The sequence below is a fragment of the Mytilus galloprovincialis genome, chromosome 2, assembly GCF_965363235.1.
Source record: "Mytilus galloprovincialis chromosome 2, xbMytGall1.hap1.1, whole genome shotgun sequence".
Lineage (NCBI taxonomy): Eukaryota > Metazoa > Mollusca > Bivalvia > Mytilida > Mytilidae > Mytilus > Mytilus galloprovincialis.
The window spans coordinates 1,002,631-1,146,809 of record NC_134839.1 but is presented as its reverse complement, the minus strand read 5'-3'; the positions used below and the strand labels follow the sequence as shown (position 1 = coordinate 1,146,809).

Here is a 144,179-nt window from a genome sequence, read left to right as displayed (position 1 = left end):
TGTTAATTTACAACCACTTGACCTGTGAAAATGTGGGTGGAGGTTTTCCTTCTGAGTATATCACCATCCCAGTGGTCAGCAATACTTTGCTGACTTGAATCATCATTGACATGGTGATATTAACCAACGAATTGTTTCTGTTTACAACTGATTATTCAAACTAAGGCAGGAATAGATTATGCCAGTAGTCGCATGTTTGTGCTGACACGGTTAGTAATGTTCAACTTCTTAATATATGGAATGGCTTTGCAACTGTTTTGAGTCGAGCGTCACTGATGATCGTATTTAGATCAAACCAGCGCCTGGCGGACTAAATTATAAGTATAGTGTATTTGGTGAGTAATTACATGAACTCTATTCGGCAAAACGTTTTTGAATTTTAGGTCCTCAATTCAACTTATCGCTATTCCTGGTTGACCCGATAGTATGTCCCACATGAACTATTGACGTCATACAACAATCACTTTTCCATTGTGGTGTCATATATTTTGTATTATGACGTCAAAATGTTACTTGAACCTGTGTGAAGATTAGTAATGGCGAACAAATAGCAATAAGGTGTATGCTCATCTACTTCGTTCTTAGTTTTACACTTTCGTTCTATTTTAGCTTTTGTTTGACGTTCAAAATTATCATCCTAGTATATTTAAGGTCTTTCCTTTTTCTATAAGGAAAGACCTTACTGTATTTCTTCTTCTGATTATTAATGTCTTTCCTTTCTTAATGGAAAGACCTTACTGTATTTCGTTTGTTTATTATTATTCTTTTTCTTCCGCCGTTTTCAAAGTCAATCACCAAGAAAAGTACGCAACATATCAAAATGATCTTTGGTACCAAGTATCGGGTTAATAAAAGCTATCTTGTATTAGGGGCACCAAAGTTTACTATTTACCTTATAGGAGTTATCTTCCCAATTACAAAAAAACACTGTTATCACTAATCCTCGTAAACTATAAGACTTAGCGGCAAATGTTTTGTTTAAATGTTCCTTGCCAGATGGCGCAACTTCAAATAATTTTAACCGAAGTGATCCAGTGACTTATTATAGGAGTTATTTCCCCTTGAATATTTTACTTTTCGGTATGCATATAAATCTCATGAACCGTAAGTTGATTTGAGGTCATTGGATCATAACTTGAAAAATATAGGTCAAGGTCAAAGGTCAAGGTCATATTTTAGATTTTCATATGTCTTTGATTTCCCTATAATTCATGAATGGTTATAGATACAGAAAATTTAAGTAGTTAAAAATGCTTGGTACTTCAAGGGGCAACTTTGTTACATTATGACTGTATTGGTTTTTCCATTATGTAAGGGACAAAACCCCCATTGTTGGTTTATAAAAAGCCATTATTAGGCAAAACTCTTAAAAAAAAGGTCCTTGACCCATAGGGTCTTTTGCAATGACATTGTAGAGCAATGACCTTGGCGAAGGTCACAAGGTCAAAGGTCAAGGTCATGTACTAAAGGGCAAATTATGTGATTTTGGCACAATTTAAAGAGTTTTGTGTGTGTTTAAATTCCAACCAACTAACCAACCAACCAATCAATCAATCAATAAATCAATCAATCAATCAATCAATTAATCAATCAATCAATATATATGACAGTTTATTTATGAAAGTATAATTAAAACAAAATGGAAGGAAAGACCTATCAATTATTCAAGAAGAATTGAATTTTAATTAAGGTCTTTCCTTTTTCTATAAGGAAAGACCTTACTGTATTTCTTCTGTTTATTAAGGTCTTTCCTTTTTCTATAAGGAAAGACCTTACTGTATTTCTTCTGTTTATTATTATTCTTTTTCCGCCAAACTTTGACGAAGTTAGCAGCCTAAACCGTAAGACGTGTCAAGGCCAGTCAAGGTCGTTAAACACCACCACATATATATATAAGACGTGTCGCTTTCATGTTCTCACTTTGTATCGGTGTCATGAATACCTATCCGGAACTCACCCTGTTAGTCGAAATATTTTGTCGGTTCGGAGTAATCCCTCCGAAACCAAAAAACCTTGTTATCGTTCCAACACCGTAACCGTAATAGATAGAAAAAAAACGAAGGGTGAAATTTGTTCAGGACCAGACCCCGGTTCTTCGTTACATTTGATTCGAAAAGATTCAACGACTCATTGGTAGGGTTATGCCCCTATGAAAATTAACCGGTGTCGGTTGGCCACCAAAACTCAGAAACCGTAAGTCGTAGACACCTAGGATCTTCACCAATCATCATCAATTCATGTATCTTTGAAAAATACCTCAAGGTCAAATTTGTATGTTGACCTTGACCTTTGACCTAACACCTTGTTATGGGATAATCTCAGAAACCATTATACTTACAGAAGTTTTAAATAGTGGAAAATGTTTGGGTCATTATGGCGCAACTTTGTTACATTTTGACCGAAGAGATTTGACCTTTCTGTAAGGGGCATAACCCCTGATTTAGGTTTCTGAAAAGACAAAATCAGCTCTTACTATATAACCAAAGGTCCTAGACCCGTGGGGTCTTCACCAATGACATTGGGGACTAATGACCTTGACAAAGGTCACAAGGTCAAAGGTCAAGGTCATGTCCCAGATAGCGAATTATGTGTTTTTGACCTTATTTGAAGGATTTTTAGTGTGTTTTAAATGTTTTTAAGGTTGACCTTGACCTTTGACCTTTCAACTTTTTAGTCGATATCTCAAAAACGGTTAATCTTACAGAAATAGTAAACAGTGAAAAATGTTAAGGTGACTGAGGCACAACTTTTTTACAGTTTGACCGAAAGGATTTGACATATTCTTAAGGGGCATAACCGCCGTTAACAGTTTCTGAAAAGGTAAAATTAGCTTTAACTCTTGAACGAAAAGTCCTAGACCCATGGGGTCTTTTACAATGACATTCTGGACCAATGACCTTCACAAAGGTCACAAGGTCAAAAGTCAAGGTCATGTCCAAATTATCGAATTTATTGTTTTTTGTCATTTTTTAACGGTTTTATGTGTGTTTGAGAGCTTTTCAATGCATTCTACGCATATTGGAACATGTACTTTACATTTCGAAAAGGAAAGACCTCTCAATTGTTCAAGAACAATTGACATTTTAATTATTATTCTTTTTCCGCCAAACTTTGACGAAGTTAGCAGCCTAAACCGTAAGACGTGTCGCTTTCATGTTCTCACTTTGTATCGGTGTCATGAATACCTATCCGGAACTCACCCTGTTAGTCGAAATATTTTGTCGGTTTGGAGTAATCCCTCCGAAACCAAAAAACCTTGTTATCGTTCCAACACCGTAACCGTAATAGATAGAAAAAAAAACGAAGGGTGAAATTTGTTCAGGACCAGACCCCGGTTCTTCGTTACATTTGATTCGAAAAGATTCAACGACTCATTGGTAGGGTTATGCCCCTTTGAAAATTAACCGGTGTCGGTGGACCACCAAAACTCAGAAACCGTAAATCGTAGAGACCTAGGATCTTCACCATTCATCAACAATTCATGAGACTTTCAAAAATACCTCAAGGTCAAATGTGTATGTTGTTCTTGACCTTTGACCTAACACCTTGTTATCAGAACAACTCAAAAACCATTATACTTACAGAAGTTTTAAATAGTGGAAAATGTTTGGGTCATTACGGCACAACTTTGTTACATTTTGACCGAAGAGATTTGACCTTTTTTTAAGGGGCATAACACCTGTTTTAGGTTTCTGGAAAGACAAAATCATCTTTTACTATATAACCAAAGGTCCTAGACCCATGGGGTCTTCGGCAATGACATTGGGGACTAATGACCTTGACAAAGGTCAAAGTTCAAAGGTCAAGGTCATGTCCCATATAGCGAATTTGGTGTTTTTAACCTTATTTAAAGGTTTTTCAGTGTGTTTTAAAGCTTTTAAATACATTCTACGTCTATTTGAACATGTATTTTACATTACAAAAGGAAAGACCTCTCAATTGTTCAAGAACAATTGACAGTTTAATTATTATTATTATTCTTTCCGCCAAACTTTAACGAAATTTCCCAAAAAAAGTACGCGACATGTTGAAATGATATTAGGTATCTAGTATCGGTTGACCAAAAGCTATCTTGTGGTGAGGGCACGACCCCGTAACATTTCCTTTATAGGGGTTATCTCCCCTAACACCGAAAAACTTGTTATCATTCTAACTCCATAACCATAATAGGTAGAAAAAAACAAAGGGTGGAATTTGTTCAAGAACAGACCCTGGTGCTTCGTTACATTAAATCGAAAAGATTCAACGACTCATTGGTAGGGTTATGCCCCTTTGAAAATTAACAAATGTCGGTTGGCCACTAAAACTCAAAAACTGTAAGTTGTAGCCACCTAGGATCATCACCAATGATCATCAATTTACATGAACATGAAAATTGATCTAAGGTCAAAGGTCAAGGTCATGACCTATTTTTTGACCTAGCTTGTTATCGGATTTACTAAATAACCGTAAAAGATGGCTGATAAAATGTAACAGAGAAAATATGTGTCTTGTCGAGATCTACATTTGTTATGTTGGGTTGAAAATCATTGGACCAACTGTTATGGAACTAGGGCACCAAAACTGTTTTTGGGGTCCGAAATGATGATTGTTTGCTTATAACTTAAAAGTGGTTAGAGATAGAAAGAAACTTTGAATTGCAAAAATGATCCGCATAATAAGATCTACAAAGTTAGGTCAAGGTCAGAGGTCAAGTCCCTTACTGGAAATGACATTTTTGTCCCTAGCAACGACATACAAGTCCTTAGCAATCACTTATTTTTTTTAACTTTAAATACTATGAATAGTACATATGACATTTTTAATAACTTATTTAAATATATTTATCCTTAGGATTGATTTTTGCCCTAAGCAACCACTTATGAACATAAAAAACCTTAGAAACCATATATTTTTAACTAAGAAGGCAATTAATAAAAGAAAAAAGGAAAGACCATTCAATTGTTCATGAACAATTGACTTTTTAATTCATGTTGTTTTTTTTTTGTTGCTCATACTATCATTTATGTAAACTATTCCATTTTTACTTAAAGGGAATGAGGCTTTGTATCAATTGACACTTTCTGGTGGAAATGAATTGCTAATTTTGATGCAGACATGGGATGGTGTATGGAAGTATGCTCATTATACCGACTTTTATATCGGCCCTAAAAACGACAATTATAGGCTTCACTTTTCTGAATACAGTGGCTCAGCAGGTTAGTGCAGCGATTTAAATATATGAAATGTTAGTTCTTTCATAAAACGAACTAGCCAACAGAAAAGCCAGAGGTAATGATAATGTCTTCAATAATAGAGAAGTATCTTTGTCGCAATACAACGTTATGTTTTGAACATAGAAGCCAAGTTTCTGCCACTAACACATTATATTTGTAATATTTAAAACTTATTCTCTTTTTTTTCTTTTCTAAAACCATGACAACTTAAGGTTAATGCTAACTTCATCATTTTTTGTTGGTTTTAGAATACAAAACTATATAGTTTATAGTCCAATGACGTTACATATTTACATATGAGTATACTAATAAAGCAATTGTTTAAGTTTCAGAAAGGCGATTTACACCATCGTGTATGTATATTTTTCTGCAAATTTAAAGACCCGGCTCTTATTTTGTTGTAATAAATCTAACATTTTTACAGGTAACAGTCTGTTCAACCAGGTAGGATATCAATTTAGTACACTAGATACCGATAATGACGTCTTTGGTGGATCTTGTAATCCGAAGTACCATAAGGGAGGTTTTTGGTTTAATGACTGCGGTATTTCCGATCTGAATGGATACTATTACCCTTCTGGGATTATTTCCGGAGATTCATGTCATTGGTGGACATTTACAGAATCCCGAGAGTCTTTGAAAACCATTTATATGATGGTTCGATAATTTGGTAAACACTATGATGATCACAAGTGTCATAGTGTTGAGATGATCTTTGAAAAAAATCGAATGCAACTCAATTCCACCATTTTTGGATCATATTAACAGTCAATTATATTTCTAGTTTTTAAAACTACATATATAGTATCCTTAGTACAGCTTAACTATTTAAGTTTAAAATTACTCTTCTGATTGCTCTGTTATTGACGTTGGTGTATGACATTTCAATAAAAGCATTCGAAATAAGTTTGAAAGGAGTCATTTGTATAAATAAACTCATCATAGATACCAGGATTAAATTTTGTATTTACGCCAGACGCGCGTTTCGTCTTCAAAAGACTCATCAGTGACGCTCGAATCGAAACAAGTTAAAAAGGCCAAATAAAGTACAAAGTTAAAAAGCATCGAAGACCAAAATTCCTAAAACATTTTGACGTCAAAAGTCTATTCGGAGCAGATCTAAGGTCATTCGGAGAAAAAAATCAGCTGAATACTAAATAATTACGTTATTCACACGACACTGTATCGGTTGACCGATGATATCCAGTCGATAATATTTATATATATGTTTTTTTCTTGTACATATATTCAATACATCCGAACTAAAAATGGTGTTGGTGCATGAATCCAACATGAATAATAAATGCTCAATTTAACAAACAAATAAAAAAAACAGGAAATAGATTTAATGATTGAAATAGATTTTCTTCTCAACTTTTGATACGACTAAAAAAAAGAGTCAACAACAAAATCTAAAAGAGGAAAAACAACGAAAAAAATAACATGGTTATCTACAAATTGCAAGCATCACAAATGGTTCTTTTAGTAATTTTGAACGAGCATACTTTTAGTTGTCTGCATCTTAGTAATCTGAAATAGTAGTACTGATATTGAGAATTATCGGTAATTTGTACATTTTTCCTTTGATGTGTAGTCGCTGATAATGTCAGTATCAGTGGACTGGCCGTGATATAAAAATTATTGGGTTAGTACGCAAATGACATGCGCGAATGCAACGCGTAAGGATCTACTTTCCCCCCTTCATGCACAAAATTGCGCGTGATTTTTATCGCAGAAACGCACGATATTTTTGGCGAATGAAACACTTGACATTGATTTTAACTTTCACAAAGTTAGTTTAGCCTTTTTTGTTGTGAAAATGTGAACAGAAAATGCATGAAAAAGCCTACAGACTTAAAATGACTTTAATGAAGTAAAACTAACACATCGTCCGTGGTGTTCCAATCCGAGTTTTTATCCATACAATACCAATACCATGATACATAGCCTGGTGCCGTTCCAAGTGAGAGGTATTTGTTTTACCTGTTCAGTCACTATAAAGTGTTACAATTCATATTTAACGCAACACATAAATAGTGACCAAAAAGGTACCGCTATCGCATGAGAGAAGCTAGAAAAAATGAAATGAAATGAAAAATGCATTTTCGACAGTTTTCTTGGACCATCATATACAATTTTAAAAGATGTGGTTTCATTGTCAATTTAAAGATATTCATAGATATTCATAGAACGAAGAACAAAAAAGTGAACTTATTCATATGCGGATCTAGGATAAATTTTAGAAAGGGGGTAACCGGGGCACCATCTATTAAAATGTTTGAAATAATTATGAAGTAGACAAGAAATGAGCTTGTTCAGATAATTTACAAATTTCAGTCAGCTTTAAGTCAAATATAATTATAACTTGACGTCGTTGAACTTAAAAATGATAATCAATGAAAAATCTGCCGATTCATATCGTATCATTCTAATGTTCTGCATTTTATTGCTGACTTACTATGCTCGAGGGGGGATAGGACCTTAATCGGGTGTCTTTAAGCTCGTGATTTTGGGATATCGGGATATACTTTATTTAAATCACAGGAGTTTGATATACCAAAGTCGACTATCACAGTAGAGCTTCTCTCGAGCTTCTCTCAAAGCAGAATATTAATGAAACACATGCAATAATGTAATGACTTGGCCAAGCGAAATCCCTTGGAAAACATGTGTATTTTCATTCAAGCACCTGTTATCGGCTATGATTCGATTTTGGGCTATTTTAAAGTTTGACACCGGTTCTCACCTTTTTAATTCAATTCATTATGCTTTCAGTGTTCTATGTAATCCGTTTTCCAAGTGTTAAACCATTTTTATTGTTGTATAATTGAGATAACTTATGTATGAACTTTATGTACCACAAGCGTAAAACAGTGTATGAATACTATAGCGGTTGTAGATCGATTATTACAAGATTATTGTATTAAAACTATTTTAATTGTGATTGTAAATTGTACTAAGATGATTTTTATGTTCCGTAAACATGTTGTTTACGTTTTTATGTACTTAATTTTAGCTATCGGGGATTATTTTCGTTCTTGTCAGGCCCGTTCACAGTTCCCCGTTCGTTTCCCCGTTAAGAACCGTTCGTTACCCGATAGCTTCATCGGGGTATAAAAAAGCTTACACTTGTTTGTCAGGGGCTCTTCCTCCTTAGTCAGACCTACAGATATGTTGCCAGATTTTCGGTCAGTTGATACTGTCGATTATTCAATATTCGCTGAAGTTTAGCATATTTTTATCATGTATTTCATGAGATTCTAAGCAGTTTTACTGCAGTTGAGAACTTTTTGGACGTTTTCTGTTCACTATAAGTCTAATATTCTAGTACTTAGATCAGAATCAAAAATGGATTTAATATAATTGTACATGTACATATAAATAGCTGGTCTATTTATTCAGGCTAGCTTTCATTTGCTAACCTGTTTCTTTCAGGTAAACGGATTAAAGTTACATGCCTTCCCCATTCACCTTTTCCCCTCCCATTTTGTTAAGGACATTTTGTTAAGTATCCTGTTTGCTGAGATTTTCCAGCATTCAGAGAGAATATTTGTAAATTCTGTATATTTGTTAGGCTAAGAATTGTAAGAAGCTAGAATAATTACTGTTTAACTACTCTCAATCTCAGTGATTGAAGTTTGCTTCCTGTGCTTACTCCAGGAGGCTGAAGTCTATTAGATAATATAACAAAGTACTGTTATTTTTAAAGTATAATTGATTAGAAGATGGCATACAATATATGTTAATGTTATAGCATATTTAATAGTTGGTTGAACACTGTAGCAAATAATTTAGATAAAAACTATGTAATATTGTTTACTGAACAATTCGTGAATTAACTGATAAAACATCTTTATGCTCACAATTATCTTACTTTTCCTTGCTGAAAACACATAATACACCATAGTTGTCCAACTGGTCTCTGATTGTTGTCATTACACTGTCTCGTGAGAGAATAGATCTTTTTGTTAGACCGAGACAAGAGACTATTCGATTGTCAGATAGATAATATTCATTTGTGGAATAGTCTGATGGTACTGCCCTGGAAGTTTCCACTTCTTGAGTGTTAGTTTATATGCGATTCCAGGTTATAGAGGTGCAGCCTCTATTTTACAGTGTAATGCTGTTCTATAAACTACATGATAGAAAGTGCGTTTAGATACACAGACTGTTACGTATTTGAATATTCTTTACCCATATTGTTCTCGCAATTTGAGTTTCTTGTTAAATATAAAGTAAAGTTAATGTGTCAGAAGTATTTTAACCCTGTTGGTCTGGTAATATAAAGAACACCCGTGTTTAAACCATTCTCTGTTTTAGACTAGCTTATTCTAGTCTATTGAGGTTCCCTGTGTACCTGTAAACACAGGTGGTGGCAGCAAAGTAAAAGACACCCGTTTGGCCAGTTATTACATTGGTGGCAGCGGTGGGATACTCAACAGTTACCCGAGTATCCAGTGATACGAACCCATACCTAGAAATAGTAATACGAGTAAACAGAGATGGTGAAAACAAGATCAACCAGAGATCACAGTGGTGAAGACACCTATGATACCGATATCACAACTGAATATAGTGAAGAATTTGAGTCCTCTGATGAATAAGATGAGGCAGAAGCCACAGTTATAAAAAGACCCAATAAGAGCCAGAGTGTACCTGCACTTAGTACTAGTACAAGAATGAAAAAGAGAATTTCCAGGAATTTAAGGTCCCCATCAACTGTTCACAGAGAAACAATGCCACCCTCTCCTACCTTGCATGGTGCACCTGATAGTCCAGACAAGACTATACAGAACAACAATATGGGGCTTCTTGAAGGCATTACAACTGTCATGAGAAGTATGATGTCGGAAGTCTTACAGGTCATGAGAAACATGACTGAAACTATTATATCCAGTATACATAGTCCCCCTGTACCACCTGTAAAGACACTGACGAGGAAGAGCCACAGAGGCAGGTCCTCTTTCCCATCAGCTATAAAGTCCCCAAGAAGAAGTAATCGAAACCGCCATATTAGCTCGTCTAGTAGTAGTTCTAGCGACAGTGATTCCGAGTCCAGCGGTGATGAAGATAGGAGTCCGAGGGTCTCCAAAAAGTAAACAACAGAATAGTAATAGACTACCTATTTTTACAGGAAAAGAAAAGTGGAAGGTTTGGTTCAACAGGTTTGAAGCTGTTGCCAACCTGTTCAGCTGGTCCAAGAAAGAAAAGTTGGCCGAATTATTACCTAGATTGCAGGGGACAGCCGGTGACTTTGTCTACGACCAGTTGTCTAGCAAAGTTACCCAATCCTACAGAAGACTGGTTAAAGAATTAGAAAATAGATTTGGAGAGATAGATACAACCAAAATTTATATTTCTAGGTTCAATGGTAGACGGCAGCATAATGATGAGTCAGTACAGAATTTTGCTGCTGAATTGAAAAGGCTTTACGACAAAGGTTACCCACACAGAGACCAAAGGACCAGACAGGAAGACTTACTAAGGATTTTCCTTTTAGGGCTTCTAGATGAGAGTGCCAGGATACATGTGGAACTGAATAAAGAGCCCAGCTCCATAGAAGAAGCCGTGTATTTTACTGTACACTACCAAGAAACTTGTCGCTACCCTAATGAAGACATTAATTTCTCCAAAGGTTTCAACCATGTTAACCGAAAGCCCGTTCGTCAGATCCAGCAGCAAGATTCTATACCGAGATCATTTGATCCCAGACCTCCGAAAGACAAGAGATGTTATAATTGTGATCAAGTTGGTCATATTGCCAGGCAATGTCCCCTGACCAGGAGATTTAGGAATGCCCCTAACCAAAATGGAAACTACAGACCAGTATCTTCTGACCAGAATTTACCTGATCCCTTCCAGCCAAGGCCAAGAAATAATATTTTTGGACCTGATACCAGTTTGAATCCGAATGCCCCTGATTTTGTTAATGAGCCAGACCCTTTAAACTGAAGACGGTCAATTCTATGTGCCGAGAAGAGACCCATGATGAGCATGAAAATGGCCAGAATATTTATTTTGTTGATGTTAATGAATCAAGTGAGTTTTCTATTGTTGATGAAGGACTCAAGGAACCCCAAATTAAAATGTATGATGATCATAATGTATTGACGCATCAAGTTGATAAATGTATGGCAGAGACCCAGCCTGAAATGGTCCATATTGAAGTATTGGACCATACCCCTAGTACCCTATCCCATGATTTTGTGGAGGAAAAACAGTTTATTTTAGTGGATTTAGGTCCACCAATAAAGTTAGAAAGTACAGCTGAGATTGTTAATACAGCAGAACCAAGTATTGAGATCCAAGAGGAGATAATTTTGCCTCAAGTCCTTGAAGATATTGATATTTCTGGAATTTTTGAAGATTCTGAAATGCAGAGGTTATTCAGAACAGAAGAACCTAGAGGTAAACCAGTTTTTAAGATTGAAAAGAAGTCCAGACAGGATGGAATTTATATAGATGGGATAATAAATGATGTACCCACTATTTTTACAGTGGATACTGGAGCTGCTAGAACCGTTCTATCTGAAAAGTTATATTTAAGAATACCTGAAGAAGTCAGGCCACCTTTAGTGCGGTCGCACTCGCTTATTGGAGCTGATGGAAACCCACTCAGGGAGTTGGGAACAGCTGATTTTGGAGTGAGACTTGGAAATTTTAGTTTTAATATGGAGCTAGTGGTAGCGCATATTGTGGACAGTGTTTTGCTAGGATTGGATATCCTTGTGATGGGCAAAAAGGGTCCTGCTGAAATAAGGTTGGCTGACCAAGTTTTATATTGGAATGAACAGAATATTCCATTTAAATTTGCTGGTGAATTTAGTAGAGTTAGAAAGGTTGTGGCAGCTGACAGTACAGTTGTACCAGGATACAGTGAGCTTATCCTGGAGGCATATATAGAGAAAACAGATTTAGACGGTTGGTTGTCTCATCAAGAATTTTTGATAGAACCTTCTGCTGATTTTATGGAGAAGTCATCTCTAATAATTACTACTTGTTTAGTTGATCTTGCTGGTCATGTGATGAGTAAAATTACACTTGTGAACCCTTTTATGAATGAGGTGACCATACATCAAAACACGGTTATTGGTACTGCACGTTTAATGGAATTTAAAGTTATACATTTGGTGAATGTCAAAGAAAACTCTGAGAATGAAACATCCAGACACTTGAGTGTTCAACGATTATCACTAGATCAGCATAAAGATACCATGTCTGTTTCTAAGATTCCAGCATTTAGTGAATCAGTAACTAGGACGAGGCCCGAGCCTGAACCTCCTCCTTTGCAGATTAGCCTTTTTGTTTTGCTGACGGCTTTAACATGTTTAACATGACATCACTTTTGTCACTTATTCTGTTTACCATCATTCCCCTCTGATATTGCTGGCTGTACCATCATCTTTTTACTACTAGATTTTGTCCTGCCAGCTCCCTCTGATGAGGAGAACTTGATTTGATACTCCGATTACTTGGAATTAGTCAGATACTATCTCCACATAAACATCCTGTTGACCCATTTTTCCAGTCAACACCTATAGAAGTCCCTGTACCCCTCTGAAGAAGAATTTTGCCCCAGGGGAACGTTCAGGAGAGTGAAGTCCAGCGTGTGAAGACACCTACAGAAGAAAACAAGAAGATAGATTATAATTTTTCAATGTATCGATTGTTATAAATATTTTTATGTATTTTAAATTTCAATTACTTAAGTAATTGTTTTGGTACTGTTACTGAGATTGTTCAGTATTAATATTTGCCATTTTTAGTGCTAGCAAAAATCTAACACTAATTAGCTTGTATTTTAAGTATTTAGCTTTTCAAAATTTTTATGAGGTATAAGGAATCTTTGACCTTATACCTTAAATCCAGTATGGTAGTCAGTAAATTTATGTTTGTTGGTTAATTTTTGAAATGTGTTGTAGGGTTAGACCTTCTGAAAATGTAAATCCTCAGATGGGTAGATTTTTGAATTAATATTGATATTGTTGTATAAATGTTGATAGTAACAATAATGTGTTGCTATATTTTTACAAGTTGTATCTTGTAATTTTTATTGTACTTTGTCAAAGTACCCCAGAGATTAAATGTAATGTATCTGTGTGTAAATGCTGTTGCCTACCAGTAACTTGTCTATTGTTAAATAATTCTAGTCAAGGTTGAAGTTTTAAAGTTTAAAGTTTGTTATTGTTGAAATTATATTTTTTTTATAATATGAGCATAATAATTCACGATAATTTTGTGTTTTCGTGAGGACACTAAAAACTAAAGTGGGGAGCCAATGTAATGACTTGGCCAAGCGAAATCCCTTGGAAAACATGTCTATTTTTATTCAAGCACCTGTTATCGGCTATGATTCGATTTTGGGCTATTTTAAAGTTTGACACCGGTTCTCACCTTTTTAATTCAATTCATTATGCTTTCAGTGTTCTATGTAATCCGTTTTCCAAGTGTTAAACCATTTTTATTGTTGTATAATTGAGATAACTTATGTAGTTAACTTTCACTTTCACTTCAGTCGCCATTACCGGCACAATGATTTTTGTGTATTGATTATGCAAATGAGGTGAACTGTGTGAAACCTCAGGTGAACTTTATGTACCACAAGCGTAAAACAGTGTATGAATACTATAGCGGTTGTAGATCGATTATTACAAGATTATTGTATTAAAACTATTTTAATTGTGATTGTAAATTGTACTAAGATGATTTTTATGTTCCGTAAACATGTTGTTTACGTTTTTATGTACTTAATTTTAGCTATCGGGGATTATTTTCGTTCTTGTCAGGCCCGTTCACAGTTCCCCGTTCGTTTCCCCGTTAAGAACCGTTCGTTACCCCGATAGCTTCATCGGGGTATAAAAAAGCTTACACCTGTTTGTCAGGGGCTCTTCCTCCTTAGTCAGACCTACAGATATGTTGCCAGATTTTCGGTCAGTTGATACTGTCGATTATTCAATATTCGCTGAAGTTTAGCATATTTTTATCATGTATTTCATGAGATTCTAAGCAGTTTTACTGCAGTTGCGAACTTTTTGGACGTTTTCTGTTCACTATAAGTCTAATATTCTAGTACTTAGATCAGAATCAAAAATGGATTTAATATAATTGTACATGTACATATAAATAGCTGGTCTATTTATTCAGGCTAGCTTTCATTTGCTAACCTGTTTCTTTCAGGTAAACGGATTAAAGTTACATGCCTTCCCCATTCACCTTTTCCCCTCCCATTTTGTTAAGGACATTTTGTTAAGTATCCTGTTTGCTGAAATTTTCCAGCATTCAGAGAGAATATTTGTAAATTCTGTATATTTGTTAGGCTAAGAATTGTAAGAAGCTAGAATAATTACTGTTTAACTACTCTCAATCTCAGTGATTGAAGTTTGCTTCCTGTGCTTACTCCAGGAGGCTGAAGTCTATTAGATAATATAACAAAGTACTGTTATTTTTAAAGTATAATTTATTAGAAGATGGCATACAATATATGTTAATGTTATAGCATATTTAATAGTTGGTTGAACACTGTAGCAAATAATTTAGATAAAAACTATGTAATATTGTTTACTGAACAATTCGTGAATTAACTGATAAAACATCTTTATGCTCACAATTATCTTACTTTTCCTTGCTGAAAACACATAATACACCATAGTTGTCCAACTGGTCTCTGATTGTTGTCATTACAATGTCTCGTGAGAGAATAGATCTTCTTGTTAGACCGAGACAAGAGACTATTCGATTGTCAGATAGATAATATTCATTTGTGGAATAGTCTGATGGTACTGCCCTGGAAGTTTCCACTTCTTGAGTGTTAGTTTATATGCGATTCCAGGTTATAGAGGTGCAGCCTCTATTTTACAGTGTAATGCTGTTCTATAAACTACATGATAGAAAGTGCGTTTAGATACACAGACTGTTACGTATTTGAATATTCTTTACCCATATTGTTCTCGCAATTTGAGTTTCTTGTTAAATATAAAGTAAAGTTAATGTGTCAGAAGTATTTTAACCCTGTTGGTCTGGTAATATAAAGAACACCCGTGTTTAAACCATTCTCTGTTTTAGACTAGCTTATTCTAGTCTATTGAGGTTCCCTGTGTACCTGTAAACACAGGTGGTGGCAGCAAAGTAAAAGACACCCGTTTGGCCAGTTATTACATTGGTGGCAGCGGTGGGATACTCAACAGTTACCCGAGTATCCAGTGATACGAACCCATACCTAGAAATAGTAATACGAGTAAACAGAGATGGTGAAAACAAGATCAACCAGAGATCACAGTGGTGAAGACACCTATGATACCGATATCACAACTGAATATAGTGAAGAATTTGAGTCCTCTGATGAATAAGATGAGGCAGAAGCCACAGTTATAAAAAGACCCAATAAGAGCCAGAGTGTACCTGCACTTAGTACTAGTACAAGAATGAAAAAGAGAATTTCCAGGAATTTAAGGTCCCCATCAACTGTTCACAGAGAAACAATGCCACCCTCTCCTACCTTGCATGGTGCACCTGATAGTCCAGACAAGACTATACAGAACAACAATATGGGGCTTCTTGAAGGCATTACAACTGTCATGAGAAGTATGATGTCGGAAGTCTTACAGGTCATGAGAAACATGACTGAAACTATTATATCCAGTATACATAGTCCCCCTGTACCACCTGTAAAGACACTGACGAGGAAGAGCCACAGAGGCAGGTCCTCTTTCCCATCAACTATAAAGTCCCCAAGAAGAAGTAATCGAAACCGCCATATTAGCTCGTCTAGTAGTAGTTCTAGCGACAGTGATTCCGAGTCCAGCGGTGATGAAGATAGGAGTCCGAGGGTCTCCAAAAAGTAAACAACAGAATAGTAATAGACTACCCATTTTTACAGGAAAAGAAAAGTGGAAGGTTTGGTTCAACAGGTTTGAAGCTGTTGCCAACCTGTTCAGCTGGTCCAAGAAAGAAAAGTTGGCCGAATTATTACCTAGATTGCAGGGGACAGCCGGTGACTTTGTCTACGACCAGTTGTCTAGCAAAGTTACCCAATCCTACAGAAGACTGGTTAAAGAATTAGAAAATAGATTTGGAGAGATAGATACAACCAAAATTTATATTTCTAGGTTCAATGGTAGACGGCAGCATAATGATGAGTCAGTACAGAATTTTGCTGCTGAATTGAAAAGGCTTTACGACAAAGGTTACCCACACAGAGACCAAAGGACCAGACAGGAAGACTTACTAAGGATTTTCCTTTTAGGGCTTCTAGATGAGAGTGCCAGGATACATGTGGAACTGAATAAAGAGCCCAGCTCCATAGAAGAAGCCGTGTATTTTACTGTACACTACCAAGAAACTTGTCGCTACCCTAATGAAGACATTAATTTCTCCAAAGGTTTCAACCATGTTAACCGAAAGCCCGTTCGTCAGATCCAGCAGCAAGATTCTATACCGAGATCATTTGATCCCAGACCTCCGAAAGACAAGAGATGTTATAATTGTGATCAAGTTGGTCATATTGCCAGGCAATGTCCCCTGACCAGGAGATTTAGGAATGCCCCTAACCAAAATGGAAACTACAGACCAGTATCTTCTGACCAGAATTTACCTGATCCCTTCCAGCCAAGGCCAAGAAATAATATTTTTGGACCTGATACCAGTTTGAATCCGAATGCCCCTGATTTTGTTAATGAGCCAGACCCTTTAAACTGAAGACGGTCAATTCTATGTGCCGAGAAGAGACCCATGATGAGCATGAAAATGGCCAGAATATTTATTTTGTTGATGTTAATGAATCAAGTGAGTTTTCTATTGTTGATGAAGGACTCAAGGAACCCCAAATTAAAATGTATGATGATCATAATGTATTGACGCATCAAGTTGATAAATGTATGGCAGAGACCCAGCCTGAAATGGTCCATATTGAAGTATTGGACCATACCCCTAGTACCCTATCCCATGATTTTGTGGAGGAAAAACAGTTTATTTTAGTGGATTTAGGTCCACCAATAAAGTTAGAAAGTACAGCTGAGATTGTTAATACAGTTGAACCAAGTATTGAGATCCAAGAGGAGATAATTTTGCCTCAAGTCCTTGAAGATATTGATATTTCTGGAATTTTTGAAGATTCTGAAATGCAGAGGTTATTCAGAACAGAAGAACCTAGAGGTAAACCAGTTTTTAAGATTGAAAAGAAGTCCAGACAGGATGGAATTTATATAGATGGGATAATAAATGATGTACCCACTATTTTTACAGTGGATACTGGAGCTGCTAGAACCGTTCTATCTGAAAAGTTATATTTAAGAATACCTGAAGAAGTCAGGCCACCTTTAGTGCGGTCGCACTCGCTTATTGGAGCTGATGGAAACCCACTCAGGGAGTTGGGAACAGCTGATTTTGGAGTGAGACTTGGAAATTTTAGTTTTAATATGGAGCTAGTGGTAGCGCATATTGTGGACAGTGTTTTGCTAGGATTGGATATCCTTGTGATGGGCAAAAAGGGTCCTGCTGAAATAAGGTTGGCTGACCAAGTTTTATATTGGAATGAACAGAATATTCCATTTAAATTTGCTGGTGAATTTAGTAGAGTTAGAAAGGTTGTGGCAGCTGACAGTACAGTTGTACCAGGATACAGTGAGCTTATCCTGGAGGCATATATAGAGAAAACAGATTTAGACGGTTGGTTGTCTCATCAAGAATTTTTGATAGAACCTTCTGCTGATTTTATGGAGAAGTCATCTCTAATAATTACTACTTGTTTAGTTGATCTTGCTGGTCATGTGATGAGTAAAATTACACTTGTGAACCCTTTTATGAATGAGGTGACCATACATCAAAACACGGTTATTGGTACTGCACGTTTAATGGAATTTAAAGTTATACATTTGGTGAATGTCAAAGAAAACTCTGAGAATGAAACATCCAGACACTTGAGTGTTCAACGATTATCACTAGATCAGCATAAAGATACCATGTCTGTTTCTAAGATTCCAGCATTTAGTGAATCAGTAACTAGGACGAGGCCCGAGCCTGAACCTCCTCCTTTGCAGATTAGCCTTTTTGTTTTGCTGACGGCTTTAACATGTTTAACATGACATCACTTTTGTCACTTATTCTGTTTACCATCATTCCCCTCTGATATTGCTGGCTGTACCATCATCTTTTTACTACTAGATTTTGTCCTGCCAGCTCCCTCTGATGAGGAGAACTTGATTTGATACTCCGATTACTTGGAATTAGTCAGATACTATCTCCACATAAACATCCTGTTGACCCATTTTTCCAGTCAACACCTATAGAAGTCCCTGTACCCCTCTGAAGAAGAATTTTGCCCCAGGGGAACGTTCAGGAGAGTGAAGTCCAGCGTGTGAAGACACCTACAGAAGAAAACAAGAAGATAGATTATAATTTTTCAATGTATCGATTGTTATAAATATTTTTATGTATTTTAAATTTCAATTACTTAAGTAATTGTTTTGGTACTGTTACTGAGATTGTTCAGTATTAATATTTGCCATTTTTAGTGCTAGCAAAAATCTAACACTAATTAGCTTGTATTTTAAGTATTTAGCTTTTCAAAATTTTTATGAGGTATAAGGAATCTTTGACCTTATACCTTAAATCCAGTATGGTAGTCAGTAAATTTATGTTTGTTGGTTAATTTTTGAAATGTGTTGTAGGGTTAGACCTTCTGAAAATGTAAATCCTCAGATGGGTAGATTTTTGAATTAATATTGATATTGTTGTATAAATGTTGATAGTAACAATAATGTGTTGCTATATTTTTACAAGTTGTATCTTGTAATTTTTATTGTACTTTGTCAAAGTACCCCAGAGATTAAATGTAATGTATCTGTGTGTAAATGCTGTTGCCTACCAGTAACTTGTCTATTGTTAAATAATTCTAGTCAAGGTTGAAGTTTTAAAGTTTAAAGTTTGTTATTGTTGAAATTATATTTTTTTTATAATATGAGCATAATAATTCACGATAATTTTGTGTTTTCGTGAGGACACTAAAAACTAAAGTGGGGAGCCAATGTAATGACTTGGCCAAGCGAAATCCCTTGGAAAACATGTGTATTTTTATTCAAGCACCTGTTATCGGCTATGATTCGATTTTGGGCTATTTTAAAGTTTGACACCGGTTCTCACCTTTTTAATTCAATTCATTATGCTTTCAGTGTTCTATGTAATCCGTTTTCCAAGTGTTAAACCATTTTTATTGTTGTATAATTGAGATAACTTATGTAGTTAACTTTCACTTTCACTTCAGTCGCCATTACCGGCACAATGATTTTTGTGTATTGATTATGCAAATGAGGTGAACTGTGTGAAACCTCAGGTGAACTTTATGTACCACAAGCGTAAAACAGTGTATGAATACTATAGCGGTTGTAGATCGATTATTACAAGATTATTGTATTAAAACTATTTTAATTGTGATTGTAAATTGTACTAAGATGATTTTTATGTTCCGTAAACATGTTGTTTACGTTTTTATGTACTTAATTTTAGCTATCGGGGATTATTTTCGTTCTTGTCAGGCCCGTTCACAGTTCCCCGTTCGTTTCCCCGTTAAGAACCGTTCGTTACCCCGATAGCTTCATCGGGGTATAAAAAAGCTTACACCTGTTTGTCAGGGGCTCTTCCTCCTTAGTCAGACCTACAGATATGTTGCCAGATTTTCGGTCAGTTGATACTGTCGATTATTCAATATTCGCTGAAGTTTAGCATATTTTTATCATGTATTTCATGAGATTCTAAGCAGTTTTACTGCAGTTGCGAACTTTTTGGACGTTTTCTGTTCACTATAAGTCTAATATTCTAGTACTTAGATCAGAATCAAAAATGGATTTAATATAATTGTACATGTACATATAAATAGCTGGTCTATTTATTCAGGCTAGCTTTCATTTGCTAACCTGTTTCTTTCAGGTAAACGGATTAAAGTTACATGCCTTCCCCATTCACCTTTTCCCCTCCCATTTTGTTAAGGACATTTTGTTAAGTATCCTGTTTGCTGAAATTTTCCAGCATTCAGAGAGAATATTTGTAAATTCTGTATATTTGTTAGGCTAAGAATTGTAAGAAGCTAGAATAATTACTGTTTAACTACTCTCAATCTCAGTGATTGAAGTTTGCTTCCTGTGCTTACTCCAGGAGGCTGAAGTCTATTAGATAATATAACAAAGTACTGTTATTTTTAAAGTATAATTTATTAGAAGATGGCATACAATATATGTTAATGTTATAGCATATTTAATAGTTGGTTGAACACTGTAGCAAATAATTTAGATAAAAACTATGTAATATTGTTTACTGAACAATTCGTGAATTAACTGATAAAACATCTTTATGCTCACAATTATCTTACTTTTCCTTGCTGAAAACACATAATACACCATAGTTGTCCAACTGATTGTTGTCATTACAATGTCTCGTGAGAGAATAGATCTTCTTGTTAGACCGAGACAAGAGACTATTCGATTGTCAGATAGATAATATTCATTTGTGGAATAGTCTGATGGTACTGCCCTGGAAGTTTCCACTTCTTGAGTGTTAGTTTATATGCGATTCCAGGTTATAGAGGTGCAGCCTCTATTTTACAGTGTAATGCTGTTCTATAAACTACATGATAGAAAGTGCGTTTAGATACACAGACTGTTACGTATTTGAATATTCTTTACCCATATTGTTCTCGCAATTTGAGTTTCTTGTTAAATATAAAGTAAAGTTAATGTGTCAGAAGTATTTTAACCCTGTTGGTCTGGTAATATAAAGAACACCCGTGTTTAAACCATTCTCTGTTTTAGACTAGCTTATTCTAGTCTATTGAGGTTCCCTGTGTACCTGTAAACACAGGTGGTGGCAGCAAAGTAAAAGACACCCGTTTGGCCAGTTATTACATTGGTGGCAGCGGTGGGATACTCAACAGTTACCCGAGTATCCAGTGATACGAACCCATACCTAGAAATAGTAATACGAGTAAACAGAGATGGTGAAAACAAGATCAACCAGAGATCACAGTGGTGAAGACACCTATGATACCGATATCACAACTGAATATAGTGAAGAATTTGAGTCCTCTGATGAATAAGATGAGGCAGAAGCCACAGTTATAAAAAGACCCAATAAGAGCCAGAGTGTACCTGCACTTAGTACTAGTACAAGAATGAAAAAGAGAATTTCCAGGAATTTAAGGTCCCCATCAACTGTTCACAGAGAAACAATGCCACCCTCTCCTACCTTGCATGGTGCACCTGATAGTCCAGACAAGACTATACAGAACAACAATATGGGGCTTCTTGAAGGCATTACAACTGTCATGAGAAGTATGATGTCGGAAGTCTTACAGGTCATGAGAAACATGACTGAAACTATTATATCCAGTATACATAGTCCCCCTGTACCACCTGTAAAGACACTGACGAGGAAGAGCCACAGAGGCAGGTCCTCTTTCCCATCAACTATAAAGTCCCCAAGAAGAAGTAATCGAAACCGCCATATTAGCTCGTCTAGTAGTAGTTCTAGCGACAGTGATTCCGAGTCCAGCGGTGATGAAGATAGGAGTCCGAGGGTCTCCAAAAAGTAAACAACAGAATAGTAATAGACTACCCATTTTTACAGGAAAAGAAAAGTGGAAGGTTTGGTTCAACAGGTTTGAAGCTGTTGCCAACCTGTTCAGCTGGTCCAAGAAAGAAAAGTTGGCCGAATTATTACCTAGATTGCAGGGGACAGCCGGTGACTTTGTCTACGACCAGTTGTCTAGCAAAGTTACCCAATCCTACAGAAGACTGGTTAAAGAATTAGAAAATAGATTTGGAGAGATAGATACAACCAAAATTTATATTTCTAGGTTCAATGGTAGACGGCAGCATAATGATGAGTCAGTACAGAATTTTGCTGCTGAATTGAAAAGGCTTTACGACAAAGGTTACCCACACAGAGACCAAAGGACCAGACAGGAAGACTTACTAAGGATTTTCCTTTTAGGGCTTCTAGATGAGAGTGCCAGGATACATGTGGAACTGAATAAAGAGCCCAGCTCCATAGAAGAAGCCGTGTATTTTACTGTACACTACCAAGAAACTTGTCGCTACCCTAATGAAGACATTAATTTCTCCAAAGGTTTCAACCATGTTAACCGAAAGCCCGTTCGTCAGATCCAGCAGCAAGATTCTATACCGAGATCATTTGATCCCAGACCTCCGAAAGACAAGAGATGTTATAATTGTGATCAAGTTGGTCATATTGCCAGGCAATGTCCCCTGACCAGGAGATTTAGGAATGCCCCTAACCAAAATGGAAACTACAGACCAGTATCTTCTGACCAGAATTTACCTGATCCCTTCCAGCCAAGGCCAAGAAATAATATTTTTGGACCTGATACCAGTTTGAATCCGAATGCCCCTGATTTTGTTAATGAGCCAGACCCTTTAAACTGAAGACGGTCAATTCTATGTGCCGAGAAGAGACCCATGATGAGCATGAAAATGGCCAGAATATTTATTTTGTTGATGTTAATGAATCAAGTGAGTTTTCTATTGTTGATGAAGGACTCAAGGAACCCCAAATTAAAATGTATGATGATCATAATGTATTGACGCATCAAGTTGATAAATGTATGGCAGAGACCCAGCCTGAAATGGTCCATATTGAAGTATTGGACCATACCCCTAGTACCCTATCCCATGATTTTGTGGAGGAAAAACAGTTTATTTTAGTGGATTTAGGTCCACCAATAAAGTTAGAAAGTACAGCTGAGATTGTTAATACAGTTGAACCAAGTATTGAGATCCAAGAGGAGATAATTTTGCCTCAAGTCCTTGAAGATATTGATATTTCTGGAATTTTTGAAGATTCTGAAATGCAGAGGTTATTCAGAACAGAAGAACCTAGAGGTAAACCAGTTTTTAAGATTGAAAAGAAGTCCAGACAGGATGGAATTTATATAGATGGGATAATAAATGATGTACCCACTATTTTTACAGTGGATACTGGAGCTGCTAGAACCGTTCTATCTGAAAAGTTATATTTATGAATACCTGAAGAAGTCAGGCCACCTTTAGTGCGGTCGCACTCGCTTATTGGAGCTGATGGAAACCCACTCAGGGAGTTGGGAACAGCTGATTTTGGAGTGAGACTTGGAAATTTTAGTTTTAATATGGAGCTAGTGGTAGCGCATATTGTGGACAGTGTTTTGCTAGGATTGGATATCCTTGTGATGGGCAAAAAGGGTCCTGCTGAAATAAGGTTGGCTGACCAAGTTTTATATTGGAATGAACAGAATATTCCATTTAAATTTGCTGGTGAATTTAGTAGAGTTAGAAAGGTTGTGGCAGCTGACAGTACAGTTGTACCAGGATACAGTGAGCTTATCCTGGAGGCATATATAGAGAAAACAGATTTAGACGGTTGGTTGTCTCATCAAGAATTTTTGATAGAACCTTCTGCTGATTTTATGGAGAAGTCATCTCTAATAATTACTACTTGTTTAGTTGATCTTGCTGGTCATGTGATGAGTAAAATTACACTTGTGAACCCTTTTATGAATGAGGTGACCATACATCAAAACACGGTTATTGGTACTGCACGTTTAATGGAATTTAAAGTTATACATTTGGTGAATGTCAAAGAAAACTCTGAGAATGAAACATCCAGACACTTGAGTGTTCAACGATTATCACTAGATCAGCATAAAGATACCATGTCTGTTTCTAAGATTCCAGCATTTAGTGAATCAGTAACTAGGACGAGGCCCGAGCCTGAACCTCCTCCTTTGCAGATTAGCCTTTTTGTTTTGCTGACGGCTTTAACATGTTTAACATGACATCACTTTTGTCACTTATTCTGTTTACCATCATTCCCCTCTGATATTGCTGGCTGTACCATCATCTTTTTACTACTAGATTTTGTCCTGCCAGCTCCCTCTGATGAGGAGAACTTGATTTGATACTCCGATTACTTGGAATTAGTCAGATACTATCTCCACATAAACATCCTGTTGACCCATTTTTCCAGTCAACACCTATAGAAGTCCCTGTACCCCTCTGAAGAAGAATTTTGCCCCAGGGGAACGTTCAGGAGAGTGAAGTCCAGCGTGTGAAGACACCTACAGAAGAAAACAAGAAGATAGATTATAATTTTTCAATGTATCGATTGTTATAAATATTTTTATGTATTTTAAATTTCAATTACTTAAGTAATTGTTTTGGTACTGTTACTGAGATTGTTCAGTATTAATATTTGCCATTTTTAGTGCTAGCAAAAATCTAACACTAATTAGCTTGTATTTTAAGTATTTAGCTTTTCAAAATTTTTATGAGGTATAAGGAATCTTTGACCTTATACCTTAAATCCAGTATGGTAGTCAGTAAATTTATGTTTGTTGGTTAATTTTTGAAATGTGTTGTAGGGTTAGACCTTCTGAAAATGTAAATCCTCAGATGGGTAGATTTTTGAATTAATATTGATATTGTTGTATAAATGTTGATAGTAACAATAATGTGTTGCTATATTTTTACAAGTTGTATCTTGTAATTTTTATTGTACTTTGTCAAAGTACCCCAGAGATTAAATGTAATGTATCTGTGTGTAAATGCTGTTGCCTACCAGTAACTTGTCTATTGTTAAATAATTCTAGTCAAGGTTGAAGTTTTAAAGTTTAAAGTTTGTTATTGTTGAAATTATATTTTTTTTATAATATGAGCATAATAATTCACGATAATTTTGTGTTTTCGTGAGGACACTAAAAACTAAAGTGGGGAGCCAATGTAATGACTTGGCCAAGCGAAATCCCTTGGAAAACATGTGTATTTTTATTCAAGCACCTGTTATCGGCTATGATTCGATTTTGGGCTATTTTAAAGTTTGACACCGGTTCTCACCTTTTTAATTCAATTCATTATGCTTTCAGTGTTCTATGTAATCCGTTTTCCAAGTGTTAAACCATTTTTATTGTTGTATAATTGAGATAACTTATGTAGTTAACTTTCACTTTCACTTCAGTCGCCATTACCGGCACAATGATTTTTGTGTATTGATTATGCAAATGAGGTGAACTGTGTGAAACCTCAGGTGAACTTTATGTACCACAAGCGTAAAACAGTGTATGAATACTATAGCGGTTGTAGATCGATTATTACAAGATTATTGTATTAAAACTATTTTAATTGTGATTGTAAATTGTACTAAGATGATTTTTATGTTCCGTAAACATGTTGTTTACGTTTTTATGTACTTAATTTTAGCTATCGGGGATTATTTTCGTTCTTGTCAGGCCCGTTCACAGTTCCCCGTTCGTTTCCCCGTTAAGAACCGTTCGTTACCCCGATAGCTTCATCGGGGTATAAAAAAGCTTACACCTGTTTGTCAGGGGCTCTTCCTCCTTAGTCAGACCTACAGATATGTTGCCAGATTTTCGGTCAGTTGATACTGTCGATTATTCAATATTCGCTGAAGTTTAGCATATTTTTATCATGTATTTCATGAGATTCTAAGCAGTTTTACTGCAGTTGCGAACTTTTTGGACGTTTTCTGTTCACTATAAGTCTAATATTCTAGTACTTAGATCAGAATCAAAAATGGATTTAATATAATTGTACATGTACATATAAATAGCTGGTCTATTTATTCAGGCTAGCTTTCATTTGCTAACCTGTTTCTTTCAGGTAAACGGATTAAAGTTACATGCCTTCCCCATTCACCTTTTCCCCTCCCATTTTGTTAAGGACATTTTGTTAAGTATCCTGTTTGCTGAAATTTTCCAGCATTCAGAGAGAATATTTGTAAATTCTGTATATTTGTTAGGCTAAGAATTGTAAGAAGCTAGAATAATTACTGTTTAACTACTCTCAATCTCAGTGATTGAAGTTTGCTTCCTGTGCTTACTCCAGGAGGCTGAAGTCTATTAGATAATATAACAAAGTACTGTTATTTTTAAAGTATAATTTATTAGAAGATGGCATACAATATATGTTAATGTTATAGCATATTTAATAGTTGGTTGAACACTGTAGCAAATAATTTAGATAAAAACTATGTAATATTGTTTACTGAACAATTCGTGAATTAACTGATAAAACATCTTTATGCTCACAATTATCTTACTTTTCCTTGCTGAAAACACATAATACACCATAGTTGTCCAACTGGTCTCTGATTGTTGTCATTACAATGTCTCGTGAGAGAATAGATCTTCTTGTTAGACCGAGACAAGAGACTATTCGATTGTCAGATAGATAATATTCATTTGTGGAATAGTCTGATGGTACTGCCCTGGAAGTTTCCACTTCTTGAGTGTTAGTTTATATGCGATTCCAGGTTATAGAGGTGCAGCCTCTATTTTACAGTGTAATGCTGTTCTATAAACTACATGATAGAAAGTGCGTTTAGATACACAGACTATTACGTATTTGAATATTCTTTACCCATATTGTTCTCGCAATTTGAGTTTCTTGTTAAATATAAAATAAAGTTAATGTGTCAGAAGTATTTTAACCCTGTTGGTCTAGTAATATAAAGAACACCCGTGTTTAAACCATTCTCTGTTTTAGACTAGCTTATTCTAGTCTCTTGAGGTTCCCTGTGGACCTGTAAACACAGGTGGTGGCAGCAAAGTAAAAGACACCCGTTTGGCCAGTTATTACAATAATTCCTTTTCAATACTTTGTGCAAGAGAACGCCATGTTTACTGCACTGTGACAACATTTCAAATGACGTAATGCAGCCTGTGACGTCAAGTGTGATTCGCCGTGATTCGACGCGAAAAAGAAGTTCGTTTGTTATTTTCTCTATTATAGTAGTAATTTTATTTTTTTTTTAAATTACCGATAAACAGAATAAAGGACTTTTTGTTTTTGATACTGACTTTATCAAAGAAAATATCAGGCTCGCCCTTCGGGCTCACCTGATATTTTACTGTGATAAAGTCAGTATCAAAAACAAAAAGTCCTTTATTTTATATATACAATCAACAAATATATATTGCCTGTTGAGTTTTCTTTCCTCATATTTACATGATCACAATAAAAGGCTAGGTTTGTAATAATAGTAGCAACACCACTAGTGCCACATGTGGAGCCGAATCTGCTTAACTTTCCGGAGCACCTGAGATCACTTCAGGATTTTTGTGGGGTTCGTGTTGCTTAGTCTTTAGTTTTCTATGTTGTGTCTCGTGCACAGTTATTTGTCTGTTTATCTATTTCTTTTTAAGCCATGACTTTGTCTGTCTGTTATCGATCATCTATGCATTTGATTATTCCTCTGATATCTTTCGCCCTTCTTCAGTGTGAACATGCGCATTACAAAACCCATAATACACTTTAAGATAATGTTTTTTAAGCATTTGATGTAGGCTAAAATTGTAATATCCTGACACATTTTCAGGACCAGTTTATCACAGGAATCGCTTATCCTGTCAACGCATCTTGTCTAGCTCCTTTTGAAGTTCATGCAATTTTCCCAGATTTGTTTTATTTCGGTCCTCAATGTTCTTCAACTTCGTATTTTATTTGGGTTTTTTAACATTTTTGGATTCGAAAGTCACTGATGAGTCTTATTTAGACGAAACGCGCGTCTGGCGTATATACAAAATTTAATCCTTGTATCTATGATCAGTTTGTTTATAAAAACTGGGTCGATGCCACTGCTGGTGGAGTTTTAATTCCCCGAGGGTATCACAAGCCCAGTAGTCAGCACTTCTGTGCTGACATGAATTATCATTGATATGGTCATATTTATAAATTAACTGTTTACAAAACTTTTGAATTTTTGAAATACGAAGGTTTTACTACCGCAGGAATAGATGACCTTAGCTGTAGTTGGCAAAACTTTTAGGAATTATGGTCTTCAATGCTCTTCAACTTCGTACTTAATTTGGCTTTATAAATATTCTGATATGAGCGTCACTGATGAGCCTTATGTAAACGAACGCGTGTCTAGCGTATCAAATTATTAGCCTGGTACCTTTGATAACTATTTCCACAGGAATGGCTTATCATGTCAACAATCTTTTCTCGCTTCCCTTGAAGTTCTTGTCTCGCTTCCCTTGAAGTTCTTGTCTCGCTCCTTTTGAAGTTCGTGCAATTTCCCGAAATTGTTTTATTTACCTTCATTTTGTCTCTTTCTTATTCTTCATAATTAAACAGTAAAAAAATATCAGTTCCAAAACCTTTTCACAAAATATAAGAGTCAGAATTAGTCGATGTGCTAGTAAACAAGTATAAAGTCTGATCGATTATAAAATTATTCTTTTAATATCGATAATAATTATAACAGTTTTTTATTAATAAAACAATTTAGCGACTCTTATATATTCGCGACCAATGTAAATGCAAAATACTACCATATATAATGTTCATGTTCATTGCTTTTTACTAACACGAAAAGAATTTATTTTACACATTTTCCCATTAAGGGCATTGATTGAACTTTTATTTTTTAAGATAATTATCAGAAGTAATTACTTCGGTGTCTTCTACCTTGATTCAATAAAAGATTTATAACATTACAAAGAATTATCTTCGGGAAAGACATGCAATAAAATCATTTGTAAAGTATTGCATTTGTAATTAAAACATAACATCAATTCTATAAGGAAAAACTTCAGTCCCATCAACTAAGTCACTTAAAGGAAGAGAGAGTTGTGAGCAATATAAACTGCCATTGCTAATTCTTTTTGCCAAGGTCACTTCACGTATTACTGCTAAATGATCAAGAAATATAAGTATAATGGAATTTACAGGATTCAGAAAAATCGCTATTTTAGATGATCAGGAGGCTGTCACTATTGCATATAAGGATGTAAGGGATGACCATACAGACACGAAATGGTAAGTTTAAGTTTACAACATTCTACGTTATGAATTCTTAGATGACTTTTTCAGAAATTGTTTTTATTTCAATTACATCAATTACAACAACTAGAAAAAGAATTATCCACTTGTGTTTGGATGAACAAAACTATCAAATTATGTTTAGAACATAAATGTCATAAATGAAACTTCCAAGTGTATTTGAAGAATTTAACCACCATGTATGTTTGGAAGCATAAAACTATCCAAGTCTATTTTGAAAAATAAAGTGATACATTCAAAGGAAATTACCACTTTATTGTTAGATGAGTACTGATTGACATTTTAGTCTCTAATTTAAACGCTTTTTAAATAATCATTATAGTTTGTTCTTATGTAGAGTTGTGACATCACTTTTCCAGGTTAGGGGAGTGTTGGGTGATACCACATCTCATGTTTCATATTTACCTAACGCCTTTGATAATTAGAGCTAAATAATGAATAGATATTCCTTCTACATTTTAAATTATCATTATTTTGCTTCACCACATACGCATGTCTACCGCTACTTGATTGTGTTATTCCTTTTATTCACAGGTTACTTTTAAAGTACAGCGCTGAAAATAAAATAGTACTGCATTGGACAGGTTCTGATTGCGGGAAATTCTTTACCAAGTTTACAGGTTAGTACAGAGTGTGTGTCATAATCCTTATGCCTTCCAGTAAATACAAGTAGCAAAGACGCGTCTTTAAGGAAAGTTCGCTTGTCATGTTTTGGACTTTTTGTCAGATTTTCAGCATCCTCTGTTTTAATCCATTTGAATGCCTTAAAAAATTTGCTCATTGACCTCAATTCTTCTTTTGATAAATCTTTAACATGTATAATGATAAGCCATCTGTTGTCAATGATAAAGCTATGAAAAAATAAAAAGTCAAGAAAGAACCTTTTTCCACCAAAATTCCAATGGCTAATATCTCGAAAACAAGAACATTGACATATTTTTTTTTTGCTTGCTCTTTTGATTCCTTTATTTATCCCCTATCAATATAAACTAGTGTTTTGAAAAAAATAATTGTTTTGAAACTGAGAAGCGAACTCCCTTAACTGTTTCAAACCAAACTTTCCAAAGTTATTGATTACAAACAGGACTATGACATTTGTTTGAAGAAGAGGGGCATACGATACCAAAGGAACATTCTTATTCATAAGTCGAATACAAATTGACAAAATCATGGCAGGTGAAGATCGACGAAAAGACTAATAACAGTGTACACAACATAGACTGAGACTGAGCAACACGATCTCCACCTAAAAAAAGAGGATGATCTCAGGTGTGCTAGACAGGTAATAAGATCCCGCATAACATGTAGCACCCGTCGGTTTGATTTCAACCAAAGATGAAGAACCGGATCTTCAATCACTGTATTGGATACCTAAACTACATAAGTATCCTTACAAACAACGGTATATTGCTGGGTCTTCCAAGTGCTCCACGAAACCTCTTTCTAAATTATTACCATTTATTTTATCAGCAATCAAAGACAGGCTTCAAAGTTATTGTGAAACTGCCTATTCTAGAGGGGGAGTGAATCAGATGTGGATACTTAAAAATTCCAAAGATCTTCAACTTTGTACTTGTTTGGCTTTATAAATATTTTGATATGAGCGTCACTGATGAGTCTTATGTAGACGAAACGCGCGTCTGGCGTACTAAATTATAATTCTGGTACCTTTGATAACTAATTAGAGTACATACAATCTAACTCTCTTTCATTTTGTAACAGTATTAAAACATTTGACTTTTCTACTCTTTACACAAGTATTTCACATTCCAAACTAAAAGACAAGTTGAAAGAGTTGGTATTGCTTTGCTTCATAAAAAAGAATGGCCAACGTAGATACAAGTATCTTGTATTAGGGAGGCATAAATCCTACTTTGTAAAGGATCACTCTGATTCAAACAAAAAATTCTCTGAAACTGATATTATCAAGATGCTTGACTTCTTGATTGACAACATATTTGTTACGTTCGGAGGACGTGTTTTTCAACAGACTGTTTCCAATGGGGAAAAGCTGTGCCCCTCTACTTGCCGACTTGTTTCTTTATTATTATGAGGCTGACTTTATGCAGGAACTTCTTAGGAAGAAAGATCTTTCTCTAAATAATTCAAAATTTGGTGACTATGTCGAACGCATCTATCCCATCGACAATTTGCTTTAGTCTAGAATTTTAGTATATTGAAGGACTTTTTGTCTTTTTTTAAAAATATGCTTTAAATTGTAAAAATATTCGAATTACCTCTCGCCGCGATATAGCCTTTTTGTGCTCATGCGGCGTAAAGCAACAACAATCAATCAATCAATCTTTCCCATCGAGCTAGAGATAAAAGATACTACAGATACAGTTAAGTCGGCCTCATATCTTGATTTACATCTAGAAATTGACAATGAGGGTCGGTTGAAAACAAAACTTTACGACAAAAGAGATGATTTCAGCTTTCCAATTGTGAACTTTCCATTTCTAAGTAGCAACATTCCAGCAGCACCTGCATACGGGTTATATATCTCCCAATTGATACGATATTTCCGTGCTTGCATTTCCTGTCATGATTTTCTTGATAGAGGGTTGCTGCTCACAAGGAAGCTATTAAACCAAGAGTTCCAAATGGTGAAGTTGAAATCATCCCGAGTTGGTTGACTGTTATGGAATAACCGTTTCACAAATGATATCGGATATGTTCCTTACGTCGTAACTACAATCCCCTTCACTTTCATGAATGTGACCTACCGAATTAGACTATTTACCGAATTTGTAATCACATATGCAACACGACGGGTGCCACATGTGGAGCAGGATCTGCTTACCCTTCCGGAGCACCTGAGATCACCCCTAGTTTTTTTTGGTGGGGTTCGTGTTGTTTATTCTTTAGTTTTTTATGTTGTGTCATGTGTGCTGTTGGTTGTTTGTCTTTTTCATTTTTAGCCATGGCGTTGTCAGTTTGTTTTAGATTTATGAGTTTGACTGTCCCTTTGGTATCTTTCGTCCCTCTTTTTTTATCATATAAGTACAAACACGATGATAAGCCCAATGCGGTAGGTCACAGTCGAGGAAACAAAGAAGGGATTGTGGTTGCAAAAATTGAAACATATCTATCGTCATCTAAGAAACTTTGATTCCGTTATAGTACATTTTGTAACATCATGTTATGAAGCGTTTAGAACATTCTATGGTCAACTACATTTGTCTTTTTATTTCAGGTAAAGTCAGGCTATTTGCCTTCATTCGTCTGGATTTCGAGGAAAAGGGACCAGAGACAATTAAACGAACAAAATTTGTGTTGTTATCATGGATTGGTCAAGATGTTGCAAACGAAAAGAGACAAAGGGTTCATGGAGACAGGGATTGTATCAAAAGCGTAATTAAGGTGTGTATGCAAAGTATCTTTTATGCTGAATTTTCAAAACAATTTGGAAGGAGGTCACATTTCATCTGAAATTACATAAGAATTTCAGAAGCTCTCATATAGAAATACTAAATATCTTCTATAATGTGGACAAAATGTATTGGTTGTTTAAAAGTCTAGTTTGTAATGTTTGTAAATAGTCTTTACTAATAGTATCCCTTGCTTTTATCCTTACAATTTTACAATAACTGCAGTTTATATATAAGTCCCTTTATTTTTACTTAAACAAACATTTACCAAATTGATGAGTACATTCTTGAAGCTTCTTTATTGGACATTTTCTTTTAAAATTAAGAAATGGCCTTGACATTGTGTTGGGTATAAGATCATTAATTAATGTTGCAAACTAGATTACCTTAGGAAATTCCGAGAACAATCAGTAATCGGAATAGTTTGGTTGAATGCATTTGTTGTGGTGTTCAACGTTATCTTCGATTGCCATACTTTTTAATATAAAAAATAAGAAAGTGCGTAATAACTCACAAAGTATTTATAATCTTTTTTTTCTTTCAGGATTATGACTGTGAATTATGTCTGTACGAAGAAACAGGTATTGATGAAAAATTGATATTGCAAAAAGTAGAAGAGGCCGAGACAAAATAACTTAAGGATGAAGTAACATATACAACATTAAATCAGGAATTATTTTGTAGCAATGCATTTATATTTAAGTTCTTTGTTTAAATCGTCGTTTATCGGAGATGCTATGTCTTTTCTTTCTAGCTTTAAAATGTGAATGTTTCCGTAATATAAAACTGCACTTTATCTGAACAGAACTATATATATATGATCTCCAAAATTTTGTATGTGCTTGTGAAAAGAAAGAGACTGTATTTTAGAGTTATCGTTGCCTGCTGTCTTATTATTTGGTTTAAGAATTATGACAAAAATGGATATGATTAATAAAAAGATAAAAATTTCAAGGTTATTTTTAAATGAATATAGAGATTCCGTCCCCATATCGTAAAATTAAAGATTGTACATAGTAAAGAACAGAAAAAAGGTTCCGTTTAAACAATATCATATTGATCTAGAGTTTAAGGTTGTATATTACACACCTTCAACATTTTGCCTTTGAATATTCGGCTTGGTTTTAGCATTTTTCCTCGATAGAGTATTTCCTTAAAGTTTTTAATGGAAACGATTTTAATTTAAAATTATCACTTTTACTGTTCAGTCTTTTTTTTGGCAATATCCTACTGACGTAGCTCGGTAGTTATTCATTCCGTCATTGTGTTACTGTGCTATGGTAAATTGTTGTATTCTTATCTTACGTTTTTGCAAATGTGCTTTGTCTATGTGCCTTTTTGTTTATCATTGTTGACATATTTGCTTATTTAACTAGTTATTAAGATTATAACTCAATATAAACTGATGTACCCCGTTTTGACATTTTTACCTATTATGTATGTTTGTTTTGTTTACACATCATTGTTAATGTAAATGAATTTTGATGCGACGGTAATACAAGTTAGAGGTTTAATCCACCATTTTCTACATAAGAAAATACATGTAACAATTAAGGAATATGACAGTTGCTATCCATTCGTTTGCTGTGTTTGAGTTTTTGATTTTGCCATTTTCTTAGGGAATTTACATTTAGAGTTTTCCTTGGAGTCCAGTTTTATCTCTCAACTTGCATTAACCGGATTTCTACTTATCACATATCTATATATTATTTGATATTGAGAGGAATTCGTGTTGATCATTATGGGGAAGATCCTAATGAATGGGTATTATTACCTATCATAGATTGTATACCTGATAAAAGGTATCTTTTTTTCAATTGTCAGAGATAAGAATACAAACTTTGTATTTTAAGATATGTGTTGGCATGGGGCAATATTCGGGCAAATCACAATATTTAGCACCTAGACAATATGATTGATATATCATCTGGATAAATTGAAAAAGTAGGATTTTTAATGCCAATATCTTTGTATTTAGTTATCATTTGAACTATGGTCTTAAGAGGGAAAATTTTGCCATTTATATAAACATTTACGTTATGACAGCAATTATAATGAAATTCAAAATTCAATTTTTAGTTTAATACCGATAATCCATTTATAAGGATTGTCCCGCTCCTGTTGGTAAAAGATCTTTGATAGTTTCATCTATAGTTTCTAAAACAATATATTGGAATTACTTTTACAATAAAGGAGAACTCGTCAATTGTTACAACTGAAAGCGATTTGTAATAGTCTTTGACTAGAACATCTGTCTGTAACTATTCATTCATAACAACACCAAAATGTATAGCTATCGCATTTGACAAAACAAAATCTAAATAGAAAGAAAAAAGTGCACAGGTTGTATTTTATGATTATTCTTCGAAAACCTTTTGCCTTTGACTTGATACTGTTTCTCTCCTCTTTCAATTAAAAGACATTCTTCCTGGCCATGTACTCGACCTAATATATGTCATCAATAATGGTTTCACGTGGCAGGAGGATTATAGCTTTTTTATACTACACGAGTTATTTCGCTTTGAATATTAGCATTTAAAAAAATCCACAATAGATAATTTATTTAAATTTGATATAATATCCTCATCTTTTTCGCTTTATAATTAAAAAAAGGTTTTACTACATTTGATAATCAGTTTTGAATGATCGCATAATTCAGTTGAAGAAAGCTGAACAATCATGACTAAGCTTAATATGCCCAGCAGCATTTTTGTTTGAATTTGTTTGCTATATATAAAGGCAACCGTAGTATACCGCTGTTCAATAAGACACTAGGCGAACTTGACTCGCCTATAAATGCAAGGAACTTCAACAAATAAAAAAAAATCTCAAATATAACTAAAAATGTCTGCCTCATTGCAGAAGATCTTCCAAACGAACTTGGGGATGTTCATACAGTAGCCCGCATTTGCAGGGGAACATATATATACACGTTTACAACGAGGATAAACAAATTTCTAGACTTATACCTCGAATGGTGTCCTCGAAGATAAAGCCCCAAACAACATCGTTTTTTTGCGTAAATCACATTACTTAAACGGCTTGAATTCACTCGGAAACTCAACATATACCCCCACGAAACTTACAAAAGAGAAAATACTGAATTATCAGAGGTCTGTTCTATGTTCCTTTGGAATTTCAACTTAAGATGAAGAACTGGATCTTCCATCACTGTATTGGATACTTAAACTACATAAGTGTCCTTACAAACAACGTATAGTGCTGGGTCTTCCAAGTGTTACACGAAACCTTTTTTTAAATTATTAACAGCAATTGTATCGGCAATCAAATCCAGATTTCAAATATTTTATGAAACTGCCTGTTCTAGAGGTGGCATGAATCAGATATGAATACTAAAAAATCCACAGATCTTTTAGAGTACATACAATCTAAGACTATTTCATCTTGCAAAAGTATTAAAACATTTTACTTTTCTACATTTTACACAAATATTCCCCATTCCAAACTAAAAGACAAATTGAAAGAGTTGGTATTGATTTATTTCATAAAAAGGGAATGGTCAACGCAGAAACAATTATCTTGTCTTACAGAGGGATAAATCCTACTTTGTAAAAAAAACTCGAATTCTCACAAAAATATCTATGAAACTGACAATATCAAGATGATTGATTTCTTGATTGACAACATATTTGTTACGTTTGGAGGACGTGTTTTTCCGCTATATAGATGATGTTCTCTCACTAACTAATTCAAAATTTTGTGACTATGTTGAACGCATCCATCCCATCGAACTAGAGATAAAGGATACAACAGATACAGTTAAGTCTGCCTCATATCTTGACTTACATCTAAAAATTGACAATGAAGGTCGGTTAAAAACAAAAATGTAAGACAAAAGAGATGATTTCAGCTTTCCAATTGTGAAACTTTTATTTCTTTATGGTAATATTTCAGCAGTGCCTACATACGGAGTATATATCTCCAAATTGATATGATATTCCGGGGCTTGTATTTCTTATCATGATTTTCTTGATAGAGTGTTGCTGCTCACAAGGAACCTATGAAAACCAAGATTTCTAAATGGTGTAGTTCAAATCATCCTTTCTTAAATTTTACGGATGACATCAAGAGTTGGTTGTCGGTTATGGAATATCCGTTTCACAGATATCAGATTTGTTCCTTATATTGTAACTACAATCCCGTTCCCTTTTCACGAATGTTCCATACCGAATTAAACTATTTACCAGATTTGCAGCAGCATGAGCAACACGACGGATGACACATGTGGAGCAGGATTTACTAACCCTTCCGGAGCACATGAGATCATCCTCCCCCTTGCTTTGGTGGGGTTAGTGTGTTGCTTAATCTTCTATGTTGTGTCTTGTGTACTATGGTTTGTCTGGGTTTTTTTTCGGTTTTTTTTTAACTATGGCGTTGTCATTTAATTTTCGATCTTTGAGTTGGAATTACCCTCTGGTATCTTTCACCCCTATCTCAGTACCAGAATCTATGACAAAGATGTTCATTGATGAACTATCAATTTCCCCACCTATGTATCAATACACCAACTTCAATTGCATATATATTTCCCAAATTATTCGGTATTCAAGAGCTTGAGCTACTACTCAAGACTGAAAAATGTCACCAGTGTCCGAGTAAAAAGCTGATGAACAAGGGGTATGTCATAGAACGTCTTTTAATTTTTCTAAGAAAAGATCATTGGAAGGTACCAAGACCTTCTGGATAAATATACCAACTTCACTTATAATATACGTTGATCTTGAAGTATAGATTCTGGATACTGACGTCGTTTATCATCTGAAATATGTGTTATAGTATTCTGTATGTGTCTTTTTTAATATATTAACTTTTACTGTTTAATCTTTTTTTTTTTCATTATATCCATTTGAAGTGGATATTTACTTATACATCCCGTCATTGTGTTATGGTAATATTTTGGTATTCTTGACTTTAATTTTTGCTAAATTGTGCTTTGTCTACAATTCATTTATATATGTTTCTTTGTAAACAAAGGACAAAATATACCAGAAGGAGAGTCAATCTCATAAATAGAAAACAAACCGACAACGCCATGGCTAAAAATAGAAAGACAAACAGACAGATAATAATACAGGAGACACAACATAGAAAACTAAAGAATAAGCAACCAGAACACCGCCAAAAACAGGGGTGATCTCAGGTGCTCTGGGAGGGTAAGCAGATCCTGCTCCACATGTGCACCCGTCGTGTTGCTCATGTTATTACAAATCCGGTAAATAGTCTAATTCGGTAGGTCACATTCGTGAAAAGGGAAAGGTATTGTAGTGACGACATAAGGAACATATCCGATATCATCTGTGAAACGATTATTTCATAACAGTCAACCAACTCGTGGTGGCGTCCGTAAAATTTACGAATGCATGTGCCAAGTCAGAAATATGACAGTTGTTATAAAAATACACTTTTTATACTTTGAGGACTGAGCGAATCAGGTGAGTGTGTGAGTTCGTATGTTTTATTGATTGCATTGTATTTATGTTTTGGGAAGGTTAACTTTCTGGTAATAAGACCCGTCACGGCCTGGCTGGGGAATTGGGTAGGCAAATGCTCACATTAATCTGTACCGATACAGGCTCCAAATGTCCTCCTTTATACGCCATAACTATGGTGGTGCTCCTATTTAAAGGAGGCTCATACGGAGACAAGAAGAAGAAGTTATCCGTTATTTTGATGTGTTTGAGATTGGATTTTGCCATTTGATTACGGACTTTCAGTTACTAATTTTCCTCGGAGTTCGGTGTTTTTGTTTAATGACTTTGTAAACAGTATGGCACCCACACCTTAAGGCAGAATTTAAAAAAATGAAATATAAGAATAAAACTTATTTTAATATTTTATTTCCAGCACTGTTGTAACAAACATAACTTAGTAAAACAAAAACAATCAACCAAAGAACTTTGAAAATAATAATAATAATAATATATGATTCTTGTAGATTATACATGATAAAATATACATAACAATGGAATATATGTTTACCGGGACATTTGGGAATGTTAAAAACTCTCTAATGTTCTGAAAAAATTATTGTTTTCGCATTATAATTTGTAGTTAGGGAGCAACAATTCAAACTGAAAAGGGGGAGGGGTATGGATTTTATTTTTCAAAATTTAACACTATGACACTATATATAATTGGGGAAATTTACATTCAAAATATCATTTTTTGTCATCTGCTTGAACAAAATATTTTTTTTCATCAAATTGGGGATGAGAATATTTTTTAGAATAAAAAAACATACCCCCCCTCCCTGGAATTTAAATGGTTGCTCCCTTAGGCCTTATTATTTGAGTATATAGAATGAAAAAGAATCACTGTTTATGTCAGAAACATGTTAGAAGCTTCCAAAAAGTTAAATACTCGAGTTTAGTTTTATAAAATAGACAAAAGAGTCGTACTTTCCAAAATTCGAACAAGAAGTAACTCGAGCGAATAGTGAAATTCTTAATAACATCCCTTGCATAATGTGTAAGAACATTTCGGAATTTTTGATTGGAAAAAAAAGGGGCGGATTGCGGAAAACCGATATTTCTGTTAATATTAAACAGTGTATGAGCAGAAAAGGTGAAGTTACGTTTTAAATATATATTTATGTAGAGGAAGAATCAGTAAAAGAAAAAGAATGAGAAGAGAGATATGCCTTTCCCTTATTTTATCTGACAAGTTATTTTATATTGCTAATAAAAACCAGGATTTGTATGTTCAATAAAGCATTTTTTACAGTAACGTTTTACAGCTCGGTAAGCGTCTACAGTCAGATGGCAGTCTTGAATATTGAGTTGTTCAAGATGGCGACATTTCTTGGCTATACATTTGACACCGTCGTCTGTAATTGCATCACATGACTTAAGACTTAGTTTCTTTAGTTGAGAACAATTATGAGAAAGGACCTGTAATCCTTCGTCAGTTACATCACACTTTCCAATATCTAAAGATTTGAGTTTCGTGCAGTTTCGGGCTAAAACGTCCATGGCGTCGTCTGAGACAGCTTCACATCCTCTGACATTGAGATAACGTAACTTCCGGCAATTCTTAGCCAATTGTATCACACCTACGTCAGAAACTTTATCACACTTTGCTACACTTAAATATCTTAAATTGTCTCCTATTTTCGAGAGTGCACACACTCCATAGTCGGTTACTTTTCTACAGTCACTAATGCTAAGTTCCTTTATATACGGACAGTTAATACCTATGGCTTGAACGCCAGCATCACCTATGCGCACGCATCGTCTTAGATACAAGTGTTGCAATTGAGTACAATGAAGAGTTAGTGTTTGCAATCCTTCGTCCTCCAGCGCGTAACAATCTGTCATGTCTAAAAAGCGGAGGTAGATCTGTCGAAGATGGTGTGCTGTGGCCTGTTCTAATACTTGAGTGGTAAGACTTACACTGGTAACACAAGGGCATCCTGTAATTGAAACAACAAACATTTAGTCAAAGATCATATCTTAAAATAGGGGAAAAAACTCGGTGTTCTAATGGAAGCACACTAGTCATCAGAATGTGATCGAGTTTGTGCGTTTACCCATCACGAGCGGCATTAAATAATAAAAACGTACGTGGTTGTTATGAATGTACATACTTTATTTGCCGATACACTGAAAGCATCAATGAATCTAACAACTAATTCAATATTCCTAGACTTTCGAGTATATAAAGAAGTGGGGTATACATCAGTAGATAGTAACTTGATGACACTATCCGACAAATTAGCCACTATTTCTACCCAAATAAGCTAGTCTGAAATACTTGAAGCCTAATTTAGACGATGGTCAGATAGGTGTACAAACATTAGGTTTCTAGTGAGTTTGTATTTTACTTCTGTTTTTTGTGATAATATTTAATTATTATGTTGATGAACATTGCCTTTGCGTGAATTCAAATGCAACATGGGGTTTTCTAAAAGCAAATAAAAAGGGACAACGCACCTGGAAGTCAAGCAATGAATGCAGAATCATATTGTTATATAGAACCTTTTTATCCCTTTGTTTACAAACAATTGTAAGTTTCGACAAATTCAATTAGATAATGCACGAGTTTTTCACGTTTTTCATTTGGTCCCTTTTTAAACTAAATGTTTAGAGATTTAACACATTCAATGATAATATTGTAAATGCGTATGTGTCAAATATCTGCATTAGATTTCTTTTAAGAAAATTACAAGCTTTGCGTTACAATTTTCATCAGCAAAACATGGTGTGCAAGAAGTCACATCGATGAACATGATGAAATGCAAAGCCTCATACAAGGAGCAACTATGCATGAAATTTCCAAAATGTAATAAAAAATGTTGTTCATTTATGAAAAGTTATTGTGGCCCTCAAAGTTAAATTTTAATTCACACCTACCAATGCATGGAAATGAAAATTAATGCTTCTATAAATTTCAATTTAGGCATCAAAGGAATAAATAGTCATGTCATCACGAACCAAATAACTTCTTAGACTATTTTTACTGTCAACTTCCCACTGTTTCGGAGTATTTAAAGAAAGATGGTTTTATTTTCGGATTAATCTCACGTGAATTATTTCAAAATTGTCATTGTGCGCAGTCATTTTATGCCTGGATTACCTCCCATCATTTAAATACACGACTGCTGGGTTGTTATAGTGAAGTCAATATGATCCTACATGTTACACAAGCTTTCTTTAAAAACATACAAAGAAGGGTTCGTTTAGTTTCGTATAATAAGTGTATTGAAGAAACTATGAGTGTAATTCAAAATATTATAACTGTTTTAAATTACATGTTTCACCGTTATTTGGCCTATCTAATAAGATTTGGGGGTATATCTTCCACTTTTCAGAGTAAGAAAAACAACATATCAATACAAACTGTATGATTAACTGAGACATTAGGGATTCCTTCCAAAGTCTTTTTTTCTCTCTCTCTCGCTTTGACAGCTCAAAATATTATTTAAAATCTTTATAGAATAGAACGGTATTATTAGAACTGAAAAAATTCTATTTGGCCATTCATACTTATGATGTGCCTAGCAAAGCTAGTGAAAGTTGGCGGAAATGGAAATAAAATATATCTTAATACATATAAATTGATATTTGTCATTTATACTTTATTACCTGTTGCTGTGATTTATAACATATAAACGACTCCCTTTTTGCTCTTGTCTATTTTTTTTTTTTTTTTAATTTTCTCAGGTAATACAAAATTTAATTATGTTCAATGGTCTAGAAAACGTTTATAGATGTCAATTTTTCCTTTGACATATTTTTATTATGTTTTCACCTAAATGATATTGTATTATAGCAATAATCATCATCATTTACGTCAGCTTAGAGTTTGAGGAAACTTGGCAAGAAAAGAATAAGTTTTCCCTTTTTACAAGAGAAAATTTTTAATGATTTTTTCCCAGACATTTATTAAAGAAAACATTCTTTCTATTTTTGTCATTTCGGGGCCTTTTATAGCCGACTATGCCGTTTGGGGTTTGCTCATTGTTGAAGGCCGTATGGTGACCTATAGTTGTTAATTTCTGACATTTGTTCTTTTATAGACAGTTGTGGCAATCATACCACATCTTATTATTCACAAAGTGTTACAAGGATTCCGAAAACCACATTTAAAACATGATGCTTAAATTTTCTTTATCAATCTATTAAGCTTTTTTTTCTCAATTTTAAGGTATGGACCTTTATTGTTCCTCCGTCAAACGTATAATTATCATGTTTTAATATTTGAATTTCGGGTAAACCTCATCTTTAATTAACTTTTAAAAAAGAGCTGTTTATATTAAAGTGATATTTGACTTAAGTATCTAAATCCAGAAACAGGTTGCTAAATCGATGCTTATAGCAACTGTGACGCTAAGTTTTGGTTTCTGTCGACGTGTATGGTGCCTTCGGATAAGTGTTTATCAATGAAGAAATTGTACCTACCAGTAGTATCTAAATATTCCAGGTTAACACAATAAGATGCAATTTCAAAGAGTGAATCATTAGTAATATTGGCACATCCTTGTATTTCCAAGTGCCGTAACTCTGGACAGCGTTTCGCTATCGTATGTAATCCTTTATTAGTTAGCTTTTCACAACCAGTCAATATAATTCTTTCCACAATCACACACACTGTGGGAGTATTGTAACTAAGTCTTTTTGTCAAATATTTCAAAGCTTTATCAACGTTTATCTTCTCGCTATTTATAACAATGCGTCTCCATAGTAACGGATCCCATGACAACCGATACCATCGGTTGCACACTCGAGAACAGCGACACAACTGATCGGTCGGCAAGTTTGAGAATATGTTCACAATGACGTCATCTGTCACTAAGTCGAAAAGAGACGGTTTATGGTGACGTGATTTCGGTTTGGATGAAATGTACTGTTGACCGTCTTGAAGCTCAATCCGTTTAATATTATACTGAATTTCTTCAATATGTTTATCTAACTGATATTCATATGCAGGATTTTTATAACTTATCACAGGTGGCGCTGTTGGAAGTTTGTGTGATGAAATGTGTGATGATTTTGAGGACGAACGGTTAGATGATGTTGTTTTCACGGACGAAGATGATTTATGAGACATTGGTGACGGTGTGGACATTCTGTATTGCATATTTAAGTCACGTGGATTATAATGATTAGGTTCTCTGTGTGCAGGAGTCTTTGTCCCTGACCACGGTGGTTCTCTACTCGATACTCGTCCAGATTCACTGCTGTCAGAGCAGCTTCCTTTGAAGGTCGACATGCTAGTCTTTGAGTACGTATGACTCGCTGCATCAGAGGCAAATCCTGATGACGAGTCATTTATTGAGTCGGTGCATGTTTGATTCGGGTCTGTAAAATAAAAAAAGATTATTAAATTCGGTGTATAAAACGTAGCTAAGTTTGTGTTTTCGTCGGTGTGACTGACGTCATCATATTTGCTTTACAATAACAAATGCTTCCTTATTATCATTGTTAAACAATTTTTCAGTGCACGCGTGACAATGAAACTAATATCGAACAAATTTGACATATGTTTGTATCTATCAATTGTATACCATGTCATTTTACCTTGAATTTCCCTTCGTAAAAGTCCATTGTATCTCATTCAAATTCGTCAGTTAGAATTTCCAATTAATATTTATTACCTATGCATGAATTTTGTAAGCTTCAAACGAAACTATGCATGCTATATTAGTCAGCAAATATAGATAAAACAGATCAAAACACTTGAAATTCTGATTACAATTTGATTAAACCTAGGTATCAAAGGTAAAAATGGACGTCGGTGGATATTTTATCAAAGTTCAAAGTTTGTATCATGTAAACAGGAGAGAAGATACAAAGATATAGGTATAGAAACTTTGGACAGTTAATAAATGTTTATATGCATTGGCCCACGTCCGATAACATGTTTACAAAATGGCCGAAAAACTGTATTTTTGGTTAGTATAAAAAAGAAGATGTGGTATGATTGCCAATGTGAGAACTGTCCACAAGAGACCAAAATGACACAGAAATTAATTACTAGGTTTACTCTAAAGTATTATAAGACGGGAGAATTTAGGAGTAAGTGTACAAGAAACTGAAATTATACTGACGAATTTCGATCCTATCCATATGCTTTCACACTTTCTAAAGCATAATGGTTAAGAGAGAATATGGTACATAATAATTAATGTCACACAAACTACTGCAAGTAATTGCCAAAACAACAGGAATTTCAACAGTACATGTATCTATGATTTATATCTCAAAGTCGCAGTGAGGCCTCAAAAATATATTTGAAAGAGACAACCAGTTAACAACCATATGAAATAAGTTCGAAAACCATTTTTCAAATCGGACATATCCCCTCTTGCAAACCTCTAAATGAAAGAAACGACACGTGTAGAACAAAAACTCATAATATCAAGTGTCTACAGTAAATATACAAAAACACACCATACATTTTATTTCTATTCATTTTCATACCTCAGATTAAAAAGACCCCTTTTATACTGATAGTTTCCTCCTGTAGAAAACTTTCAGTCACATAATGTTGTATCTATAAAACTGAATGCTTTATTTAACTTTAACATCACTGAAAAGAAATGAAGCCAAAGTATACACAGAAAAATGATACCAATAATTTTCTATTGTATATATCATTAAGAGGGCTTAGCCAATGGTGTGCTTAGTTAAACAATTCCGATGCTTTGGAATAAAAATATGTTGAAGAATATGATTTAAAAGCTTTCATTTATGATTTTCAATACATTAAGAAATCTTTTGAAAAAATCCTTAAATAGTTATTTGATAATCGTACAAAAGTCAAATATGATATTTTAATCCCTTTTAAAACTTTTAAAACCAAACACAAAGTCAAATGCTCTAACATGTCAGAGTTTAGATTGTTAAAGCATTTATAATAGTCATGAAATACAAGAGCATATGCAATGAACGACTACTTGACATGGTAAAATTTATTATGAAAAGAAGATGCTTTGACGAAGTTGGTTTACTTTAACTCAAAAATAAAACCTTTTATTATATGAAAACAAATCCCAAGTATTTTTTAAGAAACCTGTTCAGCTCATCGTATTTCAGTACGGACAGAAACAGTTATATTTCTCTGCGAAACGTGGGAAACCACTATTCTGCCAATTAGTCACTGACAGTGTCAGTTTTATATAAGCGACATTTCTAAAATTTCATGTTGGATATATACCAACAAAATAAACTGCCTTTTTGTACAGTTTACAAGCAAATGATACCTACATATTTTACATAGAAAGTATATTGTGCAGAACATCAACCTCTGGGTCAACTACCGAAAACTCGTGTGTAAATGTTAAACGATTTGTTCCACCATTTAATGTCAGAAATATCCCATAAAATGATATTTATGTCAAAATTATTAATATGTATACAAATCAAGCTCTATGGTTCATTGTACAAAATCACACTTCGATCCGTGCTTTGGAATATTATTATTAAATCCTTAAAGCTTAATGGGCAAAAGGGGGAGAGTTTTGACTAAACACCTGAAATGCATACACAAACAACAATATATATTTGCTCTGGCAAATTGATATATGGCCGATAACTCAATGAAATTTGTTGGTTTTTTACCAAATGTCTTCGTGTGGTTTTCTATATTTCAATAGGAGTGAAGATGTTTACTGGTTTATAAGACATTATTAATTCAAAGACTGGGGAAATAGTTCAAATACACTGTATGTTTTGACATGGTATGCAAAATTTAGGATTTATTGCCCCTTTAATTTGGGAAATAAGAATTTTTAACATATATTAGCATCCAATGAGGTGCATGTACTCGTATAGAAAAAAAAGCTTTCACGACACGTCAACATTTTTTCCCAAATAGACCGAATAAGGGCCTTTCAGTTTATCTCGGTCAACGTCATTCTTTCTTGCTAACCAGAAACAAGTTGCTTAATATATTTCAATCACTAACATTCTTTCTTGTTGACCAAAGACAAGTAGAAGACAAATACCAATCATTATACGTTTTAGTAATCAACAAAACATATTTTTTCAGATGTCAAATAAAGGTTATATCGGAAACTAAAAAGTAATACCGATATACAGAGACAAAACTTGATTATAAAATTATAAACAACTTACTGTAAAAAAGTACTGAAGTTTCGGGGAAACACCACTGACTATTGTGTTTATCATTTCCTATCACAAGCATCCTCATTCCGAATGTTTGTTTTAATCACGAACTTTGATTAATCCGCTATCACGTAAACTCCTCACTTAGTTTATACTATTTCAAGCGTTATCAGAACTTTCAAAATATAAATATCATCGTTTGAATAAAATCCACTTTTCTTTACACATCAGAATTCGTTAAATCTCAAACAATCAATTTTTAAAAAATTACGGCCCCACAGAACGATTCGTAATCAATTTTTTTTAATGATTTTAATTATTTCTGAAACTGCGATCTTAATGAAAAACAACTGTGTATTCCATATAGTTATCCGAAGCTTTATAGAAGGAGGTTAGTCCATTTAAATACAGATACTCTTTCTATTCAAATCCACCTTTATTAGCCAGTCAATTGAAAGTTATTTAATTTTTCAGTAGAAAATATTTACTTGCAACTAAGCAATTAAATAAATATCATTTTTCCTATGAATTAGTTAATACCAAGATTAGTTTGTTCGGCACTTGAGAGGTCAATTTTCTTCTTTATTCCTGTTAGAAAAGGTTATTTTTAGAAACATTACATAGAGAAGGCCTTTAATTTTCTGCTACTGGCATTGTATTCAAAAAAAGGAATTTTAAAATTTGTCATGTGTTGTTTTTACCACAATCCTGAAATACCAACACGAGAAGACTATTTACGGTTTTTAATTTGTCATAAAACAAATGGCGTTTCTATTATTACAAAACAAAGTTACAAAACAAAGGAGAAAAGTGACAGTTACTTTAGGCTACGAAGATGTCACTTAAACTTTTTTTCAATTCACAACTTGAAAGTCATTTTATTTATAGTTTTTTGTTAGATTGTGTGTCTGTACTACACTTTTGTGAAACTTTTGGCCAATCAGATCCGAAGGCTGTGTACATATGTCTTTTAGTGCTAGTTAGTTATCATAAGTGTATATTAATGCATATCAAATTTGATTTGGCTGATTTGGGATGCTTCAGAAACGTCTGTACTAGTAATCATATATACACACCGGCAATCTCATTTAAACAACAAATAAGACAACAATGAACACCCAATACAAAAAATAATTGTGAACAGTTCTTTATGGTAACATGGAAATATGATTCTGAAGCGTCACAGGCAAGTTTTAAACTATATGTCCAAAGTAACTTTTTAGTCTAACAACAGACTGGCAAAGTGAGGCAAATGATATCAGAGCCACATTCAAACACGAAAGTCAAAAATAAACTGAGAACTTCTTGGCTGTAGGAGAAAAAGACAAACATATTGAACAGGCAAACAATAGTACACAAAACACAACACAGAAAAACCAAAGAATGAGCAACACGAATTCCACCGAAAACTTGGGGTGATCTCAGGTGCTCCGGAAGTGACATACTCCTTCAAGCCATGAAGCATTGATTCTTTAAGGTTCATGTTATCTACATCAATTTTAATTTGGATTGCAATTTGTCATTTTCGTAAAATATGTTAATCCGATCAGTCATTTTGGATAATCTAGATGTTGATACGCAAACGCTGTATACTGATCATCAATATGCAATTTTTAACAAAATATACAATTAAGATTTTTTTCAAATCCATGATCTGAATGAAGATTCTTCCGTTACCAGCCTGTGAATTAATTTACCAAATGCACTCATATATGTTATGCAAGTCCATCGTAAAACTGTTTTGAAAATGTCGATCAGCAACTTAGATCACTAGGCTACAGGGTTCCCCATTGAAGATTGATAACTAAACAAACTTTAAAGCATAATTTAGAAAAACAAACTTTACCTATTACCTGGGAAAACAGCTTCAAAATAAAAAATAACTGTATATTTTTCTTTTCGTTTCAAGATTAGAATCATTGTAGAATTTGTAGGTTTTCTTTTAACACTTATTAAACCAGAGAGTGAACAAATAATAAAATGCAACCAGTCTGGTTTTTTTGGAAAAACATGAGTATCAAAAAAGGGAAATAATGTTTGCATTGACTATATAGTAACTACTGATTAAACGGGACAGGAAACATTCGGGAGAGCCTTATTAACAACGTTTGTTTTAATTGAGAACCTATTTTTATTTAAATCTGGAACATAAGCGACAACCGTTCGGCAAAGAATGTAAGTTGGATAATGTAGAAAGAATCTAAAACTACCGAAAACATATACAAGTACTTCTTTAGCCATAATTGTCTGTTCGTTTTCTAGATCAACTTTTTAATTAAGAATTGTATTTGCGTCTTAGTATGTGCTCGTCCAGAATAAGGATTTTACATATAATTCAATGTTTGGAATGTTTCACTCTTTGAATGTTAAAGAACCCATTCTTAAACTGCTTCGAGCCCATAAATGTTCTGCTGCCACGTTCCGCTGTCCAAGATACCCTCTTTTCCAAAATTTCCTGCCATTTTCCAGTTGACCCACTTTGCAAAACCTACCTAATTGATATATCGTTTAATGGTATGTAAATAATATTTGTCACTGGACGCTAAGCAAACAACAATCATGTTATTGATAAGATATAATACTAGCCATTAGATTTATAAATTAATCATTTAAAATGTCCCTAAGGTTCACTGACGCAATGTAAAATATACCGGTCATTATCATCATTATCGATTTCATTCTTTGGGCTAATTGATTATAGAGAGACTAAGAGAATATATCTTATCTACCTGTGATATCGGAAACAGTTTAAAACTTCATCTGATTCTTTAATGGATAAAGTCTAAATCAATAAACATTTATTGAAAAGACACGCGAATGGTTATTTCTGTACGACAATTATGTTGTTCCTAGCTAAAGTTTCCGACATGTTGGTATGCAAAGGATAACCTCGTAGTGGTTTTCACTTCAGGTGCGGTTACACTCTTTATAGAACGTCTCTTCACATTCAAAGAATAACTTAATTCCTTTCTGTAAGCCATCCTTTGTATGGCATGAGACATCTTTCTTTTTCTTTTATAATTCAAAATGTTACAGTTGATTTATATTTTGAAACAGGATAATTGGCAAAATAACGGTAATTTTATCTGTTTCAAATTTGAGAAAGAGTTTTTTTTAATGATAATGGATCTAAGTACAGTTCTGAAAGGGGTACTCAATCTATAAAAAGCTTTAGTCTTTTTGTCTTATGTTTTGTGTCTTATTTAAATGTTTGTCAAGCTTGACTGTTTTTATTTTAATTTGGTTTGTGTCTGCAAACAAACAATATGGCTTGAATCGTGCGAACGAGTGTTTTTTTCCAGATAGGCAATATAATTTGAAGAGAAATACACTTGTTATGAAATAAAAATGCATTTCATTTCAGTCATATATCATTCCCTGACAATATCAAACATACTACGATTGTACTAGTATTCTTGATTAAGTTGAAAATGTATACACTGTTAATCGTTTTCGTTTCCGCTTTATTTAAAAACTGATTTAATTTACCTTTTCAATATTGTAAAATTTTAAATAGGATTTAATCGAAGGTTATAGTTTTTAAAGCTTCAATATCTTTGACGTACAAATGTAAAAATGAGGACTCGAGTCCACGAACAACACGATAACATACTATTTTTAGGTGATTCGCATGGAAACAGTTTTAAAACACACTATACAGCTGTATAATAGTCATTAAACAAGCGTTTTTACACGATTTTATAAGAAACTTTCATGACATGTATTTGTTGTGTCGCGTCACATTATCAACTTAGATGTTGCCTTAGCAAAACAAAAACACAAAATACGAAACTTCTAACTATGTAAAACCTCCTACGTCAAATATCTTTTTCCGTTAAATTTAACTTTCAGAAAGACAGCATTCAGATCATTCCAAACATTCACATGATTAATTCTATCCGATTAAAATTCTGTACGTTCAGTAAATTGATCTATTATAGCAACATAGACATATATGATTGTGTGACAGACCACACCAACGTATAGGTAATCCTGTTAGTTCTATGTCTTATACAGTAGACTATGAGCGGAAGTAACCACATTATTTTTTTATGGGAAATAAAACTTTACCTTAACGAAATTTGGTGCGTTGATATTTAAATTCATTTTTGTTTCAAACTGCTATTCTATTGAAGCAGATATTCATAAAATACCTATATATATTATTCTAACACAATTACATTAGATCGTCGTCTTGTAACCTCATTATGAGGCCTGTGTATACTTTTTTTTTTACAGAAATGCAATAGTTTTCAGTTTAAATTAAGCCCGTTCTTAATAATTACAAATTTCCACAACCGGAGAGTCGAATTCTAATGGAGCGGTAACCTCAGATGAAGTAAAGGTGAACTTTTATTGTGATAAAGGCAAAGTTTCGTGTCTTATTTTTTCAAATATGCATACACTTAATTACACTCCATATATACATATAGTTTACGATACATTACTGGCATCTGTTATCTGCGTTTCTGTTGGTTTCTGTTTTCTTAACAAATCAAATATGCACTATGGCATTCAAAAAATTACCTCAAAACAAGCCCAGTTCTTAAATTTAACAAAAACATTCAACGACAACAAAGTCAAAATCCTGTAGGTTAATGCTCAACAGATTTGTTATTTAAATATTTTAAATACGTATTTGTAATAATGCTAACATTTAAAGACAAGTTCAAAAATATATCGAGACAACAAGTACCAAAACAGCAAATTTTTATGACAATCTTCATCAAACACACATTTAAGCCCTTGGTTCCTCTCCTAAAGACACTATTATTCATCTTACAAATTTCATTTTGTTTAAACCCCGCCTCCGGGTGTGGGCTTTTCTCGCTGTGTTGAAGACCTATTTGTGACCTTCGGCTGTTTTCTATTCTTTGATCGGATTGTTGTTTCTTCAACACATTCTCCATTTCCATGCTCAATTTTAATATCTCAAGCTAGGACTGACTTATAGAGAAATTCCGAATTTCTTTTGAAGTTTAAACTAGTAAATATTTCCTGACAGTAAAAATGTCAAATAAAAGATATAAGAATATTTTTTATTTCCTTCAATCAGAAGACAAATCTTTAAATGAAACGATGGAATGTTTGTTTACTTAGACGATAACAGTACCATAGTTTATCTTTTAGTCTACATTCTCTCTGTCTGAGTCAGTTTCGGTAGCTTAAGCTCAAGTCGACACGTTTCACGGATTAAAGTTGACATTAAGGATTATTACTGATAAATTACAAGGCTTTTTGAAACATTATGAATGGACTGTTTTTATTTCCAACAACCCGGGTAAAGATCGACATTTTCAATGCGGTATTAATATATATATAAGGAGATGTGGGCTGTTAACATTTATGATTATAGTTTAATATTCCACTACAAGAAGTTCGTTTACCGAAGAAAAAGAAAAAGCGGTCGTATCTCCCATTTAGTCCGTACGCTCTTTACATTGCTTTTTTTTTATGTTTTACTGCTGAAATTGTCTTTGTTCATATCTCTGATGGACCGTTTCTGTGTCAGATATCACTTTTACTTGATGTATTTCAGACGATTTAATTTAATGATAACAATCTTTTTTCTTTCAGTTTGATTCTTGATGCATTTATAGTCATTTATTGCAATAAATATTTTTTCTTCCTCAACATATTATTTCAAGCAGACAAAAATCGTACTCGACCAAAACCATTTGTTCTTTTTATATGTGGCGACATCAATATCAGTGTAACAATGTATATGCATTTATATCAATTCTACGGTTTTGTACATTTTATATGGAAATTAATTTCTTATTAGTATATGCATAGACACATTTCTCATTTTCTGATGTTACAACAGCGTAACATTTGCGATCATTTACCTTTAACATTATGTAACATAAGAAAATTGTTGCAACCAATACGTGGTTCTCCGTTAATGGAGTCAGTGATACTGTAGTAGTAAGTTGCTTACGTCAACGTAATTTGGACTTAGGTGGATAGTTGTCACATTGGCAACCCTACCATGCACATGTTATTATAACATGCATTATATTGATAGACTGAAATGACCTTTTTCATTGAGACTTCTGTATTACATAAAATAAACTCATTGCCTTTAATCCCGATCACTGTAGGGACAGGTCTGGTCATTTGAAAACCACGATGTAAAATACATGGAAGGGACAACTAATGATCAGTACTTAATTTCATTATCATTCGTGATACAAAACCATTAATTATAACATCAGGTGAAATTATACCGGCAATAAACGTCTGGTACGACATGGATTTACAGCTAACCATGTGTATGGTTGACCGTACAATTTTTGAACACGATAGTTTATAGTTCGGAGACACATTCCATTCATACACAAGACGAAGCCTTTACAGAGGTCACTGGTGCATGTTTAACAGTAAAATTTGTCAAATTAATAAGAAACTACGATGTTTTGGACCATGTTTAGAACGTGTATTTGTAGTTTCTCCGGATGCATACGACTTAAGAGTTTGGAGAAGACGTTACTAAGTTGTAAAACTTGTGTTTGATCCATTTGTCATTTTGAACAATAAAATATGTTTAAACTAATAGTTTGGGTAAATCGGTTCCAATAGAAAGGGTTACAAGATCGGGTCGCACTATGATAAACGTGCGAGACCTTCATGGGTAGCCAAGGTCGTGACATACTGTTTAGTAGTAGTTGTTGTAATTGTGATTTAAAAGGTCACTGAATTGTAACTTATTGAAAAAGTGTTACTGATGTTTTTATATGTTGCCCGTGTGACGTTATTTTGAACTAGTATTGAAAAAAATCCACCATAAAAAGACATTCATAAAAATAAATGCTGAACTTAGGTTGATCGGGCAAAATTGAAACCAAAAACTTTTGTTAAAATTATTGAATTCAATATTACGTGTAATATATCTAGCAATTTGTAACACAATATTATTGACATCAACAATAAATAAGGGCATGAAACACGCTAACACTGTGTTAATATGTCGCCCAAAAATAAATACCAATATACAATATAAATTTCTAGTATTTGATGACTGGTGTCATATGTCAAATCTAGTTTGTGTCGTTTGAAAAGAAGATACACAAACGGTTCTCAATGGATATTGTATTCCTTTATCGTAAAAAATAATTGCCATGTTAAAAATAGTCCTGCAATTACATTTTTGTATGCGGATTTACATTCAGCTAATTGGAGAAGTGAGACGTGGTATGCACCGCCTTGAAATGTAAACCTATAATAAGCCTAGGTCAAAGTAAACATAGGTTTTGTTACACTGTAAAATAACCATTGCAATTATATCCGATAGATAGTCTTATTAAGTATTATCCGTATTGTACTCGCCGATCTTTAGTACTATATTTTAGAGTTTGCAATGGGATTTAATGACATGTTAGATTGAACCATGTTTTCTATTAAAACTAATATAGAAAGTTCTTGGTGCAGTTTTTTTTTTTTTAGAGATTGACATATTTCATTATGTACGTATTCAAGTTTTTTATTGAAAATAGTATGTTGAACTCGAAGACTAGATGTCTGCTTTGTTTTCAGGCTTTTGTGTGCACTGTTATTGTAGTATATCGCTTCTTTATTATATATATTTTATAGACACAATATTAAGTTACACTTCACAGCTGTGAGTTCACATGTGGTTGGTACTGTTAAATTCCTTTCTGCTAGAAAGTAGACAAGTCCATCCAATGCATCTTAGTCAGATGGGCAGTGAGGGAGTGGGTACGAATGCGCGTTATAAGCTGTTGTTTGTTAGTATTTTTTGAAGGAATCGGATGGTGTTTTTTTTGTTATTGTTGTCTGTTGTACTGTCCAATAAACTTATTTTGGCAAGTCCTTATATACTTTTTGTAAACATTAAATGTATTTTTACATGTACTAGGAGAAGTTGAAACTTTAAGATATAAGTTATTTGTCCATTTTATAAGAAAATATTGAGAGACAAATATTTAAATCGTCGAAAACTGCTTTTGTTGATGTTTTTTTTTGCAACGGTCATACAAGTGAGAGGTTTAGATAGTTATTAAACCAGGTGTAATACACCATTTTCTATTAAAGGGAATGCCTGTACAAAGTCAATGAAATGACAGATGTTTTCCTTTTGTTTGATACGTTTGATCTCTTGATTTTGACATTCAGTTTGAATTTTTCTCGGAGATGGGTATTTTAATTGTTTTACATTTTGTAGATATGAAAATCTCGATATGATTGCGTCAGTCCAGGAAATATCTGCAATGATAGCCTGGTCGGTTGATGGGTTGGTAATATAATGTAAGTTTTCCGCAAATAATAAGCCTTTTCAAAATAAATAATATAAACAATTTGAGCTAACGATTATGTAATAAGTATGAATTCAATATTATCGGATGTTTCTTTTCACAGTTAAGTTGCTTAAAGGAATTAGATAAACTCTTACTTAATTTTGAATGATGCATTTTTAAAGAATTCACGCAAAACAGGTGCGTATAGTTCTGTGCAATTTCTTTCGGTGCATATTTGCGGTTTTAATATTCTTTAAAAATTGTTTTCGACGACTATGGTCATTTAAATAGATTTTGACATGTAGCAGAACAACTACACTCGAAAAAAAATCATAACATCAAAAAAATTTCGGGGACCGTGAAATGTATAAACTTGACAAGCATTATATAACGTTTAAATATGTCAATACACTACAATTGCAGATCAGACAGTCCCAGTGGGATATGAAGTAGTTACAATGGAACTCTTCAAAATAGAGGCATAAAAAGTATCGATTATACCCGGGGTACCACGGTTTATTTACGATTCGGTCGATCATTTCTTAAATTTCTATAAGAAAATGACAGATTATTGATTCAAATGTCTCATCTTGAAATAGAAATGAAATATGACTACATATAATCAGTCTATATACTTTGAAGATAAAACCCATGATACTAATAATTGCGTTTTATTTGACATGAAGTAAAGCCGCGAGATATTTCAATTCGGAATGTAATAATTTGGTGAGAAAGAAAACATGTGTTCTGATTCAAAGATTAGGATACACAATTGTGTAAATAGTCGTTAATCCATTTCTTTGCTTATACCCGATATATTGTAAGATAATCTACTCCAATATGTAATCCATTATAATCTCTGAAATTTGGCAGTGTATTGTTACTCAAAATTGAAAGTATAACTGTTTGTATTAAACGAAGTTTCTTATCAGTTTTATGTATGTTTAAGATTGCTCAAGATAATGTGGTGTTTTCTACCATGTCACTTTTTGATAACAAAACTAACAAAAACTTTTCATTTCCAGTTTGAATAAAAGACTAAATAGAAGTTTATTATCGAAGCTCTTAATGAAAAAGATATAAATCGACAAAATTACACTTTGAGTTCGGCATTTTATTTCTCTTAAAATTTTTAAACCATAGTATTTGCAATTACTTTTACACAAAGCACCCTAGAGATACAATTGAAACTAGAGTAAAATCGGAACGGCGGGAAGGTCATATCGTAAAGCTGAATCAAATGGGGATCATGGGTCGTCCTTGAAAAACGTTTTTATTTCCAGGGACAAAAGATTTCTCATTTTACTATAACAAAATACATATTCTCTTCTTCACAATGTAGTAATCTGACAGTTATTGTAACTGTAACGGGCGTGTCATTCACAATTGCTGTCTGTCTGTATTTTCTTTACATCTTGGATTTGTAATATTAATCTAATGATATTCGGCTACAATGTTAACTTCCGTATGTTTTTCTTTTGCAGTAATACGTTCTGTGACTTGCATTTTTATGTTATTATAATTTAACGCGGCTTACGCCTTGTCGCCAGTGCGTGCAAATGGTCAGATTACTTGAAAACAACATAATGTATTACATAGTTAATTTCTGAATGGTATATAGTGTCCAAATTGAGAATCGAATATTAAATAACAGCAATCAAAGGAAATAAGGTAAACAATTCAACCAATAGAAGAAACAAATGGAAACATAATATCAGTTTGACTAAGTAAAATATGTTTCTTCGACAATAAGTGGTGCTTAAATTTCTAGGGACACAAATATCCGCCATTACACAAAGGAAGGGGTGCAAAAAAATAAGTCACAGTACACCTTCCAACGATGAGCTGATTTCTGGCATCAAACCTTTTAAATTCAAATTTACTTAAATATTGAATCTAACCATATTAGAGAAATAAAGTTTAAGGTCGCGATTCAATGGAGTGTAACACATTGTTCTAATATTAAACTTTTGTAAACAAAGAAAATGATTTTTCTAGCTTTGATAAAATATGTTTCATAATACATTATAGACATCTCTTACAATAATGTATCCAGGTTAACATAGATTTATGTTGTTTTACATATAAATCTACTTATCGCCATCTGTGGTGCTGTAATTGAAATTCAATTGAATTGACGCCCAATAATTGATACATTCCCAACATAGCACAAAAACACGAATGGTATGTTTATCACAAAATCACGAAAGTAATAAATCTTATGGAGTTCATAACGTTTTGTTTCGTTATGCAGGACCTTGTAAACTCCACAGCACTTTCAATTTTAATAAAATTATTTTGTTCTGGGTTCATGGTTTAATAAGCTGCACCTCGCATAACTTTTAACTATCCGAATGAAGATAATCTGCTCTGCTTTTTAACTTTGTGAAAGTAATAGTTATTACATTTAACTTGAATTCACACTATTTATGCGTGTACTTTGTAAAAAAACACTAAATTTTTCGTGGGTAGGATATAATTTACAAAATTTCCCTTTATTTGTCTGTCATTTTTTTGCTATTATAATGAAGTGTTAAAGAGCAGACATAGCCAACAGCAACAACAGAAAAATATTAATTTTCAGACAAAAGTGCAATTTGCAAGTTTTTGTCTTTTTACCTGTGTCTGCTTGTTGTTTAATTAATGGTTTACGAAGTTAATTACCTTTAGGCAGAAACAAATTATGTAGTGTTAATAATTAGGAATGTGAAAAATTTAAGATGAATAGCTCATTAAAATTAATTTAATTACTTGTACAAAATGGCAGTTGAAAGGATGCATTGTCTCAACAAAATGTCAGGATTCCGTGTCAATGCAATACTTAACTTGAAATCAATATTTGACGCATTTTCTACAAATTGATTTTTGTTAAACAGTAATGTCGTCAAGTTATTAAGGTGTAGCAACGAAGTTATGAAAACAATATCGTATTTGTTTAAATTTTAAAGGGTTCATTCTTTTAAAATTTACACTTGTTTTCAGTTTCAACAAATGTATGGTATCAAGTTATGACAAGACATTTATTGTTTATGCACCAAGGTCTTGTAAGGCTGTCATCAATTGAAATCGATTTGTTTTTGTAATAATGAATAATTGTTTAAATATTTCAAACACCTTTAACCAATATAATTGCATTTTTTTTTTTTAATATTGGTTAGAATTTCACATTTTTCCATATTACACCTCAAAATAAACAAATTTCTACAACTGTTATTAGTACCAGTTTCGTATGCAAAAATGAATAATTCATCTTCGCGAAAAAGTGAAGGATACAAGTATGTTAAATGTTCTTCTCAGATCCATACTCTAGCTCCTCTAGGACTTTAATGCTTCAATAATAATCCAAATGTATCCATATGAGACATAATATAGGTCACAGATTTAATACACAATATTATTAAAATTGACCTGAAAGTGTCATTTCTAATCAATAAACCCATCAAATATTGGACTATCATATCAAAGTAAACAGACAACAATTATACTTATTATCATACACTCGCCTAATTCACACTGAAAATAAACTAAAATAGAAAAACTTACTACTTCATTTCGGTTGATTCTTTTAGATAAAAACAACACTTTAGAAAAATCAGGTGTCCGAACGCTTTTCTGAATTTACCATTATCAGAAACGCTTAAATTATATTTAGAAGCTATAGATGAATAAATACGACGAAACCATAAGGAGCTATACGAAAACAATACCAAAAAGGGAAAGTAAAATTATCTAAGGTCAGTTTTCAATTCCATGACGGAGGTGGAACCTAAGTTTGTTAGTTATTTCTTAATATCATTTTATTTTATCATAAAATTAAAGTTTATTTTAAAATATTGAATATATCTAATTTGTCATATTCGCTATGTTGAAATAAATTAAACACATATCCTCGTCACTTTATTTGAATCTTTTAAGTCTTATTCCTCGTTTTCAACTATTGTCCGCCGAAGACTAGTTTAATTATATTTATAGATAAAGGCACGTAGCCTTATAATGATTTGGAACTGTCTTCTCTATACTTCTATTCTGATCATCAGGACACTTACCAATTCCAAATAAGTCTTCCAGAACTCCGTCCCAGTCCGTTCTTTGTTTGTGTATTATTTCTGACGGCATTATAAATGTCATACTTTTTAAATCCAAAACCAAGACGAAAGTTATTTATCACTATCCATTTCTACGAATTAATATATAAAATCCACACTCAAAAAAGCAACCTTTCCATAAATCCAGTAATGTAAACTATTACAGCGTGCTTTTACAATAATCTATATCACGTGACATGCAAATTAACATATGACTTCATCACAGGTGAAAACGAAGGTACAATCAACATACCTGAAGAAAATCAATCGTCTGACTGAAGTTTAAAGCGATCACCAGAGATTAACCGTAGTTTCATTGTAAGGCGTTTAACGTCCACTTTATTAACTACACTAGCATATAAAGAAAGTCTTTTTACTTATTGATTTGCCTTTTTATGAATATGAAAATGTTATAATCCTGTAAATTCTCTTGGGTGTCGTCAAAATTGTATACCTCATGAATAAGTAAGTATATGGTAAACGAAGAAAATCTGTGATATTTGAAAACTAAAACCCGAAGTGAAACCATATACCTTTAGGGGGATTATAGAACCGTTGGATTAAATGTGGTATATTACATGTCTTTGTTAGCAAATATGTAATTACATGACAATTCAAAATATGGATAGCAGTCATCTTCTATAATTTATAACATAAACATATAATATACAATTGTATTATATGTCTCTGTTTATAAGTATCGTCTTTTCATATGGTGTCGTTAATGTATAAAATAGACACTAAAGCAAGTAACAATCAGTTGTAGTAACCCAACAAAGCTGAATGCAATTTTTGAATTATTGACTTTTGCTAGCATTTTAGGAACACTTAATTGCTTGTTTGAAGAGGAAAAAACTCCTCAGTTGAACCTAGTACTATATTATTGTAGTTTGTTTATTTATTTTTTTGTCCATGATAGATATGATAGCCATGTGATGTGTCTATTTGTTCTTGTTACTAATTTTTCAGTAGTAAGTATTACAAAGCGTATTTTGCATTGTGATTAATATCGGCTTCTGGAATTACTTATTCCTCTAAAACACTTTAAAGTCTTATAAATTTCAATGGCGTTAACTACTGTGGGACTATCTTTTCTATAACACATGGGTTGGTTTAGAAGCCATCATTGTTTGGTAAACGTCTTATGAAGTACCGATTTAACGAGTTTACTGATTTTCATAATTTTTCAATTGTTGTACCGTTACATCCGACTATCCGAAGTAAGGGAAGGATTGAACGCTCACAATAAGTTTAAAATCGCCTCATTTCTGAATTCTAGATTCTAAGTCAGGAGCCTGTGATCCTAGTACATGTATGGTTGTCGTTGGTTCCTGTCTGCCATACTATTTTTTAGTTTAACATTGTTTGAAGCATGAATCAGACAACGCCATTTTGTTTCCCTTTGAATTGTTTTACACTGGTTCATTTTAAGCTTTTTTTACATGGGGTTTGAACATTGTTGAAGGCCCTAAGATAACCTGTACTGTTCTTTTTTACACCAATGTAATTATTTTTGTTAGATACTTGTCTCATTGACAATGATATTATATTTTGTAACTAAGAACTATAGGATTTGTTTCTTTGCTTGTGTATATTTTTGGTGTGTTTTATATTTATAGAGATAAGTACTAGTACCGTCAACGACTCATAGTTCAATATATTTTTTATAGTTCACGGGCGCCTCTGATGAAGCAGGACATGCTAACCCGCCCGAAACATCTTAATTGACCCAAGGTTTTTTGCTAGGACTTAATTCATCACGGTTGCTAAGGCAATCTTGTGTTCTTTAAGCGCTTTTCCTCTTTCTTGTGTCTATTATTTTCCTTTCCTTTTTAAGTACAATCTCTTATTTGACATGTCATTGAGACCATGCAATTTCTGTACAACTTTGAATCAACGAGTTACTAGTTATATTGTGTGAAGTCACGACGACTTGCGATTTCTTTTACCGAATTTAAAGTTGAGTTAGTCAAAGTTCGAAAATAATCGCTTCAGACCATCCAAAAAAATTATATCATTCAAAGAATTCGTTTCCTTTGTACCTAAGGTTATTTTGAACTTCAGCGCACCAACGATTATACCCTCATTATCGAGTTCATTTATTATTTAAAAATTAAATTAAATTATTCACAGGGAGAAATAAAAATAATATAATTATTTTAATTGCTTATGAACTAACTGATATTGTTTGGATTTCAATTATAAGTATTTAACACAAACGTGATAGTAATATACCACCACAGAAGAGTTATAAAAATGGATATAAATTTAAATTAATTTGACAGTACAGTCTATTTTTAAATATAGTGAATGAAAGTGTACTAACGAATTTTGTTTTCTATCAGGACTAAGACGCACCAGTATTATTCTCCTTGACATGAAAATCTGCAACGAATATTCCGACTGATTTATATATAGTATACTTGTGTGTCTTTTGATTGTCGAACTGGCAACTTATAGTGAGCAAAGAAATGGAAACCAAAACACTGTGATGAATTTTAACCCTGCTATACACATGTGTCAACGTATATTTGTTCCTCCTTACGGGAGATTCTCTGAAAAAATGTCTTATTCATAAACGATGCTGTAATATCTGTTCCTATACTCTTTAGATAGTATAGGATATAAGTGCTGTGGCTAAAATATATCATTCATTTCATTGGCACTCGATTGTATTTTCGGTCAGCACTTTCGAGATAATACACAATTAAAACCGTATAATACTTACATTCTGGACACCATATAAAATTTAAGAAGAAGCGAGTACAACAAGCAAAGACCCTCTACTAGAAAAACACTTAATGATATTAAAATAAGAAGACATGGTATAATTGTCAATATGACAACTCCCCACAAGAGACCAAATAACATAGAAATTAACAACTATAGGTTGCCGTAGGACCTTCAACAATGAGCAAAACCGATAGTACTTGGACAAAATAGACACAAGAACAATTGACGCAGACAGACATAACGTTAGTCCTGATTTCATGAACGACATGCATGCCTAATTGAAAAGATATACTAAAAAATATAGTAAAACAAAATTACAGCTAACAACAGGATAGTCACTTTAGTCACTGATCTATATATCAAAGACTAAAATTGAGAATGGAAATGGGGGATGTCATGGTCAAAGAGACAATCCGACCAAAGAGAAGAAAACAACCGAAGCCCTTAAATGGGTCTTCAACACAGCGAGAAAAATCCCACACCTGGAGACGTGCTACAGCTGACCCCTAAATAAAAATCTGTAATTTGTAATTGATAACACCAACATGTAGATTGCGAGTGAGATCGAAGGATTGGATACAAAGCAATTATAATTTGGGGTTTTATTGTCCAGTATTTTATTGTGACTATTTTAGATGGATCTGTGAAATCTTTAGGGGTCTTAAAGCTTTCATTATATAGACAAATATACACATCTTGTTTTCTTGTTATTCTATATTGCCGGTTTTAATACTTTAAGTAAAAATGTGTAATATGTAATACAAGTTACGTGTAAATAATAACATTAGATGTATGTTTCATTATAATACTTTATTCTGATTGGCTAACTGCACATCACGTGTTATTCCGTAAGCAGTTGCATAGCTCTATACAACTTTTCATTCATGATAACACGTGGTCCAACAATAAAGTGCACAGGTGAATTAAATAAAAAAATATATAAAATTCGTGTTTTCATGATCATAGCTAAAAAATGTAATTATAAGTATTGAATGCTTCTTTTCGTAACTTTATAGGGTTGTAAAAGCGTTGACCGTGCGCACATTTTTAGAATGAAGCGCTTCCGCGCTTCATACAAAATGTACTTCGGTCAACGCTTTTACACCCCAATAAATTTACAAAAAGAAGCATTCAATTCTTAAATACAATCTGGTTTTATTCTCTTTACTGCTATAGGTCATGCAGATGACATGAAACGGCACATTTCGATTGTCTTCGGTAACTGGAATGTTTTTACATAAAAGCATGCAACTTGCAGCTGTTACTTAAATTCAAATGGATACATTATAAAAACATTACATAAGTTTATTCTTGCAGCAAAAGTATGCAGCTCTGCATTTTAATTTGATACTATTCACACCAAAATATACTTTATAAATAGTTAGTGTATGGAATTTGATATATTCTTACATGTATTTGACAAACGTTTCAACTGTAATAAATTACACAATACGTCTGCATATATTTTTTATTTAATTCAGCATAAAAGAAAACTGAAACGTGAAATTAGGATTTATTTTAAGATACGTTTGAAAGGGTGTTAAATATTGCAGTATTTTCTTCTTGAATAAAGTACGTAGGATACAATTACTTGGTTACTTATTGAGTAAGACCAATTGCAGCTCTCAACCAAAAGGTTTAGATGACATGTCTAAGCTTCATAAAGACATTTATACAATTTTGACTATGAACGCATATCTAAGAGATGAACATAATGAGTCATTTTCAATGAACACTTTCAACATCTTCTTTTATTAAGTGTTATGAACACTTAGAAAGTCACGTAAGCACAAAGCTAGGTATGACGATCAATAACATAAAAAACACAATATAACTTACCAAACTATGTAAACATGCATACAAAAAAAAAACCGACTGAAATCACTCTAAAATATGACAGTTGACATTTAAGTGCGTTCCTAAGCCATCTAAAGTGTTGATGTAACATTGTGTTGCCGTCTATCAGGAAATAATTAGAAAAGCTGACACTAAGATATTGGAGGTACATGTTTCACAAGTTCAACACAAGACATTTAGACATCCAGAAATCGAGAAATACATCCACTAAATATATGATAGGACAGAGAAAAGATTAATAGCTACGAGCTAGGATATGAAACAAAGAAACCAGACTCAAGCTGGCAGCCACTTTTAGCAGCTAATCAAGTTAGCAGCCACTTTTCTCCAGCAGCCTATTTCCATGACATGTCTAAAAACCAAAACAAATGTAAAAGACTCAAACGTTCTAAAAAAATCTCAAAACCAAAGACCATGTTCTACGAGATATTAAAACATGGAAAATCCATCCAATGTAGGATAGATAAAAACTTAAAAAAAAAAAAACATACTAGAATATGATATAAAAATATGAACGTCAGATGTCATGCCAGATATTAAAGAACCTTAAGATATCGGAACTTGTTTTCCCATTTTAGGGGGACGATTGATTCATAAAAACATAATAATGACTATGTCTTAAAATAACACATAGAATGAATATGGTTATAATCTGTATACTTCAAATACAAAATAACGTGTCTTACATATTGCTGTTTAATTCAGTATGAAAAAGAAAAGTCAAGGCGTAAAATTAACATATATATTTAGACATGATTTTCTATAACAGCGATACATGTTACAATAGCTCTTTCTGATGTGTGTAATTTACCATAAACATTGATATATAAAAAGAAAACTATATGGAAATGACTTGACATCAAACTTCAAAGTTAATTAAAACATATAACGCCTCTTCATATAGTTACATCATAAAGTTTACAAATTGTTGTGGAACAAAAGAACTAATATGTGCAGTGATCGCAGCGCCGATTTTCATCAAGGAATCACAAAGCATAAGCTGTTGGAGAGCCAAAGAAAAACCCTAAGCTATATATCCTGTTTTGTATAGAGTACAAAAATCAATCTTTACATGATATTGCATTTATACGACGACGTTTTAAACTATATTTAGAAGATAACATATTCATCAGTAAAAGTTGTAAATCAACACAAAGCAGATGAGACAAAACATTTCACAAAACTTTCCTCATTTTGTTGTCGAATACCTTTTTTCTTTTAAACCAGACATGCTATGATGTCTCAACCAAAGTCCTTTTCTGACCATTGACCAGTTACTATTACGATATCATAGTTTTATTTCGTATATAATTACTTACTTAGTCCTTGCTATGCCTTATGGCACATACGGCAAAGATTTCGTAAATACCAGTATTATATACAAAAAAAAAATAATTGTTAAGATATATTATTTATTCAAATGTTCTCTTATATCCTTGAGGCATCGTCCCCTGGTATCAACTGCATTCAAGTTACCTATGATGCTTCCTTGTTTGCTTTTGATACAGGTAGGAAAGAGACATTTACACACATTTTACATGCCTATGGCCCATAAGGTATCGTCCCCTGGTGTCAGCTGCCTTTAGGAAACCATAATGCTTTCCTATTTGCTGCTGACACAGGATGAGTCATGGACATGTTTAATTTCTACTTTCTTTTTGGCTAATTATTATATATTTAATTGATCCAACTTTTTGTGTACTATACATATGTGGATATCTATTTTTTTTTTTTTTCTTTTTGGGCTGCTTGTTTGTTATCTATATCAACCACACTTGTAATAAAATGCATTAGTATTAAAAAAAACCAACATACTATAGATTCTTTATCTACGTATTCTTTAAGAACTTAAATAGTTCTCGTTTAACTTTTTTTTTTTTTTTTATCTCATTGTTTGTATTGTATTATGAAAAAAATTATTGATGTTGTAATGTTTATGCCCTTTGGGGCCCATAATTGGAAATAAAAATATCTTATCTTATCTTATCTTATCTTATACATATTTTCGTAATAAATAATGGTTGCTAGTTCAGTCTGGTATCTGTATCATTCCGGAATCGGAAAGGGTTATTCCGTATCCGGACTGATATTAACTCTCTCTCTCTCTTGTCTTGTTAATGCGGGTAGCAGACGTAATTTTATGATTGAGAACAAAACATAACAACTAAATCTATTTTATAAGTATTTGTTTGTGTTCTTTACATACAAAAGTCCCCAAAGGATACAGAACCAGACCCGAGTATGAAGGGTTTCGTATAGATTGTACACATTTTTTATGTAAAAGTTGGTGAGAGGGATCTTAACGTTGTCCTTGTACATAATTTATGTTTTCACCAACTTTCCTATCTTTTTAACAAAAACTGCATGAAAAAAAAAGACAGCGAGGCCTTGCATACATGCATACATGCTTCATAATATGAAGAATTGTATGACCATTCAACATGTTGCATAGGATATAACTACACTTTCAGTTTATCAAAAGTAGCCTTTCAAATATTTTGTAAAATCTATTATATATTCCAACATTACATTTCAGTCTATGTACACATTTCTGTTATGTTTAGAGAAACAAAGAAAAGTCGAGAAGTGAAATTCATTTCTGTTTGCAAGTTTTTTTTCTTATTGAAGAAAATATTGTTTAATTTCCTGCCTTTTGTATCTAGTCATGCAACATAAAACACCACAGAAAGTTTGCATGTTTTAAATCTATTCATTTACTCGATTTCTGATCGAATAGCAGTGACAAAAGCAAATTAAGTATCAAGTTGACTTTGGGTATGGGTGAAAGACTTATTGGTTCATAAACTCTGTTTAATTCTCTATTTTTTAATATAGAACAACAATACTGCTGTTTGCTGGCTTACTTTGATAGTGTTGTAATATATATTGTTTTTTTTTTTTTTTTGTTTTTTTTTGCTTGTTACATTTTTTTTAAGTCGTAGATTGATCTTAGGGGAATTTTGTTTCATTGTCAAATTCATGCTAAAATATATTTTCAACCGCTTTATCTGAAAATCAGAAATGATACACTATTTGTTTTTCTTCTTGTTAACAATTAAGCTGGAGTGAAAGAAAATAAATATTTAAACAGTTAACCTGTTAAGAGATTTCGTTTTATAGATATCATACAAATTTATAACAACAAAAAACTCTTTTTCAATCATAAAATCACCCACTGAAACCGAACGAACAAACTATCTGATGAAACAGCAGAATCTCACTGGTGTGCGCATAGGATCATATTAAAGATGTCAGTAATATTATATTTGGGAGGAAATGTGCTAAATTATCCTGCTTTTTTGTCTTCTTGTCAGTGTTTGAAATGGGTGAAATGGGTGATTTATAGGGGTATCGAGGTATTTTATGGGAGTGACTAGAAATGCAATTTAATAAAAGTAAAGAAAATATTGGAAAACAAGGGCATATTTATAAGAGTCAGCCAATTTAAAACTTTTATGGTTGTTTAAAGTCTCTGGACATGGTCGATTATTTTGAATTGTTTAAAAGTTGACATTAAAAAAAATTTTCGACGCACTAAGCGATATTGTTATCTTTTTGAGGTAAAGATAAGCATTTTACTGATATACAAAGTTAGAAAAACAACCTTCAAGTTGACGGCAAAATATATAAGAGACCTTACTTAGATATCAATGAAGGATATTAGAAGTACGATTCCCATTCACCTGAATGGTTTTATACTTACTAAATATGTATCAAAATTCAATTTAAATTGTCGACATAGTATACATTATTAATGATAATCTGCAAAATATTTCACAATTTGAAAAGACCCATTCACACAAAAAGACTTTTTCATTCAAGTGAAATTGCCGTTGAATAAAACATCTAAATGATCTGCTTTGATCTTAGGAAATATGGCGTTGTAAATGCCTACCCCGTACTGCTATAAAGTATTAAATAACGATATAGACACAAGAATAAAGTTATAAACATCTTACAATGCTATAAAACCTCTCGTGTTTTTAGAACAATATTCCTTAAGAGGATTTATTATCAGGAAGTGTACTGAATATTGCTACAATTATTGAGTGGAAAACTGTTCAAATATTGACATGTAAATAATTGGAAAACGGTTCAATCAATATATCCTAACATTATTGTGACCTGTTAAAGCCTGTGTTTCTGTATGTTGTGTCATATAATTTTATTATGATATCCTTAAATATACCAATTTTACGAAAAGTGTATAGGGCGTCCCAATATCAAATTTTTTAGTGTTACAATACAGTATGACTAGTGTTACTCAGATTTTTGTAGTCAAGAATTTATCGTCAAGCTTTGTACAACATATATACTATTATAATACAGTCAAACCTGTTTTAAGAAACCACTTCAAGGACAGTAAAAACGTTGTCTCATAAGACAGGTGGTCTTAAATAGAGGTTCAATTCATATCAAATGTACTACAGAGGGGTCTAAAATTGGTGGTCTTTTAACACAGGTTTTTGCTTAATACAGTTGGTCTCTTATGCAGGTTTGACTGTATATTGATGAAGATATTGACTTGAGTACTTTACATTTTTTAATTTTCCAAATTTGGTCACACTACTCAAAAGGTATTAATACGTTGTATTAATTTTCTATGCAAAATTTAAAGTCAAGCGACATAAAAGTTAAAAAAGAAAGAAAACCCAAAACCATGTTTGATTGTTGTTAACAACCTTGTTATAGAAATTTATTTGATTCAAGCACTTAATTAAAAATTTTACAAGATGTAGTAGATATAATTCTATGTCAAGTTTTAAATTTGTATTATTCATCCATCAAATGATTATAAAAGACGAACAACGACGGTTAAAATACTATTATATTTCCGAAAACATGTTATACGTGTGGTATACAAGTAATTACGACCACACTAACAGTATGCTTTCAACATACCCCTTTGGTGCAGTTAATCTCATTGTTAAATTGTCAATTCATCTGCTTTCCATTTAACTCTATAAATTGCAAATATATGGAAAGTGCAAGGGTAACTGTTGTCGAAATGTATCGTATATTTGCAAAAATACTTTTATATTTGTATATACCGTTTTTCCAGTTTATAATGACAGACTGCGTTTTGGTTACAATAAACGATGCTAAATGTTAGATTAAAACCAAATCAATTTTCAAAATGGCGAAGTGTTAGTTCGTTTATATTATGGATAGGAAAAACACAAGTCGACAAGACTGATAGGAGCTTAGTTGGTTCCCATACGATTGCCGATTTTGTTCTATAAGTATTCTAACCATGTGCCAAACTATATATATATATATATATATAAGTGCCTATAAATAGCAGCACATGACATACAAATCTATGGGAGTGTGGATTAATCAGTACAGAGATTAATTCAATTACACAAATAAAATTATAGATTGCCTAACAATGTAATTTTAACACACTATTTAGTATGTAAATATAAGAATGTTTAAAATATTTACAAAATGATGAAAATAAACGCAATATTTCGCTAGACCAACTAGCTTTATCAAGCGTGCATCTATCCAGGTGAAATCGGATGTAGATGATAAGAAACTTTTGCAGCTCAACGTCTATGTTGCACTGAACTGCCTTCAAAATAAGAAAATTTTGCAGCTCAATGTATATGACCTCTTGCATTTAGCTGCTTTGAAAATAAGAAAATTTTGCAGCTCAATGTACATGTTGCACTTGGATTTAGCTACCTTAAAAATACATAATTGGTAGTTGAAGTTAGCAACGTCCATTGGCCAATATTACGGGATAAAAAGGACGATGCTTTGTTTTAAATTATTCTTTATCTTTCCTGTATCTTTTTTCGTCTTTTTCGTTAAGACCATCAGGTTCTAAAGTGTGGAGTTGGTGGATCCAAAAGTTTTCTCTTCTCCTTCTCGCCGCGGTGTCCCATTCGGTGTTGACTTCTATAATTTGGAAAGTGACATTATCAAAAGGATGTTTCGTTCAACGAAGATGTCTTGTGAAAGGACAGTTTTTGTTGGTTTTGTACGATGAACGATGGTTATTGAGCCGAATATTAAATTTGTCCATAGTTTCTCCCACATACTGAATGCCACAAGTGTCACATGTTAATATATAAATTGAGTTCTCCGTTTTACAGTTGGAATTAGAGTAGATGGTATAATTTTGTTTAGTAACGGAGCTGATGAAAGAACTGCTTGTATTGGCAGCTTTACAACACAAACAATTCCTTCGACCACATTGTTTGTAGCAACCGGGCGATGGATTAGGCTGCTTGGTTAATACGGATGTCACTAATTTGTCACGGATGTTTTTAGGTCTTCTGAAGGCCATGACTGGTGGTGAAGAAAATACTTTTTTTAGATTTAAATCATTTTCTATAATTTTCCAATGCTTCTGAACAATGGATGACACATTTTTAAAATCAGGATGGTAAGTGAGTACAAGGGGTGTTCTGTTAGCTGCTTTATTCTTATCTTTGTACTCAAGAAGTTCTTGGCGACTAGTTTTGTTTGCTCTTTCGAAAGCGCTATCAATAATGTTGTTATTGTATCCTCGAACAACTAGATGTTTACGAAGTTGTCCAAGTCTAGAATTTTTCGTATTTTCAGTAGAGCATATTCTCTTAATTCGCAATGCCTGGCTGAATGGGATACCACGGGAGCAGTGTTTAGGATGGCAACTTTTAGGAGAAAGGAATTGATGTTTGTCCGTTTGTTTGGTATGAAGGTCCGTTATAATGGGTCCGTTCTTGATGTAACTCGTAGTATCGAGGAAGGAAGTTTAAACTTCCTCGATACTATACGAGTTGTATATATATATATTATAAACAAGTCTAAATTGAAAACTACGTTCAAACCTATATCTATATCTCAGCTCTCTGATGAGAGATTAGTTCCAAAATTATTACTGCGTTACAAACCATGCACAATGACGGTCACATAGATGAGGATACAATTGGATATTTAAAACCAGAGAACGCCAAGCCTGGTCGATTGTATCTTCTTCCTAAAATACACAAGGTTAACAACCCTGGTAGACCCATTGTATCCGCTAACGGCCACCCGACTGAGAAAATCTCGGAATTTGTAGACTTTCATTTAAGATCTCATGTAGAAAATCTTCCTACTCACATTTAAGACACTACAGATTATCTTCGCAAAATGATATCCATGAACCCTCTTCCTCCGGAAACCCTCCTTGTCACTTTAGATGTCACCTCATTGTATACCAACATACCTCATGATGACGGAATACAATCGTGTAGGGAAATATGGGACTCGCGCAACACTTTAGAACCACCTACCGAATGTTAAGTCCAACTGCTTACTCTGGTCCTGAAATCCAACAATTTTACTTTTAATGGTGAGAATTACCTTCAAATAAACGGGACAGCGATGGGGACGAAAATGGCACCGTCTTACGCCAATATTTTCATGGGCAAATTAGAGAAACAAATTATTTCAACATCCTTAACCAAACCTCTGTCTTGGTTCCGTTTCATCGATGATGTTGACATGAAATGGATTGAATCCCAACAAAAATTGGATGCTTTTATCAGACATGCAAACAACGCCCACCAGTCAATTAAATTTACATATGAAATATCCGACTCTAAGATATCTTTCTTAGACACAACTACATCTATAAAGGACGGTGTCATATCAACAGACCTCTACTGTAAACCTACAGATAAACATCAGTACCTTTCTCCACAAAGCTGTCACCCCAAACACTGTACAAAAAGTATCCCGTACAGTCAAGCTCTCAGAGTAAAGCGTATTTGCTCCTCTGAGGAGACTGTCAATCAGCGGTTACAGGAACTTTGCGGATTTTTAATCAAACGAGGTTATAAGAAATGGGACATAGATAAGGGGTTTGCGCATGCTAACAATAACAGCCGCAATGACCTGTTACAGTACAAAAAGAAGAGGTGCAGCAGAATAGTTCCATTTGTTTTAACATACAATCACGCCTTTACCAACCTTTCACGTTTGATCCGTGCCAATTGGCAAAGTATTGCCAATCACCCAAAATTATCCAAAATCTTTCCCGATCCTCCTGTCTTAGCTTTTCGGAGACCAGCAAGTCTAAAAGACTTATTTGTGAAAGCTGCCGTCTCCTCTAATAAAAGCTGTTCAACTACAGGATGGTGCAAGTCATGTGGAAACAAACGATGTCTGACTTGCCAACAAATACTGAATACTCAAACATTTACTTGTCACTCCACTGGGTCTGTGTACACAATATTTTGTAATGTAACTTGCAAAACCCAGAATGTTATATACATTCTTCAGTGTCGATGTGGCATGCAGTATGTTGGCGAGACAGAACAGCCATTCAACAAACGCATGAATGGTCATCGTAGTGACTACACCTGCAAGCCCGACCTCCCCGTAAGTCGTCATTTAAGATCATATGGGCACGACCAAGCTGATCTAAAAAAACTTACCATCACCATCATAGATCACAACGAGGATCGGTCAAAGGCCGACAGACTTGCTCGGGAAAGTTTTTGGATAAGAAAACTCAGGACAGTTTCCCCAGAGGGCATTAATGAAAAAACATAAAAGAGTCACTCATTTTCCCTACCATCACTAACTTCCTGCCATCACTTGTGTCCAGTAACTCCGACTCCCATACTGGACACTAACACTTTTCAGGAATTTTTTAATTATACTAGTTTTAATTACAGTTGGCAGGGATGTGTAAATACACAGCCACGTTCTATTACTTAAGCTTAGTAAAAATTTATTACTCATTTTTCTTATTATCAAATTACTATACATTTGGAATGTTTAAATACGCAGTCTCTGTTGCAATTTTTCTACCGCTGTCATATTTTAAATATCACACCAGCTTAGATCGGTCAGGACTGTTTATTGGGACTGTATTCCCACGCAGTTGTTTAACATCTCAACTATCACCACCTTTGGGAATTTAGAGCTCACATCGTAAATAACTATTTTTACTTTGGCATATCTCTGTAGTCTTTGCGCCGTGTTTGGAAATTTTAAAATTGTTCCAGCGTTCGCTTAAATTGTATTAATTTCAAGATTTTGATAGAGTCATAATTTGAATTGGTATGATTCATTTGTCATCGTGCTATTACAGAGGAAGGATATCTGTTATCCGAAATATCTAACATATTGTTCGTTTTATCGTGTTTTTGGTGATGTTGTACCCTTTTAGACTTGTTATATATTATATTTTGTAGTGTACTGAATCATAATTATACGATCCATCGCCCCGTAAGATTTATCGTCGACTATTTATTCAGTCATTTAATATATATATATTAAGCTTCTACTACCAACCACTAATGCTTCAACGTTATGCTTATGATATATTGCAGTGTTTTGCTTGACAGTATTAAAAAGATTGTCAGATACTTAACAACAACAAAATAGAAGAACTTCTGTTCCTTTTTTGGGGTGAATGGTGTGATTTTTTTACTTTTGACTTGCAGCAAAAACAGTTTTGCTAAAATCATTTCTTTTTTCAAACAATTTATTCAATTTTGAGTAACTTTTAATTGAATCTTGCAATGAACCATCACATATTGTCCCATACCCCACACATTTTAGAATGAGTCATGGAACATATTCTGCAAGATGGCTATATTTAACTTTATAAGCATCTGTTCTTTACTTATAATATAATGATCACTGTCCTCCTTTTACAGACGTTTTTTTTTAATCTTGAATCACAACAATATCATAAAATATATGTTATATTCACTTACCTTAATACTCATTAAACAAATACATGTTGAAAAGAAACATGATAACACTATTCAACCTATATAAAACCTTTATAAACGGTTCAAGTTGAACCGATACGCAACACTACAAAAGAGGCTTTGTTTTTGCTTTCTTGTCACATTCAATCTTTAAGCATTATACGATTTATTGAATTAAAAAACTAAACAGATTACATATCTACGTTTTGTTTGACCTACTTAACGAGAATTGTGTTACGTGTAATTTATACTTATGAATAGAAATGATACAAATTACGATGCTTAAAGGTTAAAGGTTCCATCAAACGGAAGATGGAATAAAAGTAAAATAAATCTTAAACAGCCTTATTTATTGTTATTTTTCATGTACATTTTGTTTGTTGACTAATTAAAATTAAAAAAGGGGGTTATATTATTTTTAAAGTTAGTTAGTCAATTGGAGAATTTTGGAGTTGTGAAAGCAGATCTTGAATATATTCCCAACTTTTATCGGAACGATCTACAGCTTGAAACACTGTATGCATTTTTATTTGCTTAATATCCAGTTGCAAATAGTCCATGCATGTTAAGGCTAATGATGTAAAAACACCTATTTGGTATTAAAGACCTGTCATCGCCCTCTAAATGTCTTAGACATTGGTTGCTGTCTCGGTGTTCGTTGTCGTTTCTCTTCTCTGTAATAGTGGTTGGTTATGCCCACACCAAAATTGTCTGTACAATGTTAAGCTACCTGTGCCAAGTGCTTTTCGTTGGTTTTTTTTTTTTACATTTATTTCGTCAGGTCAGTTGGTTGTTTTATGGTTTAATCAGTTCTATAGTCCAATATTTTTTGGTAATTCCTGTTTTCCTTTTATTGTAAAATTGTTTATATATTTTTCGTTTGAATTTAATCAAATTGAGGGTACCCACAATTATGCACAAAGCATAGAACATTTTAGTATTAAACTGATCGTTTATTCACACAAAATTGTAATGAGTTTTTTCATAAGATAAATGCTCTTGTCATATGTAAAAGGAAGAATATTTAATGAAAACAAATAAGGCCCTATATTTAGTATCGTAAAATCTTTACGAGAATTTTTATCGAAAAATAAATTCAGAATGATGAATTTATCTGTCTTTAAGCATACTTTCATATTGGTTGATAATTTTGTGGTTGTACGGTAATATGTAGATTTAGTAGATACGAACTTATACTGACATAGTTATAATCTAGTGATCATGTCTTATATCAACTCAAAATGAGACACAAATCAGATAAATATTTAATATAACATATCATTACTAGATATCCATTTATGTCAACTTTTGAACTTAACACGCAATTTTTAAATATTATTTTACGACGTGAAATTTCTTCATCTTCACACCGACAGCAAAATGTTATTTGATTAGATTTATTTTGTACAGTTATTGCTTCGCGTTCTGTTCTTGAGTTAACTGTTATCTATTAATACAATTTTTTTCCATAGCTGCTGTAGGCAAATAGAAAGTGTATGAAGCACCTCTCTAATATTGTAATTCTTATTTATAATATATGTTGAAAAACTGAATATTTCCGCCAAAATATAACGCAATCTGTCTTTGGTCATTATAGTATACCCGTTTCAGATTGATTGGTTGATTGATAACAATTTTTGTGGAAAAATATAAATAGGCATTACGAGAAATTTTCACATCGTATTGAAAAAGTTTCCAATGTGACCTCTAGAAATGTTACTGTCGCTTTGCCATCTAGTTTTTATTGATGACTGTAGCAAGTACAAATTATTTCGCCCTGTTCGGCTTACAAATAAATTAAGGATTAAGTTTGATCATTATCTTTAATGAAATGTTTATAACCTTAATGCGAGTATTCATATTCGTAAGATTTTGTGTGAAGAGAGCCGTTGGTCTTACAAACAAATGTACAATCATTATGATATAACATTAGTATGACTGTCAAATAACTCATTAAATGATTAGTGAGGATTCAGATCTCAAACAAACAGTTTATAGCGTTAAAAAGTTTATTCAAGATGAGATACATGTATGAGGTACTTAATCCAAGTATTTTCAATTTACCTTCCAAATATACTTTTCTGGCTTAGGACAATGATCTACGGTAAAGAAATAAGTTATCAAATAAATGCAACGCGGTGTCATTGTTTGTTTAAAAAGGAAACACTTCGAACAGAAGTAAAAGTAAACAATACTAATTATAACATAAACAATAAACAAAGCGTACAAACTCTCATCGGGTATATTTATACACTAAAATAAATATTACTATAATTGAAAGACAACAATTTTTCTCCTTCAGGACAGTTGTGTTTCTTATACCAGGGAGGTCATAGGTCATCTGTACCAACATATTATACAAGTAATTCTAAATCAGATTCCAGCATTATTTGGATTTTCTTTTTGTCAAACATCGAATAAAATACCGTTGATTCTTATTTGTCCATACAAAGCTTCAAATTACTATTTAAAGTGTCAATTTTGTGAGCTTCATAACCTTATAAGTCGCTAGAGTTATACCACAACTTATTGTACTTTTCGTCCTCTTGCTTCTAGGTAATTTTAATGTTCTGTTACTAAAAGAATAGATAAAATTAGATCATCATTTAAAAAGATTAATGTTCAGATTTTTAGAGGACATTTAAATTTAAGTCATAATATGTTTGTTGTGTATCAAAAAGTAAAATCACAAAAATACTGAACTCAGAGGAAAATCAATTTGAAAAGTCCATAATCACATGGCAAAATCAAAAAACAAAACGCATCAAAAACGAATGGACAAGAACTGTCATATTCCTGACTTGGTACAGGCATTTTCAAATGTAGAAAATGGTGGATTAAACCTGGTTCTATAGCGCTAACCCTCTCACTTTAATAACAGTCTCATCAAATTCCGCTACATTTACATGATGCGTTAAATAAACAGTCACAATTAATAAAATAGTCAAAATATGGGTACATCAGTCATCATCGTATAACAACTTAACAGGACACAAAAACATCTACTATCTACGAACACATGGATTGATTTGAGTGTCTGATGTCAGAAAAATTATATACGTCACATAAATTTGTCGTTCAATGTGCATACAATAGTTACCAAAAGTACCAGGATTATAAACAATTTTAAAATTTACATAGGCAATGTACGCATACAGGGTACGCATATCAATTGTTATATTAGAAAGTAAAAAATGTATAATGAAGTGCTGTTTCTCTCTTTAAAAAAATACGGATTTTTTGGTATTGAATAGTTTCACTTGAAATTTTGGAGTCATGTTTTGAGCTGTGAATATCATACTATTTAAAATAATTTGTCCGAATTTGGAAGATATGGAACACATTTTGGTGGTGTTTTGACATAAAAAGAAACTATTAAATTCAGGGATACCTGTACTGCATATTTTTATTTTGTATTGCAATGTAATCGTCCAATTGTATGCAAGAACCATGACCTATCACAATCGTTGCAATGGAGTACAGTTCCTTTTGTGCCTTCTTTATTTATCATTAATGACCACTAGCTAGCGAAGATGTATAAGTTTAAATTACAGCAAAAGCTGCAAGAGTATATAAAGGCACTTCTTTTTATTGGAGTGCATATGAAATGGTTGTATTCCAACGCGAACATATTATGTAGTATGCATGTTCAAACTATTTGGAAAATATTATTTTTATCTGTAGTAATTTCTGATATATATAACACTACATTTATGTCCCGTAGAAAAAAAAGACCGTACAAGGGCTGTATAGCCAGTCATGTTAGTTAAAAACTTCCAACGTTGCCCATAAAAATATATATAAGCAAAAATACAGAACTCCAAGGTAAATTAAAAATAATGGGTTGGGAATCTATAAACCCTGATAAACTTTTGGCTAAATCAATGAACAGAACGAATAAAACAATGACGTGTAAAACATTTTTTGAACTTAATCGTGATCGCCCAAATACACTCCTTTCAGCCAAAAGGCATTGTAAAAGTCTCAAATAATATTACTCAATGTTTATCATGATATAATATTAGACTTTTCGCCCAAATTATGCATTTGATAATCCCCTAAACTTGCAACTGATTAAACACGACAATCTGTAATATACATGTACATGTATTTCAATACACTTTATAAATAAGCATCTTATGAATCATTTTTTTCTTCGTGAACTAATGATTTGGACCACACCCGAAGTCCATCGAAGACCACACAGAATTGAGACACAGAATCTCTATAAAACAAACATTTTTTTGAAATACTAAATGAATTAAAAGTACATCTGTGAAACATTCATTCATTAATTCATTTCTTGTTAAATATGGACCAATATATTCAGAACTTGATTACGAAGCGAAGCGTTCAGTGTAGGTGTGGTATTGTTGAAATTGACAGAGTTCGATCAGGTCAAGAAAAGAAAAAACGGAAAACATTCGATAAATTTCCGTCTTATCTGTAAGGCTTTTGTTAATTTTATAATTTACGGTAGAATTCTTAAACATCTCGACAAATTCTTTTGCAACGAAAAGAGATTTATATCAGGTTTTTTTTCAAAATTTATTACGTCATAAAAAAAGTTGATATCCAATTGAATACTCAAGGCACGACATATATGATAATAAATTACATGGTTTCTACATCGCGGCACAAACCCAATCCTGCATGTCACATGTACTTCTTTATTTTTATTTGTGACCACATGCATGATTTGGTTAAAAACATTTGTCTTAGACATATATGTGGTGATATTGTATAAATATGCTTAGGTATACATATATATATATATATAAACTAGTACTCTAAAATATATTTTTTTAATTTATATTGATTATTTTTGAAGATGAGTCAGTTATGTAATTTATTTCCTATGTTTGTTGATGCACCCATATGCTTTCTTACTTACTTACATATGTATGAAGAATCTCAAAAAAGAATATTCCTGCCTTGTAAAGTCTTATAGGATTAGAATGAATATTCTCACACCACAAACTGCATGGAATATGTGTGTACATAATTAATCATAAATGTTAATAGATAAGCCGGCGAAGCCAAAAGTGAAAATAGAAAACTGTCTGGAAAAAATCCTCCTCTTTAAAAAAAAATAAAAAAAAAGTTTCTGATATTTTTTTGGGAAATAAACTTCAACGTTGTCTTTCTCTTCGGTACATTATAAATCAAAGCTTGTGTTTGACAAAGACAGATAAAAGGTACCGAAGGGACATTCAAACCCTCAAGTCGAAAAAAAACCAAAAACTGGCACCTCCATGTCAAAAAGGAGGGAAGACCAAAAGACAAACTACAGTATGCACAAAAATACGACAGAGAAAGCTAAAGAGTGATCAACACGAACCCCACCAAAAAAACCCGGGGTTAATCCCATGTGCTATAGAAGGGTACATAAACTTATCATATATACTAGAAACTGAACCTTGCATTTGCGTCATCATACGCTGATTCGTCTAAAAATGACTTATCAGTGACGCTCAATTCTAAAAAGTTAAAAAGGCCATATAAAGTTCGAAGATGAAGAGCATTGAGAACCTAAAATGAACTGACTGCTAGAAATAAAAGTTTTCAACATGTCATCAACTGAACACCACGATCTTTATATGATCTCCACATACATAAAAAAAAATGAACAGAAAGCATATTTGAAAAAGTTATTAAATTATGCATCTACAAGATTTATGCATGTATCTTACTGCGCATATTTAATTTGTTATCATAACTGAAATCTTTAAAAAAAAAAATGAAGAGAACTGTTTAAATCCTCGCGATCACATGATTGTCGTGAAATATAATTCCCGTCTAGTGTTTCACTGTCGTAAAAGATTGTATAACATCCGTTGGAACGACTCGCAAATAGCTTCAATAAATGTAGATCTTATTGTAAAAGTAAAGCATTTATCAAACTTAATACCTGCTTTAAAATGTTTAGTAAATGATGAAATCCGATCACATGTAATTTACCTATTTTAATTATACGGTGATTTATAAACACTCTCATTTGAAAGTGACAGCTATTGAAAAGAACATAATAATAGATGACATATTTAAGTAGAATAAAATCTGTCCGTTATGTTTATTTAGTGCAATTTCTCGAAACGAAATTAGACGCATTAATCTCCTAAATGTACATTCTTATGTTATAATGATTATTGGCATTTTAATCATTACTGTAAATCCATAATAGAATTGAAAATTCCTATGGATACAACACAGAAAAAAAAACATAAATTGTACGTGAATTTAAAAAGATTAATATTTATAAATCCTTTTAACAATCCGACAAACTGTCACACAAATTAAACATGTGGTAAAGAGTTAATTACATTGTAACTATAATAACTTTTAGTATACATGTATCAAGACTAAACTAAGAAAATCGTGTGTACGCTTACTATGTAAACTTTATAGACTTGATGAGAATCGTCTCCTAAGTAAGATTTGGAGATGGTCATTCAGAAGAAGAAAAGGTTGGACTTTTGAGGTGAATAAAATTGTAGACAAGGTGGATAGTAATATTGTTGTACAGGACATTGGCGTTTCTGTGAACAATGCAATGCAAGTGGTCCATGAAAAACTCATCAACTTAGACAATGTAGAATGGCGAAATGAACTTTTAAATGATAAAGGCAACCAAGTAAATGGAAACAAACTTCGTACCTATCGACTTTATAAAGACAATGTTAATGTTGAAACATATACCAGAATAAACATTCCAAAATATCAGAGACGATGCATGGCAATGTTTCGCGCTGGCTCGTTGCCGCTAGCCCTGGAGACCGGGCGTTACTCCAGGCCGCCTACTCCGCTTGAACATAGACTTTGTAGATACTGTGAATTAGATGAAATAGAAACAGAAAAACATTTTCTAATGACATGTCCATTATATTCAGATTTGAGATATGACTTTTTACTCGAATGCGTTAAATATATTGAAAATTTTAACAGTATGAGTGTAAATGATCAATTTGTTAATATCATGAACTGCGAAGAAATACAGCAATATTTTTGTAAGAGTCTGCATAAATTCTTTTTACGTCGAAAACTTTTCACTTTTAACTAGTGTTAAAACAAGATTAAGGTTAACCTGATTTTTTTTCTTTAATTTTAATTTATAACTTTATACTGAAGTATTTTTATTTAATGGATTGCAATTTTATTAACTGTGATAGATCTAGTAACATTATTTTACTTTATTTTTATTCATTACTTTTTAATCGCCAAGTTTATTTTGTTTTTACTTAACAGATAACGTATTTGTAAATTAGTGTTAATACAGATTTTTATAAGAATTTAGTGTAAATATAGAGTTTTAAAAGTGTCTCATAAGTCAATTTTATGGCTGGGTATTGATTGAATGTTTTATGTGATGATATGTATATTGTGTACTTTATTATGACAATCAATATGTGACACTATAATAAAATAAATTTATCTATCTTATCATGTATACATTACAAATTCGTCCTTTTACGGTCGGCAATAATTGCTTATTTTTCTGTATACAAACTGTATGCATTAAATACTATGTCCCGATATTTTTGAGGGCAATACTTATATTTTATCACATAACGCATTCCTTCACACGCTTAGTGCAGGTTAAATATTTATATTTACACCACGATGTCATTAGATTTTATGTCCTAGCAAGAAAATAAGAAAATTAAATATCTTCTTTGCTCATCAACCTCAAATGAAGTAGAAAGCTTAGGGTTCTTTTTTAAACAGGCATTAAAACTGAAGGCCAGGGGACTCTTGATTTATTTATATAAATATAGTTGTATATCATATAGATAGAGTGTTTTCCATTTTAACTTTTATGTTTTATGACTAATGTTTTCCTATGGTTTTGTTTGTGAAATGTATTTTGTGTATGTTTACAATGTACAATGTATATTATTTGTCATGTTTGTTGCAAACTTATTTTCAGAGTTTATATGACAATAAATATTTGAAAAAATGTGTTTTTTGAATTGGATAACTGCATGAGTTTAGGTTTGAGGTAGAAGGCTCATTACACATGTGAAACCCCGGCGCATTTCTGAAGCCTGTCTATAGTCAGGAGCCATTGTCATTTATGAGTTGTGTATGATTCATTTATAATATGTTTCGAAGATTAGTGTAGCGTTCATTTCCACTAAACTAATACACATTTGTGTTAGGGTCCAGCTTAAGCCCACCTACGGGAGTGGGAGTTTCTCCCTGTGTTGGAGACCCTTGGTGGCCATGGGCTGTTTTCTGTTTCTTTGTCTGGTTGTTGTCTCTTTGAATGATTCCTCATTTCCATTTTCCATTTTATTTTCAAAAACATATCATGGTCAAATCGCTAAAAGACCCTTTCCTGAATGATTGAAAAGTATCATTCTGTATTGACAATACTATATCTCTTGGTGCAATTCACCAATTCAGACTAACGCCCTCAAGGTGTATCTAATACATACACAATTCAGTCGTAATGAATGAAATGATGAAAAGATATCTGACGCTTAGTCCATTTCCTCATTAAATGTAAAGCGTTAGAATCTAATAGAATTATACTCTTTTGTATATAAATTTAAGTGATATAGTTCCATCTTTTGTTAATATATCTGAACAAGATGAATTTAGTTTCATTTTGAGAAGAAATGATACTGACATTAGTACTGTATGTGTAGCTGGAATAAGCGATATGTTTAATTCGAACATTCATTTAAAGCAAACGCTGTTCAACACACAGTATGATAAGATACAATAAGATATTTTTATTCCAATCAAAGGGCCCATGAAGAGCAAAACAATTTATTATTACAACGATTTTTATAATTGTTACAATAATGAAACAAAAATGACACAAATCATAAACATGGATTTAACTATTTCTTAGATGTTAATCTACAACCAGATCAGAGCCATATACATAAAAAGGCATAACAATATATTTATTATTAACAGGCAAATATTCTCAACATCTTTAATGAAACAATATCTATACTATATTGATAGTTTTCTCAGTTCAAAACATTTATTAATATAAATAGCAATATTTTTCAATATTCTAGGTTTTCTTGAATAAAAAGCAGTATGTGACACAGAGAATCAACATTTTTTTAAATAAAATGACATGTGTCTTAGGAATAGTAGAATTTATACTTTTAGTTTAAAATAAAATTTTGCTGCTCTCTGTAGTGCAGAATAGAGACGTTGATTATCATAATTGGTATTTCGGTGCGTGTTTGTTTCATTTGACCACTTATACGGCTTTAAAATATTTTTGTATGAAGAAAACATTGAAATTCTGCTGGATAGTTTGAAAGTTCAGTATGCTTACATAAAGGCCATGGGGAAAGTTTAAGGATCTGTTAGTTATTCTCAAAAAATGTATAAAGAGACAGAAAAAAAAGTTCAAACAAAATCCAAATTTACACTGACCTGTGTCATCAGTTGCATTTTCTGGTATATACGTGGACGTAGAGCTCCCGTCTTCAAAGTTATATTCATCGTCAGTTTCAACAAAGAAAACAAGCCTGTCATATTGCATATACTGTTTATATTCTAACGTTCCCATAGATAAAGCCATGTTCAAAACCACTTTTCAACTTCTTCAATTTTCAAATACAATTCACATTATTCCGTGAGAAAGTTCTGTTCTGGAAATGTTTTGTCAGGCTTGTTTAATCCACATGTTATGTGACTTTTTGTATAGTAATCCAATATTAAACTATTGCATGATCTATTATGTACTTCGGTGATCCATTTAAGACAAACTGTGCCAAAAGTTTCAAAAATAAATTAAAAGAATTTGTTTCTTTTTTTTGAATTCGGAATTAACTTTTTGACTGACCAACTACTTGTACATGTAGCACACCCAAGTTGACGAAACAATAGACCTATAACTTATTACATTTATCATTGAAAGTTTTAATCTCCCCTTAATCTGATTAAAGTTTGATATAGATTAATTTTTATAGTTTATGACAAGTTATTAAGGCTATAATCTGGTTTGTAGTAGTATATCACACTCGACTCTGCAAATAATCGAAATATTCGAAAGGTTTATACATGCTTGAGATAAGTGTTTATATTTAATTTTCATATTTAATTTTTATTGTATATTGTGAAAAGAACATTCCTTGATACTTGATCCGATTCATTAATACTCTTGCAAACAATACAAATATGGACTTCTATTAGGATCAGTGATAGAAAAGTGTTTGTGATATTGTATACCTTTTGAATTTTGAAAAGTCAATTGTTTCATTAAACACTGACATTAAATTAGAGACTTCAGGGAAAATTATATTGATTCCCCACGTAACAAAAACCTTTTAGAGCACTAAAAGGTCTCTTTCGCTCCCCACCCCACCCCAAATAGGTATCATCCGCCCACCCAACCCCCCGAAATTTATTAATTAATTACATAATTATTCATATAATCCAGACATAGAAATAGAAAAATACAAATTCTATATATTAATTTATTCCACTGTTTATTTCTGTGATGTTTACGAAATATACTACGTTATAAATCAATCGTTCAATACTAGAAATATATATAAAACAATATATTATATATAAAACAATATGTATAAAACAATAAATCTTTAAGAACTCCCTCAGAAAATGTTTCAAAATTGCATGTCATGTTACTTTGTATACTCTTTAAAACTAATGATTGTCTTTAAAAAGATATGATAATTGTGGCTTTGATTCCCAATAGTGGTTGTACCATATCTATCAAAGTTTGATTAAAAAAGTAACCAACTGTCTGCAGTTTTTCTAAAGAAAGACTATCTTAGAAAAATTCCCATAAAGACTTTCTTTGTGAATGTCAAGAGAGTATACAATGATAGTGCAGAATGGTTGCATTCTAAAACTAAGTGCAATACTTTTTTTGGCTGAAAAAAGTTATGATGACAAATTTTATCGTCTACTTTCTATGCCACATACATACATATCCTGTTGGGACTAGATTCTGCCACGTGAATTTCGAGAGCAATACTTACCTTGTACAACTAACAGCTCACAACACTTGTTAGTCGCATAGGACATGTTTTAATATGTACATCGTATTACAGGTTTATCTGCAATACGTTGTCAGTATTGTCGTTATCCAGGTTGTAGAAAAATAATCAGTTAAATTGTAGTCTAGTAAAATAATACATATAATTTTTAATGTGAACTATATTGAACAAATATTGATACCATTTATTTATTAGTCTAACACTGTTTTAAAGAAGAAGGCTTTACAAACATAAACAATATCCGCAACTGTTGATTGTCCGGTAAAATTCAAATTGCTTATTATAGAGCGTGCATCAATATTTGTCCATTGAAACGTTTTGTCACAATTCGGAATGAAAAAAAAGTGCAATCTTATTTCCCAGTCTTTATCAACTGCAATAAGTTTAAATAAATGTATTTTTTTCAACCTTTAATCCTAGTTTTATTATTTATTTGAAAACTTCTTTTATTATGTAGTCGAAAAATAAAACAACACAATCTATTTATATTCGTACTATTCAAATTTTCTATATTTATACATATTAGTAAAACATTATAAAATCATGGCGATCTAATACACCATCTTTGTCAAACATACATAAGAGTTAGAACAATGATATAATCAGTGTCATATTATACTTGAATGATGTCAGATCTTGAGTAATCCTGAACTCAATACATTTTTGTAACCACTACAATTACCCTTCAGGATTATCCTTAATAATAATATTTAAATGTGTAAATTGTTATATTTGTAAAATTTTGGAAAACAGTCGGTGGCGTATTATGAAATAAATTTAGATACTAAATTTAAGTATAATTATGTTTAATATTTGTTTATACGTGAATGACTTCGTGAGAAATCGACATTTATTAAATCAATGGCACTCATTGACCATACTTTTGATTCAATATAGTATACTTACAGTTGAAAAATTAGGGAAAATAAATGCACTAAAAGTCCTTACTAGTTTAAAGCAAATGTACTTTAAACGTATTTTATTGTAAATCCTACCATTGTCCATATTTCTTTTGAGAAAAAAAACAACACTAAATGTTCGCCATGATATCGTGATGTCTTTGATTAATACCATATGAAAACAAACAACAAACACCATGGAAAAAATCACAAACAATGAAAAGATAAACAACAATCTACTACACAATATTTAGAAAAGCAAAATACCTGAGCAACATGGACACAACAAGAAAACGAGAATGACATGGCAGACGTTTAACTGTGGTCCCTTAAACTTTGCTTTGCAGCTGCAATCGACAAATGCTGTTTATCAATAACTGTCACAACGAATAATAATTGTTCTCTTTCATTGAACTTTCAACAGCATCTTTTAACTAGTAACGGCTTTACTTCAGCAATGAGCTAAACCCATACCACAAAGTCACCAAAAGACCATGCAATGACAAAGTATAACAATCCAAACGAGAAAACTATCAGCCTTATTTATGTTTAGAATAATGATAATATATAGCAATAAATGATAACAACTGAATTAAAAGTTCTTGATTTGTGACAGGCATATATAACATTTATTGTTTGATGGCGCCAACCCCATCTTAACTTGAATTGGGACAATGATGCAACAGCTCAACGAAAAAACAAACTAAACAAAACAATATGTTTGTTCATTGCGTTGTCAAAACATTTAATGACATTATAAAAAGAATGTTCCAAAACAACATAAACGTTATTCATGATGATAAAGTATTGAGAGTAGTGGAATATTTATATATATGTAGTGGTAAAACCAACTTAAATGTTTAAATACGTTGCATATCTTGATACAGAAGCTTATGATTCGTCAAATATTAAACTCCGATACAATATTTTCAGTTAAAAAGCATGAATTATTTCATTAATTTAAATAAATTTTATCCCAGCAACTGATAATATGTTCGTCTGAATACCTTCAGCAGGTAAATAACCCTCGACTCGATAGACAAATCCACCACCCAGTTTACCAGACAACTCCTAAAATGTAACAGAGGCCCTCATAGGGGTATCCGTAGTAACGGACTGAATTCGATATTAAAATCGTTGATTATCATTTACCTCGCTTTTTAATAAGCATACCTCAATTTGTATCCCTACAATTTTAATAAATTTTAGAATTTTGTGGTAATTGGTCACCTCAAAATAACCTCAAACTTTAATAAAGTAAAAATTTCAAGTAAATTACCCCGTCTGTACCTTCTTTGATGAGGTTGATTGATGATGATATCTCGTTTGATGTTTCTGACATTTTGACTCTATGAAAATTACATTTGATATACTTGTAAATTTATTAAAATGATAAGATCTTGTCATATGCATTGAATTGACATAATAACATTGGGATGTTTGATGAACTAATCGAGTTTGATATACATTATAACATGTTTACTTCCACATGAATGAAAAAGTCATATGTGCATACGTATATGTTCAATTGCTTGCGTATGTGGAAGAATAGTAATTTAAATTTAATAACAATTAAGAAGCTATTTTGGTGTGTTTTGTTATTTTAGAACTTAGGCTAATTAACATATACTTACCATTCCTTATTTAATTTCTTACGTGAAGTTGTAGACTAAATAGTGTTATAATAATAAATTGATATCGTCATAATCATAACTTAACTGTTTACAAAACTTTTTTATATTTCGAAACTCTTATGATTTTCTATCCCAGAAATAGATTACTATTAAATTTTTTGGATTCGAGCGTCACTGATAAGTCTTTTGTAGACGAAACGCGCGTCTGGCGTATATACGAAATTTGGTACTAGTATCTATGATGAGTTTATTTACCATGGTTGTATTTGGAAAAACCTTTTGGAATTTTGGATCATCAATGCTTATCAAATTCAGACTTTAATTTTTACTTTTTAACTTATCTTTTTATTCGAGCGTCATTGACGAATCTATTGTAGACGAAACAAGCGGACGTTCACAATTTTAATCCTGGTTTCTACGATGAGTTTATTGATAATGAGACATTTAATTTTTTGCTGGGAATAAAAGAAAAAAGGTTGTATCATTAAACATCGAATTGAATTCATCCAGGAAAATCATATATGATACATAAACGATACCGTTTCCCTTAAAATTCTTAAGGTGTTGTTAAACACTTAGAATTAAAATTATAAAAATGGCTATTTTAAAGACGTGTAATGAGATTTCTGTGACCATTTGTAGCTTTCAGGAATAGCCTTTATCAGGTACGCTTGAAATTAAAAATTGTGAAGAAAATGGATATAAAATGTATGAGTATAAGGACACAACTGTCTAAACAGAACAGCAAAGGTAGTCAATGTTCAATTTTGTACTAATTTGATGAGTAAAACAGAACAAAAACAATCGTCAATGTTCAACTTTTGACGAAGTAATCAACGAATGGTAGAAATCGTATTGTCCAACACAGCTTGAAGTAGTTAAAGGGAAGACATCCAGCAAACAATCTCGAATTTGAACTTGCACAAAAGGTGTTGCAATCTAAGTTATTATATATGTAGTACAAACAAACTTACCCGAGTCATCATTTAAGATCATATCATAATTTCAAACTTACATGCAAACATATTTTTCAAATCTTACTTTTTGGTTTTGAATAAATTCTAATATAAAAAATGTATTTTTTTATAGAAGTACTGGAACTGCTATGTAGACAGATGCCATTACATCTAATGAAATGTTAGATATATGTGTGACAATGAGAGTCACATCAATCAAACGACTAAACACGATTAACAGAACTGCTAAAGATCTAACATCAAAACAAATTTCACTAAAGGACAAAGACAAGCATCAAAAATGCTTCTCACAGCGCTTCACAACAATTTATAGATACATTACACATTGGATAGTTTTATCTTTGAAACAGAAACACACAGACCATTAAAACTCATATGTGAACTGCCAGGAATCTCATGAAAATCGTTACATTAACACTTTAATGATTTACAATTTATAAAATATCAGATAAATATACACAGCTATAAGCGAATAAGATAATCATTGATACCAACCGGAAGTTTTGTGCATCACACGTGCGAAAAAGTTAAAAAAAATATCCTTTTTTTACAACCGATATCATTTTCAACTAGCAACATCAAAATTCATCTTGTCAATGAGATAAGGATGTCACTTTCGCCCTGATGTTTTAAATTATATGTTGTATTATCTAGGTTACGTATCTTATTTCAATATAATCAGATGAAAGTATTCAATTAACATTATTCTTTCCTAAAGTAAGAAGTTGCAAAAAACGCAACCGAACTCATTACTTGATGTAGGACACTATTCTGACACTTTAAACGCATTTTTTCTCTTAACTCTTTATGCATAGCAGTATTTAGCATAGATTCTATCAATCTATTATTTTGCTAACGCTTACAGTGTACTCACTGCTCCTCGGCTTAGTATTCTATATGGCCTTTTTAATTACTTTTTATTTCAGCATCACTGGCGAGTCTTTCAAAACATCGCCCGTCTGGCGTACAAACTTTTAAGCTTGATTTCTATGAGTAGTTAATGTATGAAGCGAACGACATTATGCGTTATTTAGTATAGCATTGTTAATGTATCTGTATATGTTGACCGACTACCCTGGTAAACTTAAGAAAAAAGCCTGATTTATTTAAGTCAGGTAGAAAATAGGGTAGCAAATCAACGACCTCTTACACAAAGTAGTGTATAATGCTTGGTACCAGATTATTGTGACATGAAATGTGAAATTCATACAATAATTGTTATTTAAAAATCAGAATGCTAAATTGATATTAAAAGTATGTTTGACATTGAATATGCTATGTCGACGCGACTTTAAACATACTTGAAAAATGATTTTTTAAATAATAAGACTTGTCCATGTGAAAGTATTTTATAAGTTAATGTTGAAAAGATATCTTCAACATATTTCTTGCATTAATATGCTAATTATCATGATGATTAGAGTGCTACAGAACTATGTATCCACAATTCTGTAATTAAAAACACATAATTTATCTGATGAATTTACATATATGATGATTATTAATATATTTTGTCGGATTATATTTAGAAATATTTTCTATACTTAAATGTGGACAATATCTAAAACATACATAAGAAATGCATTTTTCATATTCAATATTCCATTGGTTTATTCCAATTCTTCATCTAAGTTAGTATTGATAAGACAGTTCTCTACATAAAAGAATTAAGTATTTAACATGAGAATAAAACAATTTTTCATAAAATATGTTAATCGCACATGATACTTCATTTTACCTGTGCATACATAAATCGTATCAGCTGTTAAAAAGTAAACCAGGACACTCGGTCAAAAGTAACGAGTTACTGACCATATCATACTACTTTCTGCAAGAGGTTGTTGGCTATAATACCAAACGCGACAAATCAAAATATCAAATTGGAACTTGCACTTCTCCCATCTAAATATAAAGACTGCAGGGTAAAATCAAACTGCTGTTTAATTTGGAGTCAGCATAATGCGTCTTATCGAAGAAACTCTTATGGAATTATCGAACCAAACGTTTTGAAATCCAGAGGTACATTGTATACAAGGTTTGAGAGCATGATGACCAAACTCAAATAAACATCTCTGATTTAGACTGATAAAAGTTTTACAATTTCCTATTTTTCTTTTGTTTCTTCCGTTGCTTTGTATTTTCATTATAAATTGATGAGATTTAAACATCGGTGAAGTACTGTTACATCTAATTTATGAGAAGCGGATCGGCGGATGCAAAAATCGCTTTCTGACGAGGTTTAGCTTTAAATTCGTGTTTAGACATATGACAAATCAACAGCTATATTTTTGACAGAACAAAAATTGAGAAACGTACGATGCCGATCTCCCTCTTTTCTTGAATTACACGATTCTGAAACTGAGAGGTTAAATATATAGTCAGACTACATATTGTTTTGATAATTTGCGAACTGTACAACAGTCAAACCGTTCCCTCCCGCTAAGTTACATTGAACAATACAAAGAGTCAGTTGATAATTTATAAGGATTGTTCATTGTTTACACATAAAAACGGTTTTATTTAGTCGGCTCCTCAATCAACGTATTACCACCAACGATTGCTCAGTGCTGTTGTGTTTACGTATGCTAATTTGCCTCCGCAAATTTACAGATCGAACATTGTTGGACTGATATTTAGACGAATTATATAATCGAAGTTCTCTTGACCACATGTGTTTATGCTTTTTACTTTTTTTTAAACCTAGGTGATCATTTATCATTTTGTCAACAATATATCATAATTTATCAAATAAAACCGAGTTTCCTCCCACTAAACATATTGTTTTTAAAATGAACGAGTAAAGCTATTGCATAATCTTCATAATTAGTCCAGCCGTACTGAAATAGTTAAACCTGAAATTAAGAAATCATTGGGCAACGTTAAAAAAAAATTCCCTGGCATATAATACTACAGACGACACTTTTTTTTTTATGTAAAATGTGTTTATTCATTTTACTATTTGTACTAATTATATTAAACATACTAAAAACTGTTAACGTTGAAACCGAATTTAACGGTTGATCTTTTAATTGTGAAATAACTTATATAGAAAAAATCCAATGTTTGATGCACATTCCTATTCATGGGTTATTTTGAATTTATCAACAACAAAATTAGCATTGATAGTACAAAAACACAATTAAAAAATTTACAATATCGATATACAGTTAAGGTAAGATCCCAAAAAGGTGTTCAAATTAGCTGACAACGTCTAGCAAGAAAACGAAACATGGCCAAAAGACAAACACCAGAAAACAAAACCTTGAAAACTAAAGACTGAGCAACACGAACCCCACCTAATACTGAACCAATGCTGATTACAGGTGTCCTGAGAGGGTAAGCAGATCATGTTCCACGTGTGATACCCGTCGTATTGATTATGTAAGAAGAATCTCGGTGATGTCTACTTGCGGTTTATTACATAGGAGAAAAAGAAGATGTACAGTTATGGATGCAACAATAAGAACATTTCCTTCGTCATCTGTGAAAAATATCTAATGACGGTCAACGAACTCCTGATGGTCTCGGCAAAAAGTTTGAACGGACGACCGCACCTTACCACTTGATTTCAAAGCTTACTTGAAAGCAACAACCTTGCTTTCATTCACGGAAAGGATTGTACGGGATGTCAGCTCTACTATATCGTATCAAAAATGGAAATGAAAATTTGGAATCTGAAGCCATCTCAGTTATCGTAGAGTATTGTTCTTATGCCCTTATAGTAATATTCTCAACTATAACTAAGTAACATAAACCGGTTACTTTTACCGTAGTTGCAAAAATCATCAGTCTCAATTATATCAAATCTATTTTGGAACACGAATTTTTCTCAGTATCTTGAGAACAAACTATCAGTACTAGTATGTATATTTAGTTATTGCATATTGGCTCGGTTACCTATCGAAGGTCCGATTAGTGATAAACATAGTCAAATAATGCAATAAATGTAATTCCGTCTTCAAACGTTAGTATGTTCCCATAAAACTGCAATTTAAAACATACTTATTTTTGATATTTTGACAATCATTAACATGTATTTCTGACAGAATTTAGTCATTTTTATACCTTCTGTATTCAAATAATTAAAGGTACATTTTGTAAATTATATCCCAGCGAAATGTCATATAGAAAATGTACACTTTATTTCATTATTTCTCCGTTCATAAAGAAATATTTATAAAAGTATTCAAATTTCAAATAAATTGTGAGAATTTGGATATAAAGGGCTTATATCGTAAGAGATGTCACGTGCACAAAATATTATTATTATTCATTACCCTTTAGGTAAAACATAGTTCGGGAATGGACAAAATAACAATTTCTTGCCATGAGCAAATTTATGTGTTCAAAATGTTGAGCAAGATTTAGTTAGCCCTTCATGAGTACCTGGGATAACCTCGGGGTTTTCATCGGGTTCATGTTACTCAGGTTCAGTTATTTATTTAATACGTTGTTTAGTCTATATTCGTTTGCCATTATATTGTAGGTGTTCTTTTGACTTATGCATTTAATATATTCTGTGTCTTGTTATCATAATTATCATATTAATACGTGCAGATGGTCATGTACTCGATTTCCTGTCGAGTCAAACCTCAAAGTTATAATTCAAATTCATAAATACATTGCTATTTACTCAGATATCAGGCATAGTGAGCTTGTGGATCAAAGATGGAGATTACAAGGTTGGTATGTACAATTCTGTCATCCAATCGTGATGGTCTTTTATAATTTCGAAAAATTAACAATTGGCAGACTGATGTTTCATCTACATGCCCTGTTTATGGTAAATAGTATATTGATGTTATACCAATGGTAATGCATTCAAAATATAATTTCTTATTTTTTACAAGTGTGAACCTAAACCCCCATTGGGTTTTTACTATATTGATGTTGTCTAAATGAAGAACTTGTATAGTGCCAACATACTATGCAATTGTCATAGCTAAATATAATCGATATAGGAATATATATGCAATATGCCAGATAATAAAGACTGTTCCTGATTTTACTATTTTCCTCTGTAATAAAAGAGGGACGAAAGATACAAGAGGGGCAGTCAAACTCATAAATCGAAAATAAACTGACAACACCATGGCTTAAAATGAAAAGAACAAACAGACAAACAGACAAACAATAGTACACATAACACAACATAGAAAACTAAAAAATAAACAACACGAACCCAACTAAGAACTAGGGTTGATCTCAGGTGCCCCGGAAGGGTAAGTAGATCCTGCTCTACATGTGGCACCTGTCGTGTTGCTTATGAGATACCAAATCCGGTAAATAGTTTAATTCGGTAAGTCACATTTATGAAAGGGAAAGGGATTGTAGTTACGACGTAAGGAACATATCCGATATCATTTGAGAAACGGTTATTCCATAACTAACCAATTCGTGATGGCGTCCGTAAAATTTACGAAGATTTCAACTTCACCATTGAGATATGTACACCGTATGCAGGTGCTGCTTGAATGTTGCTACTTAGAAATGGAAAGTTCACAATTGGAAAGCTGAAATAATCTCTTTTGTCGTAAAGTTTTGTTTTCAATCGACCCTCATTGTCAATTTCTAGATGTAAGTCAAGATATGAGGCCGACTTAACTGTATCTGTTGTATCCTTTATCTCTAGTTCAATGGGATAGATGCATTCGACGTAGTTACCAAATTTTGAATTATTTAGTGAAAGAACATCATTTATATAGCGGAAAGTAGAGTTAAAGGATATTGCTAACTTCTTATCTTTCTTCCTATGAAGTTCCTGTATGAAGTCAGCCTCATAATAATAAAGAAGCAAGTCAGCAAGAAGAGGGACACAATTCGTTCCCATTGGAATGCCGATAGACTGTTGAAAAACACGTCCTCTGGACGTAACAAATATGTTGTCAATCAAGAAATCAAGCATCTTGATAATGTCAGTTTCAGAGAATTTTACTAAAGGGGTCGTTAATCTCTTTGAACTCCGATTGGAATCAACTATACCTATTTTGCTGTGTATCAATTGAAATGATTTATTGAACAAAACAAATGTTTTTTTAAATTGCAGTACAAAAACATACGAGGACGTCATTTCCGTGCCAAAACACCGTCTCAGGAATGAATTCACTCGTAATTCTTTAAAATAAACTACCTACCTTGAGTCTTTTGTAACCATAGAAGTCCTGGACTTGATATCTTGATGTTGATGATAGCAAAGTCCGGATAATCTGAACTAAATTGAATACCACTGTCTACATTTACAAAAAGAAAAGAAAAAATTGTTACAGTCAAAAGATATATGTAATAGTTTCACTGCTTTATATCCTACATATTAAGGTCAAATAGAATCAGATCATGTCGGATCAGGTATTGGTGTCAAAAGAAACGAAACAAAAAATGTAAGGATTTTCCGGTTAAAAGACCTTCTTGTAATAGTAAATGTTCTTCTTTCTTACATCTCGAGTGTGTATGTTTTCATTTCATCTAGACATATATTTATTCAGACAATATCTTTCTATTCATTACGGTGTTTAACAAAGCAGGCACAATATAAAAAGTTTAAATGGATCAAGCATCTCTTCGACTTAATATTTCTAATTCTTATAGTCATAGTCAGTTATGTTGAGCAAATGCTGGGAAAGAATCCTTTAACACATTTGATATCATGATACATGAAAAAACAAATCACCAAAGATTTAAACGCCATGTTAAAAAAACACTTGAAAACACCATAGTTGACCAAGAACTAACACAGTCTTAATCAAAAGCTATACAACAGCAGCGAAACTAACACTAACTGATTTAAAAGAAACAGGATTCTCGCAATTCTGGTCTTTAAAAAACGGACCAAGAAAAGTTATAAATAAAGGCAACAGTAGTATACCGCTGTTCAAAACTCGTAAATCTATGGACAAAAAAAACAAAATCGGGGTAACAAACTAAAACTGAGGGAAACGCATTAAATATAAGAGGAGAACAACGACACAATATTAAAATGTAACACATACAGCAACTAAGCATTAGACAAAATCCGATGAGAATAACAAATATAACATCAAAATATAAATGAGATAAAAAGAACTTTGGCGCATCAAAATTCGACAGAAAGATCGAAATATGTTTTAATTTTATATCAATCCCCTTCAAGGTGTTCCTAACAAATGGTGACCTGGTTGAATACAAAGCCACAATAATTTCACATAAGTTAATATTGAAATCTAGGTTGTGATATTCATAGATTTACAGATGAACCTTTTATATGTTTTCGGATAATATAGTTTAATCCAAGCACATTTTAAATTTTCTGTTAAAAAAAAAACCAATTTAGATACCAGGCTCAAAAATGCGTTCAACAGTCGCGTGTTTTGTCTACAGAAGACTCATCCATTCAACTGTACAAGGGCTTTAGCGCCAGTCACGGTCGCTAAACGAGCCCATCAACAAGACTCAATTACCCAGAAATAGTCCAAATAAAGTACGAAGTTGATGATCATTGAGGACCAACAAAGCCGAAAAGGTTTGTCTAGAACGTTTAGTGCTAAAAAATCTTTGATATATTTTAATGCTTGGATCGTCTGGTTTTACTGTAGGTTGTAAGTTGTTGCTTTTGCTTCGCGTTTTTTATTCTTTCATAGATTCAATGTTTTATTTTGATTAAAATTTTTAAACCAAACTACTATCTGTGATTTCGTTTTTAAATGAATCAATATATTGTGTCAATGTTTTGACAAAGATAAGATATGTATGCTTTTGAAGTAACAATTTATCTTGTGATGGTATTCATGTACTCTCGTCTACTTTTACTTAATCTAGGTAAAGCCCTTCGTACTAGTATGTAATTCAAAACAGTGAATTCACAAATCTACACAGGGTGAGCAGAGATAAACACGGAATTTACACACCTAATATAAAAGGACAAAGTTTTTTGTTCAACATTTTCTACTTGTTTGATTTTTGATATTTACCCCCACTGTATTGGATTTATCCAATGTTTCCTTATTCATATGTACTGTACAAGAAAATTCTTTATAGAAAAAAACCATTGACAAAATGTATGTATGAAACGTTGACATATTTGAATCTAGTGGATACACTAAATGCAAAAAACAAAGACTGACTGTAATTTAAACTTGGGTAGAAATTATGGTTTTCGTTATATCATGACATTACTGTTGTAAATGAGAGAAAGGGAAATGGAGATATCATATTTTTTTTAAAAGCAAGCATTTCAACTGTGAGAAGAATTTTTAAATAGTTTTATTATTTTTTGTTTTTAAGATCTCTACAGTTTTTCGGAGAGACTTAAAGATTTAAATTGTTGCTTTAGTCTGTATTTCAATATATTTATTGTAACGTGTTTTATGCTGTAAAACTGACTTTATGTAAAGATGTTCTATTATTTTTTGTTATTTAAAGCAGGTATGGTATTACTGTATTATCATCATTCATATTTGAAAACATTCTTGAAATTGCAAGTTCCATTTAGAAACTTAATAAAAGGAAATAATTTCATATTAAAGTTTACAATCTTCACTGGGGTAAAGCTGATGACCGTAACTGCATTCACGGTCATCCCAAGATGTCGGATGAAAAATTAGGTCAGTTTCTGTATTGTCTGTTAAAGTGTTTCTATATCATTTTCTTTACAGATCATACATTGAAACGATGTAAATTTATAAAAGAATCACTCGGAAATCCCTTATTACTTCTGAGAAATGTGCATGAAACGGGAAATTCGATTTGAAAAAATCGCCAAGATGACCGTAAATCACAATCGAGATGACCGTAACAGAATCAGCGATTCATAACAAGGCTGACCGTAACTGCTTTTAAGATGACCGTAATTTGTAAATGATGACCGTAACTTTTAAAGGATGACCCTCAATTCTAAGAAATATCCGTATTTATATAACTATCTGTTTGTATCAAATGATTAATCGTGTTGGTATACACATAATGATATGAAAGTTTTATCCTATAGGAAGAAGAAAATAAGACGTGCTACAAATGCAAAGATTACCATATGTATCTTTTTTACAGTAGAGGGTTCAATTTTTAAAATGAATTTGCCAAAAGACATGCGGTGCACAGCCTTCAACTGCTCGACAAAAGATTTTTTTTTGTTTCTGGGATTCCTTTTAATGACATATAATAAATACACATTTTTAAAAATGCCAAAAAATTGCATGTACACCCATTGATATTATGTCGTCTTTCATTTTGTCGTGCAAATAAAATAACAGAAATATTTTGAAAATATCATTCGAATAAACTAGTGAAGGTGAGCTCCAGCAAAGTAGATCCTTAAAATAGTATTGTACGAAAAGCGTATCACAAGGCGGAACGTTGTCAATTTGTATATATACAGAAATGTTATTCATATAGTCAGGATTCTACTTCTTCAAAATTATCTCCCCATTACGCCAGTTCATGCTCACAGTCGTAGAAATGGAAGCCATTGTAGGGATGACGCTCTGCCAATTTTGCTCTTGAAAACTGATAAATTTATCCACATAGCACCATTACGATTGATCGTTATATGTCAGTTATATTTTAAAATACAAATGTATCTACTAGCTAATGAGGATTAGTTAATGATCTTGTCTGCATTGATTCAACTTAAAAATATTGTCTGTTTGGATGTCAGATGGAATTTTTGAAAATTCTTAAGCTTTTAAAAAAATTCTAATTAAATATTTCGTGGAAGGGCAGACTAAACATTTTCAGTGGTTGAAGATTATAAACCCTATTTATCACACACACATTTTCATCATCCAAATTAAAAGACTGTCGTCAAGTACTTTTAGAAAAAATAGCTATTCGAACACACCTTCTCTGTTTTTGTGATTCATTAGATAGGTATCTCAATTGACCCATATATTTCATCTTTTCGTACTGTCATTTTTTTACGTTATAAAGTCAACCTGTAGCTTTGATATATAATAATGATAGAATCTGAAGCGAGATGCTACATATATAAAATACTCTTGCTTTGTACGTTTTAAGGTTCATCATAACAAACAGAATTGTTGAAGAATAAAAAATGGCCAACTTTTCAATGCCCTCAAAATTATATTATATCATATCCAAACATTGATTTCTAGTTGTTTCCTATAAATATTCATCCCATTTTGTATAATAATCCAATGGCAAAAGCATAAGACGTTATTGATTAAAAGTTATCAAATAAAGAAATCAACGCTAGATTTTTTCATACACAGCTCTGGGAAAAAAATGGGACGCCTATATACGAGGGTTTCAAATATATATTAAATAAATTTACAATACCTTGGGTTTACATCTATGGGATACAAGACTTGAAAATGTCCTTAGATTGGGATAAATGAATTAAAATGTCAATTTGCGTACCAACATGTGAGAAATCATGGAGGTGGCCATTTTTTTCAGCGTAGTGCAAAAGTTACTTTATCAATATTATTAACCTTTCATAAGTAGGATTATTTTTAGGTAACATTGATTTTTTTTCAACAAACGGAACATGTTAGCCGTATTCAATGCACAATCACAATTTCAATTACCATGTAAAACCTAAATTATAAACATGTGTAGCAGTTTGTTTTGATTTGTCTTCGTCTCTACTTTCTATTTAAAGTTCAATATTCCTACGCACAATTATAATGATGGATTTTTTATGATGAACAAAATATTATTTAATTAATCATACAAAAATTCACAGTGATATGTTTGTTGGTTGGAAACGATCATAAATTCTATAAATTATCCGTATTTTTGTAGGGAATATTTAGGCGTACTGATATCCTGATTTTACCGGAAGTTGTTGACAGACTGATCACAGATCTTCACAAAGTGAAACCTAATGAAATTTAGTAAAACAGTTATTAATATTTGAAAAACAGATTGAATTGTGGTAAGATACTATGTTTTTTGTTGAAATGCATGGACTGATTACAAAACCATTCATTCGATCTCCCATGAAGCCCATGTTATGTCCGTTGATCTATTGATCATGTAAGACGAGGTCATACAATATTTATTGTTATAAATGAATTTTGTTTTATATTACAGCATATACAGTTATCTATTTTACATGAAAGATTAATAAAAATATAATTTAAAAAAAGTGTGTGTTCTTTTATATATATTTTAAGTTCCACTTTCTATGGAGAGCATCTGGTTGCCATTACAATAGGTTACATTGTAGATAGTTATTTTCAATTTATTTATTGTGGTTTACACAATGGCAAGAATAAAGAAAGAGTCCCGAATATTTGGTTTAGCTCCTGGTAAACACAGAGCAAAACGACAAAGAATACGAGTAGGTTCAGGCAATGTAAAACATGTGTTCAAGTGTACTTTGAAAGAGGGGGCTGGAGTTAGAATTATAAAGAAGCGTAGAGCAATCGCTAACAACAGAATGATTATGAAACTATTAAAGCCAACTATAAAGGAGAAATTCCAGGTGTACAGGTCTGTCGATTGAGTACTCAGAAGTGTTGAAATTAACAATATAGCTGCAACAGGATACAGAATAATCAACTTACAGTGTTTGCAAAAACATGTTTCCGAGATAACATGTCATGCTATTCTTTGTGATAAAGCAAGAGAAAAGGCTATTTCAGGTGCAGTGCCAATAATTTTGGAATCTCAGGTAGCTCATTTTGGACTAGCTGTAATTCTCGCTGCCAAATGTACGGGATGTGGAAAAAAATTTCATTTTGAGACTAGCCCCAAATTGTTAAACGGTGGAACACGTCACTATGACATCAATGTCAGAGCTGTGTGGGGTTCAATAGTAAGCGGGAACGGTTTAGCTCATCTAAATGAACAATTGGCAAGCATGGATTCCCCAACTATGGCACAGAATACATTCAGTGTTATCGAAAAAGAAATAAATCAGTGGTGGAAAGTGATGGTAGAAGAAGAAATGGCATCAGCCATAGACTTGGAAAAAAAGATAGCAATAGAAAAGAATAGATATCATGAAGGTGTGCATAATTTTAATACAGTTATTCACAGATATAGGAATATGTGGTGTGAGTGCCAATGAGACAACTCTCCATCCAAATAACAATTTAAAAAAAGTAAACCATTATAGGTCAATGTACGGCCTTCAACACGGAGCCTTGGCTCACACCGAACAACAAGCTATAAAGGGCCCCAAAATTACTATAATTATTGAAAAATGACAATCATTATAAAATAAAATTTAAAAAAAACTAAACCAAAAAGTGTAATAGTTACATTTGTAAAATATACAAAATGTAGGATAATTATTTAATGGGTGTAGTTGCACTTCTTAATTTTAGACATTAAATGTCCATTGATTTTCATAGGTTTACAACCCCAATATAATAATTATAGAGCGGAACAGTCCTGTATTTCATAACAGTATCCCTTACATGATTGATCGATTTATTATTGTTTGAATAATGTTCAATAGCAACTATAAAATTTATGTTGTAAGAGAAAGATTTATATTTTTTCTAAAGGGGGAGGAGACACCCACTTTTGCTGAAAAAAAATAGTTGATTATTTAGGGAATCAATGAAGCATGACCAGAGTTGGCCCCCTCTAAGGCAGTTAAAGGGTCCCTAGTTATGAAACTTCCACTTTCTGCCACTTAATAAGGTTGGTGGACAATGACGATGTAATGAATAATAAATTTTTATAAAGAAAATATATCTTCATACAGAGAACTAACCTTCCAGAATGTAAAAAATCACCAAAAGCAAAAGGCCCATTAGCACCTGTATTATAGGGGCCCAAATGAACATTGACAAGTATTTGTTATTGCAATGTATTGGGCTCTACATAATATTTTTTAATGATTTAAAAGTCTTCACGATAAATTTAGAATCTACAGAACTGAATGTCAATTTCATTAAATATTTAGCAACATTTATTATTATGTTGGCCTGTACAGATGATTTTTACAAGCAGAAATTTAAGAAACTTTGGTGATTGGCCAGTTGTTTAGCACAAAGATTGTGATTTTATTTAACTGGAATAAGGCTCCGCAATTAATATGGCCCCTAAAAACTTGTTACATTGGTTATTCAGGGTGCAGAGACCATAGGACTCAGTGTAGTATCAACATATCGCACAAGATTCACATTTGTAACGTCCATTCTGATTTTATATTGGATTAATCCGATTTCAGATGTATAAAATAACACTCATGGTCATTCATCCTGTTTTATCAAGAGCTGATAATACACATATATGATTTGATGACACAAGCAACCACCCTTTTGTCAGATACATACTTTATACAAAAATGGTAAATAAGTATTAAAACAGTTTGGAACCATCAAACAGATTAAATCAACCACAGAAAACTAATTATAACTTATTGAACATCCAGTGGCATATATTTCTGTAACTTATTGAACACCCAGTGGCATATATTTCTTGCATATTCCTGGACAATTACAGTATTACAATTTGACCAAGAAATTCTATATCACAAAGGGAATGTTGGGATTGAGTTTGGGCGTAATTGTCCAATTCATGAAGAAATTACGGGCCGAAAAATGTGGAAAAACAAGCATACTAAACTCAGAATTATACACAAGAAACTGAAATAAAGATCAAACAAGATTAACAAAGGCCAGATGCTCCTGACTTGTGACACGCCAAAATTGCGGCGAGGTTAAACATTTTTATGGGATCGCAACCCTCCCCCAATACATGTACCTCTATTATAACAATACGCACATTAAAATTCAGTTCAAAAGAAGTCCGAGTCCGATATTAGAAGATGTAAAAAAAATAAACAAATAAAACAACAATTATACATAAATAACAACATACTACTAGCAGTTAACTGACATGCCAGCTCCAGACCTCAATTAAACTGATTGAAAGATTATGTTTTCATCATATGAATATCAGGCACAATCCCTCCTGTTAGGGGTTTAGTATCATACTATCATGACTTTAATAAATAAACATTTCCTTCTAGATATTCCATCCATAACAGTTATTTGTGATGGTGGATGGAGCAAAAGGTCGCACAAGCACTCATATAATGCTCTTGGAGGCGTTGCCGTTGTAATTGGTGCAGAAACTAAAAAAATCTTGCACATAGGTATCCGAAATAAATACTGCTACATTTGCAATAGATGTAACTCCCTAGGAATAACACCTAAAGACCATGAATGCTTCGAAACTGGACTGAATCAAGTCAATCTATGGAGTCTGACATAATTGTGGAAGGTTTTTTGAAGGCTAACGATTTTGGAGTCCGTTATATGCATTTTATTGCAGATGGCGACTCATCCATTCATGCACAAATTATGGAACGTGTACCTGTTTGGGGAAAATTTGTTCAAAAGATGGAGTGTGCTAATCATATTACAAAGTGTCTTAGGGGTAATTTAGAAAATTGAGTAAATGAAAATCCAAGTTATAAAGGTAAAGGCAAGTTGTGCAAAAGGACAAGAATAAGAATTGTTAGTGCTGTCCGGTGTTCCATAAGAAGAAGGTCCTCCGAAAAAAATAAAACACTAGCCATCAAAAATTTAGAACACGATATTAGAAATACAACATCACACATCTATGGTGATCACACTAGATGCAATGAAGATTTTTGCAAGGTAAAACAGACTTTAGATAAAAACCACAGTAATGGAGCACAAACAGATGCAGTTGATAATGATAATGATGATGATAATGGTGATGATGACATTTTTCTCCAACAATCGGAAATGTGGACTCAAGGTACATCCTTACAGGCTCAAGAGCAGTCAAGAGGCTCCTACATGCTTTCCAATTCTGATTTACAATCTGGAATGAGACAGGATCTTGCTTTCCTCCTGAACAATGTTGCACGTAAGGCTAGGTCTTTATTAGGTAACTTTACAACTAATTTGGCGGAGTGTTGGATGCATATGAGAACAAAATTTGATGGCGGAAAGATACTTAACCACTGCAATAGAGGATCATGGCATACAAGATGCTATGCCACTGCTTTAAGATTTAACAAAGGGCCAACTTGGTCTCCAAATGTGTGGGAGCAAGCTACCGAATCAACACCTGGTGCATATTTTGAAAAACTATATGAACAGCGCAAACAATGCATTAACAATAACAATACCACCAAAGACAAGTGCACAATTAAACAAAACCGATGGAAAAGAAAGATGTCATCAATAAAAGAATCAAATACCAAGAAAGCAAAACAACATTATGGAAAAGAATCTTTGCAGGTCGAAACAGATATTGCGTCTGAAGAATTAGGAAAATTAAAAGTTAACTATTTGAATAAAAACATAGATATTCCTGAAACTGAAATCATCAAAATTGAAAAAAACACTACGTCTCAACTATGTTCTGAAATTTGGAAAGATGAAAGAAAAAAACGCATTACAGCATCAAATTTTGGCTCAGTTGTAAAAAGAAATTCAAAAATTAAAATAGCACCATTGATTAAACAACTCCTGTACAGTACATTCAAAGGCAACAAAACTACAAGAATTGGATTAAAAGAGGAAAAAGTTACCATTACTGAGTATGTCAATATTAAACAGAAACAAAATATACACACCAAGGTTGAACAATCAGGACTTGTCATTGACAAACATCATAAATTTTTAGGAGGAAGTCCAGACGGTGTAGTCACTGAAAACAATGCTAAAGGACTAATTGAAATTAAAAATCTAGTTCATGACAAGAATATTAATTTGACACAAGCTTCAATGTCAGTAAAAAACTTTTGCCTAGAAAATATATCAAACAACTTAAAACTGAAAACAAACCATAACTATTACTTTCAATGCCAGGGTTTGTTGAATGTATGCAATTTACCATGGATAGATTTTGTGGTGCGAACATTAAATCCGTATGATATACATATAGAAAGAAAAATATATAAGGACACAGTACTTTGGCAAACCAAGATGATACCTAAATTAACAGCATTCTACCATAATGCTTTACTTCCAGAGTTAGTTTCACCACGCTACAATAAATATCCTGGAATAAGAGAACCTGGCATATGGGTAAGGAAGTGTTTGACACGGTTATTTTGCTTTCTTTTTAACGTGTAGGAATAATTTTCCACATGTACAGTCATGTCCCCCCAAAAAATCCTATATTGTACTTATATATGTGAATATTGATATAATCAAAAGTAACATATATAATAGCTAAATCTTTTTAAGGTGAAGTTTACCTTAGAGAGTTTTGTACTTAGTTTGTTTATAAATATATATATGGAGAGTTGGATGGGGAGTTGTCTCATTGGCACTCATACCACATGTTCCTATATCCATATATTAATTTTAAGTAAAAGTATATATACAAATTTTTAGTAAAAAAAAATGGTAAGAAAATATAGCATTACCAAAGCATTGACTATTTAACTGTTGAAATCCATTTAGTCAAATACTGTAATGTATTTGGAACTGATGTATATGTAGACAGGGGAACAACAATAGTGTTAAAATAAGGCTGATTTTTTTATCTCTTTATTGATGCATGCAATATAGGCATTCAGAGTTTTCACACAATGCAGAAAATAGTATAAAGCAAGGAGTAATTAATACTAGAACAACTATGCAAATTTTTTTATTGTATAATGTGAATAAAACTGAATTATTTGGCTTGAAATAATTGTGGCTTTGTCCACTTAATATATTAAAATTATGATGGTACCATACATTTTGTTCAGATATTTTGCACAACACAATTAAAATATAGGCAATGTAAAATTTCCTATTGTGTACTGTACAAATTAAAGTATGTTAAAATATTATGATCGACTATTAGAACATTAGAAATAAAAAATCAACAACCAATCAGTAATTAGTTTTTACATTTTCCTTTATTATTTCAGTACACTGAGGTACCATATTTAGGGAGCGCTTCAAGTCAACAGACATCTGGTAAAGTGAAGACAAGACAGAGAAAATCCTTGACCGTTGAAAGTGACACAGAGATAGATGAACCAGTGGTAACAACTACCAGTAAAATTGTTAAAAGGTATAATTATTATAAAATATAACATTATTTAAATGTTTACTAAAAATCAAAAGTAACAGTACATTTTGTATGGTTGCAAAAGACATTGGAATAATGCGAAAGAGTTTTCAAATCATAATTTCAAAATAAACAGACAGCAGCATGGCAAAAAAAATAAGTTATAAAGACAACTTCTCACAAAACACAACATAGAAAACTAAAGACAAGCAAAACCAACCCCACCAAAAACTGGGTTTGAACTCTGATCGTCTTGCAGGGTAAGCAGATCCTGTTCCACATGTGGCACCCATCATGTTGCTATTTTTACTACAAACCTGGTGCTATGTGTAATTTAGTAGATTAGTTTTCAGAAAAAAAGGATTAGCATCAAGTAGAAAAACAAGTGTTTTGGATGAAAATATCTTACTTATAACTATACAATAAAGTTTCAATAAATTTAAGGACAATTTTCATATACCTCAGGTGATTAAAAGGATAGTTATGGCCTACGTATACACAAATTAAAGTTGTCCCTTATCAGTGTTAACACATATAAATGTTGATTTATTATATTAACAAAAAATGCCATCATCCCATGTACTTATATGATAAAAATTGTTATTAAAATTGTTAGTGAAGATTAAAAATAATTAATTTTTCTTTTATTTTCAGATCAAAACGCAAATGTTCTGGACCAAAATTTGTAGGGAGAGAAATATTGCATGAATGGGTGGAGGAAAACAGCAACAGAAAGTGGTATAAAGGCAGGGTAATTTATGTAATCCAGAATAATGATGGAGACAAAGATGCTGTATATGAAGTTCTATATGAAGACTGTGATGAACCTTATGAAATTGATCATTTGTTAGAGGATTTTACAAATTCCTCTTTGAAATTGATTGATTTATAGATGTAAGTACAATATGATAATTTAATATGCACCAATAGCTTCATGGGGATGTTTTTCTCACAAATAATTTAATTCTACAACAATACTACAAAAATATCAATGTCTGAGCTTGATCTAGATAATCAAAAAAATAATCCAAACAAAGAAACAAGCAATATTTCAAATATAAAATGTATATGACATTGGTGGTATGATTGCCAGAGAGAACAATATAATCAAGAAACAAAAAACTATTGATTCAAACAAACTATGTTCAATGTATGGCCTTTTGCATGGAACAAATGCACATAGTTCATAATGTTTTGCTAACTGTTGGTATACATACTTAAATTTAATATGTAAAAAGTGAGGTAATAAGCATTAAAAATTATATTTTCTGATTTTACCCAAAAAAACAAGATATTTCCTTTATCCAATGATGTAGTTCATTTCTTTTGTAAAATACCGTTCAATTTAAGCACCGACCAAGTTAACTTTCTAACTTCATTTATATTATATAACATTTTACCATTAAATGATTTTTAAAAACATGCTTTCCATACTTTTCCCAAAAGTAGTTCCAAGATGGAAGATTTCATATATTTTTTCAAATAAAAACCAAACACTAACATTAGAATTTAATTGAAATCAAGCAATTAATGCATTAAATAACCTTGGTAGCACATAGATATAGTTACAAAGAATGTTTTTGTTTATTTTTCATAGTTTTAGAAGACAGAAGATATACAGGGCATTTTTTCTACAAAAGGACTTACATTTGGTATTATATTACTTTTGTTTGACATTTTATATTTAAATCAATGTGACAATATGATAGTAATGACCATGACGAACACATTGATATGTAATAAGTCATAAATTGTTGAGCAGAAATATTTTTAAATATTTTTTTTTTATTTTTTCAAAAGTTTCTTATGATGAACCTTAAAGACAAAATATACACCCCAAACATGCCCTTACATAAAAAGGTGCACTCGATTTTTCTCTTTTCGATACAATCGTTACCTGTTTTGGGGAATTTTTTCTTGATTCACATAATGGAAGGGCAGACACGAAAATTTCTGAACTAAAAGATTGATATGTTCTCCGTCTGTGATAAAAAAAAATCGGAGGTTATGCATTTTCTACATCCAACTTATAGATACTATATATAAAAAAGAAGATGTGGTATTATTGCCAATGAGACAGCTATCCAGAAAAGACCAAAATGACACAAACATTAACAACTTTAGGTAACCGTAAGGCCTTCAACAATGAGCTAAGCCCATACCGCATAGTCAGCTATAAAAGGCCCCGATAAGAACCATGTCGTCGACTTGATATCTTATTGTTTTGCATTACTATGTAATAGATACATTGAAAACTTATGCAAATGGTGTTTTTAAAATAAGAAAATTGTCGTTTTATTTGTTTCTATTAACTTTTTAAAATTTTGTTACTATATCAAACATTACAGTTAACTTTTATCGCTTTCTCGATAAACACAGAGCTTCGATTCTTTTGTTCTATTTCAAAAGTGTTTCCGCCTGCATATATCAAGACTAAAAGATTTTAATCTGCTTCCTCTGGACCCATACACATGGGCTCGATTACCAAATATTCGTATGTATTATTAATGTTTTTAATGCTCCATTTATTGGCATTATGTTTTTCTGGTCTGTGCGTACGTTCGTCCGTTCGTCTGTTTGTTTGTCCGTTTGTCCAGCTTCAAGTTAAATAAAATTGAAACTTAGTACACATTTTCCCTATGGAATGATCTTTTTAATTTTAATGCCAAATTACAGTTTTATCCCATTTTCATAGTCCACTAAACATAGAAAATGATAGTGTAGATGAGGCATCCGTGTACTAGGGACACATTCATGTTTCTTCAAATTTTCGTCGTATCGCTGTAAATTTGTGTTAAAATTTTAACGTCGATATCAATAAGTATTTCATTGTTTACGAGAAATATGCAATTTACTATCATTGTTATAAATCCTAAATATGGCCAATTATATTATAGTTTAAAAAAAGAAATTTATGAAACATATTTATATCCGCTAACCGAGCCCCTATTGAGATCGACAAACTCAACAAAAAATCTTTGAATACAATACTTCTTAGAATTGATGGTCATCCTATAAAAGTTACGGTCGTCTTATATAAATTACAGTCAGTCTTTACAAATTACGGTCATCATTTACAAGTTACGGTCATCTTTTTACCAATCACGGTCATCCTTGTTTTATGTTACGGTCATCTTGAAAATATTTTGATTATGATTTACGGTCATCTTAACGATTTTTTCAATTCGAATTTCCCGTTTCATGCACATTTCTCGGAAGTAATTAGTGATTTTCGAGTGATTCTTTTATAAATTTACATCGTTTCAAGGTATGATTTGTAAAGAAAATGATATAGAAACACTTTAACAGACAATACAGAAACTGACCTAATTTTTCATCCGACATCTTGGGATGACCGTGAATGCAGTTACGGTCATCAGCTTTACCCCAGTGAATCTTTAAATTACAGGTACAATCAAAGAGAAAGGTGTTCCTAAAAATGAAAAAAAAAGGCAATCACTTCTTTCAAAATGTTAACTTCGAATAAATTTGTACCTATTACAAAAACATTTATTTATTGATATATTTTATGTTGCATTTTTATAGTTCAAAATGAATAAGCAAATTTTGTCATTCAAAGTATGTAAGAAATCAAATTCCGTTATTTATTACACAAGTCGTAAACATTTCTCATAAAGGAATATGTATGTGAATGTCACTTTTAAATGACGTAAGTTATAAGATATTTTAGAAAAGAGGTAGAGATTATAAAATTATCGGTTCTAGATGTGTTGGTTCACCCAGATAAATGAACTGTCTGTCCCCAACTGAGAGTTTGAATACAGACAATCCAACTGGATTACAGACAAGCAATACCAAACTTATTCCAACCTGTTGATTGCTTCTCTTGTTGTTGGCATTTATAATATATCCGTGATAGTTTACCTCTTTTACAACGCAGACCTCGTCATCTTTATATATGTTTCAAGGAACTGAGGATAGTTAACAATCTCCGGCGCAGAGTTCATATCCGTTCCATACATGCTCCGCAATACTGCACTTAATATGAGTGTAGTGTTACAAAGTATTGAACGGAACGGATATGTGATCTCTGCGCCGGAGATTGGATAGTTAAGTACTTTAATCATTACTGTTACCCTTTCTAGATTAGTTTGCGCACGTCCCAAGACCAAATAAGGAACCTCGTCAGAAACATTTGTTTTTTTTTAGAGTTGAGCTTATGAAGTGACCAAACAGACATTTACGACAGACAACTACGATGAATTCCGAAACTTTTGAAAAGTGTTTAACCTGAGAGTAATAATGTATATCAGTCTTTCTTGTATATAGATGCCTTCACAGAACTGAAATGGTTTTGTTCTTAACCCTAGAATAACTGCTAAAAGGTATCGAACATTAGCCATTCCATCGTTAGCAAGTGGACAGATAAATTAGATGAACTCCTAATAGATACCAGGATTAGAATTGTGTACACCAGACGCGCATTTCGTCTACAAAAGACTCACAAGTGACACTCGAATCAAAAAGGTAAAAAGGCCAAATAAAGTAAAAATAGTACTAAGGACCAAAAATTCCAAAATGTTTTGCCAAATACAGGTAATCTATTCCTTGGGTAAAACCTCCCTAAGTTTTTTTTTCGAAAAATTCGATTAACCATACAAATCTCAATTATAGTTTTCACATCTTATTTGTTATTAAAATTATACAGTGTATGTCTTTTTCAGGGGATGAACAAATAAGACAATAAAGAATTTCAAAGAGACGCGGAAGTAACAAAGGGACTATTCAAACAAATAAACCGAAGACTAACTTACAAAGTCATGATGAATAAACTTCGAAAAGTGTTCATTTGTTTACCTCTTACAGTTGTTGTGTTTCCCTCGGTTTTGGTTTGTAACCCGGATTTGATTTATCTCAATCGATTTTTAACTTTTGAATACCGATATACTACTGTTGCCTTTATTCAACTACGTTGGATAACATGAAGTTTTTACCAAGCTATTAAACAAGTAAAAGTGCAGTAGTCAAAATACCCGGATGCATAGTGATCAATTCTATTCATATCAAAAAGGATATAATTTATAATTGATCATAAAAATGCCAATAAAACATCATAATATGCAAACATCTGTACGTTAATATCTCAATAAAGTCATTAAATATTTGCTACTCTCAGTGAAGTTCAAAGGGATGAAAGTAAACTACTTTTTTAGAAGCAGCACTCTTTAAGAGTTGAATGAAGATCACTCATATATATTTTAACTACGTCGATTTACGGAAATTTCTGACTTATTTTGATAGATTATGTCCTTTATAATCTATGGTGTATCAGAACGATTTATTCGTTGCCCTAAGTCTTACATATTTAAGATGTTATCTATTATACAACTTTGTGTTCAACAAACTTAATTGTTATTTTTATACATTACGTTTGAATGCACATGCATAGCAACATGATGGCTGTAGACTGCAATACAAATATTTCAAGTAAACACGTGACCTTGATTCGTAATAATGGGTCCTTTTTCCAAAAGCAAAAGTTCTGTAAAATAGACCTTTATTTTAATAATAGAAGATTTAATTTCTATCCACCAACCAACTTTAAGGTAAAGCCATGACATTGTTAGCAATTCGAAAGGTAAATCAAATGAACTCATCATAGATACCAGGATTAAAATTGTGTACGCCAGATGCGCGTTTCGTCTACAAAAGTTTCACCAATGACACTAGAATAAAAAAGGCGCAAAATGCAAAGTAAAGCACTCAAAACACTGAGGACCCAAATTTCCAAAAGTTTTGCCAAATACAGTTGATGACTTGAGGTTATAGAAGATAAATTTGTCATCTTAAAGGTAGTTTTGTGATAATATAGTTTTGTATTACGGCACATGATTCAATAAAAAAAAATAACCGTTCCGAAAAGTAGAAAAAAGACATATATATTATGGAATATCATTATTGAATCCACCATAATTTTGACATTTGTTATAGAAACTTACGTTGGGAATTTTCCTTGGTGTTCAGTATCTTTTTTAGTTCAATTTCCTGTCTCGTCCTCTGTATCATTTAATTTAATAGACAAAGACAGCGTCCCCGTTTCCATCCTTAATTGCATGGTGTAAATGACGGAACAGCTTGTTATTGACGGAATCTTTTTAATTAAAGAGTTCAAGTTCAAGTTGTTTGTGGTTAAGGACATTTTTGTTTTTATTATATTTCTGATAATTTTATTAGTAATTTTCTGTGTAATTTATACAAACTCGCAATCATCGCGTTGTGTTCGAGTTTGGTTCCTCCATTTCATGTATAAAAGGTACTGAATGTTCACAAGTTTTTTTTCGCAGCAATATCCAATCTATTCATGAAATAAAACTAAATATGTCTAAGGAGAGATAACAAGAAGCGATCTGGAATTGGAAATCATTAAAACAAAATCTCTCCTCTCATACATGAAAACATAAAAGTGACATAGTTGGTACAAAGGAGTAGGTCCAGTAAGACCCGTTTTTGGCCCCAAAATATAGCAGTTTTACAAAATTGATAAAGTGTAAACTTTTAGTAATTTATTGGACAGAAGAATGCTTCTGCTACATAAATATGGGCTGTTTTTGACAATACAATGTACATATATCGGGAAGTAGCACCATTAAGTCATGCTAAATTACTGAAATCTTCATAATTCTAGCATTTCAGTTAAATTTTAGACGGTTTCCTTGTAAAACGAAAGTGGCCGCATTCGTGTTCATCCTTAATATTGAAATGCTAGTTGTGTTTGATGATAACACATAACATATATAAAGGTTGAGGATGAACACGGATGCGGCCACTTTCATGTTTGACAAAATCCATCTGAAAAGTGACATTTTTCGGCATATTTGGTAGATTTTCATATTTAAGCTTGATTCGGATCGTTTTTAATGACTAAATCAGTTAAAATATGTCGCATAAACTAATTGAATCAAATGAAATAGATACTTAAGTGTTTAAAAAGTGGTCAAAATCTTTCGTCAGATGAACCTGAAATTTGAGGCCAAAATCGGTCCTTACCGGACCTACTCCTTTCAAGAAAAAGAAAAAAAAAAGAAAAAAAAAAGAAAAAAAGAATGGACTCAAAAAAGTTAATGTCATGACAATTGCACATAAACAAATTTGTGTCATGTTAAAAGTATAAGTTCGAGGGTGCATATGACGTATGACCTTGAATTTAGAAAATAGAAACAACATCTGATCAGTTCAATATATATATATGAGTTTGTACGCTACTGTAAGATAGTTCAGATTTCTGTCCAAGCAATTTATTGTGTTACCTCAACTGAATTTTAACGCATCATTATTATGGAAAACTACGAAATTTAAATAATAATTATCTTAGTATTTTACTTATTTTTTCTGTTTATATAAAGATAAGATTTTGTTTCTCTGTTTATATAAAGATAAGACAATTTGATATCTTTGCCAATGAGACAACTCTACACCAGAGACCAAATAAGGTAGAAATGGGCAATGAAAAGGTACCGTTCGGTCTTCAGCGATGAGCAAAAAACAAAACCACACAGCAGCCGTTAGAAGGCCACTTATTGACAAAAGGAATACTAGTGCGGCCTGGTTTATGTTCATTACACTACGGAAATCAAGTATGATATAGAAAAAAGAAAATAGGTCTGACATACACTTTTCACTTATTTTTATCATCGAAAATTTTCAATAACATTTTCATGTAAAACACTGCTGTGAACATTGATTGATACAAATTCAAAATCTGTTCTATTTTTTATCTACAACGTGTTAAACATTCATTTGAATGTTCAGGGATTCATCAAAGCGCTTGGTTATAAACCTTATGACATTTTTCTATTTGCATCATCATGTACTGTGTCTAGTTAAATTAAGAATGAAAATGGGGAATATGTCAAAGAGACAACAGCCCGACCAAAGAGCAGACAACAGCCAAAGGCCAAAAATATTTTAGGAGAATGTGTGTTGGTTGGTTGTTTTGTCTATGACGTTTAGTCATAATCTTTAGTCGATATTAATAACTTATTATTATTTCTTTACTAGCCTTATTCTTATCTGAGACTACTATAACACAGTGTTATATATAGCAGTCTCGGTTCTAATGAAAGATTTTCGTTGCATACCTGTTAATTTTCCTTGTGATGAACCCATGTTGATATTAATCCAATAAATTCTGAATAAAAGTTAATGCTATTAATCCAAACAATAAACACGTCTTTGAGTATATCTAACTTTTCGCGAGATGATAACGAAAACTGTCTTATAAGCCATGCATGTGGGCTTTGTAAAAAATGAGTTACAATATCACAAAATAGAACAAAACAGTTAAAAATACTGATACATCTTCGCTTAATTAGACACAAAACAAGATTTAACGTAGAAAATTCATGTTTCCATTAAATGACATCCCCAGTACAGTTGTAGGTACAAGCAGTTGAGTGTATTTTCCTGTCACATACATCTATAATGTCACCATTGGTATTCTAATTAATACAATCAACATTTTTGGCACAAAAACTCGCTTATTAATTACAAAGATAATCGGTTATTTCAAATGGTTTCCGATGTTATTATAAATGGCACTTAATCACTACGATATGACATTGCGAATGTAAGTTTGTTTGCACGAAATATGTATACATAAACCACTGCTTTGCAAATACTTTAAAATTATAATCCAAATATTTTTAATCTTGGAAAATGGATCCACTTTTGCGATTAGTTTGTTGTTTGTCTTTTGTGTAAATAAAAATTAACATCCACATTAATGGAGTCTATATATACTGGTCACTGTAAGTTAATATTCACCGACCGTGTTTAATATAAAAGGGATTTTCATCGAATGTCAAACAGAAGAAAAATCGGATTTTCATTGTAGCACATGCTTTGAAAATGTTTGCCGTTTTTGTACTTTATGATGATAAGTGTAACAAACATACAGAAAATAAAAGGGTAACAAATGACTTTGTTATGATATATGGCTTTACAACCGTGACTTTTATATTTTTCTAGCAACAAAAAAAGATTAACTCTATCTATGAATGAATAGTTCTGGATATTATTTTGCAAATAATCATCAAAATGGGTCTATCTATAAAATATTAATAAAATTTTGTAAAGAAGTCTGGCAAAGGAATTCGTAACATTTTCATTCATAAGTCGTTGTTTGCCTTGAAGAATTCAAAAGATATAAATAAATTGTATGTTTTATTATATTTTGCCTTTTATGTCATTTTTATTATTCCCCTAAGCAATAATATTGTCAATATCATGTCGAGGTTAATCTACACCAGCTGCTATCGTATCCTCAGGAAGCAGTATTTGATCGCTGATGCTTAATATGGATTATGAATGGAAATTTGCATAGTGAGCATTGTTATTGATACAGTATGAACATGTTATTTTGACACTATTTATATTTCTACAGTTAGTTACATCGTTGTCAGTAAGCCTATTGAAAGAATTTTAAAGACTCTGTATATAACAGGCGGATCCAGGGGACCCTAAATGGTTGATTATATAGGGAATCACTGAAGCATGACTGCAGCGGGTCTCCCTTATGTCAGTCAGTGTCCGTCCACACATCCCAACCCCAACCCATTTCCTCATATAAAAAGACTTAATTCTGATTTCACTTGCAACAAAATTTTCAAAGAGCTACCATAGCAAGCGAAAAACGAATTAACCCTATTTTGATCCTTATATATAAATGTGTGTTCTAACAGATATGCATGTTGTCACATTTGCTTGCCCTTCCAGAGCACCTGAGATTATCTCAATATTTTTATGGAGTTCTTGTTTAGTTTTCTTTGTTCTGCTTTGTATACTGCTGTTTGTTTGTTGTTGTTTTTTAGTCATAACATTGTCATTTTGTATTTGACTCATGAGTTTGAATATATCTTTCGGCTATATATCTTTTATTCTTTTAATTGAGTTAAAAAAAAGTATTCAAAGTCGAAACATATGCACAAGAGTTGACTTAGATAATTGTCAATACAACATCAACTTAACGACAAAAACTACCAGAAGGCGTCTTTATCTTATTTTACATCTAAAATAACTAGACTCAAGCTGGCAGCCACTTTTATCGGCCACTCAAGATAGCAGCCACTTTTTTTCCAGCAGCCAATCAAATGTTTTCAATGTAATGAATAAGAGAGAAAAAGTTCAGAAAGTACATCGAAATAAACTGATTGAAAAGGGAAAATGACTAGAAAAGTTAATTGAAAATATTTGTTGTAGATGTAGATTTTATTGTACAACAAATACTTCCTAATTAAAACAAAAATGTTGTTCTGAACGTTCACTTCTTATACAAAATTAAAAAGTTGATATCAAAAATATATAAAAAACAGACTGTTCATATAATTCATTTATGATTTATAAGGAAAGAATACGACACAAGGCTCTCTTAAAATTAAAAAGCAAAAATACTACAGATGTTGAAAAGACATATTTTACAATAGTCGCAGATACATTGATGGTGTGTCTTCTGTTAATAAAAGCGAACTTATTAACGATGCAAGATACACTTATTAAGAATGCCAAAAAAACTTCAGCGTAATAAAGCTTATACAAACATATGATGCAGTTGACTTTTAGACATAGTTGTATTGCAAGATTGAAACTTTTATTTATAACACAAGATAATTTCAAATTTTCTTTTTTTTTTTTATTTCTGTGTTTTTTGGGTAGGTTTTCCATGCATAGTAGTTTATACTTACTAGGCCCTGTCTACACAATCCGGGTATCGCTCTCTTTGAAGTTTGTGTATAATTCTCTCAGTTTTTGGGAGTTTTTGCCTTGAAATTTTTTTCCCCTTCATTCCCTTTTCACGAATGTGACCTACTGAATTAGACTGGTTACCGGATTTGTACTTACATGACGAAAGCCACATGTGGAGCAGAATATACTTACCCATCCTGATCACATGAGATCACCACTAGTTATTGGTGGTGTTCAAGTTGCTTAGCCTTTATTTTTCTATGTTGTGTTTTAGTACTATTGTTTGTCGTTTGTCTTTTTTCTTTTAGCGATGTCGTTGTCAGTTTATGTTAGATTTATTAATGTCCATCTGGGATCTTTTGCCCTTCTTTTTGGATAGCAGTATATACTACTAGAATTCACCCAACAGCTGTGGCTTCTTTCGATAACTTCCTATAGTAGCGAGCACATCCTGCTTTCTCAATTATGTTCCGTATAAAATTTCCTTATTCCAGTTATTATTTTAGCAAATAGCATTTTTTTTTTATCATTTTGTGTGTTTTTCTTCCCTAAATATGATTCAGATTTATGGTAATCCTAGTTTGTGCGAACGTCAAAACCCATAGCATGTGTATGTACCAAGTTATTGTATCCCGACCATGTGTTGTGCCTTGTTGTTTACGTAGGAGTTGGTAGTTATTGGTTGGTTTGTGCTGTTATTTTGTTTAATACGTTTTGGTAATTCTTATCATACTTGAAATTGGCTTTTTTAGTCGAAAACTTATTAAAATGCCGCTCATCATAATAATGAGCAATTTCATGGGTTTGACATATGGTGAAAGACACTTGTGTGCTCATGAAATTGCTCATTATTCTGAAGAAGTGACACAAATTTACCACTGGCATTGTTGGAAAGGATACTTCTGCATTTTTTAACATAGCTAGAAACCGTATCTTTTTTATACTGCAAAAAGGATTACAAAGTCTGCTTTATCATCAACCTCAAGTAGCTATCTTTTATCCAAATTGCAATAATAAAAAAAAAAGCAACGAATAGAATTCATAAAATAGACAGGTCAAACAATTGTTTCAGTTCAATTTTGTTGACCTATTAATCTTTGAGGATTACTATATGTTGTAGATTTCATTGTTTTAATCTCCCTGATATACCAACAGTGATTTAGGTATTACATACGTAATACATATACAGAATGATAACGTGTCTAGTATTGATGGAATCTAATCATCAAAATTAACCTAATGTAAGTTTAACTGCATATCAGTAAATCATAATAAATACTGGCTTTGGATTAAAATAAAAATGGCTGCAAAAGCAACTGAACAGGATGATGATGGTGAGTGTGAATAATTTGATAGTTCTAAATTTCAAGGAAAATTCAAAACGGAAAGTTCCTAATCAAATGGCAAAATCAAAAGCATCAACATTGACGAATGGACAACAACTGTCATATTCCTGACTTGGTGCATGCATTTTGTTGTGTAGAAAATGTGGAATAAACCTGTTTTTATAGCTAGCTAAACCTCTCACTTGTATGGCAGTCGCATATAATTCCATAATATTGACAACGATGTGTGAACAAAACGAAGACATAATAGATAAAATGTCAAAAATAGGAGTTCATCAATTCAACATTATATTATTATCTAATCACAATAAAAACAAACAAATATGTATCATACGTAAACTTAAACTGGTTCTCGGCTGCCTACTACACTTTGTTTGAATGTATCGTAATACAAGCGGATTCCAGTTAAACGTAATCAAATATTTACCATGGCACAATAACACAATAACGAGATGGATAAGTGCAGCCACGTTGTATGTAACAAAGAAACACAAAAAGGCATATAGACAAAGCATATTAGCTGAAATGAAAGACAAGAATACAAAAATAATTATAGAACAAATCAATAACGCAATGATGGAATGCATTAGAACAGAGTCACGTCAAATGAATATATTACCACAAAACAAACTAAACAGTAAAAGTAATATACATAAAGACAAATTAAAGAATATCATAACACGTTATCAAGACGATAAACAATGTCAGTACCCATAATCTAGTTCCAAGACCATCATGTATTATTTGTAACTTGTAACTACCAATGATAACATAAGTTAAACCTAGCCTTTTCTAGTATAGTTTACGAGCTCCTTATTTTATGATTTAATATCAAGACTGTTTTTACAGTAGCTCTTTGACATGACATGTTTGGTACCATGTTCTCTCTTTTTAAGATGCAAACGTACCTTGTTGTTGTTCCCAGCGATGGATTCTGGCATATGTGGCATACCTCGGGTTTCTCTGTTTATATGCTGTCCGTTTTGATTTATCGGTGGCTATTGTTTGTATGGTAAAAACTAGTAACAGATCGATGGGAAACGATCATGTCAATGGTACATGTCCAGGATCATCCGAAAGTATCGAAGTAACCAATCAGGTACATTTACTAATTATTTTACAGTTTGTTTTGTTTTTAGATAACCTGGCATTAACGGCCAAGTGAGCTATTCTCATCACTTGACATCCGTCTTCCGTCGTCGTCGTTAACTTTTTACATTTTGAACTTCTAGAGAACCGCTGAATGGAATGAATCCAAACATGGCATGAATGTTCCTTATGAGGTGCTGATCAAGTGTTGTTTCTTTGCAGCCGACCCATCATCCAAGAAGGCCGCCAGCAGTGGACTTAGTTTAACATAGGATCCTAAGGGAAATACATACACATGTCTTCTTTTAGAGAACCACTGAATGGAATGAAACCAGACTTATCATGAGTGTTCCTTATGAGTTACTGACCAAGTGTTGTTACAGAGAACCACTAAATGGAATGAAACTAAACATAGCAGAAATGTTTCTTATGAGATGCTGGCCAAGTGTTGTTACTTTGTAGCCGATCCATCATCCAAGATGACGGTCAGCGGGGGACTTTGTTTAACATAGGACCATATGGGAAATACATACGAATGTCTTCTTTCAGAAAACCACTGAATGGAATGAAATAAAACATAACATGAATGTTCCTTTTGAGGGGCTAACCAAGTGTTGTTACTTTGTAGTTGATCCATCATCCAAGATGGCTGCCAGCGATGGACTTAGTTAAACATAGGACCTAATGAGAAATACATACAAATGTCTTCTTTTAAACAACCACAAAATGACGTTCAATATTAAACCAAATTTGGCCTAAATCATTATTTAAGTATCTGTTATAATTTTTATCTTTTATTATATGATATCAAAAACCCAAGGTGAGCGACACATGCTCTTGAGAGCCTTTATTTTTTCTTCTTCTGAGAGCTGTCTAATGGTAGGGTTGGCACTCCTTCAAACTAATTTTACCCCGCCTCATTCTGTATTTGCCTGTCCCAAGTTAGGAGCATGCTTTCAAGTGATTGTCGTATGTTGGTTTTTTCACCATATTTGATTTTTCGTTCATTATTTTGTACATAAATCAGCCTTTAGTTATCTCGTTTTACATTTGTCTTTTTTTCGGAGCCTTATATAGCTTATTATACGGTATGGGTTTTACTTATTGTTGTAGGACGAACGGTTATCTATGATAGTTGTTAATTACTGTGTCATTTGGTAATGACTTGTGGTAAGTTGTCGCATTGGCAATCATACTACATCTTCCTATTTTATACTTTAGCACTTGTCGCGTTTCGCCAAGCATATGCATGTTCCATTCATACACAATATTCGTGCAGTGTAGACAAGCATAAACAAAATGCGTACAATCTTTAGAGACAGAGAGAAAAGCAAGCCTCATCAAGTTGATTGATTGTTAGTTGCTTTACCTCCAGTGGCAAACATTTCATTCATATTCAGGATGATCGACTACTATAACAGTATGCGTGCATTAAAAGAATATTGGAAGCCTTATAGAGTCAAAGGGAAATAACTTGACGCATTCAGAGGGGAAAAATATGTTTTAAATAAACATTTTGTCCACGGTTCCAATATACAATGTATTTCTTTTTACTGAATATTAATACCTATTGTGGTGGGCAGAACATTTTATAGAAATGTAAAAAAAAAAAATCAGCCGTTTATGTTGTGGTTAGAAGATTTGACTCTATCGCGTGCCAGCAGTAGTATTCATTGTATTTAAATGTTTCCTCTAAATGCATACAAATTATTACTGTCCACGCTATATAGTAATTGCACGTAGTGACGCCAACCAGCTGGTATTTCACATTTTTAATTTTTTATGCAATAATTCATATTCTAACAGCATGCAGAATTTGACTGGGATAAAGACACTCGGGCGAATATACTATCCGCCTTCTTTTACGGATACATAATAACACAGATCCCCGGCGGATGGATTGCTGATAGATTTGGCGGGAGACGTATCATTGGTGCAGCTTTACTGATAGGTGGTATTTGTACAATTCTGACTCCAATATGTGCTCGTACATCCGTCATACTTGTTTACGTTGTCAGAGCTATCAATGGACTTGCATCGGTAAGTATACTTAAACCAACTTTATTCGCGTTAAGACTTGGATTGCGTACTTCGCGACGATCTATTTTCGCGATTTTCGAAATTTCTTGGCATTCTTATAGAATGAAATATTTTTTGCAATATTCGACATAGGCGGATCCAGGGGGGGGGGCATGACTCCATTGAAGCATGACTGGAGCGCCCCCCCCCCCCTTTTAGGTCAGTCAGCGGTCCCCCCATTAGGTCAGTCAGCGCCCCCCCCCCCTCCTTAGGAAAAGTTCTGGATCCGCCACTGTTCGCGACTTTTTATTCGAGTTATTCAACAACTAGTTTAGCTCGTAAAATTTGCTTTCCTTCTTTACATCACACTGGATACTACGTTGTAATAAGAACTGGGTTCAATCATCTCATTATTTGAAAAAAAACACAAATATCTTTATTTTTATTTTTCAGTTTTTTCATTTTACAAAACGTTTGCTTGTCAGCCTATAATCAGTCGGAGAACATGTAAATAAACATTTAAGAAGTTTTATTTATCTATAATTGCGGGGATATAGATTTTGTCATTAGACTTTCCACAAGCATGACAGTAATTTTATTGCTTTCTGTTTTGAAGGGTGTGTGTTTCCCAGCAATGAGCTCTGTGTGGGGACGATGGGCTCCACCATTAGAAAGAACTAAACTAATGGCATTATATTACTTAGGTATGTACTTACTAGTTTCAGACACTTTTTTATTACCTAAATGTGCATAGAATTATAACCTTATATAGTAGTTGTATATATACATTTGAAATAAAGCTATAAAGATATTATAAATAATTTCTATTTTGATTTTTTAAGGTCCTCCATCAGGTAGTGTGATAACCCTTGCGAGTTCTGGATACCTCTGTGAATATGGTTTTGACAATGGATGGGGTTCAATTTTTTATATAACAGGTTTGCCATTTATATTATTAAGTACGATATTCTAATTTTCTATTTGTTTAATTTTAAGTTTGTTATGATGGTAGATATAATTTGTAATCTCATTTTGTTAAACTTAAAATACTCAATATAACAACATCACTGTGCACCAATATACAACAACAACAACAAAACTATTGGCAGAGTCATCACTTGACAATCTAGATATTTTTTAAATATTTTAAAATAAAACTGTAAAAAGATTTACAATCGATTTCACAATGAATATAAAATAAGATAACTAACATCATTTTGTTTTCAGACACAAAAAATACATATATATTTATTTTATCACATAAATAATCCGTTTAAAAATTTCATATACAAAAGAAGATGTGGTATGAGTGCCAATGAGCCAACTCTCCATCCAAGTCACAATTTGTAAAAGTAAAAGTACGGTCTTCGACACGGAGCTTTGGCTCACACCGAATAGCAACATAGTCCGCTTTCTGTTTTTGTTGGATGTATTTCTATTTGTATCCATCATATGAGTTCAGCGTTTTTCAACTGATTTTTATAGTGTGTTCTTTTGTAGTACTGTTACACAACTATCCCAGGTTAGGGTGAATATTGATCGCTTACAAACATGTTTTACCCCGCCGCATTATGTATGTGTCTGTCCCAATCCAGAAGCCTGTAGTTTAGTGGTTGTCGTTGGTTCATGTCTGTCATTATGATTTTACGTAAACTGCATGTTTTGTTGTAAATTAGGCCGTTAGTTTCTTAATTGAATTGTCTCATATTTTTCATGTCTTTTTACAGCCGATCTCACAGTATGAGTTTTTCTCTTTGTTGAAGGTTTAACGGTTGCTTATAATTGCTTACATCCACTTTTTCCATGAACTTTGGTGGATTGTTGTCTCGTTGACAATCATATCAAATCTCCTTATTTTCGTACATATATAGAGTATAGTGTTTGGCTCTAAATAGAAAACTAATATACACATTAGAGATGAAATCTAACATTAACAAACACCTTTAAAATGAAACATTAATAAACAAATATTATAACAATGAAAAATATTTATAAGCATTTGCGTGTAATTTTTACATCTTAAATTTCATCTTCATCAAACGATTCTAAAGTTTTTAATATGAAGGTCTTTCCACAGGTGGTGTGACGTTGCTATGGGTATTGTTATGGTTTATTCTAATAAGAGATACGCCCTTAGAACATCCCTGGATCACGGACGCAGAGAAGAACTACATATGTAAAACTATTCCGTTTAATGTTGAAAATAAGGTAATTCATAGAAATGTTAACATGTTTCATTTGTCATTTTAAACTTATTTATTAATGTAATAAAAAATCCGTTCTCAAATTGATTCCATTTCCTTTTCAAACATTTTACGTATAAGATGTATCACTGATATCCTTTTTCAATAATAGCACGATGTCAAATGAATCATGTAAAAATATTCAAACTGAGAAACTTTTTCTAAATCTCGAAATTTATACAATTTTAGCGAACACCACTGACGCTGATACAATTTTAAAATTTCCAAACACGGCGCAAAGATTACAAAGATATTCCAAATGAAAATAGTTATTTTCGATGTGAACTGGCACAATTTTAAATTTCCAAAGGTTGTGACAGTTTAGATGTTATAACTGCATTGAGGGCAGTCCTCAAACAAAAAAATCAAAAATGTCCTAACCGATCCAACTTTAAATAATATTTCAAATTTGACAACGGTAGGGCAATTGCAACAGAAACTACATATTTAAGCCTCCCAAACGAATAGCAGTCTAATAATGATTAGAAAAATAAGTTTGATCTAATGAGGTAAAATAATTGAACGTGGCTACGTACTTATACATCCATCCCGAATGAATGAAGCCCTGTAATTTAAACTGGTATTTTAAAAAGAATTTCGAACTGTAAAGCCGGAGTTAATGGAAATAAGTGAAGACAGGAAAATGTGGGACTCATTCTATGTTTTTTCATTTATGCCCTCTGGGGAAACTGTCCGTAACTGTCTTATCCAAAATCTTTCCCGAGCGACTCTGTCGACCTTCGACCAACCCTCGTTGTGGTCTATGATTGTGATGGCAAGGTTTTTGAGATCAGCTTGTCTGTTCCCAGGTGATCTCAAATGACGACTTACGGGTAGGTAGGGATTGCAAGTGTAGTCACTTCGATGACCATTCATGCGTTTGTTGAATGGCTGCTCTGTCTCACCAACATACTGCATGCCACATCGACACGGAAAGAGGTATACAACATTCTGGGTTTTGTGGTTGCTGTTCATCCAATCAGTAATGACAATTAATACCGATAAAAATGAAATGTTTGAAACTATTGATATATATATATATATATATATATATATATATATATATATATATATATATATATATAAGCTTGTTTTAATTTCATTTGTTTGCGTGTTAGTTTTTTCCAATAGTTTCAAACATTTCATTTTTATAGGTATTAATTGTCATTATTGATTGGATGAACAGCAACCACAAAGTACATTTTACTTAATATTTTTGCGTTTTGATATGTGATTTATCATGATATATTGGTATTAACCTCATTTTTTATTTTCCAGAAATTAAATGTTCCATGGTTAGCCATGGCAAAATCTCTACCGTTGTACGCATGCCTGTTCGCTGAGGTATGCGGAGCTTGGATGGGTTACACGATACTGACTAGCATACCAGATTTCATGAAATCTGTTCTTAAATTCAATATAAAAAGTGTAAGTTTTTCAGTACTTACTGTAGATAGATTTTGGCAAATAGCGTTGAACACTTGACCTGAGATTTTAAAATGTACAAAACGTAAACAAACATAAAACACGAACAAACAAAATATAGCAACTGTTGTGATTGCCAATGAAACAACTATATATCCATTAAATGACAAGATGACAAGGCTATAAACAAAGCAGATAACAACATAGTTTTGAACAACAATAACTAAACATCTTATTTTTATAGTTCGTTCTTATGTTGTACTGTTATACCACTGTCCCAGGTTAGGGGGAGAGTTGGGATCCCGCTAACAAGTTTAACCCCACCACACTATGTATGTATGTGCCTGTCCCAAGTCAGGAGCCTGCAATTCAGTGGTCAGTGTCGTTTGTTTGTATGTGTTACATATTTGTTTTTCGTTCATTTTTTTTTTATATATAAATAAGGCCGTTAGTTTTCTCGTTTTATAGCTGTTATAGCTGACTATGCGGTATGGGCTTTGATCATTGTTGAAGGCGTACGGTGACCTATAGTTGTTAATTTCTGTGTCATTTTGGTCTCTTGTGGAGAGTTGACTCATTGGCAATCATACCACATCTTCTTTTTTACATCACATACTAAAGACTGGGCATCCAAAACCTCATAACAACGGAGGTGCTGCAGCAAAGAAAGCAGTTCCTGCTTTACATTTTGCATCTGTTGCGTTGCATATACAACATAATGTCAGTAAACTATCGCTCTTTGGTACTATCACAATCGAAGAAAAGATGACGGGATGTTGTCATTGTTGTAAGCCCTCCTGTTGGTTTTTTTTTTTTTTTTTTTTTTTTTTTTTTTTTTTTTTTTTATTATTATTATGGTGTTATCAGCTTTTATTGGGCTTACGATTTTGCCCCACCTATATAAGAATCTGATGTCTCTGTTTTGTTAATTGCGTTAAAACTTTATTTTTTTCATTTCTGGTATTGAAGAATGGTGTGTTTTCAGCATTACCCAACCTATGCTTCATTGTAATTGCTCTTATTGCGGGACAATCAGCAGACTGGATACGAGCCAGGAAAATTCTTTCTACTAAAGCTACAAGAAAAGTTTACCAATGCTCTGGTAAGGAAAACAATTTTCCTATATATTCCTTGATGTAATTAGAAAATAAAAACAGAATATTTGATATTGTCATAACTTGGGTTGTGTTCAATTTTGAACTCATTTACCTGAAGCTAAAAAGAACCTTCATGATAATTTGTCACACTTCACCAAATTAAAATCTTATGATTAGTGATCCAAAGTTCCACAGATTCTTATTTTGATGTCTCTATATATTTTAGCTTTCATCGGATCGTCATGCTGTATTGTTGCGGCTGGATTTACAACATGTGATCAAAGATATGTGACGGTTGCTTGCATTTGTCTAGCAATGGCATGTTCGGGATTATCACGTGCAGGATATGCTGTTAACATTGTTGATATTTCTGGAAAGTAAGTTAGATATGAAAATAAGAAGACGTGGTACGATTGGCAAATGAGACACTTTTACACCACTTGTCCAGAGACCAAATAGTGTAGAAATTAACAACTATATGCGTCGTACGACCTTCACCAACGAGTCAAACAAATATCGTATATTTATACGTTATAAAAGGCCCGGAAGTAACAAACATAAAAATGATATCGTCCGGAATATGTATTTGATTTGTCCATAGACGTAAAACAACCATCACATATACCAATAATATCTCGTCTTATACTGATATTTATCCATGTACAATATCTTATTGCTTTTATGTACCATTTATCAACAAAAGTTTAACTGACAGTTTTTTCTTTTTGATTTTTCGGTAAAGGTATGCTGGTATAGTAATGGGAATTACAAACATGTGTGGTAATATACCAGGAATATTATCACCTATAGCAGTAGGAAAACTTACTCCAAATGTAAGTACTCTAAAACTTAAAATAAAATACCGTTAATTCATTCTTATAGTCGTAGAGCCGCTAAAACTAGTGCTGGATCTGCGTAAACTGATACTTGCCCGCTTAAACTGGTGCTACAGTCTTGAAATTATAGTAATGAAAGGTGGATGTTTTTCTCCGCAAAAGACTGGTGCTGGAACCGCTTAGAGTGGTTTTAGAGCCTCTTAACCTGGTGATAGATCTGCTTAGACTGGTGATATATCTGGTACTAGATTTGCTTGAATTGCTTTATCCGTTTTAAACTTATGCTATAGTCTTGAATTTTTATTGTGCTTTTAGGACGACGAACTGCAATTAAAATCCCCAGTGACTGGAGTATCTAAGGCCGTGTTCACACGGTTTCAATTTTGAACATTGGTACTGCGGTTTTTTCTGGAAACACTTCCATATATTTATTAACATTTGAATATAATATTGAATACATGTAAAACAATTGACCTATTTCCATTTTAAAGATGAAAACAATACGAATTGTGTACACAAAAACATGTTTCACATGGGCAGTGTGAACCTAAATCATTCTAAGGGAGATAACACATACAGGACAAAAATCACGAAGCCCTCCGTCAGTACCTCTGCACTGACATGATATAAACTATTTATTAATTTGTACATGTTTCGCCAAAAAAATAAACGGGCGATATGAATTTAATTACAGTAACTGTTTACTGTCTTGACAATTGTATACAAAATATTTATTTATTTCAGGACACACGAGAGGAATGGCGAAACGTGTTCTATGTATGTGCAGGGTGTAATATTATTGGAGCACTTATATTTGGCTTACTTTCTTCTGGTAGTGTCCAACCATGGGCTACAGATGAACAAACAATTGAAATTTCCACCAAAAACATTGACAGTTACAAAAAAATAGATGGCAACTGGATCAATATCTCGAGTTCAGCAGACAAGAACGATTATTAACGTTTCACTAGAATAAACATATTAAGATAATTTGCCGAGTTATTTTTTTTTTTTAAATACTTACGTAAGATTTATTTAAATCTTTACAAAAGTGAGATAAATGGATATCAGTATTAAAATAAAACGAAATGCAATGGAATTTTTACAATCTCAAGATTATTTAGAGGTCATTTGAGAACCTGTCCCGAATTGTTATATTATAATAGTTTAGCAATTATACTAAATTAATCATTGTAGATACTTGAAGAAAAAAAATCATACGCATAAGCATATGCTATAATCAATATTTATGACATTGATTCTGCGCCGAACAATTCAGAACAACACGAAATCGACAATAAAATATACAATTTTAGTTTATACTCCTATTTAGACTTTAAGCCATTAAAGAGGGGGAGGACAGGGGTAAGGGAGACAGGGAGAAAGGGGTAGGAGAAAGGAGAGGAAGGCTGGGAGAAAGGAGAAAAAATTAAATATCTCTCCTTTTAAATTTTTTTTTAATATTTCAAGAAAAAATATCTCAAAAGGAGATGTTTTATTCTAATGGGAGAGAGGAGAACGGGGGTAGGAGAAAGGAGAAGAGGGTGGGAGAAGGGAGAAGGGTACCCCCCTGTCCTCCCCCTCATTAAAAGAATTCGCATAAGAATTATACACTATGTAATTCATATTCTAGAAAAAAACAGAGTTATCTTTCTTTCAATACAATTTTATAGCAAAGGAATTAAAGGCGTTAGATATCTTTAATTTTTGTTCAGGAATTGGTTCGCGCTATATCACGAGAGAACAAAAGTTTGAATATATGAGGCATTTCTCCGAAACGTTTTTTGAATTTCCTAAGCAACGTACATTATTTATGTATGTGCCTGTCCCAAGTCAGGAGCCTGTAATTCAGTGGTTGTCGTTTGTTTATATGTTTACATATTTGTTTTTCGTTCATTTTTTTTACATAAATAAGGCCGTTAGTTTTCTCGTTTGAATTGTTTTACAGTGTCTTATCGGGGCCTTTTATAGCTGACTATGCGGTATGGGCTTTGCTCATTGTTGAAGGCCGTACGGTGACCTTTAGTTGTTAATGTCTGTGTCATTTTGGTCTTTTGTGGATAGTTGTCTCATTGGCAATCATACCACATCTTCTTTTTTTATAGTAATCAATTGGAAAATATATATGTCTTCTTGTTACAAGATTCGCCAATTGTCAATATATTTTAATTAAAAAGATATACATTTATGCTTATCAATATATATCTGACTGAGCACAAGGAAGTTGACAATTTTGATATTTGTTCTCATTCTATTTTGTAATTTTAATAATGTTACTATAAAAAAAAAAGAAGATGTGGTATGATTGCCAGTGAGACAACTATCCACAAGAGACAAAATAACACAGAAATTAACAATTATAGTTCACCGTACGGCCTTCAAAGATGAGCAAAGTTTATATCGCATAGTATGTTTTAAAATTTACATAATGAAATATAGTTGCTTTATGTATCAATGATTGATTATTAAAGCAGTCCATTTCTCGTATAATTCCGAGAAATTTACATGTACGAAAATGCGCATATCCTGATATAACTTTTACAGAAAACTGTTATAACACATATTATCTGAACTCTCGGGCTCAAAACCTTAACAAATTTTACAAACAACAACAACTAGCGCTGGAAAAAGAAGGCCCGTGTGTGACTTCTTGGCTGACAATTGACTTTACAATAAGTCACTTACAGACTTATAATATGTTTTCTAATTAGTATTTTTATTTTCCGAGACAAATTGTCAAGCATTAAAAGAACTTCTTTGTCTTTTATATTTAAGAAGAGGCAATAATTTGCATATGCTTAATACAATCCTGACACACACAAAAAAACTACATGTTTTTTTTTATAAAACAATATAACGGTATGTTTCAAAGGAGTGCGTACTTTTGTTTGGCTGACAAACAATCGCATTGGCATTCGAACATATTTGATTTCTCAATAATTTCATTAGGTGCACGGTTCATTATTATACGTAAATTTGATTGGCTAACAGCGATCTCCAATCATTCTTCATTTCAACTTGAAATAATTACATTAGATATATGTTTCATTCTTAACGTAATAATTTTTATTGGCTAACTCTATGATATGTAATATGTCATTTTTTTATAGTAAATTAATGGCATGCATTGTAACATACATGATGACACACGTTTTCACAATAAAGTGCACAGGTTTATACAATATTAGGTCAATGTCGCTAAATTTAATTTGTCAGGAAAATATAAACTTTTTTGTATGAGGCTGAGAAACTGCACGGGTATCATTCGGTTTAACGAGAGAAATGGTCGTGAAAGAATATCTAACGGCGGTCAAGTATTGAGAGACGATCGTGAAAGATTTGGTAACGGATCGTGAAAGACATTTAATGAAAATTCTAGGTCAGAATCTTTGAAAAAATCGCTTAATTTTCAAAACGCGGACAAATCCGAACAAAAAAACATGTCTGTCAAAATGGTTAAACTTCCTCAGCATAACTGTGAAATAAGATAGAGAAACTGAATATGCAGTACTTTATGAAAAAACAAAAGGCGCAATGCATGTCTATGAAATTAATTACAAATAACACGCTTTTTGTACCTATAATGGTCATATTTCAGTTTATCATGATATATTTGAAATTTAATCTTTGGTGTATCTAATAGTACAGTAAAATTAAGGTATGCTCTTTTCTTAACAGCATGTGTATGAAAACCTTGAATTTGTTGAATATTTTGTGCAACAGTACTTTCTTAAGTTCTGTACATACAACGCAGATGTGGATTGATTTAACTATATACTACAGACTATTATAATAGAATACCAGAGCGCAAATGCTGTAATCGTCTGCTTTACTTATGATAGTTAATTTTTGGAACGTCTATAATATCAAGGGTTTTACTAAAAGTGTCAAATGCGCTTAATGCGCTTAATGTATTTTTGTCCATCTGATGAGTTAAGCCTTTTCAATTGATTTTTATAGTTCGTTCTTATGTTGTACTGTTATACCACTGTCTCAGGTTAGGGGGAGGGTTGGGATCCCGCTAACATGTCTAACCCCGCCACGTTATTTATGTATGTGCCTGTCCAATGTCAGGAGCCTGTAATTCAGTGGTTGTCGTTTGTTTATGTGTTACATATTTGTTTTTCGTTCATTTTTTTATATAATTAAGGCCGTTAGTTTTCTCGTTTGAATTGTTTTACATTGTCATATCAGGTCCTTTTATAGCTGACTATGCGGTATGGGCTTTGCTCATTGTTGAAGGCCATAAAGTGACCTATAGTTGTTAATGTCAGTGTCGTTTTGGTGTCTTATGGATAGTTGTCTCTTTGGCAATCATACCACATCTTCTTTTTTTAAAATTATGATTGGGCCACACCAATTTGATTCCTTGTTCGACGGACCCGCCCGCACCTATTTTTTTCAAAACAGAATTTTTTTATTTTTTTTATATTCCCGCTTCCCGCATCCGGAAATGTAATCATGTCTATTTCCCGCACCGTTTTTTTTTTTGTAAATATAATAAAAAGATATCAACATTGGTTTCTTTCCCCCTTACTTATATTCCCTATCAAAAATGTTCGTTGTTAGAATAAAGTACAAAAAACTTCTGAAGGATTTGCCTTCAACTGCAATTATATTGTATGCTGGTAAAACAAAACTATCTATAGCCGCTGCATGTTTATGCACCTGTCCTGATTGATTCAGGGGCCTGTCGCCAGTCGTTCAGCAGTTATCGTTTGTTGATGTTGTTCATTGGTATTTTCCCGTTTGGATATATAAATTAGATCGTTGGTTTTCCTGTTCGAATTGTGTACGCTAATAATTTTGGGATCCTTTATAGCTTGCTGTTTGGTCTGTATCAAAGCCCTGTGTAAAAGGCCGTACTTTGACCTGTGTTTGTTATTGTCAGGTGAGGTTGAGAACAACCCTCCCTCAGACAAGGGGTCATTTTACTGATGTAGAAAAGAAAATAGAAATACCAAGGATTTGTATAGTTCTTCTATGCAAAAACTTTGAAAACTTAAAATTTTGTACTCAAAAAGAGGAGAGTTTATACATCATATTTTAAACAACAAGAGGAGTCCACTTATTTTGAATAATATTAAACTGTTAAAGTAAATGTGTTAATTTAACATGGTTAAAGTCTAGGAATATTACAAAATTCTTGGACATGTTTTGACCATTTAATACTAGATAGATATATAGTTCTTTGAGAAAATATGAGCCCTTTTGTACAAACAAATATATTATAACTTATATGATCCCTCATAAAACATGTAAAAGGGATATTTATAACATTAAGGGGTTGCCCCCAAACTGATTATGACTTGGGTGGAGAATTGTTTCATTGTCAGTCACACATACATAGACCAGATTTAATTATTTCTTGGTGAACAGGGAAACAATACTTCAGAAATTAAAAAATGTCAAAGTACAAGTTATAAATCAAGTTTTATTATTGTCAAAACCTACTATTTTATGTTTACAAAAAAAAATATAATCGCTCGCCTTTACTTTTCAAGCTTCGCCTCAAAAATTTTCAAATTAAATATTTTTTTATTAAAATTTTCAAATCGCTCGCTCGCCCCAAATTTTTGAGTCCAAAAATCCGTAGAACAAGAATTAAATTGGTGTGGCCTTGTCAATGGTTCATTAAAAGAGTGCAAGGTCAGATGAATCATGACATACAGATCTCTACAAATATCCCGTAGACCAAATAAATGTGTTCCGATCCTTACAGTGCCTTAGAAACTGACAAATGTAAAAATTATGCTTGGCCAATTAATTCGAAACATAAGGTCAAAAGTATATGAACCCTGACCGACAGCCAGACATAGACATCTTACTATCATTCAATATATCAAATACAATTGACGTCATCATGGTCATATATGAAACATGCAAACAGACATGTACACCATACACGAAATACCATGGCGCTATAGCATACAGGTATATATCCAAAAGGCTAGACAACATAAAACGAGCATTGCCGAATGATGCATGATAATGAGTTCGATGTTATTTGAAACCTTGCAGAAGTCAAAATGTACACCTCACAATCATAACAACAGACAGTTATCCTAAAGCTTAACGAATCCGCGATACGGACTTGACCACAAAAATGAATCTTCTTCCATGAAATAAGGCAAATTCGGGGTCAGGTGAATCCTGTCTGACGGAAATGTAGTTTATAGGATCCAATATACAAAATGTGGGTATCCTATAACTCGTGATAAGTGAGTACTTCACATGACAATAAAAAGCTTCATCCTACAATCATCCAACTATTTTACATTTCATTTTCTGAAAATATCAATACTTTGAAAAGCTTAAACCTATTGAGGATGTTGACCTATATAGCTTTTCTCAATACCAATAACAAATATTAATTATAATATAATTGAAGAATAATTTAAACTACTTCGTAGCATCAGATCTTTCACGATCTTCAAAAATGCGGTACGTGATCTTTCACGGTCCGAAAAATCATTTTTTGTGTAAATAGTTCTTTATTTACCAAGTTTTAGATTATGTTTATACAAAATAACTATGAGAACCATTTGATTAATTCAAATAGAATGCCCTTGTTCGTATTAAAGTAGTTTTTCTAGTCCAATTTGTGAAAAAATCATGTTTGTATACATTTTTTATGTCATTGAAATGTCGAGAAGCAATCTGCCATGTGTTGTTTTGTAATAACTATGTACTTTTAAAACTGGATATTCTCACATACTGATCATAATGTTGAACCATTTTGACAGACAGTTTTATAAATATTTTGTCTGTGTAATTAATTAAATTAGAATATGTATTGACCTTTCATATGTCTTCTTGATTAAATGTCTTTCACGATCCGTTACCAGAACTTTCACGATCGTCTCTCAATACTTGACCGCCGTTAAGCTAGGTTCGCACTGGCGATCAGATCAACTCGATCAAGCCCGATCAAGACAAATTACGTGATCGGGAGATTGGTCTGACTCAATCGACAAGGATGTTCGGTTAAGTTTACCCTATTCGTCATCCATCTGACTATCTACCCGAGAGTTTTTGACATGTCAAAAACAATCAAGTAAGGACCGAGAAGCAAGTCACTCGAAAAGAGATCGAGAATTCGTCGAGTAGCGGTCTAATTGATCGGGAAAGGATCGTGTATCGGAATACAACAAAATTTACGTTGTATTCCGACCAATCTCGATCTCTAAACGATCCTTTCCCGATCAATCTCGATCTCTACTCGACGAATTATCGATTTTTTCTCGAGTGTCACCCGATCAATCTGATCGATTTTTTCTCGAGTGACTTGCTTCTCGGTCCTTACTCGATTGTTTTTGACATGTCAAAGAGTGACTTGCTTCTCGGTCCTTACTCGGTTGTTTTTGACACCGAGAAGCAAGTCACTCGAGAAAAAATCGATAATTCGTCGAGTAGAGATCGAGATTGATCGGGAAAGGATCGATAAATACAACGGAAATTTTGTTGTATTCCGATACACGATCCTTTCCCGATCAATTCAACCGCTACTCGACGAATTCTCGAGTGACTTGCTTCTCGGTCCTTACTCGATTGTTATGTCAAAAACTCTCGGGTAGATGGTCAGATCGATGAAGAGTAGGGTAGACTATCCCGAACATCTTTGTCGATTGAGTCGGACCAGTCTCCCGATCACGTAATTTGTTTTGATCGGGCTTGATCGAGTTGATCTGATCGGCAGTGTGAACCTAGCTTTAGATATTCTTTCACGATAATTTCTCTCGTTAAACCGAATGACACCCGTGAACTGGGCAAGGGCGAGGTTTTACCGAGCTCTTCACCAGTTTTCCGCCGAGTACACAAAAGGTTTTTTTTTCTGACATCAGGGGCGGATGCAGGAATTTTCGAAAGGGGGGGTGCTAACCCAGGGCACCCAGGGCAAAAGGGGGGTGCAAAACATATGTCCCGATACAAATGCATTGATCGGCAAAAATAAAGGGGGGGTGCGCACCCCCGGAACCCCCCCCCCCTGGATCCGCCACTGTGACATTGACCTAATATTGTGTTTATACTGTAACTTAAATAAATAAATTGATAGCTTTTTAAATTGTAGTTTTCACAAATGTCAAATTATTGTCATCCCTTAATGACTGATTTAAATATTGGGAAACTTCCCTCTTTTATTAAAAGGCCTCATATCATGCAGGCGGAGAAATATACAACACGATGAAATGTACATTTACCTGTTGAAATTCGCAATCGATGGTGAACGAATTTGTTTAAGAATGAACTAAAGTATCAACAATAAGCATAAATATTAACAAGTGAAATATGTTTTTTTTTTTTTTTTTTATAAAAATTGCAAAAGAAATAAGTTTGAGTCGTTGTATACATTGAAAACAAAAACAGATTGAATAGGTCGTATGAATAATTAATTATAATCTCGACAATTTCTATTTAAATATTCATGAGGAAAAGTGATATCATGTCAGTGACTGTATATGGCATAGAAATATACGGTCAACGCAATTTGACTGCTCAAATAGAACAAGTGCAGTATAAATAAACAAAACTAGTTAGTATAACAAAGAATAACTTGATGGTAATCGTGTTTCATGATCATAGCGAAAAAATGTAATTATAAGTATTGAATGCTTCTTTAAGTTATTTCATAGGGTTGTAAAAGCATTGACCGTGGGCATTTTTTTTAGACCGCATATACAACGCTTTTACAACTCAATAAGTTTACAATAAGAGGCAATCAATTCTTAAAACAAAATGCAACACCCATAAATGCACGTGCTTCCCGTGACAACATCACAATAATGCGCATAGAAAAAAACCAAAAGCTAAATATAATTCGTTAGTTCATTATTGTATCCTGTCAAATTCATGATCACCGATTTTATCGTGGTACACGTCGCAAAATCAATAAGATTTGAATGATTCTTTTGTAACTTTATAATCTCGCTTTGACTGCCAAATATAATTACAAAAGATGCATTAAATTATAAATGAATTTAAAAAACTGAGAAGGATAATGGGGAATATATCAAAGAGACAAGAATCCGACAAAAGAGCATATCACAGCCGATGGCCATGCACCAATGGGTAATTACTGTGTATGTTTTAATATTTCATACAATTGATAAATTAATAATATCAAAGACCGTATGTAGTGTAAATGATAGACATGATTTTTAATTGTTTTCCTATAAAGTTATATTAGAAATGTGAACATCATATTAGTTGTTATAGATAAATAATTCTTTATAAAAACACAATAAGAAAAAAACAAGTGCAACATATTTGTCAATATAATTAAAGCGTACATATGTTACATTTCAATACTAATTAAAAAGACAATATTGACTTCATATAGATATTAATATATTAAAAACATGCATATTATGTAAAGCAAGTTTGTCACCATCAAGTTTAACGTGACTAATATTTTTTTTATTATACCTCACGTTAAAATGCCAGATTTTGATTGGATAATACGAGGGAGACAGTTTACTCTGTCCAATGGCTGAGTCGGAGACAATCTTTTTTAATGTCATTAAAGACGATGTTTAAGTTCTACGTTTTGGCACATAACTTTAAGTTGACTGTCAAAATAAAAAAAATAAAACATCTTGCTTCACTTCTGTTGATATTTCGAATACCCGTAACATTATTATGCACCTGACGTCAAAGTAAAATGATTTGTATTAAAATTCAATTGTTTAAGACAATAATGAAAGGAAATTCAGTATTTAGACAATGTTTTCTCGGGGTAATAATCTTCTCTATCATCCTTTCAGCTATGTGTTATTTATATACTAGACCAGGTAAACTTGCTCAATGTCATTTGTTATCACTATCAAAGTTTTTCATAAAAAAAATTGGTCAAAGAAATAATTTTGACCACCAGCTAAACTTACTTAGTAGTCAATCCAAGTTTCAAGAAAAACAGGATGAGATTTTATCCCAATAAATTCCGTCAAAGTGTTTGCTCAAAGTTTTCTCTCGGACGCTTTCCACTTATCAATCTATATCGTTATTTTTGAATTTTTGAAAATATTTATAATAACAAATGTCAAAGTTCTTGTAATGTCTAATAATAAAATCATATTTACAAAATAGCCTTTTGAAATATGATAATTATTGAAATGCATAAAATAAACAGGTGGCGTTGCAATAAAAACGACAATTGCAATAATTGTGAGTACAAAATGTATTTATTTTCTATACTATATAAAAATACGACATGGAATGATTACCAATTTGATAACTCTCCATCAGAGACCAAATGTCATAGAAGTAATTATCTATAGATTATCGCACGGTCTTCAACAATAAGTAAAACCCATACCGCACAACAAACTATAAAAGGCGCCGAAATGATAAATAATGGTAAAACAATTCAAATGACAAAATCTCACAGCCTGGTGTATGTACAAAACAATAACCGAAAAACAACTATATGATATACAGCAATAAACGACATCCACTTAATTACCGGCTCCTGACTTTGGAAGGCACATACAGAATGTGGTAGAGCTATATAAATATGTTAGAATGAAATTCAAAACAATGTGGCTGTGGCCATTGATTGACACATTAAAATCATCCATTGACTGGGACAATTTACATGAACGTTTGTCTGTAACGACCACCGTTCACGACGTACCTACGATAGACATTTAAACTGTGGGGTCACCAAAGGTTTCTTTACGCCTTTAATTATAAAATAATTCAAAAAATTAATCAGGAATAACCTTTATGTTTTGATTTATATACATGTAATTGGTATAAATCAAAACATCGTGTTATTTCTGATTAGTTTTTCAAATTACTTTATTAAGGTGTTGAGAACCTTTAGTGACCCCATAGTTTAAGTGTCTTTAAAAAGTACATAGTGAGCAGTGGTTGTTACATACAAACGTTCACCTAAACTGTCCCAGTCAATGGATGATTTTAATGTGTCAATCAATGGCCACAGCCACACTGTTTTGAATTTCATTCTCTCAGATGCCCAACTCTCATGCTACTAAACCTGGAACGGTGGTCTTAGAGAACAAATAACAACAAACGGTACAAACAAATAAACGGAAAACAAATAGTATATACAGCTAAAAATGAAAGCCGCTTACTCACAGGACTTGGGATATACACATTATACACTATTGCGGAGAATGTTTGTGGCGACCAAATCTCCCCTTACCTTGCACAGCTGTAACAACACAACATATGACAAACTATAAAATCTTAGTTGAAACGTAACTCATTTGATCCTAGAGCACAAAACGTGAAAGATAAAACATACCGATTTGAAAGTAGTCGCAGTTACTGAAACCTAGTTCGAAGCCAATAATGACTAATTGCAACCATTTATATAGATTCGTATGCTGTGTAATGCAATAAAATAGAGGAGAATAATAATATTTCAACCAGGTTAAACGCCATAACTGTTACCAAAATCGTATGTTAGAATGGCACACATTCTGCACGTGAGAGTATCATTGCAACAACCGTTTGAGTGGTCCTAGGGAGGTCTTCTACAAGGCAAATTTCTCCTATAAACCTTAATTTTCTATAGCAGTCTATAAATTCTTTTGCCCGGTCTACATAATTTGCAAAATCTATTGAATATATTGTTAGTTGTTTAATCACCCTGATATGGATGCAATATTCAACACTAAAAAGTTCGCTTATTGCAAGCAACTGATCAATTTATACAGGTAACCTTTATGTAACATATTTATTTCCCCTATATAACTTATCAGAAACATGAATGTTTTTTTCTTAATCGTGTTAAAGGTTTGACTGTTGCAACAATCACTCAGTTATCAGAATCCAGTATGAGTATATAATTTGATTTTTGTAACTTTAGTGGTCATGTTTTCAAGTCAGTTAATTCCAGTATTGCTAATTTGATTGCATTCGAGATGACAAATAAAATGATTAAACACTGGTGTGACGAAAAAGATGACAGATAAATCCTATTAAGAGACTAAGATAACAAGAGAGTTTTTGTGTACTGCATTGTGCTTTTAGCTTTCTGGTATCTATCTGAACCTGTCGTTCGAGGATAAAATCACGAGATAGTTGACACGTGAATAACGTTTAATCACTTTTGATATACATTGATCACATTGCATTGATACGCAGTGATACCGCAGAGAATAAATTAATTTACTTTGATTGGTTGCAAACACGATAAATGAACTCTCGCGAGACTAGACCTTAGGCTATAAATGACGAGATTGCATTGAAATGTTTTTGTGACACTCGTTTGGTAATTAGGATTATACGTTTATTTTACTATTTGCTACAATAATATGATTACTAATAACGTTCAAAAGAATGGAAGGGCAAAGTGTCGTGACATTTTGTTATAAACAGTTGTATGATACGGATGCTGATTTAATTAAATATTTACAACAAGTGATATAACAATATGGTTGATTAAACCAAGAAACGGAGAAAACTTTATGCTGAACCATCAAAATTTACAAAATATAAGAACGAAGCCACACACTGAACCAAAATATTTTCGTATAATTGTCAAAACATCATTTCTACCTTTTAAAACCACATATAACGTTTTGTTATTCTATTTACAAAATGTCAAAAGCATATGTTGATGTGTAATAACTTCTTGCAGATTCAGTTTGTTTTATATACGAGATCGAGGTTATGGCGGAATGTTATTGTTTTAGTCAGGTTAAAAAAAAATAAGCGAAAATTGTATCAAAAAGGTATCTCAAAAGAACTGTCATACTATATATTGTGAAATTATCAACCAATACACCATCCGCTTGAGGTTAAAGGGTAATGAAGTCACAAACAACACCACAAACCCCACATAGACGTCCAAGAGTATCTTCTTCGGGTTCAGAAACAGACACCCCCCTTCGCAAGAGACAAAATATTGAAAAACTTGAAAACATGGCAAATTTAACATTAAAAGAAGTAAATCTTACAGATCTGTATTCACTTATGTTAGTTATGAAAACAGCCCAAGATGAAATGAAAAAAAAAAACATTTTCAAATTACGGTGCAGACTCAAATAACCGCTTTGGAATCCAAAATAGACACTACAATGGATTCGGTACATCGCCACATTGAGAAGGAAATAAATGAGGTGAAACTGGAAATGATGCAAGAGAAAGAAAAACACGATGAACAAATGAGAAATCTACAAAGCCAAGTAAGTCGAGCAGAAACCGAGGTGAAAAAAATCCCGAAAAAAAGTTCCGATGAATACAAGTTGATATTTAAGAATATAAAACAAGAAGATATCAGTGACATAGAGGATCTAGATAGTGTGAAATTATTTATTAATAATATCATCAAAGAAATTGAAGTTGACACTGAATCCATAAATATAGAAATATTAAACAGAAACGCCTACTCCGATAATTCAAAATCGAATGGACCCCAAAGAAGGGCAAGGTCAGTAATCTCTGTTTACTTTCCAAACGATGAAGATAGAAAACAGGTGTTGAAGAATAAGAGGAAATTGAAGAATATAGAGAAACTTTCCCATATATATATATAGAGGTAGATAAAACTAGATATGAACGTCAAACAGAGGCAAACTTAAGAAAGATCATTAAAACTGTCTCAACACTTAGAATGAGAGGCGGAAAAATCATCAACGTACCTAATGAAAACAATGAACATGGCTCCGATCCAAACGAAACTAAAGCATCATAGCAATCACAACCCACCCCTGATCAATCAATATTAACTTTTAGTATATGGAATTTAAATGGTTGGTACAATAGCAAAACTGAAAGTAAACAATTGCGAAAAGAGATAATAGAAGGTATTAATGCAGATGTTTTTGGAATTTGTGAATTACATTTAAAAGATGATGATGAAATTTATATACCGGGATATACATGGTTTGGTCACAATAGGAGTACTTTGTGTAACAGAGCAGTCAGAGGGTCAGGGGGCGTGGGCGTATTGATACGAAATGAGCTATTAAAGGAATACAATGTGATAGTATTGGATGGAAGTTTCGAGGGAATTATCTGGCTTAAACTTGGGGCAAAAAATGATAACTCTTATTACATAAACTTATGCGTTGCATATCTTACACCAGAAAGGTCAAGTAGAGGTAATTCGGCTCAAGAATTTTACGATATGCTTCTTTCACAGGTTTACACATACTTTGATGAGAACCCGATGTTGATTATGGGAGACCTGAATGGCAGAATTGGAGATAAACAGGATTTCAATGAACTTATAGATGTAGGTGATATACAGAAAAGATTAAGTATAGACAATGTTAGTAATAAATTTGGTGATTATGTAACGGTTTATTTCTTCCTCTGTGATATTTTATCCTGAGGATAACTTGTCCCGGTAATTTTTTTCCAGGCATGGTATTTCACAGGTTGATTTTTTCCAGAGGAGTGAAAATCTATCTGTGTTATGCGGATAGTATGTACCGGTATATATTTGCCGTACTATTTTTCACAGAACCGTGTGAAATAGAGTCCCATCAACTACTATGTAAGTTACTCACAATCAATATATACCCGACTATAATAATAAAATGTTTCACAAAGGTAGACTAAATTTGCATAATTTATCAAAGGGAGTTAATTATGAGCAATTTATATTTTAAAGACATTAATATAATATATTTCTGAATCTATTTTATAATGAAATTTTTCTTTGAATCTTATTTTTTATATATTCATTTATATAAAAAGATGACTTACAACTTGATTCAATAAGACAGATAACATTTCACAGTTAAAACTATCCAGCTGTAAAACATGCTTTTGTTCCAATATATTGTTATGCTATGATTTATCTGATTTCCATATAATCAACAACGACATCTCTGTCCCCAGACAAAACTATTTATATAGTTAAAAATATCATCATAATCAAATTCTTCTATTATTGTTAACAGTAGTAATGCAACTATATTTCTACCTTACTTTTAAATTTATATTTGTACTGAGATCTGAAAACAACTCACTTTTACATGAATTTCACTAACCTTATTTAATCATGATATTATTTTCACAATTACGATCTTTGAAATTACTTCTGGTTTTCTTCCCTATGTTTCATAATAATTTTCTTTTTAAAAGGATGATATTGACTTAAATATTTCAGTAAATTTTTTCAAGGATAATTTGTGAAATTATTTCCCATTATAATACATTTTTTTTTAACAATTTCGCTTTGTTTCAAATACACTATTATCATTTCATAGTATTTTTAAAGGATACATGTTTTTCTAATAACTATTCATTAAGTTAACTACCCAGATAGAATTTCACGGCAAAGGCAAAAATATCCCAGGGAAATATTTTCCTCCGGATAAAAAAATAACAACTACTGTGACATTTTTTCCTCCGGATCAAATTTCACCCGGATATAATTTTGCTTTACAATTACTTACTTGATTTTTTGTCAGACTCTAAAACTTGTATTTTAAATGGGAGATTCAAGCAAAACAAAGATAACTTCACTTGTGTAGCACCTCGTGGCAAGTCAGTGGTAGACTATATAATTGTTCCGCACACATAATTTAAACAAAGATTTTGAAACCACTTTAGTAACAGACTGTATCAAAAATTACAATTTAAATGTGGGAACAGCAACAATACCAGACCATTCAATACTTAGTTGCAAGTTAAAAATATCAAGATATGAAACAATACAAATTGATAAAAATAAAAACACTATTTCAAGAGAGAAACCAACCAATAATGTTGACTTACAAAATAGAAGATACTTAACAAATGTTATTCCAATAGACATGTTTTCAAACCAACGCACAGCTCATGCTATTGAAAACGTTATTGATAGACTACAAAATTCTCATGTCATTCAAACTGAAATTGATGAAATATACTCCGAATTTGTTGATTTAGTGCAATGTGAGATGAATGAAAAACTAAACTATAAAGTAACTAGTAAAAAATCTAGTAGGAAAAATGGTCGTCGAAAACAAAAACATTGGTGGAACAATGAACTTTCTGATCTGTGGCAACAGGTGAAAAATAATGAAAACTTGTATTTACAGTGTAAAGGCACCAAATGCAAACAAGAACAGAACAGTCTTAGGACAAAAATTTAAAGAGAGCCAAAAAGGCTTTGATAAAAAAAAGCACGTCAAGCCGAACGACAGTACAATGCTAAACAAAGACACAAAATAACCAGCTTGAAAACAAATGATCAAAAACTTTTTGGGATGAAATCAATAAACTAGGACCTACTACTACTAAACAGGAAATAGACTGTGTAAACTTTGCTAAGGCATTTGACTCTGTGAACCATGAGCTACTTTTTGCAAAGATCTTGAGCATTGGTATAACTGGAAAAATATACAAAGTCATAAAAACAATGTATAAAAACCTTCACAGTTGTGTAAAAGTTGAAAATATGGCTAGTGATTGGTTTGCAGTGGAAAGAGGAGTAAGGCAAGGGGACAACTTAGCACCCGTATTGTTTGCTATCTTTATCAATGACTTGGCACTTGACATTAATAATTTAAACTTGGGAATACAAATGTGTGATAACTCAAAATTAAGTGTGCTCATGTATGCTGATGATATTATTATACTTTCAGAAACAGAAAATGATATGCAGAATATGCTTGATACCTTGCACAGCTGGTCTAAGAGTGGCAGTTGAAAATGAACATAGACAAAACAAAAATAATGCACTGTCGCAAAGCAAGTATGAAACCAACAGACAAAACGTTCAATATAGGCCATCAAACAATTGATTTGTGTTAGTCCTACAGGTATCTTGGATTTGAAATATGTAAAACAGTTGAATTTATTAAAGGAGTTAAGCTACTACATGAAGCTGGCGGTAGAGCTCTTGGTGCTATGATTTCAAAACATTTCAGTATAAAAGGACTAAATTTTCCAGTTTACGAAAAACTATATTATAATACAGTTGTCCCGGTGGCAGATTATGCCTCAGAAATTTGGGGGTTCAAAAAATATGACTTTGCTGATAAACTGCAATCTAGAGCTGCAAGGACATTTCTAGACGTTGGTAAAAGAGCACCCATTCCATATTTAACAGGAGAAACATGCTGGATGGAAGTTCAACTCAGACACCATTTGAACATGATCAGACTATGGGCAAGAATAATTAACATGTCAAGCAATAGACTACCAAAGATTGCCTATCTAAGTGAAAAAGAAAAGAACAGGAGAAATAGTTGGGCTTTAGAAATTAAAACAATATTGGGTAAATGTGATCTTCTAAACCACTACAACATGAGTAGTTTACTCGGTATGAGTAACAAAAACTTTCTTGGTTTAGTTAAACATAGATTAACAACTATAGCAGCAGAAAACTGGAAAGCGGAATGTGCAGGAATGCCTAAATTAAGAACATATGTAAAAATAAAATCTGATTATTGCCAAGAACCAACACTTCTGAAAACATTATCAACAAAAAAACGTGCTGTGCTTTCAAAACTGAGAAGTGGAACTTTTCCTATAGAAATTGAGAAAGGAAGATATAGGATAGCTTCAGAAACATATGTATGTGTGTGTCAGATAGAATGTAATACTACTATCCGTAAAATAATTCATTATTTTATCACTTCACTTGTATGATTTTTTTTAATATTATTAGAATTTACTATTTTGCTTTTTGTCTAAACAATAGTACTTGGGACAGGGGAGATAATTAGTGTTGATTGTCTCCCCTACACATGGACAAAAACTCACTTAAGTAAATTTCATTATTATATTTAGAACAGGAAAGGTATATCTTGAAGAATAATAACTTGCTCATGCACCTTAAAGAGAAGCATATAAGGACTCGAGTATATAAATAGTGTGGGGCACAGTGTATAGAACCAAAAGAAATTTTGAAAAACATAGCAAATAATATTTATTTTTACAATATACAATGTGTTTGTTGTGCAAACATTAAAGGTAGTGAAATAGGCATAATGATGACACCTATTAATTTATAATATACGAGCTTAGTAGAAATGCCCTGCTATATTTATATCATTTCTATATTAAGTATCATATTACTTGGAAATATTGTAAACAGCATTTATAAGAAAAGTATTACTGTATTTATATAATATAAGTTGATTGGCATATGATATCTATACCTTTTGTATTTCGATATTTCCTGGGCTATTTTCTATATCACTAATTTGATTTTAAACATTATACACAGATGATGACAGAAAAATGCAACATAACAATAAAAAAAAGACAATATACATGTATCAAAATAACATTTCTCTGTGGCTAAGGGAAGCAACTCATATTGATATGTTACATTATACACTTTCAAATGAAAAACATCCACTTTTTATCCTTTCATTTATGATATATTCGGAAATTGATTTGATATTGATATTCGAAACAATTTGTGCAAACAGCAGCTAGTACTGAACACATACAGAAAAATTTTATGCATACTTTAATTGAATTCATCATCTAAATTATTTTTGCTCTTGATTTTAAGGGAAGCAATTCCAGCTTAAAATGTTTTCAAATTATACATATTTATATTACAGATCTATTTTAAATGAGAATTTCACAATTAACATATTAAAACCACCACTTATACAATGATGTAAAAGAACAAACACTAAAAAAGAGAGAAATATTTTTATAAAAACTTAAAACAACCTCAGATCTCAGAATGAATAATCGAGTTAATATATATTCTTTGTATGTTTATAATCTTGTATGAATATTGTTAGTGCTTCATAAGCCTCTAAAGGCTGGCTGATATGGTATACTATTGCTAATGTATTGAAATGTTATTGTAATTTCATGTATATTGTATCAGGTTGCACTTTAAATAAAATAAAATCTAAATCTATACTAATAATTTAATTTTGGATGTAACGCGTCTTCTGATTGGCTGACGTTATTTTGTTATGAGCCCATAGACATAGTTTAGTCATGTGACCGTGACGTCATCAACGTTTTTTCATGGTTTTCTACTGTTTAAAATGGAATTTAGAATTAAATTATAAGAAATGACTGTAATATTTTTTGTTATTCGAAATAACATAAAAATGTGGTGCACACTGTTAAATAACCCGCTACGCGCGTTATTCAGTGTGCACCACATTTTTAATGTTATTTCTTCATAGACAGAAAAAATATTACAGTCATTCCTTAAATAAAATAACCTCCAATGAAAAAAAAAATCTCATAAGAAAACAATACTTTAACTTTAAAATGTTCGTCTTTAATTTGTGACTTGTCATAAGTATAATACAAGTTTGACTGTTAAATTGGGTAACCACCTTGCCAGTTTTAGACAGAAAACATATTTGGACTGAGAGAATTTTGGTTTTTAAAGTTATATAAAATTATGTTCAAGCAGGCTTGCA

At 32.6% G+C, this 144,179-nt stretch overlaps 2 protein-coding genes and 3 long non-coding RNA genes across 9 annotated transcripts in view; 4 read left to right on the top strand and 1 right to left on the bottom strand.

The window, feature by feature from the left end:
• LOC143062067 (uncharacterized) overlaps nucleotides 1–6,177 on the top strand; it is a 12,303-nt gene extending 6,126 nt beyond the window's left edge. Inside the window, exons 4-5 of the long non-coding RNA XR_012974524.1 lie at nucleotides 5,034–5,198; nucleotides 5,641–6,177. This is a non-coding gene — a long non-coding RNA (uncharacterized LOC143062067). The remainder of the gene's footprint in view (nucleotides 1–5,033; nucleotides 5,199–5,640) is intronic.
• Nucleotides 6,178–29,589: 23,412 nt separating this feature from the next.
• Nucleotides 29,590–33,906, top strand: LOC143062066 (uncharacterized). Its single transcript, XR_012974523.1, has 3 exons — nucleotides 29,590–29,676; nucleotides 32,253–32,419; nucleotides 32,972–33,906. It is a non-coding gene; the product is annotated as an uncharacterized LOC143062066 (long non-coding RNA).
• Nucleotides 33,907–38,268: 4,362 nt separating this feature from the next.
• Nucleotides 38,269–112,319, bottom strand: LOC143062645 (uncharacterized). 5 transcript variants are annotated; one of them, XM_076234330.1, is made up of 4 exons: nucleotides 112,204–112,319; nucleotides 93,298–93,393; nucleotides 42,348–43,247; nucleotides 38,269–39,859 (listed from the first exon to the last, which is right to left on the bottom strand). In XM_076234330.1, the coding sequence occupies exons 1-4, from the start codon at nucleotides 112,229–112,231 to the stop codon at nucleotides 39,126–39,128; spliced, it is 1,758 nt and encodes a 585-aa protein (XP_076090445.1). In that variant the 5' UTR covers nucleotides 112,232–112,319; the 3' UTR covers nucleotides 38,269–39,125. The 5 variants fall into 5 exon arrangements, with proteins under 5 accessions (XP_076090445.1, XP_076090444.1, XP_076090446.1 ...); XM_076234329.1 differs by lacking the exons at nucleotides 93,298–93,393; nucleotides 112,204–112,319 and adding an exon at nucleotides 82,062–82,483; XM_076234331.1 differs by lacking the exons at nucleotides 93,298–93,393; nucleotides 112,204–112,319 and adding an exon at nucleotides 58,321–58,612.
• LOC143062065 (uncharacterized) lies at nucleotides 97,922–105,925 on the top strand. The gene is made up of 4 exons (XR_012974522.1): nucleotides 97,922–98,030; nucleotides 103,962–104,107; nucleotides 104,759–104,998; nucleotides 105,702–105,925. It is a non-coding gene; the product is annotated as an uncharacterized LOC143062065 (long non-coding RNA).
• A 3,695-nt stretch (nucleotides 112,320–116,014) lies between the features above and the next one.
• LOC143062644 (sialin-like) lies at nucleotides 116,015–125,850 on the top strand. The gene is made up of 11 exons (XM_076234328.1): nucleotides 116,015–116,139; nucleotides 117,048–117,250; nucleotides 119,047–119,280; nucleotides 119,876–119,963; nucleotides 120,102–120,197; nucleotides 121,337–121,467; nucleotides 122,781–122,930; nucleotides 123,897–124,029; nucleotides 124,251–124,401; nucleotides 124,767–124,857; nucleotides 125,605–125,850. The coding sequence occupies exons 1-11, from the start codon at nucleotides 116,106–116,108 to the stop codon at nucleotides 125,818–125,820; spliced, it is 1,527 nt and encodes a 508-aa protein (XP_076090443.1). The 5' UTR covers nucleotides 116,015–116,105; the 3' UTR covers nucleotides 125,821–125,850.
• Nucleotides 125,851–144,179: the final 18,329 nt, after the last annotated feature.

Bases quoted from the DNA above. Each gene is read 5' to 3' on its own strand.
- LOC143062645 (XM_076234329.1), bottom strand. From the start codon at position 82,209: ATGGCTTTATCTATGGGAACGTTAGAATATAAACAGTATATGCAATAT. The intron at 43,248-82,061 runs GTCAGTGTAAAT...TTTATTTTACAG, and splicing joins AAATGCAACTGATGACACAG to ACCCGAATCAAACATGCACC. The intron at 39,860-42,347 runs GTAGGTACAATT...TTTCAATTACAG, and splicing joins GGAATATTTAGATACTACTG to GATGCCCTTGTGTTACCAGT.
- LOC143062644 (XM_076234328.1), top strand. From the start codon at position 116,106: ATGGCTGCAAAAGCAACTGAACAGGATGATGATG. The intron at 117,251-119,046 runs GTACATTTACTA...ATATTCTAACAG, and splicing joins GTATCGAAGTAACCAATCAG to CATGCAGAATTTGACTGGGA. The intron at 124,402-124,766 runs GTAAGTTAGATA...TTTTCGGTAAAG, and splicing joins ATTGTTGATATTTCTGGAAA to GTATGCTGGTATAGTAATGG.